General features: G+C 39.4%; 5 protein-coding genes and 1 non-coding gene across 6 annotated transcripts; 2 read left to right on the top strand and 4 right to left on the bottom strand.

Moving 5' to 3' along the window:
* Positions 1–71033: 71033 nt before the first annotated feature.
* LOC128743190 (dynein axonemal assembly factor 5) lies at positions 71034–88820 on the bottom strand. The gene is made up of 6 exons (XM_053839717.1): positions 87965–88820; positions 86870–87905; positions 86642–86717; positions 86455–86564; positions 72636–72987; positions 71034–72231 (listed from the first exon to the last, which is right to left on the bottom strand). Exons 1-6 carry the CDS (start codon positions 88777–88779, stop codon positions 72116–72118), a joined length of 2505 nt encoding a protein of 834 aa, XP_053695692.1. The 5' UTR covers positions 88780–88820; the 3' UTR covers positions 71034–72115.
* Positions 84082–84186, bottom strand: LOC128744859 (U6 spliceosomal RNA). Its single transcript, XR_008412476.1, has one exon. It is a non-coding gene; the product is annotated as a U6 spliceosomal RNA (small nuclear RNA).
* A 19637-nt stretch (positions 88821–108457) lies between the features above and the next one.
* Positions 108458–110809, top strand: LOC128742551 (transmembrane protein 104 homolog). The gene is made up of 4 exons (XM_053838948.1): positions 108458–108645; positions 108748–109259; positions 109317–110300; positions 110358–110809. Exons 1-3 carry the CDS (start codon positions 108607–108609, stop codon positions 110272–110274), a joined length of 1509 nt encoding a protein of 502 aa, XP_053694923.1. The 5' UTR covers positions 108458–108606; the 3' UTR covers positions 110275–110300; positions 110358–110809.
* Positions 110810–117829: 7020 nt separating this feature from the next.
* Positions 117830–120634, bottom strand: LOC128742357 (general transcription and DNA repair factor IIH helicase subunit XPD). The gene is made up of 7 exons (XM_053838692.1): positions 120526–120634; positions 119844–120432; positions 119655–119778; positions 119500–119596; positions 118254–119444; positions 118049–118187; positions 117830–117980 (listed from the first exon to the last, which is right to left on the bottom strand). Exons 1-7 carry the CDS (start codon positions 120528–120530, stop codon positions 117843–117845), a joined length of 2283 nt encoding a protein of 760 aa, XP_053694667.1. The 5' UTR covers positions 120531–120634; the 3' UTR covers positions 117830–117842.
* A 7107-nt stretch (positions 120635–127741) lies between these two features.
* LOC128741624 (microtubule nucleation factor SSNA1-like) lies at positions 127742–128488 on the top strand. Its single transcript, XM_053837571.1, has one exon. The coding sequence runs from the start codon at positions 127846–127848 to the stop codon at positions 128158–128160; it is 315 nt and encodes a 104-aa protein (XP_053693546.1). The 5' UTR covers positions 127742–127845; the 3' UTR covers positions 128161–128488.
* Positions 128254–130225, bottom strand: LOC128741623 (beta-1,3-galactosyltransferase brn). The gene is made up of 3 exons (XM_053837570.1): positions 129981–130225; positions 128896–129922; positions 128254–128833 (listed from the first exon to the last, which is right to left on the bottom strand). Exons 2-3 carry the CDS (start codon positions 129906–129908, stop codon positions 128638–128640), a joined length of 1209 nt encoding a protein of 402 aa, XP_053693545.1. The 5' UTR covers positions 129909–129922; positions 129981–130225; the 3' UTR covers positions 128254–128637.
* Positions 130226–144179: the final 13954 nt, after the last annotated feature.

The raw sequence follows: 144179 nt of genomic DNA, 5'->3' as shown, positions 1-144179 counted from the left end.
TATCGCAGCTTAGAATACTGACTAGATGTAAAAATTTGGTCTAAGACATGATTGTTCAAATAGTTGAGACCACTCTATTCTGAAAATTTTGGTACAAAATTCAGTCGCCAGGTGACGCTAGTGATGTATTCATTTTCTTCGGGTATTATGTTCAATTTTTGCGGATCGTTTTAACATACATCCTAGCTGAATTGGTGGCTATATAGTATTGCGAATAATTGTTACTAGGTTTATTGTGCGAATTAATGTCGAAGACGACGACTTTTGTCGAAACAATATGTTCATATACAATAAATAAATCGAATCAAAAAGCACACTAGCATCACCTGGTGATTAAATACTGTGCTAAACTGTCTATCATAGAATGAATCTAGTCCAGTTGACCTGCATGCAATCAACTTGCTTAACTGCGACCAATATTTATAAAATGGTACACGTACACCACCTGGCGGATGAATTCTGAACCGTTCACCAAGGTTTTATCTACCACCGGACTATGTTCACTTCATATCTTGTCTATATAATCAACATTAGCGAGAACAAGAACGATTCACACTAGTAGAACCAAAAAAATTTGCGACCAAAAAAGATTTATTTTTCCATATAAACATCACCTAGCGAGCAAATCCTGTAAAATGCCACATAACTTTGAAGATCTCGTGTTTGCGTATATTTTTCGTAGAATAAAGCATCGTTCTAGGCGGTAAGGATTTCGTGATATAAACGTCAGAAATCTGAAAACCTTTCTAAAACATTTGAAAATTCGGAAATCCGTCTATTTTTCGCTGAGATATAGCGGTTTGAATTTTGGGGTCAAATTGACCCCAATGTACAGACAACGTAAGTATTTTTTTGTACAGACAGAAGGTTCACTGGGACTGGGTAGCACACAAAGAAGATAAAATTTTATTTTTTCAGGCATCTATTTTTCTTCTTTTTCGTTTTTCTCAAGCTGTGTTTTGTTTACGAAACTGAAAAGTTATAAAAGTCTTTACCAAGCTACTACCAACAAAACAAAAAAAAAGTTTTTTTCCAATACGTTGTGTAGTTTCTGAGAAAAAGGTACATGAAGTTTGAAATCGTGGTTTTCTAGGAGCGGCGTTTTATTCCGCCGAAGTTGTTCCACGCCGCACTGGAATGCTTATGTGTATGATCGTTTTTCGAGCACTTCCCGTGGTCGGATCATTACAAATTTAGTATCAAAGCAAGCGGAAAAGATTGCAGAATCAAAATCTAAAGTAAAAAAATAATGATTTATTCAAAATGTTCAGTCGTTCATGTCCCCTTAAGGACAAGGTCGTCAGAGTCCATTCATGGCAGTCAGTATGGCACCGAATACCACCCTTCCCTTCCCGTCTTCAGTGTATCAACATGCTCCCATAGACTCAGGAAACCATCACAAAAAAATAAAATTAGTTCAACTAACCTGCTAGCCGTAATCAGATCTTGCAACTCGAAGCACTAAACATTGCATTCTATGGGTTCTATTACTTTTTGGGTCATAACTTACACTAAATACTGAGATTTCTGCCCAATTAAAATTCATCACTATATTTTCACTTTTTAGCCGTCGATTTTTCTTTAATTTTTTTCGGTCGTTCCATTCATCACATTACTCGCGAAACTTAACTTGAAACACAGAAAACTTTAATTTACCACCCGAACAATTATCTGATAAGATATTGTAATGATTTTGCCCAAACTGTTCACTTGAATTGATATGAAAAACTTTACTTCGTTTCGATTGCAATTCCGAATCCGCGACCGTCGTTGTTGATACGTTACCAAGGAAACGGGAGTGATGCCATATTTACGTTGAGCGTGAAATTGGCCAATAATTTTCTCTATTAAATTAACGGTCGAAAAGTGTCGAAAATGTACTTTTCGTAAAAGTACTAAAATTCTCTGATAATAAAATTCACCGTAAACAACATTTTATGTGATAGAATTACTGTCGGATCTAGTTCAACAGCGAAAATAGATACGCGATTCTACGTTTCATAATTGTTTATAACAGATTATTACCTACTACTAGCAACTTAGCATAAACAAAACGATAGTGGAAGCAAGTACTGAAATCAGTAAAAAAGCAACTGGCCTCTGACGACCTTCACCTTAACTACTGAAAAACACTGAACAATTTATATGTCGTTGGATAGATGAAATGACCAGCAATTTTATGAAGGGGTAAGAGAGCAATTTTATGAAAGGCGTCCGATACAAATGAAACACAAATTTCCTCAAAACTCGAGAACTAATCAAACAAATGCAACCAAATTGGGCATGTGGGTTTTAGAAGGCAGGATTTTTTTCTATGATGTACTGAAACCCCTTCCCCTTCTAAGAGGGGGGACTCCCATACAAATGAAATACAAATTTTCTCAAAACTCGAGAACTAATCAAGCAAATGGAACCAAATTTGGCATGTGGGCGCGGTGTATAAGATTAAAAATGCTAATAAATGGATTTTTTCAAGAAAATTTTTCAAATTGCAAACAAATTTTGCACATATGGGACCACTCTTGCCATCAAAAATGACAAGCCCTGAAAAAACGACCATATTTCCCATACTGAAGCATCTTCAAGTTGCTAAGAAAACGAAATGAGATCAAAGAAACAGTACAAAAGAAGCGCCATAAACATGCTTGAGAATGATAAAAATAATGTTGGGTCATTCCACGCGAAGTGTCCGAGCTCCGGGTAATCGACCTTCACGAATTTGAACCAAATTTTGCCAGATTGTTCGTTTTCGGTCAGAAAGTAAAAATCGAAAATTTGGTGCCAATCGGACATTCCCTCGATCAGTGGTAGCACCTTCATTTTTAAGGAAAATACCCTTTTTTGTCAAAACCTCTTGTTTTCTTTAGCTTATATCTCTGGAAGTATTGGGTTTAGAAAGACACTATTTTCTCATTTTTAAAGGAAATTACCCAATAAATTCGAAAAAAAAAATATTATTTTTAAGCACCACTGCTGCCAAATATTTTTAAGCTCAATTTGAAAACTAAATTTTCAATTTTCTCTCAATGAAGACAATTTGATCTCAAAAATTCCAACTTCATCGTGTTTTGCAGATTTTTTAAATAAGAATCACTTATCGTCCAGAGGTATTCTTTGCCAATCGCGAGATACAGCGTTTTAAATCAAGCAACACTCCATTTTTATGTAAAACTATAAGCAAAATAATTTTTTTTTGAAGCAGTGATTCTCTCTACAATGTAAAACTAGTTTGCCATATCGGGAAAGCAATTATACAATATATAGCAAAGTTTTTCTTAACAGTGTTGCCAGCTTTTCAGTTAATTTATACCACTAGATGAGGAAATGTTACTTCAAAAAGGCGTAAAATATACGTTTAGTTGTTTGATCATAGCCTTGTAAACTATTGCTAGGAGACTAATATTTATTACTATTCGGTCGACAGTACTCCCGAGAAAGCTCACAGAGCAAGAGACCGTGGATCTTAGATCACCGGGTCGGCTTGCACTGGGTAATCGGAGGGGCTACGCGGACAAAAGGTGCAACCACTATTGGATTCCTAGGTCGTTCGGGTTTTGGTTTATTGAAAATCAGGTGTGTGTGGGCGTGTATGATGTATTTGGCAACTGGGGTGGGGTTCACTTCACGGTACGTACCGGACACTAAACGGGTTCTTCGGGGGGTTCGCTGCTGGTGGGTCTCGTCGTTGAAACGGGGTTACGCTGCTTATGCCGTATGTTGATCGCTGCTGCTGCAGTTTGCTGGCGTCCCAGCAAACGCAATGGCGGATCGGAGTGGGTGGCTTGGCGGGAAACGGATTCGGCGTCTTCCTTCGTTGGCGAGATCGGTGGGCCACGGACGAGACCGTATTGGCTTCACCGAGAAGGGTCCCTCCTTAATGCTTAGGGCCTACGGCCCGAGGGTCTAACGGGGTCGTCGACACCCGGTCTCTTTGACGATTAGACGTAGGTGGACTAAACCACCTAGGCCGACTCGTGTGAAGTGAGGGATCGACGACAGATTAACAAATCCAATAAAAGCACCAAAAAGGTCCTGAATAACTCTTTCAGTTTCACACTCCTTTGTCTTACTTCGACTTCTTCTATCTCCACTCACTTCTTTCTCACACGAACGCCGCGGTACTTCTGACCGTTTGGCGGTTTTTCTATCCTTATTCCCTTTTCTTTGCCACCCACCATTTTCTTCTCCTTCTGCTATCTTCAACTATGCCCACCCAAATTCAGGGCTGATTTTCGTGCAGTTACGGTTCATGTCCCCATTCTTGCCTTACTCGCTAACAATTTATGTTTTTGTGTAACCTACTAACTTAACTAACATTTATTTTTATTTACATTAACTAATCCTACTAACATGAAACTAACATAGAAACACAATAGTTATTAAAGAAAAGCACAATTTAAAAAAAAACTAAAAACAATTTTGTAACAACGGTTACATATTTCCTTAATTAGTGTAACTAATCATGCGGGAAACTGAAAAGTTGGCAACACTGTTAAGAAAAACCTTTCTATATACTGTATAAATGCTTTTCCCATATGCCAAAGTATTTTTACATTGCGTAGAGAATTACTGCTTCAAAAAAAAGTTATTTTGCTCTTAGTTTTACATTAAAAATGGGGAAGTGCTTGCTTTAAAACGCTGTATCTCGGAATTGGCAAAGAATACCTCGGCACGAAGAGTGATTCTTATGTAAAAAATCTACTGAATACGATGAAGTTAAAATTTTCTCGCAATGAATTGAGAGAAATATGTAAATTTAGTTTTCAAATTGAGTTTAAAAATGTTTGGCAGCACTGGTGCTCAAAAATAATACTTTTTTCCTTTGAAAATATGAAAATAGTGTCTTTCTAAACCTAATATTTCCGGAGACATAAGCAAAAGAAAAAAAGAGGTTTTAATAAAATCGGGTATTTTCCTTAAAAATGGAGGCGCTCTCATTAATCGAGGGAATGTTCGATCCGTACCAAATTACACGTTTAAACTTTTTCTCGGTCACTTGGCATGGAATGACCCAGGTCTGTTTTGATGGCCTGAGCGGTCCGACATACGCAAAATTTGCTTGAAATTTGTGTAAATTTATATGGGAAAATTCATTTATTAGCATTTTCAATTCTATACACCACTACACCTATAGAATAGGGCGGGGCATAAGTGCAATGTTTGAAGTTGTCATCAATTTGTAAGAGTTATGAAGAAGCACAACGACACAATATTTTTCATATTGATGCAATAACTCAATATCTTCACATTCAAGCATTCAACTATAAATCATCTCGAGTAACAGTGTTATGCAAAATAAATTCTTCATTTTTCTGGGGCAAAAGAGCGAATACCGCGGGGGGGAAAGTGCGAAGCTAGAATCCATGAAATTAGCACAGCAGTAGCTAACAAAACCATGATTATCTTCAATCTGTGATATGTTTTGGCTAGGAGTATACTCAACTTGCACCTTTTCTATTTTCCGCTGACGTACTGTAGTCTCCGTCAGATCGAAACTTTACCACACGTTTTTTTTTTGTTTCACCAACGGATAGACATTGTTTTCCTTCGGCCAGTATCTATAGAGCACACTGTTTTCTGTAGATCTTCCATTTCTAGTATCTGCAATATAGTACCTAAAATTGTACATGATTACCTATGCATTTTTGCCTGGTCCGTGAATCGCACTCTTGCCCCGTCCGTGAATCGCACTTTTGCCCCGCTAGGCACTCGACGGGGTTTGATCAAATTATGGAAAAGCGAAATCTATTTTGTAAATTCTTCTCACCGCAACTGCAAGTGATATCTGAGTGATGTAAAACGCTGGTACAATTTTTCAACAATTAATATCCTCCTGTTGATATCGTATTTGCCGTATAACGAAATACTACATCAAAACTACTCTAAAATAACATTTATACATAACTCAGCAACCATGCTTCGTAAACAACAAATGTTTACGACAGATTCAAGCTATCAAAGTTCAAGCTATCGCACTTTTGCCCCTCCTTACTCTGTGCTTAAATCAACCGCTTTTCTGCTTTTTTTTTGTAAATTGTACACACATACATGCACTAATGCATACATACATACATACATACGCTCATACATCACACATACGTTGAATACAATCGATCCTTCATTGAATTATTTTAGTTTTACACGTTTTGAATGGTTTAACATACGGTGCTTAAATGTTTAAGTTTAAATATCTTTTGAACGAATCGTCCGATTATCAATTACTTGGTTTCGTTTGAAACATGTGAAGGGTAGTTTTCAGATAATAATAAATTCTAGTATATTTGTCATTTAATTAATGCAAATATGTTACAAATATATGTTTTAAATGCAATAGAAAGGCCAGATCACACCGCTAGGTGGATTAATTCAAATTTTTGAATTATTTATCATTGGTTGAGCTATTAGTTTTTTACAATTTTTATGGTTGTTTTGAAATAATGAACATCATCATGGCGCCGATTTTAGAATGGAAAATTAGATCTGGTAACGTTACCAGCTATGTCAAAGGAATTTGTTCGATATAAGACAAAAATTGTCTTATATCGAATTGTGTTATATCGAGGTTGTCTTATATCGAGGTATCTCTGTATTTAAGAATCACAGTGACGCTATTGTCATTGTACCAATTGTTGGTCGAATTCGATTAGTGACAGCTTGGCAACTCGGGCCAGAAAAGGGAATGTTCTGAAAGAACTTATTTTGATACATTTGCTCGTTAATGGTTCCAGAAGCTACGAAAGCAGCACGGGAGCTTCAACAGCAGATTTGGGGTAATTCTACAGTTCAACCAATTCACGTCCGGAATTTTTATAATGAGCGTACATGATCGATGCACGACACACTTGCCTGCTGCTGTCCATTTCCAGTTTGACCGCCAACCACAATCTAACATAATGTAAGAATATTAAAATGAACTGGTTTACAGTTATGATCCTGCACTGTTTTTTTGACCTTCAATGATTCACGAATCACGATGCAATCTACCTGATTAAAAAATCATTCCACATTTGGAACACTAACCGGCGCATAAATCACCAAGTTGCCAGTATCATTCACGTACATATCGATAATGAACCATAGAGAAGAGGCACTAAATAATAAAAAAAAATTCCTCGCAATACATTTTCGCTCAATAGCAGTCGCTCCTCGTAGTGTCAAGCTGCCACTGCACACATCCCGATCGTTGCACTACTGAAAATAGCACGATCATATTATATTTTCAAAATATCAAATGACACAACCGGCAACCGACGGAGGCGCGCGGTTCGGAAAGCAGCACTCTCATTAATTCCCCCAGCTTGAAACTTCAAGCATCCGTACAACATGGGCGAAATCGGCTGCATTTAAGTTTGAACAATAAAAGATGCGTGCGAATGATGGAGTGCGATTCGCTCTATTCACTCGAAAATGGCTCGATTCTTGCCGCGAACGGCCGAAAATACCAACCGCGACTCAAAATAGTCCAGGCTCTGTGCGCTGTGTCATATGCATTCGTTTGGGTATTGTGTTCACAGTGGTTGACAAAAGAACGAAAAAAAATCAAACATGTTGGCCCAAATGTTTCATGCTTCCGGCCAACCAACGACATTCAAGCTGTGCGGTAAGCAAATTTTCCACACTACTTAATTCATACCGCTGTCGAAATAAATAAAATTTCTTTAAATAAAATTATTTATTTTATTGTGGAATTGTGCAAACACACAAAAAATTAAATTTTTCAAAACCCGCCGCGAAGCACAAGTCGTGAAATTGATGATTTTTCCAGTGCACACCAAAATTCCGGATTGAATAATGCATCATTTCTCAGCGTTAACCGCCGAAATTGGAAATGACGTGTCACTGAACTACTGGGACTGCTGGCTGCTGGAACGGACGAAATGCTGGCTCCTGGCAGACAGAAAATAAGAACAATCAACACATAAAACAATTCACCACCAATTTTTTCCCGGTTAACTCGAACGCCGAAGCCACTTGTGTTGTTCATAATGGAGTGCTCGAGAGTGTGCTTGTGTATGTGCGTGCCGAAAGGGGTGTTGCACTGTACAGGCGGCACACACTTAACAGTAGGATCAGCCAAAAGCTCTGACTAGTCCTCTCAGCTCCCGCTAGTTTTTGCCGTCTGTCTCCACTGTTGCACGATGCCGGATGGCAAACAAAGAGCGCATCCATCATTGAAAAATTAATAAAACACAAAAGAATGCAGCAGCCATTTAAAGTGGTGCACGGGAAAATAAAATCTACCAATTGATTGCAACGTTTTCCAGATTGGTGCACTTTAGAGGGTGGAGAGGAACGAAAAAAAAAGCCCGGCCCGCCTCGGCATCGACCGATCGGATCCCGTGAGGGGTCCGTTTTTCCGTGGCGTGCCGCTGATGTATGTTCCTGAAAGCCTGCATGAGAGATGCGTAATCAGAGGCAAGCTATTTATTAACAATCGACAATAAATCAACGGGAACGGGCTGAAGCACTTTTGACTCCACACTGCACCGTGTCGAGCGAGCGCACGGTAAACTGTGCGCTGGCTGCGCTATTGAGCTGAAGCTCAATGCAGAAAAAAATTAAGATTTTTCGAACCGGCTTGAACATTTTATTATTTTGTGAGGCACTCGACGAACTGATTGACATCATGCACGAAAAAAATACATCATTAAATTTCAATTGGATCGAATTAAGACAGTATTCATGTGACAATTGGTTTCTTTCCATTCAGGCTTTTGACATTTTTATTGGTGGAGAACCCATTGTCAAGTGCCATGAAGCAGAACTTCACGTTCATATCATCGATAGAATGCGGGTCAAAAATGAAAAGCGAACGAGTAAACTTGCAGGATGCGAAAGCAATTAGGTGCAATTCATCACAATTGCTGATACTGTTGATAATCGAACATATTTTGAAGCCATTGGCGTAAAACAGGCGGCGTGCTATATGTGAATTTTTCTAACTTGCTCAATAGAAAGTCCTAGTCCACTCGATCAAATGCTGCTTTGAAATCAGTGTAGATAGCAATAGTCGTCACTGTTCATTGTGCAAACGCAGGGTGACGCAACTTCGGTCATATTTGTTGCAACTGATCGCCTTGGAATGAATCCGCACTAACCCAGCGAGATGTAAATTTTACACGAGTAGAAAAATGTCTCATTGATGATGATCTCACAAACTTTCGAACAGCATCAGTTCTATAGTTTTGGACGTGTTTCATCAGTAGTGTAAGTAACATTTGCTGTGATATGACAATGCTGAAATCGCTAGATTGTTCAGTACTAGAATCAAACGAGGCTTGGTCAGCTAAGAGAAGACCATTCTTTTGTTTAACGAATTCTTAAAGTCTATAGCGTTGCACAATGTGCAAAAACGAGCTCGTAATCCCAAGTACTAGAAGCCGCTGGTTTGGAATCTTACAAGATACCTATTCTTAGGTAAAAAAAATGCGAGTAATCGATTGGTGATGGTTTCATCCTGCGCAGACTTCGGAAAGTGGTCCATTTTACCCTATTTTGCCCAAAAATCATGATGAAAGCTAATTAAACAGTATAAAAACTTATATTCCGTCCGTGAAACGAACTCAAATAGCTTCCAAATTTTGTCAAAACATCAGAAGAATCAAATTCCATCCATTCCATACTGTGCGAAATGCAAGAATAGTCCATTTTGCCAATTCACCCACATATACATAGATAACTTAATTAAAGCAATTAAAACTAACTCAAAGGCAAAAACAATCTTCAAAAAAATGTGTATTTTATCATACCAAATAACTTCGGAGAACAGTTGAAAGCAATAAATTATTGTACAGAATTGATTTTTAAGTGTACTTTTTAAATAAATCATTATATCTCGCAACTAGCAAAAGATAGATAGTTACTATATTCAGCAAAGTTGCTCATTTTAGTGTGTTCTATGATTTTTTTGAATAAAAAAAATTTTTTGGACGAATTCAAAAAAACAAAAGTTTGTATCACCCTGATAGATGAATATGAGATTACCTTGATTGTTTGAAAAGATGCGCTGTATTATATCAATAAACTTCTCCAAAGACACCATCGTTGAAAAATTACGATTTTTTACGCAACAGCAAAAGAACGTGTTTTTGTAGATCTAGGAGAGAATCAGGCAAAACGGACCGATTGAGAATTCATCACGGTACTAAATCGATGACAAACAACTCTCCTGATGTCTTTCTAGTAAACTGGTACTATTCGAGTTTATCCCCCTGTCTTTGAATTAGTTTTAATCGCTCTAATTAGGTTTTACTATGTATTTAGGGGTGAATTGGGCAAAATGGACTATACGTGTATTTCGCACAGTATGGAATGGATGGGATTTGATTCTCTTGATGTTTTGACAAAATTTGGAAGCTATTTGAGTTCGTTTTACGGACGGCAAATAAGTTTTTATATTGTTTAATTAGCTTTTATCATGATTTTTGGGAAAAATAGGGCAAAATGGACCACTTCCCGAAGTTTGCGCAGGATGAAACTGTCATCAATCGATTTCCCGCATTTTTTACATAAGAATAGGTATCTTGTAAGTTTCCAAACCACTTACTTACTTACTTAGGTGGCTTGCCGTCCTAAGACAAAGCCTGTTGAACAAAATTTCTCCATGTAACTCGGTTGAGGGCTACCGCTCTCCAATTCCTCGGACACCGAGTACTCTCCGCCAGATCTCGCTCCACCTGGTCTAACCATCTTGCTCGCTGCGCTCCTGGTCGTCTTGTTCCTACCGGATTTGAGGCGAACACCATCTTTGCAGGGCAGTTGTCCGGCATTCTTGCAACATGCCCTGCCCATCGCATCCGTCCAGCTTTAGCCACCTTCTGGATACTGGGTTCGCCATAGAGCTGTGCGAGTTCATGGTTCATCCTCCGCCTCCATACTCCGTTCTCCTGTACGCCGCCGAAGATCGTTCTTAGCACTCGTCGTTCGAAAACTCCGAGCACTCGCAGGTCCTCCTCGAGCATTGTCCATGTTTCATGCCCGTAGAGAACAACCGGTCTAATAAGCGTCTTGTACAGGGTGCACTTTGTACGGGGACTTAGTCTGCTCGACCGCAATTGCTTGTGGAGCCCATAGTAAGCACGACTTCCGCTGATAATACGCCTCCGAATCTCACGGCTGGTATCATTGTCCGCCGTTACCAGTGAGCCAAGGTAGACAAATTCATCGACTACCTCAAACTCATCGCCGTCGATCAATATACTACTGCCCAAGCGGTGTCGTTCGGCCTCGGTTCCGCTGGCCAGCATGTACTTTGTTTTAGACGTATTTACCTTTAACCCAATCTTTTCTGCTTCGCGCTTTAGTCTGGTGTACTGTTCAGCCACCGCCACAGATGTTCTGCCGATAATATCCATGTCCTCGGCAAAGCAGACGAATTGACTAAATTTGTTGAAAATCGTGCCCCGCGTGTTGATATCCACTCGGTTCATAACACCTTGTAGCGCTATGTTGAACAGCAGGCATGAAAGACCATCACCTTGACGAAGCCCTCTGTGTGATTCGAATGAACTTGACAATCCACCCGAAATCCGAACACAGCACTGCGTACCATCCATCGTAGATTTAATCAGTTTGATGAGCTTCCTGGGGAAGCTGTTCTCGTCCATGATTTTCCATAGCTCTTTCCGGTCGATGGTATCATATGCGGCTTTGAAGTCAACGAATAAATGATGCGTGGGAACTCTGTATTCACGGCCCTTTTGGAGGATTTGCCACAGTGTAAATATTTGATCCGTTGTAGACCGACCTCCGACGAAGCCGGCTTGATGAAGTTTCCAAACCAGCGGCTTCTAATACTTGGGATTACGAGCTCGTTTTTGCCCATTGTGCGTTGGTTGCGTTGGGCGTTGCGTTGCGTTGGGCCAAATACTAAGTTTAGAATTAGCAAATTGTTCATAAAATTCAAATACAAAAAACGCAAAAAACGTAAAACTGGGCAGAAAAAAAAGTTCGGAATAGAATGGAACAAGCAAAATAAGATAAAAGAATAAATCATAAACAAAATGAGAAAGAAATCGAGAATAAACTTGACAGAAAAGGAAGAAAACGGGAGAAAAAAGAGAAAAAAACAGGATGGAAAAGGAGGAAAAGAAAAAGACTGAATACGGGAGCAAATAGCGAAACTAGAATGGAAAAAGAGAGAAAACGGGACAAAAAAGACACAATTAGAGGGGAATAAGAGAGAGGCTCGAACACACGAAAACGAAAAACAGAATAGAGATGAAGTTGAAAAGCGAAAACGAACGCAAACTGTGATCGAAAAAATGAAGAAGGTCGAATGGGACAGACAATGGCAAAAAACGAGCCTGAAAACTTAGGAAAACGGAAGAAAAAAAACAACAAACAGAATAGATAAAAATCAGGACATAGGAAATGGGCGAGAAATGAGACAGGAAAAGAAAAAAGAGAAAAAAATGATTAATGGAAAGCAATAAAAAAAAGAGAAACTAAAAGGAAAAAGAAGAATAGCGATAGAGAAAAAAATAACAGAGGAAACAAAGAAAACGTGAAACGGTATGTAAAACGATAGATAGGACAAAAACCCGATTTAATCCACCTAGTGGTGAAAGGAACCTTTTTTATACGGTCTTACTTGCTATTTGAGATAGAAATCGACACGCCTTCGTCTATTGGTTAACGTTGCGTAGTGCGTTGGTTTACATAAAATTTTTGAAAATTGAATAAGTTTACAAATTTTGATAGATCCTTTTTTCGTGAAATTGCTGAGTAAGGATAAGTAGGTTGTTATTAATCTGAGTAAGTGCAAATAAAAGTAAGTTGTGAGAGGAAATCTTATTCTTTAACATATACATTGCCTAGTAAAGGTCTAGTTTATAGGTTTTTGAACTATGCATAATTTCCTGTAATGCCATTCTATTTGATTCACATCAATAGAGTTTTCTTGAATAATTTTGATCAATTTTTATTAACCTTCGGTTACTCACGCTGTTGTATTTTGTACAACACGTGTAGGTATTCCTACGCCATATTGTTATAAAATTACAAATCGTTGTTTAACTAACGTATATTCTCCAATAAACTTATTATGAGCAAAATATCATAATTATTCAATGCATTATTAATTTAAATTGTTGGGAAAATAGATCAGCATAAACCACCATCACAGAAACGAAGCAATCAGCATGTGAGGTGTACCAGAATTTCGCCCCAACTTGAATTTTCTCTTGTTTCTTCATATGGAAAAATGGTGTCTGTATGCAGCAAAACTATCAGCAAATGTAAAATGTTTTAAATGTATCCGTCTGCTGGTAGTCAAGTAATTAGGGTATTTTTTATAATCAAAGTTCCTAAACAGTTCCTAAACAAGCAAACATAGAGGTATACTATTTTCAGCAAAGTTGTGTATTTTTACTATTTGTACAATTTTGTAGTATATGAAAAAGCCAGACAACAATTACAAAAAGAGCAAAAATAGAAAAACTGAATTCACAAAATCATGTACAATAAATAAGATTTTTCTATCTTCGCTGCAGAGATAGAAGGTTATTATCTTTAGCAAAATTTCTTGTAATAATATGCTCTATAACTTTGCAGAACACATCAATGTGTTACTTTGACACTGCATAAAAATATTTTTTTTATTTCACTTTTAGGGGGATTAATCAAAATTTAAATTCCACTAGACGATAGAGCTTTCAATTTCTAGAAACTCTTCCAAAGGTTCGATAAACCTAAAACCAAGTTTTCTCAATCAAAACTCTAGTTCGCATGTTTTCTTTGGTTTAGGGCTATTGTTTGCGCGAGTAACCGTGTTACAAAAGTTGGCGCGAGTGTTCGAGGTTTAATATCTTTTGACCGGTAAAACCAATTCTTATCAAATTTTGCATATATATTCGTAGTGTCAAAACCTCTCGTTTGATATTAAAATAATTGAAATTAGGTAAATTATCTTAGTTAAAACCATTATAAATTATTGTTAATTTTGGTGTGGTGTATACGGTTGCTCATAACTTTCAAATTAAACGTCCTATCAAAAAATCAATCAATAGTGATCTATTAGGATATATTACCTTTCAAATGAGACTAATAGCGCATAAATCTGTTTGGCCATCTCTGAGAACGAGGCGATAATTATTATCTTGTCAAAACAAGTTTTTTAAGCATAACTTTTAAACTAGTTGTTTGTTTTCAATAAAAAAAATTCTGAACAATTTAGGTGTAACAAGAGCTATCATTTGATACTAAGATCGTTGAAATCGGTCATATAGTTCCGGAGAAACCCATGTCACGTAGTTTTCACATTTTTGCTCATAACTTTTAAACGAAATGTCGTATCACAAAACAACTCAATAGTGATCTACTAGACAATAATACCTTTCAAACAAAAGTAATAGCGAACGATTCGGTTCAGCCATCTCTGAGAAACAGGCGATAGAAAAAATCATTACATACATACACACACACACATACACACAGACATTGCTCAAAACGTCGAACCCTATCGATTGGTATATGTGACTTGGCCCCCCGGGCCTCGGATCAATTTAGTGTTTTTCGACCAATTTTTAAACCTTTGTTATAGTATAACAAAGGTAAAAACGGGAAAATGGGACGAAAAAGAAGAACAGAACAATGGACTAAGAAACTAAAATATAAGAGAATAAGACGAAAAACGGGAGATAAAAAAAGAAAACCGGAGAGGAGAGGGAAAAAAGAAAAACCAAAGTAGATTAAACACGACAGCAAAGATGGAAAAAGAGGGCATCAAAAAGAGAGAAAACATAACAGACGAAAACGAAGAACGAGAAGGAAAGAAGATAAAATTATTTAAAAGAAAATAAAACTAGAAACAATAAAGAGAAGAGAGACTACGGAAAACAAAAAAGACAATAACAAAAACGAGTGAAAAACAGGGCTGAAAATAAGAGAAAAAGGGACAGGAAATGAAGAAAAACGGAACAATGAAACAGAAAATACAGGCAGGGCAGAAAATTGTTCTCGGACTTTTATTGAAGGGTACCGAGAAACAATAAACTCGACACCGCGGAACTCGTTCCCTCGAGTCAAGCTTCATCCAGAGTATTCGGCCGTGGCTTGTATTAATTTGATCCTAAGTAAAAACGCTGAATGTACTGCAAACGTCTCGGAATGGCTAAGCATTATTTGGCCGTGACCGAGATTCAAAAAGTCTATCTAAACAAGCTGCTGGTTTCGGCCTCGCGTCTCAAGCAAACAAACGAAATCACTGCTGGTGAGCTTTTTACGTTGAAGTATCATGTGACATTCCTGTCCGCGTAGAGAAGATTTCCGGTATACTCAGCAACCCTAGGCTGTCCGTCACGGACTTTCTGGACCTTGGTATTGGTTGATTCAAACATTCGAATATCCAACCGCTAAGAATACTGGACTGCAATTAATGGCAGAAAGTGGCACTTGACAATGGTATTAAAATGTTCGCCCCATAAGATTCCTTTCGAGTGGCCGAATATTCTCTGCCTAGCCCATAGGCATGTTCGGCAAACTTCGTCTACTTTTACACGTTATTGTGCCACCCCTTATGAACTTTTGTTGCAATAAGGCACGGTGACGTTAATGCGCAGAAAATCAGCAGATGAAAAGTTGTTACTTGACATTTCGGGATGCTTATAACAAGCCAGTTTTTCCTGCACCAATCAACGAACTTATGCAAAAGCTTCTGAAGCCGCATACAATCCTCTATAGAACGAACTAGCAAATATAATTCCAAATCATCAGCATACATCAAATTGCATCCAACTCCAAGTGGCGAGACCATATCGTTAAAAACAACACAAACAGAAGAGATACCAAGTTACTGCCATGAAGAACACTCGACAGGTTAGTAAACTGCGAAGAGAAACAGGAGTCAAAAACAGCAGTAGCGTGGGGGATAGAATCAAACAGTCTTTAAAGCAGTACTCTTTTTTTTTTCAATTTTAAGTTAAGTGATGGTGGAAAACTCAAAGGAAAATTATGTTTTGTCACATGGATTTTTTGGATTTGTAATTTTCTAATCTTTCAATGGAACCATTTTTGTTGTTTTTGAGTTATAGCTGAAAAGTTCGATTTACCTGAATATTTACCTAATTCAAGCAGAACAAACAGTTTCTTATGAAAATGACAAGGGGGAACATAAAAAGAGAAGAAAAAGTGTAAAAGGAAGGAAGAGAAAGAATGATAGCGAGGCGCGAAGCGTGGAACTGGACCAAAAAAGTGACTAATAGAAGAGAAAAGAAGCAATATGGAAAAAGATAGAAGAACTCAAAGAAAACGAACAAAACAAGAAAGAAGATGAGGATGAACCGGACTAAAAAAGAGCAACACTGGGACAAAAAAATGAGAAAAAACGGAATGGAAAAATAGCAAAAGCAATAGGAAAATACGGGTGCAAAAACCCGACGACAAACGATGAACAAACGAAAAATAAGACGAATACAGAAAAGAAACAGGGAAAGAGGAAACAGCGGGCAGAAAAAAGACACGAAACAAGAAAGGAAATACGAAACAGAAAATAAGAGAAACTAAAAGGGAAAAAAAATATTGAGCAAGAAAAACGAAAATCATTTGAAGAAACGAGAAAAACGGGAAAAAGAGACCATATCCCGTTTGGTCCCGTTTGGAGAAATATGGGACAAAAATAGAAACATGGGACAGACAAAGAAGAATTGAATAAGACGCGGAACTAGCGGAAGGTAAAAAGAGGTATAGCAGAATAGAAAAAAGAGAGCCAAAAACAGAATAAAAAGACAGAAAGACAACAAACGAGATATTGAGAAGAGGAAAACGGCACAGACAAAAATAAAAACGAGATGAAAGAAGTTAGAAGAGTATGAAAACTGGAAACGAAAAAAGGGAAAAAGAGAAAAGTGTAAACGGGAGAAAATAACAAAAAATAATTGAAAAGCAAGAGGAAAATAAGACTGAAAATAATAAAAAATAAAGCAGCAAACCAAGATAAACGGAACACTGAAACAAGAAACACGCGATAGTACAACGGAAAACGAGAAAAAATAGAAAAACAGATGGAATGTGAGACCAAAAGCCAAGAAAACGGTACAGAACAAAAGAAAAAACGGAACAAAAAGTGGAAAACGAAACTGGAAAAGTGAAAAAACGGAACAGAAAAGAGGTGAAATATGTAAGAGAATAAGACGAATAATGTCAAGTTCAAAATAGTTCATATTCAAGTCTAATTTAATGTCTACTGTCAAGTTCATTATGTTTGGATTTATGATAGGTTTTGAGATTTTGAGTTTTTATCAGGTGACGCAATGTGCTCTATTTAACTAACCGAACCTTGTGTGTGACAGTACGATTTGTAATTTTCAACTAGTTCGTTCCCCAATTTTAAGTACCACAAGGCAGCAACTTGGGACCGCTTCTTTTCTCTGTGTTCGAAACCTACATTCATTTGTGCTAGGCTGTCATCTATTTATGCTCTAGATACAATTTTTTCTCCATTGTTGAAGAAATTAGCTAGCATTTTTAGAATAATCGTACTTTATTTACGAACGCCGTAGTAGAATTCACAACTCAGTAAGAAAATTAGGTGAAAATTCCATTTATTTTTACTACTAACCAAAGCGATCTTAGAGATAAGCATATTTCGGATACTAGTTAGTACCTATAACCTTCTTCAGTATGGTAAGTTATGGACTACCAAGCTTCCAATAATTATGTGAATACATTCCCCTAGGTGGATCGATCTAAGTTCAAAAAAGGGAGACGTAATTGTGTAACAAACGATAATATCGAAACTGAGAAAGAAAGTTAAGAATGACCAAAGTAACCATGAAAATAATATTCCCTATCCGGTTAGCATCTGATACCGTGTACTCGGCAGCATCCGTTAGCTATATAGTATGTTGGTTGCTAGCTAGCTAGCTAGCTCTGGTGGTGGAAACAACAACGCTGGCCGTCCTTGTGAAGCAGCATACATATTACGAAATGCCGGCGGGACGGCATTCCGTTCGGGAGTTCGGGAGTGAGAAGGCAGCGACGGGTGCTCTAAATTGATTCGATTCAAAGTTTCATCACCGGAACTCAATAGCTTGCACTATGCTTGCCAAGTGCAGAAAGTTGATACCTATTGCCGAACTGGGTCATATCTATCGTTCGGACCGAACGCTTTTGTGTACCTCAATGATGAAGTTGCTAATGATATGATGCAATTTGAGATGTATTTTGTGTGCATAATGTCGAAAAATAGTGAGGGAAGCACGCTGCAGCCAGGAAAAGGCCGAGGTTGGATGATGTGTACGTACTCTGGATGCCGGCACCGATCCACTTTGTCGCTCGGAGTGTAGGTACATACACACATGTTGGCTGAGTAGAACTGGCAACTGGCTCTCGTCGGCCGTGCATCCATCATCGTTAGCTTCGTCAAAGTCGTCCGTGGCGTCATTATCGGACAAACGGCCGGGCGGGCAGTGTGGCTCGGCTCGAGTGCAATCGCGCTCGAATATGGTGCGACCGTTGTCGGCCACAGTCGATACAAAGGGTAATTATATGCAGCGGGGATCGTGTTCTGGCAGTCAAAGTGCACAGCCACGTCCCGGCTGGACGTCACAAGTTGAACCTAATTGATTTAGTTTAATTAGTTAACAGCATTCGAAGCGGAAAGTACAAATTTCGTACAGTGCACTATGAACGGTGGGAGGTTAGTGTGAGGATGTTACTGCTGTTGTTGCTGCTACACAAACTTCCCAGGTTCGTGGCTAGTTCCTACAATAGTCAGAGATGGAAGGAAGCTTTTTCAACTGTAACACTAGTGTTTTTCTTAATTACGTGCGGTGTATAGATCAAACCCGCATCCATTCCAAAATTTTTGTAAAAAAAACTAACAAGAAACATTCTTCTCATAACGAGAAATATCCGTTTCATTAAAAAACAAAAACAAAAACATAAAACAAAAAAACATGCGTCTCCATTGCATTCTCGTAACTTTGTTTTTTTTATTAAGGCTGTGAACCATTTCGCGAAATTTTTAACTTTTTGGTTAAAATTTGACAGTTCGATGTTTTTTCGAAAATAACCCTGCTCGGGAGCATGGTTAGTTTTAACCAAGTTTTGAGAGCCAATGAGATATGCCAGAGGTGAGGAAAGAGCTTCGATGTGTTTCACTGATTTTTCCTGGAATTTTTTTTCATCGATGTATGGACACAGAGAACAGACATCCAAGCGAAAGGTCCCCACTTGGATAAAACTTATGTCAAATTAGTTGGGAAACTATAGTGATGGTGTCGCTAAAGGCGCATAAAATTCTACACTAAACTCACAACAGCTAGCTTCTGGCGATAGCATAACGCATATAGTCCATATATACTAGCGCCAGAGGAGCCAAAGGTTGTCAGTGTGCAAATCAAAAGAATCATTTAGTTGCGAAACTATAGTGGTGGTGTCGCTAGCATATTAGGTGATTTTAATTTGCAATTTTATCCAAGAATTCCCGAAAAATTTGTTCTTGAATGGATGTCTGTTCTCTGTGGTATGGATGTTATTCAACTCGAAATAAAACGAGATAAATTTTATCCATCAAATAGGAGCAAATGAACACAAAAAAATCATCCAATTCCAACCTAGACTGAATAAATAAATTCGCTGTTTTAGAAACATATCTTCATCCTCACCTTATATATGCTCTCATTGAGTAAAACAACTATCAATCTGTCAAATATGAAATGGCTCGCATTCTGAACTGATTTTAACCACTCGAGGAGAAATAACTATCGAACTGTCAAATTTTAACCAAAAAGTTAAAAATTTCGCGAAATGGTTCACAGCCTAAAATCAGCTTAGAAGTTAAAGAGTTATCTAATCATAACTTTTCAGCCAAGCATTGTAGAACTGTAGAATTAAACGCACATTAAGAATGACTTGGGCAAATCTGTTTGGCGAAATCTTCTTCCATTATGGATAATACTCACAGAGTTATACAAATAATGGATTATTATTCATAATCTTCTGTTTGACTAAGCAGTTTTAGTCGTCCCAACGTTCATGGCTTTTGCGGAAACTTTACATAGGGAAAGGATTCCAGAGACTGAAAATGGTGGATTCTTATGAGTTGAAGGAGGCGGAAACTTTGATTTAACGAAAGGCTGCTCGCGGGTGTGAGCAAGATAACATTCTTATTTTGGTGTTGCAGGTTTACTGGAAAGTTACCAATATTACCTTGGTGACTACCAAACACAGTGTGACATGATTAGGTTCGCTTTTGTTGCGTACAATACATATTTCATACAATAGTATGTCTCTTCTGTTAGCAACAGAAAAGAATCATCACAATTTCATACAGGGATAACTTCAAGCGTGCGCAATTACGTGTACAAACACCGAAGCAGAATGACGCCCCACATGGGAGGATCTTGGGTGCGCACGGTCACGTCGGTCAAAACTGTCATGGCCTAAAAATACTGTGTCGCCACTCGCGAGTAAATAAAAGCACAAGGAAACTATCATGACTGCGGTTAAAGATCATATAGAAAGTCACAGCTTATTCCAACATATCGGATCATGGTTTGTTGGAAAAACTGGATGCTGACCGCTGTACTGTGCGGCGAATCCGTCTTCAGTAAGACTGCCTCACCGAAGCCTTAAACAACAAACAGTAGTCAGAATTGAGGCTCATTAGCTGTGAGACCAACGACTGACGAAAAGCGATAAATGGTTTGCTTGACGATGAAACTTGCGAAAACGAAAACCAATTAAAGCCAAATCCCAGAGATTAAATTGTATAATGCTCCTACTCGCGGCAGATTCAAAATTTATTTTGCGCGGATAAGTTCGCGAAAGTAGAAGGGTCTGTGTACCAATTGATTTCGTAAAAACATTTCAAATTTGAATATCATTAGGTCGAAATGTATACTACAATTCGATATTTCTACTACAATCTATGAAATCCTTCCTTTAAATATTTTAAATAATAGAACACAATTCATCTTGCGTTCAATCTGGGTTCAAGGCTCAAGATGGCCTAACTTATGGTTTTTCAATTATCATCTAATTTGCAAGGTCTGTTTTAATCACCCCATTGACATCTCTATAACGAGCTGCAGTGAACGTCAGCGACAGCATGTCCTGGGCTCAAAATTTGACAGCGGGCCCAAATCAGACTGCTGGCAGTTGAGTGAAACGCAGTGCTGACATGCTATCTCATTTTCACACACACGAGATGTTGGCAGCGAAAACATGGTTGCCTGCCTCTGGGCTGGTTTTAATATACTATCCGTCAAATTTTAAATCAACCTGTAGCCACCACGAAGTTTCACTGACTAGTCTTGAAATACCGTTATAGATCTGTGAAGCTTCCAACGCCTTGCATTGTCAACATTCAATAAATAACACAGAGCTACATGTTAATTAACGAACAAGATTCGCGCTACTGGTTGAAAAAGCACAAAAAAGTATAGCCAACTGAATATTGTCATCCAATAACCTAGAAGAAATTTGTGAGTATTTAGAGCACATAAACGAACTAACTTCTCCTTCTACCTCCCAACAAAGCAAAAACTAAACGATTTATCGTAAACCTAGCGGAGAAGAAAAGATATCAATCACTGGGTATTTACGACTTTCAAACTCGCTGTATACAGCATAGTAGTATCAGGGAAATAACCTTCAGTTGATGTTTTTACAATCATTGCTTATAAAGATCGCAGCATGCATTGGATTTGTAGATTTAAATCGCGTGTAAAATGCATAAAGATATTTAAACCAAACCACGTGAAAACATCATAGCTGCGCTAGCGAAAATGTGCATTTGGACACAATTCAACAAAACTACTGCTAGCCTGTTATTTTGACAGTTTTCCCATGGGTCTCTAACTGTTGAATTGACGCTGACGGAAGCGTTGACGCACCATCCGGTTGGGCCCTTTACAGAAATCAAGGATTGTTTGTATTACCAACCCTTCACCCACTTTGAAGACATTTTGCAATTCGATCCCATTTGATCAATAGCACATCGTTGCTACAACACAATACTTTATTTTCCCTACGCTCCGAATGATGCAGCAAACGTGCGCATCCATATCTATTTATATAAGAGGCTTATGTCTGTACCGAAAAAAAGGTCCCTGACAGGACGCCATGCTTTCGTAGCAATGGGTTGTATTCTCAGTCACCTCACTGTTCGACTGCTGGACTGCTCGATTGCACAACTGGTTGACTAGACTGCTCGACTGGACTGGTCGATTAGACTGCTCGATTTGATTGCTCGACTGGACTGCTTAACTGAACTGCTCGACTGAACTGTTCGATTCGACTGCTCGACTCAACTGCTTGATTGGACAGATCGACTTTACTGCTTGACTGAACAGCTAGATTTAACTGCTCGAGTGAACTACTCGACTTAACTACTCGATTCAACTGCTTGACACATTTGCCTGACTTACTACTCGACCCGACTGCACGATTTAACTGCACGATTGAACTGCTCGACTGGACTGTTCGATTCAACTGCTCGACGGGACTGTTTGACTGGACAGCATGATTTATCTGCTCAACTAGACTGCTCGATTCAACTGTTCGATTCGACACTCGACTCAACTGCTCGATTCAACTGCTTGATTTTACTGCTCGACTGGACTACTCGACTCAACTGCTCGACTCGACTGCTCGAATGAACTGCTTAACTCAGCTACTCGATTGGACTATTCGAATCGGCTGCACGACTCAACTGCTCAACCCGATTGCTCGAATCAACTGCTCGACTAGACTACTTGATTTGATAGCTGGACTCGACTGACAGTTTGATTCAGCAGCTCGACTAGACTGCTCGACTTAGCCTTTCAACCCGACTGCTCGACTCAACTGTTTGACTTAGTTGTTTGATTCGATAGCTCGACTTAACCCTCTAACAGGTAAGACCGTCTGTAGATGGCCTTTGCTTTTATAGCTCCAGAGCCACATACGAAATTTGTCTTGAATTGAAAATATGAAAAATATGTTCAAAACAGATTTCCTGACCTTATGACATTGATATCACAACATTCTGACCTTGCGTTCAAAAGTTATCATCTTTCAAAAACAAAAATTCCGAAAAATTCCGAAAAAAATCATGGTGCGAATATTCCCTTTTTTACTTTTGAAGAAAAAGGACATCTAGAACAAAATGTTCGACCTCAAATTTTTTCTATGAGTAATTTACATGCTTTATTTCAATTTTGTGATATATTTGAACTGAAAATTTTTTTGGGTAGAGCGTTAAGCATGAAAACGAAAAAGAGAAATTGGACTTATTCATTCCTGGCGGTCCTCCAGATAAATATTTTTCCATGAAAATCAACACTTGAGCTTGTTTTAAGTATTCTTTCATGATAAAGTAGTTATTTGCTTGATCGCATCGTTTTTACGATGTTGCCCGTTAGAGGGTTAACTGCTCGATTGGACTACTCAACTCAACTGCTCGACTCGACTACTCGACTTGACTGCTCGACTTGACTGCTCGACTCGACTCCTTGACTCAGCTGCTCCACTGGATTACTCGACTCAACTTCTCGAAAAAACCGTTTGACTGGACTACTCGACTCAACTGCTCGACTCAACCGCTCGACTCAACTGCTCGACTCGATTGCTCGACTCGATTGCTCGACTCGACTGCTCAACTCGACTGCTCGATTCGACTGCTCGAATGAACTGCGCGACTCGACTACACAAATGAACTACTCCACTCAACTGTTCGACTTAATTGCTTGACCAGACTGCTTGACTAAACCATTCGACTCGACTGCTCGATTTGAGTGCTCGATTTAACTGCTCGACTTGACTGCTTGACTCGACTGCTCGACCCAACTGCTTGACTCGATTGCTTGATTCGACTGCTCGACTCACCTGCTGTTCTCGATTGCTTGTTGCGAAATCATATGGTCGGTGTTAAGTCAGACCGAACCAAGTGACAAAGTTCTGATTTCGAGAAATACGCGTTCAAAGTTTGCTGCTCTGTATGGTTTATAGCTATTAATCGTTCGGAATCATCTCATAGCTCTGTCTGTTTGCAACATTTATGTAATCTGATTAGAGCAAAATGTAGCTAAGAAAATTCTTGATCGTTTACGGTCATTAAATCATTTTTTAAAAATTTGCGACTTGGTCCGGTCTGATTTAACACTGATCATATGGTCGGTATTAAATTGGACCGGACAAAGTCGCAAAATTTAAAAAAATGAGTTAATGATAGCAAACAATCAAGAATTTTCTAAGAAACGTTTTACCACAGACTAACAGACGTAACACTTCGAACAAATTTTCTAACAAAATATCGTTTCAATGGCATCCCTAAAACTTGGAAAAACATTATCAATGCTATAAATTTAGCAATACTATAAATTTGCTTGTATATTATCTGACAGCAGCGCCAGCGCAGGCGAGTGGCGTTCTCGCGCAGCGACTGTTGCTTGAGTCTTGGCTTGAGAGAAAAATTTGAAATGATCGTGTTTATTGGCGATGGAATGAGTCTTCAGTGTTACGTCTGTTAGTCAGTGGTTTTACTCTAATCAGACTACATAAATGTTACAAACAGCCAGAAGTTTTCATTCAGTTAAATAAAATCCAATACGACCATAAAAACTATTTGTTTCAGTTTCCGGCTATGACTCTTTTATGTTCAACATCTTAGAGCTATATTACGCAATATAAGAACTCAAAGAACGAATACAAAGATTAAACATCTTCGCAAACACTGGCCAATGGAATGTATCCGCAGTTTTCGGAATTCTGAACAGACATTTATATATTCCGGATCGTAAGATTCGGGCTCAACAGGTACAATCATATTACAACCGAACACTACAGCTGTAGCGGACTTTTCCAACAAGTTATCAACTTCGCCTAGGTTTAATAGTCTCACTGTAAAGAGTTTGCGATCTTTTGGGACAAGTGACTTTTGTCATTTTTTCTGGTATGCTTCCCTAACACAGAAATCAAATTGGTCTAGGTTTAATCGCGGTCGTTAAATGCGTGCATTTAATTAACTTAATCAACCCACATTTTGTCAGTTCGCGCGTGCAAAATAATATTCCCATTTTGAGAAGCATAAAAATTTTGCACGCGCATCGCAAAAATCCGACCTACCCGCCGGTCGAGTTAACGAAATCGTTAAAACAGCCACGAGACCTACCCACTTAAATGATTCTACCTAAATAGGTCGGATTGAGTTAAAACTAGGTTGAAACTACTCAAAATGCCCTTAAACTGTACAAACTCAAATTTTGGGAAAAAAAATCAATCAATTTTGGCTACTTGCTACCGATAATTGAATTGTACTCTGTGACAAATAACGCACTTTTAAGTTCCTACTACCAATTTTTTGGTTGAAAAACTACTCAAAATCGGAGTTGGTACACTTTAACGGCATTTTGAGTAGTTTTAACCAAGTTTTAGCTAAATCCAATCAATTTACGAGTAAACTCATTTTAGAGTGTAGATCGAGGGAAATTGAAAACTGAAAGCCAAAAAGAGGAGCCAGCGTGTCCCGCAGAACCCCAAGCTCTCCTACCGAGATGTCCCAAATAAGCTTGTAGTGTCGTCTATAACCCCGAAAACGTGCGTCGAGCTAAAAAAGCAGCCAAACTGTCAACTGATAAGAAGTGTGCAAATTGCGGTGATTAACAAAACAAGGCGATCAAAACACGATACCGGAAGCTGTACACGACGATGCTGACGCAGTCCGTTTGCGTGATGATGGATAACGGAAGGCAGACTTCAAACAAGAGTAAGAGTTTTATACAACAACCGGAAGGAGACAGGTGCCAAACGGTTTCAAGCATATGAGACTGTCAAATTTCGCAAAGATATAGGGTACGGGAGGGTATTTTCAGCAGGTTTCTATATTCAGCCTATTTGCCTTTTCTTTCCCCAATAAAAATACTTTGCCGACATAGAATTTCAATATGTTATAACTTTTTTCTCAAGACTGTAAGTAATCCATTATTTTTGATTCAAAAATGTCAAAACCACCTGTTCTTCCACTAGAACTAGGCCATAGGCCGAAAAAAATAGATGCCATCGCTTAATACCCCGAAAATACCCTCCCGTCCCCTATCTGCTTTAGTAGGATATCTCTACGTTTGATTTGAAAGGCGACGCTTTCATTGCAACCAGGAAATGTACATGAACGAGTGGCTGCTGCCTTTCCAGAAGCAACACGATTGCTCCGTCCGTAAAAATAAAATGTAAAAATTAATATCATTATAGCTTCACAGGTGTTGGGTACGGAATTAACGAGTCCCCGACTACGACCCTGCTGTCGGTGGACTTGTTGTGCAGAGCGTCGTCGCCGTCGAAAGCAATTCATGCTATAAGGTAAATTAGGAAGTAATTTATGACCTTAACTTCTGCCGCTGTAATTGGGTGGACATCGTCGTCGTGGAAAGTATGTTGTTGGTACATTATCAAACACGTTCCAATGGACGTTCCTTTGATTTACGCTCCCTGCAGAAAACGAGATTTCCAATCGCATCTCATTTTCGTTGCGGAGTTTTGGACTTCGTGTAAGACGAGATTTCGTGCTGTTAAATCAAACGAATAGATGGCCAAACGCAGTTTGACTTGGTTCAATTGGGTTTATGACAAAGGCATCAGATAACGAATGAAAATGTTTAATTCATGTTAATATTTTGTATATCCGATTACCACAGACTGTGCCATATGTGGACGAAGAAATCAATTCAACACTATTATTAAAAAGAGATGAAGGGAGATGAAAAGTTTCCATAAATGCACAACTGAGATTATGTTAGATTAACCTTGGCTAGAATAGAACTAGCACCAACTTGAAACAGAAAGAGTTTACTGGTATGCTTCGCATCTAACAATAGCGATACTTTGCCACTGATCCATTGTTAGTCGATTACCTCACAGCGACAATTCCTTTGCGAGAGTGCAAGTCCCTGCAAAACAGTTACTCAACTTTAATACAATATAATCCACGGCGACAAACTAACTCAAGAAGATTATCAAGCACAGCTAGCTATAGGGTACCTATCATGAAGCAAGTCGGACGAAGGCACGCATTGCCGCCCCGCCTGAATATAGTGTGCTCGGATAAAAGTTGCGAACTTCAATGTAAATTCATTATGCCGCACAGCGCTTGCATCCGTGCTCTGCTGGCTAGTGAAAAGCTGAAAACCCGGTGATGGCCGTGCACGACAAAGTATTAGGAAATTCCTCGATTGTCAGCTCAGTAGTTCGGCATGAAGTGTAGTGATGCGTTCGCACAAAGCTGAGAGATGTTATTGTAGATGATTTAATTTTCAAATTTGCTCTTTATTTCATTGTTGTCGAATCGTGGCACAATTAGTGAAGTTTCACAAACCTGAAGGCCGGTTGGCGCAAATCAAATTTTTCAAACTGAAAACGAAACCGCCCAGCTTTGACCGAGTTGGGGAAAACTTTCTATCCGGCCGAATATTGTACTCTATTTTTCTATCTCATTATCAAGAGTCGACTTTTCCATTCATAGACAAATTTACACTGTACGTTAGCGCCCGAAAATTTCGCTTTCCGGAATTCGGTACGCTTATGCCAAAGTTATAAAACGATGGATCCCGGGAAGGACATCGGTTTGATAGCACAAAAACGTAAGCTAATGAGCAACGCGCTCTAGCTGTGTGTATGCTCTGCGTGCTATAAAATAGTGTAATCTGATTAAAATTAAGAGCGTTGTTAAGCGCCGCGACGCTCATAATAGGCCACATGTATGGTATTTATTCACCAAAAATGGTTGAGGCCATGAATTTAGAATATTTCATACAGAATACCAGTCACTCGATTAGATCGGAATACAAATCACAGTCATCAAATGTGAATAAATCAGTCATCTGAGAACCATCAGTATAGATAACGAATATTCAAATTCCATGCATAAATAGCACTTCACAGTGCAGTATTTCTTCCCAACTTCAGTCAGAGTTCAATTGATTCGTAGTATAAAGCCATAGCTTGCCGCTAACTATTATTTAGACTGACTATTTTCAATGCTTGAACAGGCATTTGATACCGGAATAATTATTTTGATGCGCCATTGATCAGTTGATTGGTTAGTATCACTATGCTCAACTGATTGGATTATATTGTGATTGTGATGAACGAGGATTGAAGGGTTGTGATAGGCTTTCATTCAAATTATTTTGTATTATCCTCACCAGCTCACAAGTGGTTTTGTTCCGTTGAAACTTTCGTGCTGATGGCGGGAAACCATTTACCTTTAACGGAATAATTTGTTTTATTGAATAACAAATACTTCTGCTAAAGTAGAACAAAAATTCAGTGTGAAAGACTTTCTCGTATCATCTCAAAACAACCGAACCGAAAAAAATTCCTCTTCCTTGCAGCAGCGCAGCGTGAAATTCCGCGCCAACCGAAATTCATCATCTCCTGCTCATTTCCTCAGAACGTAAATTTCCTTTTACCGCGTCGAGCTCGACGCTGGTGGCTGGCTGGTTGGCTGGCTGGATGGATGACGCTCGTTCGATGCGCCGCCACCGCCGCTACCGAAGCGAAATTTCCATCCATAGCACACAGTTTAAATGTAATAAAAAAATATATTTTATTTTGAATAAAATCAATTTCGTTAATTTTCTTTGTTGATTTTAATAATGGAATATTCTTGTCGATGATGGCTTTTCCCGCTTCGGTACGGTACTATTGACTTATCCGCTTTGTGTGGCAAGGGCAAAACCGTTGCCCAGGATAGCGCTCTGGCCTGGCGTTAGTGTAGGAACAGCTTACCAGTACCGGTCTGCCGAGTCGATATCATCCGAGCCGAGCCTGGGATGACTGGTTGAAAAGGGCCTTGTCAGTCAAAGAGTGTGGAAGGTTTAGCGGAAAACTCTCGTCATTTTTGCATAGTTTTTTTGACGCTATTTGAGTCGGTTTGTTCTTTTTATTTGTACGAAGGTTATGGAATCATTTCCACAGTTTGTTGATTTGACTTTGAAAAGTTTCAGTGGAAAACCATATCCATTATCAGTGATATTTATATTAAATTAAACTTCCTATCAATCCTGTGTTTTTATAATTTGTTAGTTACAACTAATTTTACTTCTAACATATTTATTAAAATAGCATGTTGGTTGGGAAAACTTTTAAGCAATAAAATATGTTTCAATATAATTTCGAAATTTTATCACAAATCAAGAGTTTAGTGGACTGCAAACAAAATATATGTAACAGTTATTACTTCTCAGTTGTCGCTAGTCATTACTTGCTTATCAGTTCTTTGTCACGTTTCGTTCCCCACACCTCGCTCTTTGCGTCTGGCTTTACGCTTCTCGTTTCTCACTTCTAAGTTCTAACTTCTCGCTTCTCATTTCTCACTCACTTATTTCTTATATTTCAAAAAAGGAAAAAAATAGAAGGGAGAAGCGAAAAGCGAGTACCGTAAAACGGGAGGGTAACATTGATCAGTTCAGGAAAGTTGGCAGAAGATGTTTATTTCGCATATTTATACGAATGGTCCATTTGATCAATGTTACCCCGTTTTACGGTAATACGAATTCTACCCGTTTCTCATTTCTCCCTTTTATCTTTTTCATTCTCTCTTCACACTTGTCACTGGTCACTTGTCGCTTGTCACTTCTCATCTATTATTTCTCACTTATTACTACTTACTTCTCACATTTTATTACTTCTCATTTTCCAATTCTCACTACTCACTGCTCATTTCTTGCTACTCACTTGTTACCTCTCACTTTTTATTACCAACTACATACTGCTCACTTCATTCCACTCATTTTTTGCTATTCCCTTCTTGCTAACTTGTCGCTACTCATTACCCAAGCAACCAAAAATTCGAATTTGGAAGTTCAAATTTGGTTCAAATTTAGTTCTGCAGAACTTTCTTGCAGAACAACCAGACACTACATTTGTAAACCGAACTTCATTCTCAATAAAATACCGTTAATATCTGTAGCAACTTGAAAGTTCTACATGCAGCTTGATAGTTCAATACGCAAATTGAAAGTAACTAAGAATTCGGATAATGGTGCCTAACGAAGGTTAACAAGCTTAATGTCTATGGATCTATAGCTTGTTAAGCAGCTTTACATGTAATTAACCAAACTTCAAAGTTGCCTCGAGCCCGCTGCATAGCTTCTAAAGAAACTTTGTCAAAAATCTATAAAATGGCACTTGAAGTTCTCGCTCTTCGCTTCTGTTTCTTCACTTCTCATTTCTCGCTTCCCATTTCCCACTTCTCAAAAGGACAAGATAGAAGGGAGGGATCAGAAGCGGGTAGTGTGAAGTATACCCACTTCTCAATTCTTCCTGTTAATTTTTCCTTCTCCCTTCCCACTTGCAACATGTCACGTGTACCTTATCACTTAATATTCATTATCGCTTGAAATTCCAAGCTGATGGCTTAAATAGTAGGTGGAATCGCTAAAATGAGCCACCGAAAGAAACTACAATCATACTGCCGTGCCAACCAAGGCATGACCAGCGGAGGGCAAAACAGTGTTGGTGAGTGTTTAACTTCTAACTTCCGTGAAGTCATGAAATTGTTTACGCTAACGGTGTACTTTCCTGCCGGTCCAGAGATTAGAGCGTTGGGCGCAGTGAGAGGCCTCGACAAAGCCGCTCACCGACACCGTAATGTTCATGCGGATGAATTCTAGAGAGGGGACGAAAAAGAACGAATACGTCTTGGAAGGGTAATTGTAGTAGGATAGAACAGAACCACCATAGTTAAGGTCGTAGAATAATACTTAATATATCGACGAAAAATAAACGTATTCTTATTTGTGATTCCGGATTTTTATTTTCTGCGAAGACCGTGGTTGCCTAAGGCGGCGTATTTTGTCATTTGTTATTTATCACTTGTGAAATGTGACTTCTCACTTCTTACCTCTCACTTTTTATTACCCACTTCTTACTATTCACTTCTTACTGCGCACTTCTTACTATTCACTTTTTTTTACTACTCACTTGTCACTATTCATTATGTACTTCTCATTTCTTGCTTCTTAATTCTTACTTCTCATTTGTCAGTTCTCATTTCTCGCGCGTTCTCACTCCTCACTACTCTCTGCTCACTTTTTTATCCCTCAGTTTTTCTTACCCACTTCTTGCTATTTACATGATACTACCACGGACGTGCCCAGACCTAAATAGAAGGTGGGGTAACGACCTTTCAGCAGCATGTTTTGGCCTGGAAAAATCAAGCAATCGATGGATAATGGATCTTTTCTATTGCAATTATTTTACTTATTGCAAAAATACCGGCCGATTGAATAAAAAAAACCTCCGAAATTCCAGGTTACACCATAAGAATTTTTAATTACATTTCATAGAGAAAGCGTAACACATGCTCCAGCTTGGCACTATGGGCCAGAAATTGAAATTTCGGGACAAATATATTTACGGTTAAACGGCGTGTCTCAGCTCAATGTAGTCTCGGCAACTTTTTGAATGAAAAAATGATGCATATTTTGAAGGGGTCGTCCAATATTTACGTGTTTTTTTTCCATGTGTGGACTCATTACTGCGACCAGTATAGTTGATCTATTGTAATATCGCCCGGGTGTTTGCTGTATGACCTGCACTGCATTTCTTTTTGCTATAATCGCTATTGAATGAGCGATATGCTTATTTTAAATTGTATGCGTGCTTGCGTGTATTGGGGTTTACCCTTCCTTCAATGCTTAATCTACTTTACCCACTTATTCCTCGCTGCCAGCACTATCCCATATTATAGCCGTCCCTGGCGAGGACTCATTCGTACCTCTGACCCAGTACACTTAACTATAGGAGGGACATTTGCACTGTCAAGAGACTTCAGAGGGTTAAATATAGAATTCAGCACGAAGGAAGGGTAAATGGAGGGGCCTGAGAATAAACCTATGCTAAAGTCACTTGACATCGAATGGCTTGATTCTACTAAGATTCGAACCCACGACCACTCGCTTGTTACGTGTTACGTGTTACGTGTTACTTTAACAACAATTTAAGTAATAACTTTTTGAGTAAATTTTTTTTCACCTTTTTGGTTTCAAAATATTAAAGATAAACTAATTTCAAGTATTTTTTGTGAAGATATCAAACTCCTACCTTTTACCCATTTTCAGCAATAAACCTTTGTTTATAAATGACCCCTCATATCACATTTCTTCTTGTAACATGTTTATTTCAACAGACAGCTCAATGTGATATTTTAGACAACATTGCACATAAAAGAGGAATATTTTTGCTGAAGACTATTTTGCTTTTTCTGCATTAATTAATAAGATATAACTGTTTTTAGGCTAAAAATCGTTTGATGAAAAATGTGTATTTTTTCAAGGATGGTGTCTTTGGAGAAGTAAAATAATTAAATATAGCACGTCTTCCTGCACTATTAGGGTTACCATGAATTCACCTATTAGGGTGATAAAAACTTTTGTTTTTTTAAATCATTTTTTAAAAAAGTTTTTTTCTCCAAAAGTTGCAGAAAATACTAAAATACGCAACTTTTCTGAATAAAGTAACTATCTATCTCTTACCGGTTACGAAATATAATGATGTGTTAAAAAAGAGCACTTAAAAATCAATTACGCTCAATAGCTTTGCACACGATTATTTTATTGCTTTCAAATGTTCTACAAAGTTATTTAGTATGTTGAAATACATATTTTCGATGAAGACTGTTTGACGCTAGGACGCATATTTATTAAGTTTTAAAATGTATGAAAAAAAAAAATCCGCACTATTCCCAGGTATACCCAGCCATGGTATTCCCAGGTATTCTCTGAAATACACATTTGGGCAGATGACTTTAATAATTCCCTACAAATTGGTATGCAAACTAATTGCAGATACTTGCAGATATTCGGATTTTTCATCAGACGGTTTTTAACCTAAAATCAGTTATATCTTATTAATTAATGCATATAAAGCAAAACATTGAACTCTAGAACTTCACATTGAGCTATCTGTTGAAATAAACATGTTACAAGAAGAAATGTGATTTGAGGGGTCGTTTATAAACAAAGATCTATTGCTGAAAATAGGTAAAAGGTACAAGTTTCATATCTTCACAAAAATTACTTGAAATTGGTTTAGCTTTAATATTTTGAAACCAAAACGGTGAAAAAAAGTTTACTCAAAAAGTTATTACTTAAATTGTTGTTTAAATAACGCTTAAATGTTGGACGACCACTTCAAAATATGCATCAATTTTTTATTCAAAAAGTTGCCGAAGACCACACTGAGCTGAGACACGCTATTTAACCGTAAATATTTTTGTCCGAAATTTTAATTTCTGGCCCATAGTGCTTGGGTACCCCAGTGGACTTGAACCTGGCAATTGAAATTGGACTCAAAATAGAAATTGAATTTCGACTTAAAATTGGACATGAAATCGGCCTTAAACTTGGATCAATTTAGACGTGAAGCCTGACCTGAAATTAAATTAGAAATTGCGCTTCGGATTGAGCTTGAAATTAAGCTTGAATTTGGACTTACAATTCGAATTCAAATTAGAAATGAAATAAGACAAGAAGTAACTCATGTAGTTTGACTTGTAATAGGATCTAAGGGTATAAAATGGTGAGAATTATCTGGAAGGAGAGTCAAATATAGCTCTAACTCTCTTAAGTCCTTACCTAGCGCCTCCTTGAATATCTAAGTCGAATGATGACGATCGATGGTCATACCTGGAAATGCTTCATATATACAGGGTGTTAGGTAGCTTAGTGCAGATATTTCTAGGGGTAATAGAGGTGATAGATTTGACGTAAAAAATCCTTCTACGCATATGGTAAAACTCAATTGTTAGAGTTATTGAATATTTTTAGTTTTCGGTTCTGTATACACCCTGTATATTTGAGTAGCTAAGCTAGAAGGTGGTAATGATTGCAAATTTACTACCTAGAATGTCCGAACTCTTCATCAACCGGGACGAGCTGGCTTGTTTGTGCGAGAGTTACATCAATTAGGAGTGGCGATCGCTGCAATTTAGGAAGTTCGGTGTCCGAATACTGGAGAAAGAGAGTTCCTTGCAGTAGACCATATTGCAGACACTTCTTTCAAGCACCACATCTACTACAGTGGCAATAGAAACACGGAGTCGGTTTTGTAGTGTCGGGAAAGCAAAAGCAACGAGTTATCCGGTGGAGGACTGTCGGTGGTCGTGTTGAAGCTTAGCGGCAATTTCTTGAACTACAACCTAATCAATATTTTTTTGAAACGATGATTCTACAATTGATGAAGGGACGGTAAGGGAAAGTAATGAAGGATTTTTTCGGGAGTGAAGGGGAAGAGTGGAAAGGAAGGGGGGGGTAATAGGTAGCTATGCTTAACAAGTTGTCGTTGTGACTCCTATCTTTTGTCCAATGCTGGAAGGTGCATGGTTCGAACCAAGCTGTAATCAGAGATTATAACCGGATTCGAACCCACAACACCTGCCAGGGCGTGTCGCTCACTGGTACCCGTGTACCTTTGAACCACAGAGGCGCTGGACAAAAGAAGTCTGCACAACCGCAGACCTGACCGCATTTCAAGGTCATGACTAAAGTCACGAGTTTGGTCAATTTTCATAGGAACGGAGCCTTTCTCCGAAGAACCGCGCTGAGAAACGCGGACTAACACGCTTTCGGACGAACAGCGTCACACGCAGTACCTTGCAAGTCGTAAGGGCCTGCATAGTGTCGTCGTCCTGAAAGTAAAAAGACGTTAGATTAAAACTTCTCGGTCGGTGGTTTCTACAGTAGGTGGAGGAAGAGGCACAATTTGTGTGTCTAAAAATAGAACAACCCATGTCGCGCTATGGTTAATAAGGGGGGTTGTGCAGACTTCTTTTGTCCAGCGTCTCTGTGGTTCAAAGGTACACGGGTACCAGTGAGCGACACGCCCTGGCAGGTGTTGTGGGTTCGAATCCGGTTATAATCTCTGATTACAGCTTGGTTCGAACCATGCACCTTCCAGCATTGGACAAAAGATAGGAGTCACAACGACAACTTGTTAAGCATAGCTACCTATTACCCCCCCCCCCCCCTTCCTTTCCAACCTTCCCCTTCATTCCCGAAAAAATCCTTCTTCATTACTTTCCCTTACCGTCCCTTCATCAATTGTAGAATCATCGTTTCACAAAAATATTAATATATGCCTGACCGCATTTCAAGGTCATGACTAAAGTCATGAGTTTGGTCAACCTAATCAATGTTAATGCATCGACAAATGATAAATCCGATGATGTTAAGGACGAGTTCTACGACAACAACGCAGGTGCAAATGCGCATATCGCATTAGGGCGGCGCTCGATTCAATCCAACGGAATGAGCTATGGCAGATAAAGGTAGAACACGGTTTTCCGACGAAACTAACTAGGCTCTCTTTGAACTCATCATCATCATCGTTACTATATATAGTTTCCTTGTGTCTGACTGTAACGCTAGATCCAAGCAAGCTGTTGAATAAAAAATTTTCTAGACTCCAACATGCGTTGTGAAGGTAACAATGATTTTAATCAATGGGTGGGTGGGTGAAATAGACAATTTGATAAGCTACCACATAATGTGATACTGATTTTAACAAGTCCTGCGCTTGAATAAAAGCATTTGATTTTAAAACAAATTTTTGAAGCAAATGTCAACCGTTTGAGATTCATGGAGCAATCTAAACAATGGATTTGGCACGTGGTAATAAGGATAGCCAACGATTTCATCAAGCTGCCAAGGTAGTGCATATTCAACATAAAGCGCGAAAACGCATATCCCGTTGAGAATTTTTATATCTACATTTACTTCTTCCGGAGTTCCTTACGAGAATGGTAGCTAAAACCCTTCCTGGTTCAGGTGAATCAAACAGAGGTGATGTAGCGTGTTTTCTTAAATAGTCTGATGTTTTATCAAGGACACATGGTTGGTATTAAGTCAGATTGAACCAAGTGACAAAACCATGATTTCGAGAAAAACGTGTTCAAACTTTACTGTTCTGTATGTTTCATAGCTATCAATCGTTAGAAATCATCTTTAGCTGTTTGAAACATTTAGGTGGTCTGGTTAGAGTAAAATATAGGTTAGAAAATTCTTGATTGTTTGCTATCATTAACACATTTTATTTTAATTTTACGACTTGATCCGGTCTGATTGGACACCGACCACATTGAAACTTTGATATTAAAAAAGCCAGAATTAATCCAAATGTGGTTTATGTGGAACGTATTGCTCCCTGATTTTATTGTTAAGTCGATTTACGAACAAGATCTGAGATATTTCAATATAAAGTTACATAAATATTTAGGTTCTAACTTTAAGAATTTAGTAGAAGTAGCATTAGATATTTTCTTTAAGTGTTTCAAAAGTATTCTAATTTTTTTATGAGACTGGGCCGCAAAAAAGCCGTGTAAATCTAAAATATCGAAGGATTTTGTATTGTATTGGTTCAATTTCAGGCAAATAACTAATCCAAAAGATTGTCCGGTTTACTAAAACGAAGGATGTTTTTATAGTTGCGGTCCAACGAGGGGTAGCGAATTCGATAGCAAGCGTTTGCCCGGTATAATGCAATCAATATTTTCTGCAATTATAGTTCAGGCGGGACAGATTTTAAATTTTGTCTCGGTTCTAGAAATGACTACTTTTTCAAAATGTTCTTCCTCGAGCAGCACGTTCTTTACAATTCGTAGATTTTTACCCATTTATCTGAGCCCGGTTTGCTTCGTTGGTCTTAACACGTGTTTTAATTAATAGAAGGTTGCCAATTTTTGACTAATCAATTTTAATACGCGCTATAGAATTGTAAATCCTAATACAATTTTCAAGGATACCAAAATATCGTGGCTAGCCACGTCGGGTCAACCTAGTCATGACACATTCCGCGGGTCGGTATACCAACCAGACATTTTATAAAAGTTGCTTTTAGCATTATTGAACATTTTTTCATAATTGGGCAATGTTTGAACCTTTCAAAACTGCCATGACTGATGTTCTAGCATTTTCGGAAGTTATATAAAACGTGTATCGAAAATAAATGAAATTTACAAGAAATAAATGATTTTTCGTGATATTTTTAAAAATACTGCTACAGTGCGCTAGAACATTCCATAATATCATTTGTTTTCGACCAACTTACAAAGGAATATATGCTGAATCCATTCCAAAAATAGTTTGGATGTAATTTTGCAGTCATTTTGTATTTCAAGTGGATGAAATAGGGCCATTTTTTTGCGTTGTAACGTCACGAAAAAGGTGTACTTTTTCGCTTTCGCAGAAAAGTACAAATTCGAACAATCTAATAATCCGTATTCTCTTTGTACTCAAAAATACCTTTAAAACGGTGCCTAAAGAATGATGATAAGTTAAGTAGAACCTAAGTTACAACTGATTGAAGCTCGCGTTGTAACGTCATAAGATAGTGCTCTACTATTTTCGACAAAAATGTGCAATTTAATTAGATTACCAATTTCTTAGAACATTTGTAAGCCACACGAAAGGTTATTAAAGAGCTAGATCGAAAAAAAATTTTTTAAGAATGTCCCTAAGAGTTTGGCTCTATAACTTTTTTTATGTAAGAAATATCAATCTTAAGCATTCAACAATGTTTCTTAAAATTAGTTTTTCTACAAATTTACTGTAGACAGCAACCATTTCTGACTTAAAATAGAGAAAAGATTTTTTGTATCTGCTTGAGGACACCCTAATATCCGAATATTTTTTCACCACTAGAAAGTGCTTTTTAAATGAAGAAACTTTCTTGAAGCAACTATTATGCTATGTCTTAAGGTTTCGATGCTATTACTTATGTCACACTTTCTTAGCATCCCTCCCACAGCGCGACGTATTTTGTGAACAACCCCACAATTACGTAGGCGAAATAGTGAAAGACAAATTAACAACACATTTTTGGATTATCCCTTATGTACAGAGGGCAGCAACAGCGATAATTAACGCATATTAAATGAACAGATTTTTCGTGACGTTACAACGGAGCTACGACCCTCTCTGTGCAAAGCAGAGCGTTGTAACGTCACGAAAAGTAAAAGCTGTTTATAAATTAACTTCACTAACTATCGGAATTCTGAAAACGGCAAGTTGTTCAGTATTCATCTCTTTTAAAATCATAGAAGAAAATCTTTAGATAAAATTTGAAAGAGAGCAGAATTTTCATGTTTTTCAACAGAAGAACCAAAAGACGTATTTCTGGCGCGTTGTAACGTCACGCAACATATTTGCTTTCCAAAACAATCTGGGCAAAGCAAATGCTATTAATTTGTCCACTTTTAATAGGAAATTTTATGCTCTTTCCAAATATATAATAATATTTGGGGGTTTCTCAACGATTTTCCCAGCTAAAACATAAATACTGTGCAAAGAAAAGTCAAAACGTTGTAACGTCACGGCGGAATGTGTCTCATACATATAAGAGGCTTATGTCTGTCGCCAAAACGAGAAGCGCGATATGTATTTTCGTGGTAATAATCACCCACATTAAGCAAAGACTCAAACCAATCACACCAGATTACATTCAAGATGAGCAAAAGTAATGTAGTTGCACCTCATAGAATTACATAGCGTACCTCCAAACTCTCAATTAGACTAACTGATTGATAATTTAAAAAAAAAATCCAATGATTCTAAATTTTGGAAGCCAATCAATAAAAAAATTGGGATTGAAGCACCTCGCGAAACATATTCGATTTTGAAACTATCGGTTTCCTAAATTTGTTCCACTTTGAAACATTTAGTCCTGTAATTAATCGTGACATTCACATGATTAAGCTAAAAGAAAAGTAAATCTTTCTTATCAATTGCCAAGCTCTATAAAGGAAATATTAGTTGACGCTTTAAACTTGTGGACTAATTTCATGTCACTCGATCGGTTCGACACAAAACAAAAAGCTAGTGAAGCCCGCCCAATTCATGCTATCAAACCTGTTAAATGATTTCCTTCAGAGTAGTAACGAAAATAACGACGCTTTCAAATTAATTTCCAATAATTTCACTCAGGCGAATCCCTGCAAGTTCTGTCAGATTCAAAAATCAAACCGCTACGCTGCTGCTTCGACAGAATTAAATTAATCACAAAGATGAAAAAGGAAAGCAGTCATCAACACGTCGGTCGTATCGGTAATGGTGGGTGGTGGGGGTGTTGGTCTCTCCCGTGCCGAATAAATAGGAAACACCTCGCTCAATATGAGACAACTGTCGTCGGGTGGGAGTGAGGTCCTCTTTGATGTTCACCACAAATGCCACTCAAAGTAAGGAAATAGATCACCCGGCCCTATTAGTTTGTTGTTGACAGTTGACAATGGCAACAAAGAAAATATGTTTTCTGTTTTCTATTGCTTGCTCCGTCCTACTTAGGTACGTAATTAATTTACCAATATCGTTCGGAGAATTTATTACCTCTTATTGGTATGATAAAAGTTGGTCTTCTGTAAGTTGTAAGCCGAAAGCAATCGGCTGATATGATAGTCGATACCAGTCATTGTTCTCCTAATGTTTTTCGAACATAGTTCTCCATAATCTTCCTTGAACTAATAGGATTAACTTTCCATTAGTTGCAGTAGCATCTATAGCAATTGCTCCTGCGGTAAAAATATTTCATCTTCCATTATGAATTCTAGCATGGATGGATAAGCCGAAAAGACCCCCAACGATCAACTGCAATGCTCTCCAACCCTGCATGCATTACGTACTTGACAACCTCAAGCTAATCTATCACAATCTACCAATCAACCAGAACCAGCTACAGTTGAGGAGAAAATCCCTACAGCAATCCGGACGATAGCATTCCGTCATACGTAAATTCATCAAAAAGATAAAAATCCGTTAAAAAACACGAGCACCGCACTCGAAAACAAAATCCTTTTCAAGTGTCCACTATGGGGCGGGGAACGCGAAATGCGATGACACACCACAACGTAAAGTGTGAGTGACTCATGGCTTTGCGGCAACCGTTCGGCGCTGTCGAGGAAAAGTGGCTGTTGGTTTCCGAACAGAAACCAGCATGGAACACACACCCAGCCCGAGCCGGTCGGTTGGTATAGCAGCATCAGGACCAACAGCAGCATTCACCACACGGGCAGGGTACGCGGCATTCGGTTAGTGTCGAAAAGGGCGAACGAATTTATTCAAATTGAAAAACGGTAATTTGATTTTCCACTTGCTTTTCTCCTCTCAATGCGCTAGAGCGGCAACGGACGACGGTCAATCGGCGATGGTACCGACCAATTGGTGGAAATTAGTGACTTTCGCTGAGAATAGTATGGAGAGAAGAAAAAAAACGGGCAGCTAAACGTAGAGCCACAGAGCATTAAATAAACCAAATCTTGAAACGAAGGAACAACGTGGTCAAGTGGCGAAAAAACCAGGCAGTTTAAAATATTTTCCATTCCGACTTTACGAATTTTTCCGCTTGGTAGTTTTCGTCCCAATATTGTATTAATTACTACGGAGGTTACTTATTTGCCATTTTAAATTGAGGGAACCAGGGAAACTGATACTACTGATGGGGTGAATCCATTTAGCTTCTGTGGCAGTTTTTGGCAGCCAAGTTGCTCGTGTTGAGCTTAGATCTTTCTAAATGACTTATATTTTATGATTACTCGAAAACGGTGCAAAGTATCGGAATAATTACTTACTTTACTTATGTACCCATGTTCGTCGGTCCGGCAGAGCAAAAGGACGAAAGCTGAGATCTGCACTGCCGACGGTTATCCGCCATGGATTTCACCTGTCGGCAGGACAGATTCTCGTCAGCAGCCTGAATATCGTCGACTAAGCCGCGTCACCATGAGCCTCTGAATCTGCCTCTTCTACGCCGTCCCTGCGGATTTCAGTCGATTGCTTCTCGACCTTTTTTCCTCAAGGTGTGTACAATTCACTTCCACCTACGTTCTCGAATTTCTGTTGCTATCAGCCGCTGATGATATCGACGATGGAGTTCCTTGATAGATATCCGCAGTTGTCAGGCCTCCAGCGACAAATGATATATCACGAGCAGCGATTGACAAATACCAGCAGTTTTTGTGTTGTCTCCGCTGAGACGAACCACGTTTCGCAGGCGTACAACAATACGAATTTAACGTTTGAGTTAAAAATTCGGCAAAGGCACCCCTAGCCTTCCTGATCCGTATGGCTATATCAGTCTTGGTACCACTATCGGGCAATGTCTGGCTACCAAGATACTGAAAGGCAGCTGCTCAACTTATTGTTCCGCTACTGTGAAGTTTATAGGATTATCAATGTTCACTACCATAGTCTTTTCTGCATACATTGACTGTGAGACCTGCTGCCTGGGAGCTCTCGAAGAGGTCATCTAACTTGCTCTACATATCGATTTGGGGTTGTGAAAGCAAGGCAATGTCATCTGCTAGGTCGAGGTAATTTTGTTGCTCCATCGTTAGAGGAATACTCGATTTGGTCTACTGTCAGTCGCTCCAACTATTATCTCATCCATAACGATGAGAAACAGCAGCGGTGATAAAATACAACTCTGTCTCACACCAGCTTTAACCCTTATAGGGTCGGACAAGACGCTATTATGCAAAACCTTGCACGAGAACGCCTCGTATTGAGCTTCAATGAGATGGGCTAGCTTATCTGGAACTCCTCTACGCTTAACTGTGCCCCAAATGTTTTTGTGGTTCAGTCGGTCAAACGCCTTTTCGAAGCGTCGCCGTCGGAGAGTAGCGTCGGTCTTCTCCTGGATCCGGTTAAGGATTACCTTACGTAATTCTTTCAGAGTAATACGTGATGCCTCGTCAGTTATTGCATTCAGCTGGGTTTCCTTATTTAAGGACTGCACCGGAAAAGTTGCGGTCTCCCATATATTCTGAGCTGACAAAGATGGGTCAGCTTTGAGCATTTCGGCCTTATCCCTGGCGCTCTATTGGATTTCATACTCTTGATGGCTGCTTCAATTTCATCCAGCGATGGCACCTCCGACTTAACGAGATTAATTCGACGAATTGTTGGCGTCATACGCTGCTGGTTTTGTTGGTCTCTGACATTTGAAACTCAGTACCTGACCAGCTCTATCCTTTAGTGGTATCTTAGTATTCATCCTGGCATTACTAAGGCGGCGAGAAATATCGTATAACAAACGGTTATTGGCGGTAGTGATTTCTGCTTCGTCGGCTAGGGAGTTAGTCCAGGCTCTTTCGTCTCGAGCCTGTGTTTAATAGCCCTCTCTAATTCGGTAGATCGTTGACGAGAAGCTGTCCTAGCCGCTCTGGTTCGCACTCGCTCAATGCAGGTTTTCGCCTCTCTTCACTCGTTAATAATCCTCCGAGTTTCATCTGAAATGTAATACCTCCGTCTACTGTGCACTTTGCCGATGGTCTCGTCACTGGTAGTGATGAAGGCGTTCTTGATGCCAGTCCATTGCTCTTCGACGGTTCCACCACCAGGTGGCAACTCCGAGATTTGGGATTCAAGTTGTTCGACAAAAGCCCTCTTCACCTCGGGATTCTTTAATCGGCGGACATCGTAATGACACTTAACTTTCTTCTCTAGTGCTGGACACGTGCGCAAGCATATCTCAACAATAACAGAGTGATGGTCGGATGCAATATCGACGTTCGGCGCTGCGCTTGTTGCGTACATCAAAAATTCTCCTTCTTCACTTTCGGCTGATACAGATGTGGTCAATTTGGTTTTTTGTTCGACCGTCGAACTGGTTTATGGAGAAAGAGTGATCCGCTAATGATCATGTTGTTATTACCACACAATTCTGTAAATAGTACTCCGTCGCTCATCTCCCCTAGGTCGTGGCGTCCCGCGACGCGTTCAAAGTCCGAGTGGTTTGAGCCAGGGGCGGACAGGCCCACCGGGCAACCGGGCAAATTCCCGGTGGGCCCCAGTAAAAATTTCGTCTTTACACAAAATGAGATTTTCCAAATTTTTTATTCCAGTTAAATTCTTTCTAAAAGTCACGAATGTTCAATTGCTGGGGCCCCATGATTTATTAAATCAACCGATTTGATGATTGAAAATTCAGCTTCAAATGGGACTGTTGGGGCACCGCACTTTAAACCAAAATTTCTCTGTCAATTAAACTTTTTCTACGACTCACGAATGTTCAATTGCTAGAACCCCATGTTTCATGAAATCATTTAAGTAAAGCTGTTGGGGTCCAAGCTCCGAAAATAATACCAGCTTCAATTCTGAGTGGCGACGGTCCGTTATCGATCCTACGCCGAATGACTTATGGTCCTCCAGTACTCAATCCTGGGCTACAGTTCTTCAAACCCCTCGAACACCAACTGAACGTGCATCATTCTCGATAGCGCACATCTATCAGTGCGATGTCTACTCCGAAGTCTACGGCCTCTTCTTGATTCTCTGCTTAAAATAATTTTGGCTACTCTTTCGTCGAGCATCCTCGAAGCATATTTGCATTCAACACCATATTTGCAATCAGCATAACAGCATATTTGCATTCTTAATACAGCTCGTGGTTCATGCGTCTGCGCTACACTCCATTTTGGATTTTGCAAAATTTTACGCTGAAACCCCAAGCATTCGTCGATCAGCTTCTTTTAGCGTCCATGATTCATGTCCGTAAAAAGCCACCGAGAGGATTAGTGTTCTCTAGAGCGTCAGTTTTATGCGAATTTGCAAGTTACGGGACTTCAGCTACAAAATGTAATACCTGCGTAAAGGCCAATTGGCAGCTTCAATTATTAGTCGTTTTATTTTGCGACTTACATCGATGTCACATGTCACGAGCATACCAAAATATATTCAGTTCCTCTTCGGCACCAACACCATTTGGATTTCCACACCATGTACTTCGTTTTGGCGGTGTTAATGATAAGTCCCAATTTCTCAATAAATGACCTAAACGCTTCTTTTTCTGCTCTACTTTTGATTTCGGTGATATCGACGTCATCCGCAAAATCAAAAAGCACGTGAGGTCTCATCTGCTATTCTAACTCATAATTTTTAGTCATCCAGTGTCACACGAATCAACGTAACTAGTTCTACGGGAAAACCATGTCCTAGCGTTAACTGTCACAGCTCATTTCGTTTGACTGAATCGTATGCCGCTTTGAAATCCATAAAAATATGATGAGTCTGCAAGTTGTACTCCCGGAACTCGTCAGTTACTAGACGCAGGGTAAATATCTGATCCATCGTGAAGCGACCCTCATAAAAACCAGCTTGGTACTCGCCGACAAAGAACTCCGCTAACGGTCTCAGTTTAAAACACAGGACAGGGAGAGCACCTGTCACCTATGGCAAAATTTTTGCACCTGACCGTTTTGTCTCCTCTGGACTAGCGGGCACGTGCTCTTCGTACTAGCGTTTTTAGACGATGAGCTCTTTTTTCCGCTGCTCTACCAGGACGAACTAAAAAGATTCGCGCAGAGTCTCTGGGATTCCTCACATTGGTATCGTGTGAAAAAATTCTGCGCAGGATTCGGACAGAATACCTTGCTTATAGAAGCAGGATTCTTATAGGAGAATCTTAGAGTTGAATCTCAGGGATAGCTTTACCTCGGAAATCAGCTTATTTGATATTTGCAATTTTGTATGTCATTAACCCTGTAACTTAAAATCTGCAGAAATATAAATGGGTGATAGATAAGGAAAACGTTGCATTGGTGCATCTTGCACAGTAGCACTCATCAGAATGTGGAAAGTCCTCTTCCGGGTTCGCTGAAGGACGGTCAGTAAAGAATCAAATATCCACGCTGCGGCAGATCCTCCAAAAAGTCCATGAATGCAGAATTCAACGCACAATTATTTCATTGATTTCAAAGTTGCGTATGATACCATCGACCGTAAAATCATGGTCATTCTAACCTCGCAGGGGACTTTATCAACATGATGGTCCCTCATGTGGGCTGTTCAACATGCCGCTACAGGCTATTATGAAAGGAGCAACACACAGGCACAATTTTCAGCAAATCTAGTTAGTTTGTCTGCTTTGCCAATGAAAATGATATTGTCGATAGAACAACATCTGTGGTGGTGGCTGAACAAACTAAAACTCAAAGTAGCTAAGCTTGGGTTGAAGAAAAATGCGTCCAAACTAAGGTACCGTGAACCGCTAATATGACGGCTGGTGACTCGGTCCTAATAACGACTGAGTTTGTTTTGTTTCGAGCATCAAGCCGCTATGCTGCCCGTTCTCCCGGTACTCGAGACTCGACAATGCCCTTGTCGAGTCGAGTTGCTCGACATGACTTACATAATAGAGCCCATATTCTTTCGATCTACTGTCCTTGTAACGCAGATGTCTTTTGAATAGATATCGTTTTTGTGTTAATTTACTATCATGAGAATTTTGCAAACTGGGGCCCCTAATTTCAAAGGCCCGGTGGGCCCTTTAGCTCCCAGTCCGCCCCTAGTTTGAGGCAATCTTCACGTTGATGTTGCCCAAACGGATATGAATGTTCCTCTTCGAGATTTCCTCAACCACACTGTTCAGTTGGCTGCAGAAACTCTCTTCCTCCTGCAGGTCGGCAGCATCTATTGGCGCATTACACTAAATTGCAGTAAGGTTTCTAACCCTTGTTCTAAATCTGGCTACAATTATTCTTTTGTTTAATTTGTTGTTTAATTTTTTTCGATTCCCACTTCAGCAGAAGTTCCACTTCTCTTTCTCGAGTAACACTTTCACTTCGTATTGCCCCGACGATGTCTTGTGCTCGGTAGTATCCGGCCAACGGACCCCGCTAAGCCCCAGCATTTGAAGCTTCACGCGGCTAGCTTTCTTTGTAAGTTCAGCCAGTTTAGTTTGCTGAGCAAGGGTTCGTATGTTCCATGCTCCGATTCGTGTTTGTGTTTTCATATTAAAGGTCTTCTTCTTCTTCTTCAGCAGCATAGATTCAAGTTGGTCTTGGTGGCAAATCGCTTTCGACCTGGTCGAGCCATCATGCACGTTGGCCCCCCCTGTTCCTGGTGCCGGTGGGGTTGTTGAAGAGGACTATTTTCGTCGCACGGTCGTCCGGCATCCTTACAACGTGTCCGGCCCACCGTAGCCTACTAACTTTCGCTAGATGTACGATGGGAGTCTCCCCAAGCAGTGCCTGTAGCTCGTGATTCATACGCCTCCGCCACTCTCCGCTTTCAGTTTGTACTCCGCCAAATATCACCCGCAGCACTCCGTAAGCAGCGTCACGGCTTCAAGTCCATAAAGAACTACCGGTCTAATAATGGTTTTGCACATTATTAGCTTCGTGCGGCGGCGTATGCTTCCTGGTCGTAGCATTTTACGAAGGGCAAAGTAGGCCCGATTTCCGCGCATCCAGCTGAATCTCCTTACTAGTGTTGTTGTCCGCGGTCACCAGCGATCCCAAATAAACGAACTCCTCTTCCACTTCTAGTTCGTCGCCGTCAACGGTTACCATCCGTGGGAGGCACGTGTTTGTTTCCTTTGAGCCTCTTCCTTTCATATATTTGGTCTTCGACGCATTTATTTTTAGCCCAATTCTCCTAGACTCCGCTTTCAGTCTGGCGTAGATTGCCTCCGCCGTCGCAAAGTTTCTGGCAATGATATCGAAGTCATCTGCAAAGCCTAGGAGTTGGCTACTCTTGGTAAAAATCGTGCCTCTCGTTTCAATGCCCGCTCGTCGGATCACCCCCTCAAGAGCGATGTTGAACAGCATGCAGGATAGACCGTCACCTTGTCTCAACCCTCGTCGCGTCTCGAAGGGACTCGAGAGTGTCCCAAAGATGCGTACGAAACACATCACTCGATCCAATGTAGCTCTGATCAGTCGCGTCAGTTTGTCCGGAAAGCCGTATTCGCGCATTATCTACCATAGCTTGTCTCGATCGACTGTATCGTATGCTGCTTTGAAATCAATAAAGATGTGATGCGTGGGCACGTTGTACTCCCGACATTTCTGCAAGATCTGTCGGATAGTAAAAATTTGGTCCGTAGTTGCGCGAGCCCCCATGAAACCCGCCTGATAATTCCCTACGAAACCTTGTGCTATCGGTGACAGCCAGCGTAACAGGACCTGGGAGAGTACCTTGTAGGCGGCGGTTACCAGCGTAATACCACGATAGTTGCAGCAGTCTAGCCGATCACTCTTTTTGTAGATGGGACAAGCCACTCCTTCCATCCATTCCTTCGGTAGATTTTCCTCCTCCCAAATCCTCGAAATAACCCAGTGTAGAGCCTTTGCTAGCGTTTCTCCGCCATGTTTATAAAGCTCTGCCGGTAGGCGGTCCTTCCCAGCGGCTTTATTGGTCTTTAGCAGCCCGATTTCTCGTTTGACTTCTTGGAGGTCAGGTGCTAGGACATTACTATCTTCCATGGGCGCTCCTAGGTTAATTTCCGTTCCGCCTTCTTCTGCGACTTCGCCATTGAGGTATTCATCGAAGAACTGCTTCCACCTGTCGACCACCTCGCGCTCGTTTGTAATTAGATTCCCTCCCTCGTCCCTACACATGTCAGGTTTCGGTGTGTAGCCCTTCCGAGTTTGGTTTACCTTCTCATAAAACTTGCGCGTGTCATTAGCTCGGAATAGTTGTTCTAATTCTTCACGATCTCTGTCCTCCTTTTGGCGCTTTTTTCTCCTCAGGATCGTGGTCAACTGGTTCCTAGCTCGTCGGTATTTGGCCAGGTTCTCTCTAGTGGCAATACTTAGATAATTTTCCAAGCATTTTTTTTCTCCTCCACCGCTTGTTGACATTCCCCATCAAACCAATCATTTTGTGTACTCCGAGGCTCAATACCTAGTGCCGCGGTAGCGGCCTCTCCGATGGCCGAGCGTATTTTGCCCCAACCGTCTTCGAGGTTTGAAGCACCTAACTCCTCGGAAGAAGGCAGTGCCTCATTCAGTACTCGCGCGTAGTTCTCGGCAGCTTGTGGGTTATCTAGCTGCTTGATGTTCAGCCGAGGAGGGCGGCTTTGACGTGTCCGGTATACGGTAGACAGCTTTGAGCGCACATGTCCTGCTACTAGGTAATGGTCAGAATCAATATCCGCACCCCGACGGGAGCGTACGTTCGTGATGTTAGAGAAAAACCGGCCCTCGTCGTACGTCTGTCGTACGTTGCCTCCAGCCTCGCGTAGAACGCTTCTTTCTCATCTTCGTCATACTAAAGGTCATTGTCAACAATTCAGATTGGTTTCTGTAACGTGGTCAAATTTTGCGTACAGTAGGTTGTTAGCCCAAGATCTCAATACCGCTGGTGGGGCAGCCATTTTAGACCAGGCGGAAAGCGGTGATTTCCCCTAGGATGTAACAGAGGACCGCCCTTATTTTCGCAGTTCCAGGTCAAGGACCTCGGCGTTATCGTTTAAACGGTATATATTCGCTGTGGACAAGGCATCTACAACTCTGGGATTCATTCTTTCGCATCACTAAGGGCTTCACTTACGTATACTACTCCAATATATTATACTGCTTTTACGCTTTGCTCTCCATCATTTACCATGGCGAAACCCGTTGCGATTGTCAAGTCACTTCAGGTACGAAGGAACATCGCAGGAACTCTGTTTGGTGTCAATGCTGCAATATTCTTGGGATATGGCGGTTCGGTTTGGAGTAAGAATACTAGATGTGGTCCTCGTAACGTGTCGTTCTCGACTATATTGTACTGAAATATTTCTTCCTATGCTATGTGTCGTACGTTTTACGCTATGCGCTGTGTCAGCGTATAATTGTCACCGTTCGACGCGGTACAGTCCGTTTACGCTTATACAGCATAACCGATCCGCGTCGCGCTGAACCATTTCAATCATGAGCGTCCACCACACGCCCTATTTACATTTTTTAAAAATTGTTATCTATAGTTAAGAATTTTTAAACTAAACAAGGAAATATGAACTAGGATTTATATAATGCGTATTATTCCCATGTAATTTGAAAGAACTCATTATGAAACAATCGTCCACCACACGTCCTATTGTTTCAAATTATATGTATTATTATATTCATTCCTTATAACTTTTTATTCTATTTTTATGTATTATATCCTCTTTACCATTGATCTCTACCCTTATATTTGGGTCTATGTCCTCTACTACTCTGTATGGACCTATAAATTTATTGTCCAATTTTTTACCTATTTCATTTTTAATTAGGACTAAGTCATCTTTGTTATAACATTTTGGTACAATGTTTAAGTTATTTTTTATTGTTCTTTTCATCTTGCTAGAAAGAAGGTTTTCTCTTATTTCTTGATGGCATACTTGTAACTTTAACGTCAATTGCTTGCTATAGTTGTCTATGTCATAAATAGGCACTGGATTATCATTTGTTAAATTTGAAGGCATGTTACTATTTTTTCCGAATACTAAATAAAAAGGTGTGTATCCAGTGTTAGTGTGAACGGTATTGTTATATGCGAATGTGTAAAATGGTATCCAATGTACCCAAGAAAATAATTTTTCGTTACAATAGATGCGTAAAAAGTTTCCTAAACATTTGTGTGTGTTCTCCAAAGAACCTATAGTTTCATGATGGTAAGCTGTAGAATTTAGTTTTTGAATATTCAATAATTTGGCAATGGATGTAAACAAACTCGACATAAACTCTGTTCCTCTATCCGACGCAATTCGTTGTGGAACACCGTATTTTAAAATAACATGCTCCACGAATGCTTTAGCTACTGTCTCTGTTGACTTGTTAGGTATCGGTGTTGCGGTTATAAATTTTGTTAACTCGCATTGCGTTGTTAGTATATATTCGTATCCATTGGTAGGTATCAAAGGACCAACCAAATCTACGTAGATTTTTTCAAATGCTGTGCTTGCTGTTGTCGTAATGATCATTGGAGTTTTTCCGCATCTTCCAACTTTTGATATCTGGCATTGCTTGCATTTTTTAATGAAATTCTCTACATCGCATTTCATGTTTTTCCAAAAATATCTTTTGCTTATAGTTGCAAGTGTGCGTCTAATACCCGCATGTCCCGCTGTCGGTAATATATGGTAGTCGTTTAGTATTAAAAGCTTTGACCTTTCGTCTGTTACTTCTTCTATTTGCTCTCCGATTTTTATTAAAATTGGTAATGTTTTTACTGATGATGGTCGACCATATATCTGTAGTTCTTCATATTTTTTAATGACGTCATATGTCTCCTTATTATTTTTGATGATTATATATTTTATATTATTAATTTTTGAATATTCCGCCACCTCCGACAACATTGCCCGTAGGTCAATTTGTGTCCTTTTGAGGGGAATTTCAATTACATCTGTGGAGATTTGCATGCTTTTTATGTTATCTTTCATTACTATTTTAACGTATTTGTCTTGTTTAGACGAAGGTTGATCAGTCCTATCGTCATTCGCTTTTTCGCCTTTAAGTTTCGAAGCTCTGGTAACGACTAGAACAGTTTTTCCATGAAGTGTTTTCAGGTCTTGAATCGAAATGCGTGACAACGCGTCCGCTATCACATTCTCGCTTCCTTTCCTGAAAGTTACTTCAAAATCATATTCTTCTAAAGCTAACCTGAATTTTGTTAATCTGCTGGAGGGGTCAGCTAAAGTAAAAAGGTAAACTAATGGTCTATGGTCACTGTAGACTTCAAATCTTCTTCCATACAGGTATGGTCGAAAATGCTTGATAGCCCACACCATAGCCAATAACTCCTTTTCTATCGTACTGTAATTTGATTCGGCTTTATTCAGAGTCTTGCTGGCATATGCAACCGGTTTGCCGTTGCTATTAGATAGCACAGCACCAATCGCATATCCAGACGCATCCGTATGTAAGTTGAATTTGTTGGTCTCCGTTAGATCCGGGTAATCCAGTACTGGTGGATTTATAAAACATTGTTTTAAATTCTCGAATGAGTTGTGGCATTCGCTACTCCATTCAAACTTTACACCCTTTCTGGTCAACTTGTTTAACGGTGTGCAAAGCCTAGCAAAGTCTTTTATGTGCTTCCGATAGTAATTTGCGAAAGCAACGAATCGCTTGACTTCATCCGCAGTGGAAGGGATCGGCCATTTTTTCACTGCTTCGATTTTAGCAGGATCAGGCCTGATGCCTTCAGCAGATATGTAATGTCCCAGGTATACTAAATTTTCTTGCAAAAAATTGCATTTTTCGGGGTTTAGTTTTAAATTTACCTCTCGCAATCTTCGGAAAACGTTCGAGAGATTTTTGTTATGCTCTTCTAGATTTCTACCAAATATGATGAGATCATCCAAATATACTAAACACTTCTCTCCATTAAGACCTGCCATCGCTATGGTCATTAGTCTTGAAAATGATGCTGGGCTTATTTTTAGTCCCATTGGAAGCCTTGTCATCTGATATTGTCCAGACGACGTCGAGAAAGCTGTTAGTGGCCTATCCTCTTGCTTCAAATTGCATTGGTAGTACCCTTGGGACAAGTCTAAATGCGAAAAGTACTTCGCTCCTGCCAATGAGTCTATGACCTCCTCTATATTTGGGAGTGGAAATGTATCGTTCTCAAGAACATTGTTAAGTTTCCGATAATCAACAACCAACCTCCATTTCTTTTTGTCATTCGCCGACTTTTTTGGCACTAGTAAAATTGGGCTATTCCATTCGGAACTAGTCTTTTCAATGACTCCATCTGACATCATCCTATCAATCTGGTCATTTATTTCCCTTTTTTGCGCCAGGGGAAGGCGATATTGTTTAGAAAATATTGGAGTTGTGCCATCCTTTATTTTAATACTGGATGTGTACTTATCCGTTACTGTTAATTTATCGTCTTTCAAGCAAAACACATCAGCGTATTTTAAGCATAGCCTCTGCATCTCTGCCTGATCTTGTTTTGTCAAATGTTTCAAGTTCAACTCATTTAAAAGTTTACTTGCTCTATTAGTATCGTATTTTGGCAGTTTAATTTTTCCTACCACATTGTAATCCCTTAGATCCTTTGTTTCAATATTTTTTGTTTCAATGCAAATTTCCTTATTTGCTATATTAATAATTCTTACGGGTAATTTCCCTTCTTTTGGAACTGATATTGAATTTGCTATGAAAACATGTGGCACTATTTCTTGTTGTAGTACCACACAAGTACCCGTCACACCGGTATCAACGTACCTTACCACCTCAGTACGAGCCGGTATAATGTAGCATGTTTCAGTTTTTGGTTGTTGCAATCTCATCTCCATACCCACAAAATCAACAATGGCTCCAAATTCTCTCAAAAAATCTGTGCCAATCAAGCCGTTAACTGCATCCGGCAAGCTCTCTATAATATTAAATTTAATGGGATATTCCACAGACTTGTACCCCACAAAAGTGTCAACGGATCCCAGAGTACGGGTTATTCCGTTTACACCACTGATTTCTAATGTGTGTGAATTATTGATATTGATAAATTCGGGAAGACATCTTTTGTCCAGAATACAACAAGATGCTCCACTGTCAATTATGAGTTCTATTACTCTGCCAAATAATTTAAATTTTGCTCTGAGAGCCTTCTTCGCACTAAAATTAACGAAAAAGATCGATTAAATGTGCCTCTTCTACAGGTTGTTGTTGTTGCTGTTGTTGTGTTTGTTGTTGCTGTTGTTGTCGTTGCTGAGGTTCGGCCATATGTGCCACATGTCCGTTGTTCCTCCCGCGACTGTTATTTCCTCGGTAGGTTTGGTTGGTTTGGTGGTTATTGTTATAACCATAGTTGTTATTGTGTTGTGTACCCCTACCACGGTACCTAGTGTTTCCTCGGTAACCACCACGACCTCTAGAGCTTCCTCGGCTTCTCCAATTATTTCGATCGTTGCCCCTATAGGGCGTTCTTCCTGATGTGCACCATAGTGCCATCATATTTTCCAAACTATTTTCAGTTTTTGGAGTACTTTGGCACTCCAACGCATCCGATATCGCTTTATTTAGCGATGTCGGATTCCGTGCTTTTACGAAAAATTGTGTTGAGGGATCTTTCAATCCCTCGACAAATGCCTGAACCGCTACAGGTTCGACAATATTTAGGGCTGCCGCCTCACTTGGGAAAGTTCCCATTGAAACGTGTGCGGCTGCCAATTTAGCGGACAGGTTTTCTATGTCCGCGCCGAACTCTGCGATTTGTTTAGAATGTTGTTTTTTCAATGCCATCTCCTTTTCCACCGCTCTCGGTGTAATCTTCACCGAAAATTTTCTTTTCAGTGCATCAAACGCCTCGGCGGTTGTTCGTGCATTATCGATTGCCCCGTGGGCTGCGCCTACTAGTCTTGTTTTTAAAAATTTCAGGACGTCTGCTGGTGGAACACCGTTGGAGTATTCCTCCAGCAATTCGACGGTTTCAATAAATATGGACAGTTTCGATGGTTCGCCATTATATCTGTCGACTACCTTCATGGCCAAGCTAAGGTCTAGTTTGGTCGCCATTTCGTAGCGTTCTTCTTCTTCGAAGTCTGAAAATTCTTCTTGAAGAACTTCCTCGTCGTCGTTTGATTCCTCTGAGTCTTCTTCGTTATCTTGTATTTTCGAATTTTCACCCTCACCCCCTTTAGTGCCTTCAGGGGCTAAGGTGTCGTCTAGGTTAGCAGGTACTGAGCCAAGCAGCTTATAGCACTGCCTAGCAACAGACTTCAGTTGTAGATATCTTCTTTTAAATTGGGCTTTAGTCTCTATTGCTTTACATTTGTTTACGGCCCTTTTTAGCTCTTCTAATATGGTTTGGATTTCCTTTATTTTCCTTACCTTAGTGCCTGGTTTATAATTGGCATGTTTTTTTTAAATTAGCATGTAATTTCCCTAACGCATCTCCTGCTTTGAAAAATTCTTCCATTCCAGTGATAGTGCCTAAAACAAAATTTTTTTTTTTTTTTTGTAAAGTAATTTATATTCTTCTTTTTTTACTAATGGATACTTCCCAATTATTTCTCTGGTTATATTTGAGATGTTCTATGGTCATCACATTTGACATTTTTTCCCCGCAGCAGCCGAAATTTCCCATATCTCGCTAGTGTGAAATTTTCCATCCATCCGAAGCTGGAATCATCGAACGAAATTTTCTCTCGCAGTCATCGTCTGGTTGATTGAAATCATTTCCAGTTGTACAACTGAATCAGCACTTTTATCCGTAGAATGTATGTCGATGTACGAATGCAACGTGGAAGCTACTTGGGACAGCACTACACTTTTTTTTTTTTTTTTTTTTTTTTTATACGTTTGTTTTTTAAAGCAATTGTTTATTGTTTTAATTGTTTTTATTTTGAATCACAACATTTGGTAGTTTCTTACACGTTTGGCAAATTTGCCATACTAATAGCTCTTTGGGCGACACTTTCTGTCTGTTGGCGGTGCAGTTTTGCTACTATCCGCACTACAATGTATCCTACAGCCAACGCTGCTATCACGCACAGTGCAATTGTTTGTGCGGTATGGTTCTGTTCAATGACGCTATTTGATGCGGCCGGTGCGATGATTTCATCCGCACTAAACCATCCCATTTTAATTTTTTTTTTTTTTTTCTCACTCTACGATTCACGTATTACGTGGTCTCTTCCAGAACACTGTTCGAAGCGTGCTTTTTCGTTTTGCAACCAACAAGGACGTTTTTCATTGCACAATTTCTGAAACTATAACTTCCGGAACAAAACTCGACCACTTTTTTTTTTTTAACTTGGGCATCTCCAACGCGTGAATCAGAAAATTTAACCGTATCGAAACTCGCTTTCACTGCATACTGGCGAGGATCGCCATGCAATATTCTTGGGATATGGCGGTTCGGTTTGGAGTAAGAATACTAGATGTGGTCCTCGTAACGTGTCGTTCTCGACTATATTGTACTGAAATATTTCTTCCTATGCTATGTGTCGTACGTTTTACGCTATGCGCTGTGTCAGCGTATAATTGTCACCGTTCGACGCGGTACAGTCCGTTTACGCTTATACAGCATAACCGATCCGCGTCGCGCTGAACCATTTCAATCATGAGCGTCCACCACAATGCGTTACACGTATGAATCATTTGTCTTGCCTTTCTGGGTACGTATGATCTGTACACACGTCCTTGGGCACTGCGGAATAATTCAATGTTGAAAATACCATCTCAATGCGTCAGCTATATGGACGAAACCGATTCTAGTGGTATGGTTCCCTGCCGCGCCGCGTAGCCGCACCTTTCCTACCAGCGACCAACAGGTGTCCTGGTCCTTTGTGCGGTTGCAGAGAATGGGGTTTTCGAAATTACATACATGACAAGTACAAATTTGCAAGCCCGTATCGCTCCACTGATCCGCTCTGCGCTTCTCGGCCATTAGACGCCAACGCTCCTGCCTTCCATGGACAACACAGAACTGCCGATTCGCTGACGACCGTGTTCTCGCGCGAGCTACTAGACTGTCTTCGGCATGTGATCTTCTACCATGAAACAGGCGGCATGAGTTGCATCTCTGACTATAGTCTAACTATAGTCTATAGTTCTGTGCCACTTCAGGTATTCCGCAAGGCAGTCATCTCGGACCGCTCATATTCCTACTCTATTTCAACATCTATCAATACTAAAACTCTCATTATGTTTAAAAAAAATTGAATACTAAAAAACCGAAAAATGAAGAAATGCAAATATACATTGATGTACATGTACCGAAACAGGAAAATAGATGCACTACAAATCAGTTTCTAAATCAGTTTGGCTACATATATCAACGTGTAACAGTTGTATGAAATTTTATGCAACAAAGGTAAGCAGGTATAATTTGAGAATACCAGAACTCAAGTAACATCGAAAACAAACATTTAATTTCGCTACGATTTGGTAACTTACTGCACGCGGTAAAGCGAACCGACTGAATTGATCCGACGAAACTGAATTGATCCGACTTCAGCTAATTTTAACATCCTTCTACTCAATTTTAGAACGAGAATATTTTTGGAACTACTCATCAATTCCATCAGCGGCAGTCTAGTTACATAATAAACCAATTTCCGTCAAAAGTTTTACATCCTCTAAGTAAGCCAATATCCGCCGTTTATGCATACAAAACATATAATGGAACGAATCGTAAAGAGCGGGAGGCGAGCGTAAATTCGCCACTTGAACTCTGCGGATGAAGTACCCACTTATACCCCCGATGAGCTAATGCGGGCTGTAAGTGTATTTGTTTGTTTGATTATCATAAAGTATAAAGCTTTCAGATGCAATTTAAAAGCCCTTCGGTGCGGTGCTGTGCTAGCAACAAAGGACTCGGAAACCGACGCGACGGACGCGTCGATGGCGCAGGGCGAAGCCGAAAAGACAAACGATAAAAGCTACATTATAGAGGTACTATCACCAACAGCTCAGCAGCCAGCAGCATGTGATAGCTGCCGCGCTATTTGCATGCCATCATTGACTGTAACTACCCCCGTCACTCCCAATGTACCCGATGGGGCAGAGAGGGCATCGACGGGTGCGGTGGCCCCTAGACAATCGGACACGGAATTGTTTTCTTAGTGGCTGAATGAAGCGCTCCTATAAATGTTTGCTGATTTGAATTTACTATATTTGACACTTTCCGTGAATTCAGCTGAGTTTTGGAAATTAATAATTAACGATTCATCTGTTTGTCAAAACCGGTGCAGTTTTATGTGAGAAGTTTGTGCTGGAGAATGAAGATGGATGAGTGAATGCTTTCTTTTTCTTGTGGGATTCATGAAAACTTTTCAGACAAATACTGGCAGACATATGTATATTTATAGTTCTAGCACAGGAGAATTTTGCACATCGAATCAATCACTCTTTGCCGGGAAAAACAATCTAATAAAATAAGGCAAGTGTTTTAGAGGGCCTTTAGACGGTCTATTTGCTTCCAATAATGAGAATCACTCCGTCTGCAGATCGAAAACCGAATTTTCCATTCAGTGCTTCAATCGAGGATGTCAATTTATACGTTTTTCGTATTTTATAGAATTTTGTAGAGTTTTAAATGCGAGGAGTTCATCGCTTGAGATGGAAACGGAAACCCCTTAAAGGGTGAAGCAAAAATAATAAATGGAGACGCGTGATCTTCAATTTACTAGTGCGTTGAAGGCTTTGCGCGGGTTACAAAATCTCTTCAAAAGATAAATCTAATCTGTTTTCAATTTGTTGTCTTGACTCCAACTTGACGGGCAACACGTACGGTATTGAACTTCCCCTGCTTTATTTAGCTTTTGCAAAAAGCCAATATATCAATATGGGTATTGATAATAATGGCCTGATTCGAGGGACAGATGGTCATAAAACCAATCTTGGGAATGGCCAAATAAATCGACAGCAAGACACATATTCGAGTGCTGCTAAGTTTCAATCAGCTGCAATAAATCGGCCGCCGAAGCGCATATAATATTGACACACGAATCATCCGACTAAATCCAAGGTAAAACAAATCGCTCGGTCGGTATCCTACATATGTCCACCAGAGGCGGCAAATTGTTACGACCGTTCAAATGGCACCGCGGGCATCACCATGGAACCACCACACCGAGCGACGTGGCAACGCACATAAAATGGCCATCATGAAGCGCACGTTATGTAATATGTAACGAATAAACGCCCACGCCTCTTCATGGCCCGGCCCTCGGCGTAACGTTACACGACGGATTTCGGCGAAAACCAAACGAAAAAAAAACGTAATTTCGAGCACACCCCTTGGACTGATCGAACGACGCAACTGTCACCGCTACTTAATCGCTAATCGAATTCAATTTTATTCCATTCCGAGAACAGGAAAGCCTCTATAGCGCCACTCCACTAATCCTGTTTGACATGATGTGACCAGATTGCGGGGCCAGCGCTAACTCTGACGTTCTTCTCTCATCCCAGAGCGCGAGGCTCGGTTCACCATAAAGTGGCAATATAAATTCCAATTATTTTTTATTTGCCATTCAATACATTCGCAGTTAGCCTCGACATTCCGACATAAATAAAGAGATATTTATTGTCTGCACCAATAGTCATGGCCTATGCGATCCGTTTACGTGGAATTTTTTTTCCACTGGCTTGACGTTTAGGATTTATTGTTGTATTTACTCGTAAATGGTGTAAACTAGAAATTTATCCCGGATTCAGTATTATCTTCCATTGTTACACGCATGAACTGCTGCTCATTCTATTGTCAAAGGGAACTGAAACAGAGACCGAATCCTGCCAGTCGGGTAAAAAATGATTGACAATATCCCGTCAGTCGTTTTGCTCGCCTATGCAAAGTCAAAAAAGAATGATGCCTTTCTAGATTACCGAATGCGTTGCTGAAACAAGTCAGCGCACTTTCATTATCAATTTAGATGTAATTTATCATTTTCAGCCGGCATGTTTCCCAACTTTCAACATACACGTCGTCGCTGAAGGAAAATATATTTATACATGTACATACCTATAAAGCCAATCCTCGGCTATGGATGGTGAGTGAGAAAATTAGTGCGAATGGACAGACACTATCAGAAACAGAAGCCAGCCGGGGAAGCACAATCGTATAGCAGTCTGGCTGTGCTAGTGTCCGGAATGGAAAACCAAAGGAAAACGGAGGCAGCAAAAAAACTTTCATAATTATTCGGCGAGTGAAATACCATAAGCCAGTTGGAGAAAAGCTATAAGAATCAGTCCAAGTAGAGATGAGTCGAACGTGTGGCAAGGTACAGTGGATGGATGCGGTTTGGCAGCACGGGGGAAACACGAAGAAAAAATCTCATTTTCTCTGATTTTTCCTTCATCCATCCCGGGCCGGGGTTCGGTTTGTGTGTTTTATGTGATAGCCGACTTTTGCTACTCCGCCGGTTGTCGTAATGTTCTCCAGCAGCAGAAACCCATTGGCATCAGCACTCTCATCATCAACAGCGCGCACCATTCATCATCGATATCGTTGTCATCGTCGCCCTGGGAACCGAACCGAAGGCGGGGTGTGATTGTAATCTGAATTTCAATAAAACTTTGCACAGTTTTGTCGTACTACTAAACCGACGCTACATCGACTACGGGCTTACCCGCCGGCGAAGGGTGGGGACTTTTTAGTCAAGACCCGTGCATGTCTGAATATGTCGTAGATCATTGCGATATGAGCTTATTGAGAGGCAACCACCTCTGGGACTATTGAACTGCAATCGTTTTTACCTTGAAGTTTTTGCTCGGGTAGAATTTTCAATAGTTTTACAATACACGATATTTTATTGGAAAAATATTCACACGAATAAATGGGATACTTTAGCGAAAACACGACTGCATTTTTGAATCCAATGTCAATTTCAAGTCTAATTTCATGTCCATTGCGAAGTCTAACTTCAAATCTAGTTTTAACTTAGATTTTAAGTCAAACTTCAAGTCTAATTTCAAGTCCAGTTTCAAATGCAATTTCAAGTCTAGTTTCAAGCCCAATTTAAAACGAATTCATTGTCATTTTTATGTCTAATTTTAAATTAAATGATGGCAGAAAACTCCAAAGAAAAATCGGAAAATTATGTTCTGTCATGAATGAAAAAACATGAATTTTTGACGTAGGACTACGTCTTACGGCAAGTTTTGAGATAGGGTGTCATTCCAAAAAATCGAAAAATGCGAGCGTCACGAAAAATGAAAGGTTTTGAGCGCTAATAGCTCAGCGGTTTTCCGATCGATTTTCAATATTCTTACACCAATCGATTGGAAAATCTTCTAAGAATTGACCCAAATAAAGAAAAGTGTGGATTCTTGATGTTGAACTATTGAAAAATTGAAAATAATGAACCCATGTTTTACCAGAATTCTCGCTTCGTGATTGGTTGTTGGAAATGACGTCATCAAAGTAGAAACGCGTTTTCACGCTTCGGCTTATAATTCAGTCAATTTTCAATAGATTTCCAAGATATTTACATCAATTGATCGGGAAATCGATTGAAAATATTGAAAATATAGAAAACTATTGATTTTGTTTTTGAAATTGAATTTAAAAATTTTTGTTTTTGAATTGATTTTGAAAATTTGAATTATTTCCATGCTTTTGCCTTCCCTCGTCAGTGCTTCCCTAGCACAGATGACAGAAATATATACGATATAAGCTATGGGTTAAGCTTCCTTATGATTGTATTTAGTTTACGCCCTATAGAATCCGATCGAAAATTGTTGAGCTGCAGCTGTTGCTGCTTCCCACGGATAAGGCAACGAAGACATGCAAATTCACCAAGCGAGGTGTTGGAGCTGGAGCACCCGTTTCGCTGCCGTGAAGGAATATCTGGCTGCTGAAGTTCTGGAATTGGGAGGACATATGCTGTTCGCGACAACGAAATGATCAGAATTATCGTCACTTGCAGCTGGCCATCCGCAACAACGAACAACAACAAATTGCTGTCCCGTGTCACCGCTGCTATGAGAAGTGTCTTTCCGAACATCCAAACTGTTTTGTTGCTGCCCAAGAAGACGGAAAAGAAGGCTTAAATTTCCAGCATATCATGTCGAAAAGCCGTTCTTTTAAGAACGAAACATATGTTCATGGAGATTTAAGGAATATTCACTCACTGATTTTAATTCTATTTAATTTAGATTGATCTAATTGTTCTCTTCTTATCAAATAATTTTAACCGATTACCTCTCGCGCTTCTTTTCGCTTGTTGCTGATTGAGTTGGCCGTCTCGGAAGGTACCAAAGCAGCCAACAAATATTCCAGCTCCAAGTAAATGTGTTCGGTCAAGCGTCAAAATGAATGAAACCATGGGTTTAATAAAATGAAAGAGATTTATTAACATCTTTTGCATCTTCATATAATAATTTGTTCGTTCTTCAAAGAACGGTTTTCAGTAAATGATGAAACCTAGGAAACTTGGAACTTAGGGCTTTCCACTCGGTTTTCTTTAGCAACACAAATTTATCCATCACCAATGCTACAGTAATAATACGTAGCATAATTTTTCTTTGGCAGCAAAAGGCGAACAGCTCACTGGTAACTTTGCTCTTTTGTTCAGACTGAAATTGAAATGTTCTATTTTATTTTATGTACATGATAGAATGAAGGACCATGAAAAATAGGTGTGGTCGATTCTTGTCGCTTGCTCTGGTACATAACACGGAGTAAGCCGGTGAACAGCATTATTCAAACGCTAGCTGAGCTACTGCCAACGTCGTTTGCCAGGGCCAGGGCTTGAAAAGGGATCGCAAGTTGAATGTGACTGCCGTGAATGCGAACTTTCCGCATTCAAACTCCGCTTTTTGAACGATCATTTGACTGTTTTTTCAATCCAGTCAATCTCCCGCTTGCGCTGCTGCCGTCTTACAATTCATGCGGCATCTCTGTAGAAGCAAACAGTCAATCTCCCGTTTTGCTTTGCGCTTTGAGAATATAAACTGCAAACTGACTGGAAGCATACGGTGACGTATTTTTTCGTTTCTCTTTTTGTCTCCAAATCGGCTGCTCACAGTAATAGTTTGTCACCCGGACGTCGGTCCGACGCAAGCAAAATATTCGTTTGTATTGGACGGAGTCCCACCGACTTCTTCCATGCACATGTAGTGGTTGTTTTTTTTGTAGTATTGAATCATACGATTGTGCGGTTGCTTTTCGTAAGCGTGGTGACTGCCAGTCATTTGACTGTTTTGCAGTCATTCGCTGCTCCAAACGGTAAAGGCAACTTGATCGAAACGAAAATGTTAAACAGCGTTAGAATGCGTTCATACTACTGCGTGCCATCGGCGTTTGACTGAGCAAACTGCCAGTTGTGTTATGCATAGCGTTCGTATTCCATCACTAAACGGACGGTGTGAACTTGAATGCGCGTTGATGGGACTGCGGTAGAAAAAAAGGATCGGTCGAAGCCCTGGCCAGGGCAAACGAAAGTCACGCTCGACTCGTGCACTTTTGCAGTGTGTGTGCAGTGCAGTGTGTTGGAGCTGGAGCACTCGTTTCGCTGCCGTGATGAAATATCTGGCTGCCGAAGTTCTGGAATTGGCAGGAAATATGCTGCACGCGACAACAAAACGACCAGAAGCATCCCACGTCACTTGCAGCTGGCCACTTGGAGTGGTATTTATCGTGATTCAGGACCATACACGAACGGTTTCGTTGATCTCATAGCTGCTGAGGCTTTCCGGTTGGTCCGTTGCAACAAGCTGTGCCTGGTTTGCGGTTATCGGTATTCCAATTTACCGAACAGAGAATTACGTTAGGTGCGTTAGTGCAAGTTTATTGCAAGCTGGAGTTATGATAATCAAACAATCGGTCCTTTTGATCGAATCTATTCTTGCTTATAATATATACGTTATTATTTTCTATGCAAAAATATACGAAAAAAGACAAAAACGAAGGAAAATTTTTTTGGACGATTTTCGGAAATTCCATTGTTTGAATTTCCATTTCTGTTTCGTGCTAGAAGCGTTAATTCAACTCGGAGACTCATTTTTCGAGCTTTTCAGACTGTAGAGGCCACAGACAATTGATTTTATAAAAAGAAATTTAACTCATATCCTACAAATTATTTTTTCTCCAAAGCGATATCTTTCACGATGGTGTACGCTTAATGGTATGCAAGTTAATGCCACAAAATGTTGCGTCATATCATTTAGCCGACTACGCGAGCCGCTGTGTAACGAATTGTCTATCGAGCAGAGCCTTATACGCCGAGTATAGATCATAAAGGACTTGGGTGTTACTATTGATTCCAAAGCCAGATTCAACGAACATAATTCAACGATCACTGCTAAGGCCTTCGCAATACTTGGATTTGTGAAAAGAAACACCAACGCATTGCAGGATATATATACGCGCTTAAATCGTTGTATGCTGTGCATATCAACAGAATAGAGGCCATCCAAAAGAACTTTCTGAGATATGGTCTACGTCTTTTGCCCTGGTACGATGCCGCAAACCTACCAGCCTACGAAGTACGTTGCAACGTACGTTTGGTTATTGATCTGCATTCGTTAGCTGCCAGAAGAAAATTACTGCAACGGCTTTTTGTCTTCGGATAACTGAGTGGAGAGGTCGATTGCAGCTTTCTCTTAAGCCAGGTAGACATTCATGTTCCCCGAAGGCAGCTTCGAAATGGTATCCTACTGTGGCAGCCCTCGCGTCGCACAGACTACGGATACAACGAACCTTGGGCCCCGTGTTGCCATGTTTTCAATGAAGTTGGTGAAGCTTATGGTTTTCATATAAGTAAGACTGTTTTTAGACGTAGGATCCAATCATTAGTTTAGTAAATTGTCTGTGCATCTATGTTGAAGATGTAATAAATCTAAATAATCTTTTAATGTTAAAATTTCCATGATAACAATTTTGATTGTTCCTGAGTCATGGTTGAAAAACTCGGATTTCCTGTAGGTATATTTACTTAATTCTAAAATTCATATCTGATGAACCAGTTAGTAAATATTCTGAGCATATTCATAGATGAAGTTCCAATGGAGGAGAAAAAACGAAGGTATAGGTACGTGACATAAGCTAGACAATTGGGATAGAATAAAAACAAAAACGCAAGAGAGAAAAAAAATAAAAAACTGACAAGAAAAAGAAAAACCCGATTTAATCCACCTAGTGGTGAAAGGAACCTTTGTTATACCATCTTATATGTCATTTGACATAGGCATTTTCAGTTAAAATATTATTTTTGATTTGTATTTGAATTTGTAATTTTCATAAAACTGACAGAGTCAAATACTAAATACTACTACTAGAACTAAATTCTTATATAAACTGTTTCTTAGGCCCACCCGTTCTCAAGTTATTCAGATGTGAAATCTCAAAATTATCTATTGGAGTCAACACATGCAAAGTATCCGATAACCGTGTAATCGACTTTCACGGATTTGAACCAAATTATGTCAGATTGTTCATTTTAGGTCAGAAAGCAAAAATCTTAAATTTGGTGCCGATTGATACCTCCATTAGTGGTACGATTAGTGGTTGTACCTCCTTTTTAAAAAAAGACCCGTTTTGTCAAACCTTTTTATTTTTTACTTACAGATAAACATGGAAATCTCGACCAACATGTCAAAAGGTCCAATGTGCAAATGAGAGATTCTCTTTGCGTTTCTTCTCTTATGCTTATTACGGTGGCATAAATACATTTCAACCCAATTATTCTAAAGGATAAGCTTTCCAATAACACCAGTAACCGTTTCATGCAAAATAGACGCATTCAAGTGCATTTATGCCGCCGTAATAACCGTAAGAGACGAGTCGCAAAGAGAATCTCTCATTTGCACATTGGACCTTTTGGAATGCTGCTCGTCAAATATTAGGTTTAGAAAGAAACTATTTTCACATTCGAATTAAAATTCCAATCGAAAATAGTCGAGTAAAAACTGGCTTTTTTTAGCGTTTTGAGCTGGAAATGATCATAAAGAAATCGACACGTCTTCGGAATTTAATTCAACTGTTTGTTAACGCTGTGCTAGTTATCCATATGCATCCTAGCGATAAACGATTTTCAGAGTGTATTTTAACCTACTAAATTACTTTATAGAATATAGGAAAGCAATGAAAACATCGTGTACAGAATTTTTGAGCAGAACTGATTTTAAAGTGGCTGTTAGCTTCGGGATACAAGCCTAAAAAGCCAGTCGTTGTATGTTCGAATCTCGACTGATCGGTGTCGCTACAGAGTTAATAGGATCTTTGCCCTAGCCCGTCATTTTCCTGTACTCTAATAACCGACTGCGAAGTCTGTCAATAAAGAAGGGTCAAGTTCTGAAGGACGTTTACACCCATGGCTTTGCTTTGCTTGATTTTAAAGTGGTTTCTTCAAACAAATCATTAAATTTCGCAACCAGTAAGAGATAGATAGTTACTATATGCAGCAAAGTTGCTTATTTTAGTGTGTTCTAGAATTTTTGTGAAGACGCTATTTTTATGGACGCGTTTAAAAAACAAAAATTTGTGTCACCCTATTAGGTGGATTCACGGTCACCCTAAAAGTGTAAGAAAATGTGCTATATTTTATTAATTAACTGCTGCAAAGAAACACCCGTTGAAAAATTACACATTTTTACTATATTATTCTGTTTTTGAGGTTTGGTCCCATTAAAGGTTTGGTCATTAAGGTGATACGGTACTGAATCCCAACATGGCCGGAACAATGGCGATTGTGAGGATATAGGATATAGGATGTCTAGCCATGTTGGATTCAGTACCGTTTCACCTTAAGGTTTTCTTGAATAAATTTCATCAATCATTTTTAAATATCTTTTGACCAGTAGAACCAATCCTTATGAAATTTGGTAAATACATTTGCAGTGTTCCTCTCGTTTAATATTAAAACAATTGAAACTATATAAATTATCTTGGTTAAAATCGCTATAAAGTATTGTAAATTTTAACGTGTAACTTCAATTGCTCATAACTTTCAAACTAAAAATCCAATCAAAAAACCATTCAATAGTGATCTATCCGGCTTTATTACCTTTCAAATGAAACTAATAGCGCATAAATCGTCTTGGCCATCTCTAAGAAACAGGCGATAATTATTACCTTGTCAAAACACGTTTTTAAGCATAACTTTTAAGCTACTTTTTTGTTTTCAATAAAACTTCCTGAAAATTTTTATAATTTAGCAAGAGCTTTCATTTGGTACTAAGATCATTGAAATTAGTTGAGTGGTTCCGGAGAAAATCGTGTCACGTAGTTTTCACATTTTTGCTTATAACTTTCAAACGAACCATCGGGCCACGAAGCAATTCAATAGTGATATACTAGGCAATAATACTTTTCAAATAAGACTAATAACGCATAAATCGGTTCAGCCATATTCGAGAAACAGGCGATAGAAAATGAGCTGCACACACACATACACACACAGACATTGCTCAGTTCGTCGAGCTCTATCGATTGGTATATGTGATTCGGCCCTCCGGGCCTCAGATCAGTTTCGTGTTTTTCGACCAATTTCTAAACCTTTGTTATATACTATAACAAAGGTAAAACAAAAAAAAAGCGTGACAGACTGTGAGGGAAAACTGGACCTAACAAGCGAAAAAATGTGGAAAGAAAACGTGCAAGAAAAACGAGGAGACAGAAAAAGGTGAATATTGGAAAAGAAAAGAAGAAAACTGAGAGATTAAAACGAAAATTCACACAAAAAAACAGGAAATCTAAAGAAAAACAGAGGAAAAACGGGCCAGGAAAAGAAACAATGGAAAGAAAAGTGAAAACGGTACAAAAGGGATAATGCGGAAAGGAAAACCGGATAGTGACAGAAAAGCAGCAAAACTAGCGTTTTAGGAGGAAGGTTGAAACAGAAGAAAAGAAAACTGAAATAGATAGGGAGTTTAAAGCGAGCAAAGATGAAAACCGGAACCAAAAACATGGAAGAAAAGAGACAAAAAATGGAGTAAAGGACGATAGGAGGGAAAAGGTGGAAAATGCGACAGGAAAAGCAGAAAAAGGAACAGAGAAAGCGGAAACAGCAAAAAAAAACGGAAAAACGAGAGAAAACGAGGAAAAACGACCAACCTCGCTGCACAAAAGGAGACTGCACAACACCCTTATTAAGGTAGCGACGTTTCTGGTTGAGTTATTTATCCAGCGCCTCTGTGGCTCAAAGGTACATGAGTACCAGCGAGCCACATGCTCTGGCGGGTGTTGTGGGTTCGAATCCGATTATAATCTCAGATTATAGCTTGGTTCGACCCATGCATCTTTCAGCATTGGACAAAAGGTAGGAGTCACAAAGACTACTTGTCAAGCATAACTACCAATAACCCCTCCCCATCCTCAACTTCCCGGTCTTTCCCCTCCATTCTATAAAAATTTTCATTACTTTCCCCTACCGTCCCTTCATCAATCGTAGAACCACCGTTTCAAAAAATATTAAGGGAAAACGAGATAAGAAAGGGAATACGCAACAGAAAACAAGAGAAACCAAAAGAAGAAAAGCGAGACAAAAAAGAAAGCCGATAGAGGAAACAAAAAAATGGAGAAAACGACCTTTAAAAGAAGAAAGGTAGAACAAAAAATAGGAAAATGAGATAGACAAAAAAGAAAAACGAGAGATCAAATAGGAAAACTGGAGATGCAACGGAAAAAAGGAGCCAAAAACAGAATAAACGTCACGAAAAAGACAGAAAAACGAGGTATTAAAAGGAGCAAAAACGGAACAGACGAAGACGAAAAATGAGAAGGAAAAGAAATAAACCGAAAAAGAAGAAAACTGGAAACGAAAAACAAGGAGAATGGAGAAGAGCAAAACAACAGAAAACGGGAAAGAAAATAGCGAAAAAAACAAGTGAAAAATACGAAGGAAAGTAGGACTAAAAATAAGAACAGGCTTAGACGGCTTAGTGGTGTAATTGGTTAAACAACACGCTCAACTGGAGATTGGGAGCTGTGAGTTCGACTCTCACCTTCGCTAAGTCTATATTTTTGGCCTAATATCAAGAATTTTCAGTTTGCCTGAATCTACATTTCTCGCATTAAGCATTTATTCTTCCCCAACACAATAGGAACAGAAACAGGTCAGGAAACCCTTCCAGCTGGCCTCGAGGTACGACGCTGGAGGCAACCCTGGAGGCATTCGAATGGAGACTCTAGCTCTCAGATTGATCATGTCTTGATTGACGGTCGACACTTTTCAGATGTTATCGATGTACGGTCTTTTCGGGGACCAAATATCGACTCTGACCACTATCTCGTAGTGAATAAGATTCGCGCAAGGCTGTCGAACACGGCGAAAGCTCGCACTGAGAGGACACTGCGTTTCAACATCCAGCGGTTAACGGCAGACGGCGTAGCAGTGGAGTACGCCAGGAAACTTGACCAACGAATCGCAGAACAGCAGGTAGAAGAAGAAGATATAAATGAGCTGTGGAGGAACATCCATGGTGCCATCGAAACAGCTGCGAGAGAGGTGGTAGGCACGACGCGTGGAAGACAGCGTAACAGCTGGTTTGATGCCAAATGCCAGAGAGTGACAGATGAAAAGAACCAGGCCAGGAGTCGCATGCTCACTGCGGCAACGCGTCAAAACAGAGAGAGGCACAGACAGACTAGAGCTACGGAAAAAAGAATCCATCTTCTAAAGAAACGCGAGTACGAGGAGCACGTGCTCGCCGGCGCAGAGGAGCGATACGACACACGGAGTTTCTATAAAACGGTGAGATGCGGGAATTTTGCCATGCCTGTGATGTGCATTGATAGTGCGGGCAACCTGCTTACCAACAAAATGGCGGTAGCAGCCAGGTGGAAGGATCACTTCCAGACACTGTTGAATGGAGAGGTAAACGCGGAGATCAGCAGAGACAGGATAGGAATTGTAAGCGATGGCCAAGCTGTGGAGCCACCAACACAGGAGGAGGTTAAGAAGGCAATCAGTGAGCTGAAAAACGGTAAGGCTGCTGGGAAGGACGGTATCCCGGCTGAACTTCTAAAAGCGGGGAGCGAGCGGCTGTACGAAACAATCCACCGGATCATTGTCAGGATCTGGGAGGAAGAACAAATACCGGAGGAGTGGTTGGATGGCCTCATTTGCCCAATTTTCAGAAAGGGACATCGACTGGAGTGTCAAAACTATCGAGAAATTACATTGCTCTTTTCTGCCTACAAGATGCTTTCCCGTATCCTGATATGCAGACTGAGACCATTAGCGGAGTCCTTCGTCGGCGAGTACCAAGCTGGTTTTCGTGAGGGTCGCTCCACGACGGATCAGATGTTTACCCTGCGTCAGTTGCTAGACAAGTTCCGGGAGTATAACTTGCAGACACATCATCTGTTTGTGGACTTTAAAGCGGCGTACGATTCAGTTAAACGAAATGAGCCGTGACAGATAATGCTAGAACATGGTTTTCCAACAAAACTAGTTATGCTGATTCATGCGACGCTGGATGGATTCAAATCATGCGATAGAATAGCGGGTTGGATGTTGGATGGACTGAAACAAGGGGATGCACTCTCTAACCTGCTATTCAACATTGCCTTGGAAGGTGCCTTACGAAGGGCAAACGTGGAAGGGAATGGAACTATCATCACGAAATCTCACATGCTTCTTGGTTTTGCGGATGACGTCGATATCATCTGAATCAACCGTAGAGCAGTGGAAGAGGCCCTTCATGCCCTTTAAAAGGGAAGCGGCGAGATTGGAACTTACCATTAACACCACCAAAACGAATTACAGCGCAAGTGGTGTTGGTGCCGAGGTGGAGCTAGATGGGGAACGATATGAAGTAGTGGAGGAATTTATATACCTTGGTACACTCGTGACATGTGACAACGATGTAAGCCGCGAAGTGAAACGACGAGTTGCAGCCGCGAATCGGGCTTTCTACGGATTACGTAGCCAGCTGAAGTCCCGTAGCTTGCAAAATCGCACAAAACTGGCGCTCTACAGAACACTAATCCTCCCGGTGGCTCTTTACGGACACGAATCATGGATGCTAAAGGAAGCTGATCGACGAGTGCTTGGGGTTTTTGAGGGTAAAATTCTGCGATCTATACTTGGTGACAAAATGGAAAATGGAGTGTGGCGCAGACGCACGAATCACGAGCTGTACCAAGTATACAAATGTGCTGATATAGTGAAGGTAGTGCAATGTGGCAGGCTGCGGTGGGCTGGACACGTGGCCAGAATGCCCGATGAAAGAGTAGCCAAAACTATTTTCAGCAGAGAACCAGGAAGAGGCCGTAGACCCCGAACCCGGTGGGTGTGTGCTGTCGAAGACGATGCACGTTCAGCTGGTATTCGTGGGTATTGGAGAACGGCAGCCCAGGACCGACGGTACTGGATGACCATAATTCGTTCGGCGCAAGATCGGTAACGGACCGTTGCCACTAAAGTAAAGTAAGTAAGTACGTTGAGAATCTCTCCAAATAGTCTCTGCAACTCGTGGTTCATACGCCTACGCCTCTCTTCGTTTTCCGTTTATACTCCATCAAAAATGGTCCGTAACACCTTTTGTTCAAGTACGGCAAAAGCACGTGTGTCCTCCGTAAGTAAAGTTACATTCTCGAATCCGTAGAGGACTACTGGTCGAATGAGCGTACTGTATATCGTCAGCTTTGTCCGGCGGCGTATGCTCCTTGGTAGAAGCGTCTTGCGGAGGGAAAAGAAGGCCCGATTACCAACTTGAATGCGTTATTGAATCTCCTTACTCGCATTATTGTCGGCGGTGACCAGAGATCCCAAATAGACGAATTTATCAACCACTTCCAGTTCATTTTCGTCTATAGTCAGTGACTATTGGTCACTCTGACCGACTGAGGCACTATGGTCCAGAAAATAAAATTCCGCGACAAAAATATTTGCGGTTAAACGGCATGTCTCAGCTCAACCTGATCTTCGGCAACTTTTTGAATAAAGAAATGATGCTTCTTTTGAAGGGGTCGTGTATATGCTACTATCAATAGGAAGAGGTTCAAGCCTAAACATGTTTAAATGGTTTCTGTTTCTTCAAGCGCTAAGAGTGTTGACCACATAGGATAATGTTTCCGATCTCCAAATATGCTTTTGAGGCCTAATTTTAGTTTCACAAACCAATACGTTCCTTTACTAGTTCGGACGCAATGTATACTGCCATGACATTACTTATCTACCCGATATGCGCAAAATAAAACACGGATTTCTGTCTTTGATCCATTTGCTTGCTTTATTTGGTTACCACATCGAAGCAAATCTGCTACGATTTTTCTCTACATCCGTATTTATTACCACTATACTGATAGCATCTACATTTGCTCCATACTAGAGTAGCGATTCTAGGTTCCATATTCAAAACTAATCTAGATGTAATAATTTTTAGTATCGATTTGGCTGACAATGAGTATATAAGTTGGAGTTGAAGATATTTATTCTAAAACAATCAAATTCAAACTTGTCTTTAAATTTAAAATATTCAAAGGACAGCGTGTGAAAGTAAAAAATCGCTATTTGTGCATTAGAAAAACCTTTCTCCAAACTACTAAACCATTTCGTCTTTTCATAAGATTTATTACGTAATTTATGCTCATACAATCATCTCAATATCAAGGTGAGTTAAAATAGGTGATCTAGTTTTCACAGTTTCTAGAACAGAAGTGCGCGGAACGATTGGTTAGCAACCATCGACGTTGTTTATACATTCAGCAGTTTCCGCTTTGAAAACTTCGGTGATCGTCAAGGGTAACCCAGCGGGGGTGAAAAACAAATTTGGACATCAGAAAACCTCTCTTGACTAACCTTGCTCAATATCACAAACTTTTCCCCACCACACCGAATATAAAAAAACTATCACTAAACCAACGAATTCGGCCGGGATCGCTTCTGGATCTGTATAAATAGCTGAGACACGGTTTCATTCCATAATGATGGAAAACACAATTGATAGATAACTCAATTAGGCTGACACTCTCGGCGGATGGACAATATGTTGCAAAACGGCAGCAATACCAGCAATGCAAAAATCACATCCGCCTGCACGCACAAAACACAATTCCATCACATCACAAAGGCAGAATTGAACGGCGCATAAAAAATCGCTAAAAGCTTTTTGGCTTTTTTTCTCCTCTCGGTTTCCCAACGAGTGGTACATTGTGTGCAGAGATAATAAAAAAGCACACACAAAGAGTATGAAATTATGCGACATCACTGAAAATGGGAAAAAATCTATCGAATCGGACTTCCACAATCTATCGAAAAAAAATTTGATTGATCAAGGGAAAGCAAGTTCGATAGCGGGAAAATCGCGGAAAGCTCACCCAGATGGATAAATTGAAGATGAACCAATAATAAATTATATTTATTGATGCATTACATAGCCGGAATGAACACAGGAACAAAGTACGATTCGAAGCCACCCGGAGGCGAAAATGGATAGGATAGGAAGCCAGCAGCAGCCGGGAGTGCATCAAATGGATAGCTGCCGTATTTGCGATTCCGACCAAGCTGCCAGCGAACGATGTGAATAAAAGAAAGAAAATTCATAATTGCAATTACGAGCGAAAGGAATCGTCGAGGCATCAAATCGGTTCGTTTCTGATGAGTGCATGGAAAATGCAGCAGGAAAAAAAACGGAAATCTCAACCAATCGCAGACCAATTTTCCAGCCAATGCTCTTGCAATCCAAATCTTTGATATCGTCCCGACCGCTTCATCGGTCTCCGTCTTTGACTATGATCAACAGAAATAAAAGTTGCAAAAAATACTACCTACTGCCTGAAATCAAACACACACTCGCAAAAAACAGGAATCCCTTTACAGCGATCATCCGCCAAAAAACCGGCGCGATGCTACGTATTCACTCAACTCAAATACGATTTGAATCAATTATCCTGATGGCTGTCGGTTGCCACTTTGTATTCGACCAGCACACGATTCTCGACGCTATACACTAGCGAAAGCGATTGCCGGTGATGTTGATGATGTTGCTGCTCTCGTTTCGACGAAAGCAATAGACACAGTGCCGACTGCCGTCGACCAGCCGAGGCGTTTATTGATGAACGAGGATATTATCCAGATCCTTCTTGTATGGGCATCCGGGAGCAACTTCATTAGCTAGGCCTTTGATTAGTTCGCGATGATGAATGAGCAGGCGTGCTAGCGAATCTGTTGAGTACATTGTGGGAGAATGAACAAAAAAACGAAAAAAAAACTTGGTTGAGAAATCTTCCTACAGGGATATTTTGACGACTTTCAGGAGATTGCACTACTAATTTTATAGAAATACTGTTGGTTGATACTGACTGAGTTCAATGATGCAACTCTGTTAGCCATCTGTGCAGGGAACTTGGCATGATTGATCTTTTCTCAACCCACAATGTGGTTTAATTTTCGAATGAATAGAATGGTTTGTTTCGATGGTCGAAGGAAACATCAAAAACAGAAGGGCAAAGGCATGCAAAGAACAGTTATTGAGCGTAATCGCAATCAAGCTTTTCGGCTGCCGTCTGTTCCACTGATACTCATCAATCTCCTGCCACATGCTGCTGCAAAACGGTCTGATTACTTACCTAGAATTGCTTTTCTCAACTTCAGTTCCGGATTTTCCAAATGCAAAAACATAGTCGATAGGATTGGCCTCAGGACGGTTTCCTCGCAGTGCGCTCGTTCCGACCCGTTGTCTTCGCCCGCGATCCCCGCAGTCAGTTGTAAACAGCCTAAGCATTTGGCTGCCAGTTCACGCACCTCTCCGCTTGGATCGTCCAACCGGGCGACAATGGCAAATGCGATTAGTTTGAAACTATCCGCCTCCAACGGTCCCATCGCTAGCAAAGTTCTCAACGAATAGGCACGTGTTGCGATGCTGTTATCCTCGACTAGACCGGCTAGGATTTGCAGGTGATTCGGCAGTATGGTTACAAACTGGAAAGAGGAAATCTGACTTTAATCTATTAGGCAGACTAGCGGAGTATCGGATACAAAAATTTTCAGCGGATTACATTTCTGCTCAGTGAGCATTATTGTTTCGGGAAAGTAAAATCAAAATGATATTTATCTTTATAATACAATGTTACAGTTAGGGATTCTTTAAATTGCCGTACAGATTTGAGTCAAAGGGTTCTGGAATTTCATGAAATCAAATCGAATATTAAAAATATGGTTACCAAAATGCAAGCGAATTTTTTCTTAATCCAGGAAATAATTTAATAATTAAGTAAATAAAAATTTTAAGATACTGTCATCCACTCAGGCGTCCTTGAAATTTCTAGAGTCTTAATCTTCCAGCCATACTTTGGTTTCTTTCTTTTGTTAAACTTCATTTGGACAGAGCCCAATCGGCGGTGTACTACCGGAAAGTGCATGGACCATTTACCGGGATCAGAGAAATAAATGTGTTATTTTTTTAAAAAATGTTTATAACTCATTGAATATGCAGCTTCGTGCAAAACAGTCTTCAGATAAATTGTGTATTTTAGCATACTGAATAACTTTGTAGAACATTTGAAAGCAATGAAAAGATTGTGCGCAAAGTTTTTGGTCATAATTGATTTTTAAGTGCACCTTTTTGACACATCATTATATTTCGCAACCGGTAAGAAATAGATAGTTACTATATTCAGCAACACTGCTTATTTTAGTATGCTCTGCAACATTTTGAAGAAACAAAATTTTTTTTTAATCTTATTTAAAAAAACAAAAGTTCGTATCACCCTAATAGGTGAATTCACGGTCACCCTAATAGTGCAGAAAGATGCGCTATATTTTATTATTAAACTACTCCAAAGACACTATGCCTCAAAAATAACTCATTTTTGCGTTATAGCAACTTATTGTGCTTTTGGTGGTTTCATTAGTGTGATACAAATTTTCGTTTATTTAAATGCGTTCAAAAAGGTATGATGTCTTCAGCAAAGTTGTAGAACACATCAAAATAAGCAACTTTGTTAAATACTGTAACTCTCTATCTCTTTCGCTTAACGAGCTATAAAAATCTTTATCAAAAAATAACACATTTTTAAACTGATTTTTCTGAGATTCCTTTGGAGTGCGCTGCCCATAAATGCATAATAGTCTCATCTGACATTTCACCACTTTTGAGATAAACCTGGGAATCATCTTTAAATTAACTGTTCTTTCAATATTTTAAACAAAAAAGTTATATTTGTTCCCAAAATGTTGAAAAAAAATATCAAACTATGTCAGTCCCATATTACAAATAAACGCATAACAGTCACAGTAGTAAAAATATATCAATAAGTATCTATTTTTTGGAAATGCCTGAACCGATTCGACTGCAGCAACTACCAAACGGAACATTTTATGGCCTAGAAGAACATGGATCGGATCGGAACATGGAAGAATTTGGATCGGATGTACGATTCCGAAGTTACAGTGGGAACAAGTTCCGGAATATATGGGACTCTACTCAGATACCTCTACGGGGATCAGTTTCTGAATTTAACTAAAATACAACATGTGACAATGTAAATCGCTACTCAAAATAGCAAAACTAGTTTGAAATAGTTCATTTGTTGTCACATATAGTGTTCAGGATCACATTGGTCGTACTCGGACACGTTCTAGGAGTGTTCCGGACACACAGGAAAGCGACCAGCTTCTGAGTCAAACAAACCCCATCATGCGACCTCACTATAAACTCTAGATATCAAATTACAATAAAAAGGAGAAAACGCCAGGAAGAGATTTGAGTCAAAAAGGACATTTTGAACAATTGTATTGAACGAACACGTAAATTATCAAAACAACAACGACACATGGTCTTGAAAATACTGCCGAGTCACCGACAACGCAAGGATCAAGGCATGCTGTGACTGTCATGCGTTTATTCTTGCTTATTCAAGCACAAATAAACGCATATCACTAACTTCGACAGTTTTTCTAAGTTTTGGAACAAATTTTAGATCACTTGTGAACAAATTGCTTGTAAAATTATTCTGTTACGTACATTCAAGTGATTTTATGACGAATTGGACGATTTGTTTCCAAAATCGATTCAATATTAAAGAAAAATTCTCGTGGCTTCAACAGCGTTTTTCGTAGTTGCACGTTTTTGCAGATGTGACTGTCTTCCATTTATGGGCAATGTGGGTTCCAGTATGTTGATAACCGTCTGAACTAGTTTCACAAATATTAAAAATTGTAAGCAATCTAAAGCGCCTAAACTTAGTCCCCAAATTTTAATCACAATTTTCATTGGCTCCTGGAAATCAAACATCCAATGTTTACAGAAAGCCTCTCATCATGTGTGACGCACAAATGTCAAATATGCAGACAATAACAAATAATGAATCAACATACGGGCCACTCCACGAGATGCGTCCGAGCCCCATGTAATCGATCTTCACGAATTTGAACCAAATTTCGCCAGATTGTTCGTTTTCGGTCAGAAAGCAAAAATTTGGTGCCGATCGGACATTCCCTCGATTAATGGGAGCACCTCCATTTTTAAGGAAAATACCCTTTTTTGTCAAAACCTCTTATTTAGTATTGGGTTTAGAAAGACACTATTTTCACATTTTTAAGGCAAATTACCCAAAGAATTCGAAAAAAATATTATTTTTAGGCACCAGTGCTGCCAAATATTTTTAAACTTAATTTGAAAACTAAATTTTCATTTTTCTTTCAATGAAGACAATTTGATCTCAAAAATTCCAACTTCATTGTCTTTTGCAGATTTTTTTACATAAGAATCATTTATCGCCCTGAGGTATTCTTTACCAATCCCGAGATACAGCGTTTTAAAGCAAGCGATAGTTCATTTTTCTTTTCCTTATATCTCCGGCGATATTAAGTTTAGAAAGACACTATTTTCACATTTTCAAAGGAAATCATCCAAGGAAATCGAAAAAGATATTTTTGAGCACTAGTGCTGCCAAACATTTTTAAACTCGATTTGAAAACTAAATTTACATTTTATCTCTAAAATTTCAACTTCATTGTGTTCCGCAGATTTTTTACATAAGAATCACTCATCGCCTAGAGGTATTCTTTGCAGATCCCGAGATGTAGCGTTTTAAAGCAAGCAATTGCACATTTTTATCTTTTTCGAATTCCTTGGATGATTTCCTTTGAAAAAGTGAAAATAGTGTCTTTCTAAACCTAATACTTCCGAAGATATAAGCAAAAGAAAAAAAGAGGTTTTGACAAAATCGGGTATTTTCCTTAATAATGGAGGTGCTCCCATTAATCGAGGGAATGTTCGATCCGTATCAAATTTTGGATTTTTGCTTTCTGACCGAAAACGAACAATCTGGCAAAATTTGGTTCGAATCCGTGAAGGTCGATTACACGTTTGAACTTTTTCTCGGTCACTTCGCATGGAATAACTCAAAGGCTGAAGTATTTTTTTTCCAATGTTGAGTCGGAATTTTCTTTGGTGCTGTTACAATGAAGCTTTCTGTTGGTGAGTATTTCTGTTGGTAATTTGAATAATTTTACTTCGAACAGTGAATTTATTGCTTGTCTATTATACATAGATGAGTTTAGAATACAATTCCAGCACTAATTCTATTGAGAAGTGCATGAATATTGCAGAATATCAAAAAGCCAAGGCCAAGAATAGGCGTATAAGCCAAAGTACTTCTGTACCTTATATAGACTAAGGAAGGGCAAAAGTGCGATGGGTATAAAGGTGCGATTCAATGATTTGTCAGTGCGGATTCCGAGTAAATTGACTGCATTGCCATAGATGGGTGACTACCTTGACAGCTTGAATCTATCGTAAACATTTGTTGTTTACGAAGCATAGTTGCTGAGTTATGTGAAAATGCTATTTTAGAGCGGTTTTGATATGATACTTTGTTATATCGCAAATACGATATTAACTGGAAGCTTTTACTTGTTGAAAAATTGTAGCAGCGTTTTCCGTCACTCATACGTCTCTTTTGAAAACACGGTGAAAAGAATCAAACCTTGTCAAGCGCCTAGCGGGGCAAGAGTGCGATTCACGGACGGGGTAAAAGAGCGATTCATGGACCAGGCAAAAATGCATTGACAATCAAACACCTACAGTTATTGAGACTGTTTTACAGATACAGTGGACTCTCGGAAAAGTTAACTCACTGAAAAGTTAATTGTTCAGAAAAGTTAACCGAAAATCAACTCTCATGCAACGCTCTAAAAAGTTAATTTTTGCCTTAACTTTTCTGAGAGTTTGAATTTATTGGTTGTCCAAGCGTACGTCCACACACGTGTATTTACCTCCTATCTTTATTTCTCATTTTTCGGTTTATTGTTGCCTTTCCACAGTTTCATATAAAGTCGCATCATAACTGGAATTAAATTAAACTCTTGTTGCAACAATAGTTCAATACCAGCACATAGTTTCACTACAAAAACTTTTTTTTATGCCAACATAAGAACCGTAATTTTGCGCTAACAGTTCTAAAAGATTTTGTAAGAACTATTAGTGTTGTGTCCCGTTCACTAAATATTGATCGCATAGTTACTTCAGGATTATTGATAACATACTTGAAAACCGCAAACTCAGATTGAATTTTAAACGCAAAAGAAGGAACAGCAAGGAACTAAAAATAAGCGCGAACATTATCAAAACGTAGTCGCATTATCACATTATCGGACGTAGACTGCACGAAAAAACAAAAGTAAACTTGTAACCGACTATTTTAAACTTACTGAAAGGAACTAAGTATTATTTCATAAAGATCCTGCTACATATTTGTTTCCATTACAAATTCTAGATACATAAAAATGTGTATCCTATATCCCGGAATGCATTTTTCGCTTTTGTATTTATCATTTTCAATGATTTTTAGGACTACTCGGAAAAGTTAATCGACCCATTCCCCAATCGATTAACTTTTCCAAGAGTTCACTGCACTAGAAATGGAAGACTTACAGAAGACTGTATGCTCTACAGATGCTGGCTGAAGCAAAACAGTATGTATCCGGTGGTGAAACAAAAAAAAACCGTTTGGTAAAGTTTTGATCTGACTGAGCCTGCATTACACCAGCGGAAAATAAGAAAGGCGCAAATTGAGAATATTCCTTTCGGAAACTTATCGCAGATTAAAGTGTTATTATCCAGCATTCCAGCATTACAGTCACCCCAATATTATGAGCCAGTATTATGGGCCAGTCCATACTTTACATTAGTTTCATACGTAACAAATTAGTATTTAACCACAGAGAACAGACATCCATTCAGGAAAAAATTTTTCGGTAATTCTTGGATAAAATTTCAAATTAAAATCACCTAATATGCTAGCGTCACCACCACTATAGTTTCCCAACTAAATGATTCTTTTGATTTGCACACTGACAACCTTTGGCTCCTCTGGCGCTAGTATATATGGACTATAAGCGTTATGCTAGCGCCAGAAGCTAGCTGTTGTGAGTTTAGTATTAGATTATTAATAGTACATAGATATGCAACTCTTTGATTTCTTCATATAACGCGTAAGTGGTATGCCATCAGCGCTACCTATCTGCAGCTGGGTGAAGCACACTGTCAATGTATGTGTGTAATGTTCTCATCTTATAGAAGTTTTGGTGACAGATGTGAAAACTGTCATACATCAAATGTGCACACTGTCTAGTTGTATACAGAAATGAGATTAAAAATACCCTTGAAAGTTTTTCATTAGGGGGCTATTCGAAAACCATGTCGTTCTAAGAAACAGTATTTAAATTGCCAAAGAGATATCCCGCATTTTGCACCTTACTGGACACCGCTGTTTAAAAGAGCAACTGGGTACAAACGTGAGACATAGGGAAATCGCCGAAGTAAGAAAGAGAAAGAGCGACAACGGCAATGTTGCTGTTTTTTATGTCATATACATTGATATTAAGGAAAACATCTAGATTAATCCAAGTTCAGCTGCAAATGATAATAATGCAAATGCCACGGGGCGAATCGCTTCCAATTTATTAAATATATTAAATATATTTATGCATATTTACATACTTTTACCCGGGTGCTAAATATATTTACCGATATTGATGAATATTTAACGAAAGTTTTCACCTTTTTCAATACGATCTTGAGTTGTCAAGTCCCCAGAACAGTATGTGGCAAGAGTTGTTATGATGAGGTGGACACATTTAAAATAGTAAATATTTTTTAAAAATTTTAATTTTAAAATAGTAACAGGAAGCGATTTACTCCGTGTCCGCTGCTAAACAGTCATAAACATCAATCCGTTTTATGGCTGCTTAAAGGTGTTAAAGTTTAAAGTAGAAGATTTCATTAGGCTCACAGCTTTCAAACTACTTCAAGGCTGCTTAAGCGTGTTAAAGTGGCTTTACAAACTACTACCAAGTTTTTATTCGGTTCACAGCACACATACTGCCAGATCATAGAATTTCGCAATTAGGCTGACAGCAAAAGTTTATCAGTTATCAACATTATCGATTGCTTCAGGTGTAAAGATATTGCCACTGTCTGTTCTGTAGATGTAGATGGGGCGGATCATAAGGGTGAGTGCTTATGGACCAGAAGATGGCGGGTTCAATTCCCGAAAAAAGACATGCATTTTTAATTAGCTTACTTATATGAATTAGAGTTATTCGAAACTAAAAATTTCGCGTTCGACAATGTTCACGGCAAAATAAAAATGACGCGTTTAATTTTTTTAAAATTAAAAATACATTTTTTTGGCTGCATAAAGGCTGATGAGATGTTGATTAAGCGATTGGAAAAGCATATTGCAAAACTATTTCTCGTTCTAAAAATAGAATTGACAGCATTGCCCAAATTGGTTATTTAAAAAGACGCGAGCTTCGAAAGCAGCTATTGAAGCTTGAAGCTTGAATCACGAGATTTAGATGTTTGGGAGCTGAAAAAAGAGTTTCATTTTTAAACCTAAACCAAAGTTCAGCCACAGGTTGAATAAAATCAGCTATAAAAGCGTTTTATCAGTCTGAAATTGTTACTTGGGAATGAACAAAATGTTGGCAAGTCATTCCGGTTAAGCGCCGAACCCAACATCTTCTTCCGCCGGCTTGGTTCATAGCACTCACACACACAGCCGAGCGTGTTGGCATTCACTAACTGAATTCACCAACATTTTCTTCGAACCTGTTTGTATGTGTATGGGGCCTTAAGTATTACGTTCCGTCATGAACTTGTATCACTACATCTTACCACAGAGAACAGACATCCATTCAGGAACAAATTTTTCGGGAATTCTTGGATAAAATTTCAAATTAAAATTACCTAATATGCTAGTGTCACCACCACTATAGTTTCCCAACTAAATGATTCTTTTGATTTGCACACTGACAACCTTTAACTCCTCTGGTGCTAGTATATATGGACTAAAAGCGTTATGCTAGCGCCAGAAGCTAGCTGTTGTGAGTTTAGTGTAGAATTTTATGCGCCTTCAACGACATCATCACTATAGTTTCCCAACTAATTTGACATAAGTTTTATCCAAGTGGGGACCTTTCGCTTGGATGTCTGTTCTCTGTGATCTTACCATTAACAATCATTACTCTAATTTCAATGGTTGTGTCGAAACTTTTGTTGTTGATGGTAGTAGAAAGCAAACATATATTGCAACAATAGCTTATGAGATGACGAAACGACCCGCACTTATCCTACGCGTCGTGAATAGTTTTCTATTTTGCTTTTTTGAATCTTTAAAAATGTTTACCATCTGCTTTGAACAATCCCTGACTCAAAAAACGATTTGAGTTAAAATTTACCAAAAAATAAGCAGCTGACGTTTAGCGTGTATGTGCTTTACAAATACCATCAAACTGTGGTTCACCCAGCCGCCACAGATGTCTCTTTACCACCACGCGACGTTGCGCAGAGTGGCGTATCTATGTACTATTAATAATCTAAGGTTTAGTGTAGAATTTTCTGCGCCTTCAGCGACATCATCACTATAGTTTCCCAACTAACTTGACATAAGTTTTATCCAAGTGGGGACCTTTCGCTTGGATGTCTGTTCTCTGTGATTTAACTATCGAGTATGAGTTCAATAGATAGAAACCGCTGCATGCTTGATAGCAATACACTTAGTTCAAATGCGTTAATTTTCTTAATTTTTCGATAGTTGTCAGTTGGCTCCAATCGACTGTCGATTTATTGTTATTTTTGCGGTTGTTATAAAAAGTCGGTTGTGAATTATAAGCTGAATAGCGGCGTAAATTTGTGTGTCTGAGCATGAAATGAACGAAAATCGAGGGAATAGGTATGAATTCATTGAATTACGGTGAAACTGCCTAGTAAAATTCATTTTCCGCTTTAATATACACACTTAAAAAAAGTGCCGAAATCAGCAAAATTTTGCCGAGATTTGGACAGCCGAGCGTTCGGTAAAATTTTTTATGATGCCAAACGTTAGTAAAGATCCGTAAACGTCGATTTGCAAAACTCAAATTTTTACCGAACGCTCGGCTGTCCAAATCTCGGCAAATTTTGCTGAGTTTTTTAAGTGTGTACGATATTAAACAATGGCCCATAATACTGGGAGCAAAATTGACTTTTCCCAGTATTATGGGTCAAGCATATAGATCAACAGTATTCGCTGATTTTGACTATAATTGTAATTTGTTTTCAGTAAAACGAAAAAACGTGCACAGAAAATCAGTATACAGAAATCGAAGCTCTATGATTCTGATATATTGCATCACGCTTTTGATCCAGCAAGACAAATCGAAAAAGTTCAGGAAGTTGCAAGGGATCACAATCTACCGTACAGTACAGTTCCGCGTTATTTTTGGAAACCACCCAAAACTAATAATCCAGGATCAAATACTTTTCTTCTTCCTAAATTTACTTACTGTACTTAGTTGGCTTGCTGTTCTAAGGTAAAGCCTGATGAACAAATTTTCTCCAATGCACTCGGTTGTGGGCCAACGCTCTTCAATTTCTCAGACTCGCTCCGCCTAATCTAACCATCTTGCTCGCTGCGCCCTTATTCCTACCGGATGTGAGCCAAATATCGCCAAATACCCATCTTTGTAGGGTAGTTGTCCGGCATTCTTGCAACATGCCCTGCCTATCGTATCCGTTTAGCTTACGCCGCCTTTTGCATACTTGGTTTGCCATAGAGACCATCACTTTGATGAAGCCCTCTACGTGACTCGAATGAACTTGACATTCTACTCGAAATCCGAGTGCAGTACAAGATACAACCAGATCCCTAAATCGCGAGAACACACACACACACACACACACACACACACACACACACACACACACACACACACACACACACACACACACACACACACACACACACACACACACACACACACACACACACACACACACACACACACACACACACACACACACACACACACACACACACACACACACACACACACACACACACACACACACACACACACACACACACACACACACACACACACACACACACACACACACACACACACGAGCGCGCGCGTGCGCGCGATTTTCTCGAAATAAAACCTATGTTGTTTTACTGACCCACAATACTGGGAACATTGACCCATAGTTCTGACCAGATTTAAAAGTGGCCCATAATACTGGGAATGGAATATGCTCACATTTTGTTGTTCTGCAAAAAAGTGTGTAATTTTTGAACAAGATTGCCTACAGAACATCAAACTATGCTATATTTATAACCAATTAAGTTGTAAATAATCTGTAAATTATTTAAATCTGTGTTTCTACCGATAATTTTGTAGCAGCATCATGCTTAACTGGCCCGTAATACTGGGATGACTGTAAATGCTAATTTCATGGATTTGAGCTTCGAAATTTTGCCCCGCGATATTCTCATTTGATCAGAAGAATCAGGAATTTGTTTTCATAACACTATTGCTTCAGAATTTGGTCCATTGTAGACCGATCCTCCATAAAGCCGGCCTGATAATTCCCACGAATCTTTTGGCTATTGGCGATAGTCGATGGAAGATGACTTGGGAAAGCACTTTGTAGGAGGCATTCAAGATAGTGATCGCTCGGTAGTTCTCACAACCTAGCTTGTAGATAGGGAAAATAACCCCGTCTCCTCCTCCTCCTCCTCCACTCCTCCGGTGGTCGTTCCGTATCCCAAATCTTATCAACCAATTGACGCAGACAACTTGTCCGGGCCCATTTAATAAGTTCTGCTCCAATACCATCCTTTCCTGCTGCTCTGTAGTTCTTCGGCCGCTGGCCCCTTTAACTTCGCTCATCCATGGGGGTATCGGAGACGTGCCTCCGTTGCTTGCTCTACCAATGAAGTCATTTCCTCAACGCACTTCCTTCCCTTTCGAACAACGCCCAGTCGTCAGTCAAAATATCTCCATCTTTATCTCTGCACGCTTCGGTCCGCGTGTTAAAGCCTTTGCGAGATTCATTGAGTCTTTGATGAACTCCCGTGTGTCGTGAAAGCAGTACAGCGGTACTTCCGAGGAAATTTAGAAAATGTCAGTTCTATGTTCCTAATTTCCAATCGTTAGTCCGTCTTCGTCGCCTGGGTATTTGCCGATTCATCCGATCCGAGCGATTACTTACGTTATTCGTTGCTTTGGTTTTTTAGCTGTGCTGGCTTGCAAAGCCCGTAACTAACCCCTCAGTATCGCCGGCGGAACCCATAGCTCGAAAGAGCCCTCCTTCCTTGTCAGCATACGACCTTGGTTTCCACCGGGGTTAGTTAACCGATCTTCGGTGAGGTTGCTCTCGTATCTTAGCTGGTACCACGAGGAGGTAGGGATAGAATAACTCTCAAGACTGTAGGATGTACAGCCACGACTTTGTTCCGGATCTTTCATCCGAAGGATTCGTGGTAAACCAAACATTCATGGCGCTCAACGACGAGAAGCTCCGTAAGTTGTTCCTTTCTCAGCAGTAAAAAGATCTAGTAACCGGAAGGTACGCTCATTGGCGGACTAGGGGGGGCTAAGCCCTCCCTGGGAGAGATTTTGCCCCCCCCCCCCCTAGAAAATGGACCTGGCCGACCAAATAAAATGGTTTAAAAAAATGCCGTGGGCTTTAGCCCCCCCCCCTAGAAATGAGCGCTAGTTTTGCCAATGGGTACGCTTCACAAACGTTCCTCCCAGGTAACTCATGCTAGGTGGCATTTTGCGCAGGGACCATAGTAATCTTCTCTGTATCGTTCCAATTTCAGTATATGTCTAGCCGAAACTAAGATCTAGGTGCCATCTGGGAAGCGGCAGTAAAATCTATGAAGTTTCATCTGAGACGAATTATAGACAACGTAATGCTGACAGAAAACGAACTCGAAACCCATCCATCCCATCCCCAGGACTTGCAACCGCTAACTCCAGGCTATTTTTTGTTGGGGAAGTTACTTACTTACTTACCTAATCAGCTCCAGACCGTAGTTTCCTCTGCTGTACGAAGATGTCATCTCCATTCCACTCGGTCCACGAAGTCTGCGTAGGGTCCGCAGGTCGCCTTCCACTTGATCGATCCATCTTGCTCGCTGCGCGCCCCGCCCTCTCGTTCCAGTCGGATCATTATTGAGAGCTTTTATAACCGGGCTGTCGTCCGAAATCCCCACGACGTGCGCAGCCCATCGCAGGCGACCGATTTTTGCGGTGTGAGCGATGGGTGGTTCCCTAAGCAGCTGATTCAATTCATGGTTCGTTCGCCTCCTCCACGTTCCGTCTCCCATCTGCACTCCGCCGTAGATGGTGCGCAACACCTTCCGTTCGAAAACACTATGGGCGCGTTGGTCCTCCACGAGCATAGTCACATGTCACATGGCCGTAAAGGACTACCGGTCTAATCAGCGTCTTGTAGATTGTTAACTTTGTTGAATTTTGTTCGATCGCAGCGTCCTACGGAGTCCAAAGTAGGCACGATTTCCATCCATAATGCGTCTTTGTATTTCTGTGCTAGTGTCGTTGTCTGCGGTAACCAGTAAGCCCAGATACACGAACTCTTCTACCACCTCCATTTCATCACCGTCTAAATGAACCCTGGGAGGGAGGTCAGCATTTATTTCTCTAGAACCTCTTTCATTCATGTATTTTGTTTTCGATACATTAAAGACAAGTCTAATCCGTTTGGCTTCAGTTTTAAATCCGATGTACCTTTCCGCCATACTCTCAAAGGTACGTGTAATGTCAACGTCGTCAGCGAAACCAAGAAGCTGGACGGACTTCGTGAATATCGTGCCACTCGTGTCTATACCCGCTCTTCTTATCACACCCTCCAAAGCAATGTTGAACAGCAAACATGAAAGCCCATCATCTTGCCGTAACCCTCTTCAAGATTCAACAACACACATTACTCGATCTATCGTCGCCTTGACCAATCGCGTTAGTTTATACGGAAATCCGTAGTAGTGCATAATCTGCCATAGCTGATCTCGATCGATTGTGTCATACGCCGATTTGAAGTCGATGAATAAATGATGCGTGGGCACATTGTATTGGGGACATTTCTGCAACACTTGCCGAAGCGCGAAAATCTGATCCGTGGTGGCATGGGCACCCATGAAACCCGCTTGATATTGCCCTACGAACTCCTTTGCAAATAGGTTGGGGAGGTCTTCTGACCTTTTTCAGAATCCCGTCAATTGCACTGGCAACTGTTGTTCTGGAATACACTCCGTGCGCACTAAACGGTGAACTTTCAGTAACACGAATCACCACAGATTAGGAATTTTGTTCCTTTCCGTATTCCAATTCCGCAGTATCTTCGAGTTGATTGTAGACATGAACTGCAACACTGCCCTCTTCCAACGTAATCTGAAGCTTGCGTATCTTTCTTTCACACTCAATTTCAAGTTTCTCCTCAACGCCTTTTTGCACAATCGTTACACATTGGCACGCATTACAAATTCACCAAGTACCAAAGGATTACTTAAACTACCAAACAAAACAATAAACAAAATATTAAAAAAGACCCCCAAACGCCCGAATTACTCTAATAGGTAAAGGTAAATGTCTAGTTGAATGATATTAATAAAAAAAAACTATGTACCTAACGTCCTTTGATAGGGATTTCCCTTTTAAAATGACCGGTTAAACAACACTGCAAGTGGTTGTAATTTTAATAAAAACTCTCACAATGAGGAAGAAAGCTGTGAGTGAAGCTTCCGCTAAATATTTTCCGATCTATCCCAAACATCTGGTGCTAGGTATGCAAACGATTATGGCTTCCATTGCAAGCAACCGGTAGTGCAAAAGAAACCATAATCATCATTAATTCGAAACCTAATTTCGGTTGCAAGGTTACAGACGGTGGACAGTATTATTAAATGTAACGATTCATCTGCTCCCACGGAAATTAGAGGCGCGCAATAAACCATTACATTTTCGTGCAAATGGAATAATACAATAGTAAAAATTCTTAAATAATCGTAAAACAGCACTACAATTCGAACATGCCCAGAGAGCACGAGTCGCTTAGATTTGAAATAGTTTTGCACAATTTGTTCTACTTACAATCGAATTATCGGTACCCTGCGATATGGAACAAAGGCAAGCTGTTGCCATCGAGCGGATAGACTCTGCACTTCTTCCGGCAGCCCACACCAAATAGGGTGCAATAATATCTGAAAAGAAAAGAAAATACAGCAACAAGATGAGCAAATTCAATTTCGTATTCCAGCCAGGCGACCGTGAAACTGACCTTCAATAAAACTTAGCAACAGCAGTCTCTGCTCGTCCGCGGAAGTCGACATTGTTCTATTCCATCGAAGCATCGCCTGCAATCCCCCGGAGGTAGCCAGTCAGCACAGGAAAGCAGTAAAAAAGAAAAACTACAATTTATCTCCTCGCTTACAGCGGAACAAACTCGTACCACATCAGTACCCCACCCCAGACATGACATAAGAAACAGGAAGATTTTTGCACTTACGATAGATATCGAACTGAAGAGTTTGATTTTCCCTTGCGGAATCGCGTGCTTGAGTGCAGTTCCGAGTGCTGTCTTGAGAGCGTCATGATATGCCAGCCGAAAACCGCAAACCGACAGCAGTCCCGCCAGGAGCATGATGCTTTCGGCTGTATCCGAATTTGATGATTCCAAATTCTCCAACGAGCCGCAAACATCCGCCAAATGCCGATCGTGAAGCTGCTCGACTTCACCGGAATGTAATTTCGACAGGATTTCTAAGGCACGTTCTCGAACCGACTCTGCATCTTCGTGAGAAAAAGCAGCCACTTTTATCACAACAGTATAGAGTAGTTTTTCCACCTGTTTTTGGTCGGACTGGTTTGCCAACCCTTCTATTTCGTTCGAAATGTGTACACGATGATAGTCGATTGATAGTATATCGCTAAAGTTAATTAATTCTAATTGATACGAAGGTTTCAACTGATGACAGATTTCTGTGTCGGTTAGAATAATCGCAATCTTAAGGAGATCTTTGAATCTGTCCAAACCAGAAGACTGATACATAGCGTTTAAGCATCTTAGATGACCTAGCGTAGGAAATTTTTTAAATTCAGCTAATGCATGCCTGCTCCATGTGTCGTAATCCAGAAGAATACCACACAACCTAGCAACTTCTAGTGCTTCTTCTGCCACCTGTTTATCCATATCCATACAAGCTTTACAAAGCACTGGATTAACCTCCATGAACAGAGTTGAAAATGTCTTTTCAGCGTGCAAAATTATTAACTTCAGCAGTTTGGTAGCGTGCAGCCTTATATCTTCCTTCCATTCTTCCATTTCATAAAGTACAAGATTGACTATTCTAAGGCTGCGTTGCACAATTGCTCTGCAGGGAAGAGAAGGCCTTTCATACCTCTCAAGAGGATAATTGGCAGGCAACTTGTCGATTAGTCTAATTTTAGCAAGCTCGCTTTCGTTTTCTTTATAATACAACTCTCCTGCTTCAATCCACCGAGGTAAGATATCATCGCGAACTTCCGATGTGTCGTCCGTTAAACTAAAATTAATTCGGAAATAGAGTCAATTGTTATCAGGTCGCATGCATTTAGTCCTTACCAATTTAAAACCAATGGCAAAATCCGATGAAATAACGAGTATCGGTCCCTTAACTTCACCAGCATCATACATCCGACTCGACCGCATGCCATCCTTACCATCGGAACGCTGTCCATTAGCAGCGGTGAAATATCCACTATTACTTTCGTCACGCAATCCGAACTGGAATGAACGTGCAATGCCAGTATGCCTAGGGCTTCGATAGAAGCAACACGGTTTGCGAAATGTCGATGCCTGAGAATCGTAGTGGCCGGACTCACTAAGGCTTCCGCCCGGTAATGCATGCTTGGAGTCGATTCTGCTAACAGCTTGACTACTTCACAGCTCTGCTTCTGTGCAGCGGGATAAGGATCCCTCAGAGTTTTAACAAGAATGTCAATGATGTTGTCGTACGATTTCAACAATGGATCGCCACGATTGCCATCTGGATCTGCATATTTCTTGATGATTGCATGCAACTGTTCCAGCAGAATCAGTCGAACTTCCTCACTCTCTTCGATAATTTCCGACTGACCCAGACGATGGTTAATTGCAGGAACAATATAACTCAGATAAAAGTCATTAGCTGGAAGCTTATCCAGTATTTCTCCGATAAGTGTTATCGCGAGGGTTCGAACCATCTCGAAACGATCTGCGTAACAACGTAGAACGTGGAGGTAAATGCCTTCGAACACTAGCGGAGCCTGTGAAGGCAACAGCTCCCGATGGATCTGCTCAAGCAACTCCTTCAACGACCGCTGGCGGACCATCCTTTCAGGATTTTGTACGTTGTTACAGAAAGTTCCAACCAACATTTTCCACTCGTTTTCATCCATTTTCACTTTACTTTGCCAATTGAGGTAGAAAGTTTTCTGCTAATCAACGCCGTTCCGTTGGTTACTATGGTAACTGTTGCTTGTTAACCACCAGGTAGACACTTTCACGTGCTTCTGTTTTGAACGGCAATTATTGTAAACATAACGGAATCTTGCGTATGAGCAAAACAAAAAGTTCAAGTTCACCACACGTTAGCTGTCATTTTTCATTGATGAAGCCTCGATTGACAGCCGAATAAAAAATTGAGTTTGTCGGAGTTAACGTTTTGATCGACCAAACAAGAAAATATAGGGTAAATAAGGTATTTTGGCTCAAGCGTTACGCGGTGTCTATTTTGGTCACGGGAATGACACTTCCAATACCAACCTATACAAAAAAAACGTAGCCAACATAGAGCGGGCCCAAGCTGACAGCTTCATAGATGGGCTCAAGCTGACAACCGAGTCGGATGTATAAATTGTTAAATTTTGTTAGTTTTAGTTCGATTTTAGTCAAGGTTTTAGCATCACATAGCCAATTTCAGGCAGACAATTAATGCGAAATACATGAAACTGTGAAAATGGTTAGATAAATTCGTTTTGTGAAATCGCTTTGCGTTTGCCGCCTTTTTCATGTGAGCAACGAAAATGTGACGTCATATCAGCCCCCTGATTTTGGTCCACTCCATTTGATTTTGCCGTGGTGGGCCAAAATAAAGAGCGCGTAACGCATGGGCCAAAATACCTCATTTACCCTACTAACGAAATTTTCCATATTTTTTCTGATAGCATTTATTCTGGATTGCTGTATTGCTGATTGCAAGGAAAATTGTACCATCCAAAGTGCGAAATCGCTCATAAAACTGTGATGCAGCATTAAATCGTTTCGGTATCTTCGGCGCACTTTTTCGTTACATTCTAAGCAACAAGTGCGCCGAAGAGACCGTAACGATTTCTAGATAGAATTAACAAAAGGGCGAATGTCGCAAATGTAAACAAAACGAGTGAGAGTTATTTTTTGCTGGACCAGCATAGGAAAATCAACCCTCACTCGGTTTGTTTACGCTTGCGACATTCGCCCTTTTGTTAATTCTGTCTTCATTTAAGCTAAAATAGCACTTTTATGAACGATTGCGCACTTTGGATGGTAAAATTTTCCTTGCAATCAGCAATATATATGTAATTTCTGTATACTACAAAGTTTAATGTAATCTTCTTTCGGGAAGCTAAAACAGTTGGTCAAAATTGGTTAGTTTAGAGCAATTCCAGCTCAAAACGCTGAAAAAGGTCGTTTTTTGACTCGACTATTGAGTTTGCTGCTGAAATTTTCCTGATGTGTTATACCCAGGTAACCAATAAGCATTAGTATAAGCAGTAAATCAATCGTTTATTAGCATCCCTGGCGTTTTATACAGCAGGTTGCTGTTTATCAGCCTTTTAACTGCATAACTGTTGTAAATTGGCATCCACAATTCTATTTAAATTCTTCTTGTCGGTAACTAGCTGCAAATAAGCATTGCCAGCACTATATGAGGGCTAGCAGTAAAGTAGCCGCATATTTTGCCAAAATAGCATTTAAGTAGCATTTAAGGCAAATTAAATGCTTATTGGCTTGCATTTAAATTGCATTAGAAATGCTTATTGGTTACCTGGGTAGATACCAAGCAAGAACTTATTTTTCCCAACGGGTCGATCACTCGGCACAGCCGCTTTTATGTAAGGCGACTTGAAACGAGCCGAACTGTGCTGATGCTGTATACCGAAAGTACCAAACTGCAAGATTTGTTAAATTCGTTACCCAAGTAGCACTTGTAACTAATCATAAAAATAAAAAAATACAAAAAGGTTGCACAGCGGTTACATTTAGGATACTTGTAACGAGTTAGGTTACATAAAATTAAAAATAGTTACTTTTTAGTTTTCTAGTGACAAAAATCTCAAACAGTTACCAGGTAGTTACCAAATGACCAAATTGAAACCTTTTTCCAAACTGTCATCAACTTGCTGGTCGCAAAACAGTTAATTTTCCGTTACGAACAGTTACGAAGTCAAAAAAAGTCGGCTAGTAACATTTTCGCAACAATTTGTTCACTGTTCCTTGTAAACACAACGGATTAAGGAAAAACTAGACCTGAAGAATATTGCTAATGGTAAAGATAAACAATTGGTACACGGGTTGTGAAATGCTCTTGTAAATGCGTTTATTTACTTAATTGATGGTACTTGGAATCTTCTCCGCCCAGACATTGGTATTAAGTAAACAAATAATGATTATTCTCAAACGTCAAAACGATCAAGTTACATCGAAACGAAACCGGCAATGAAAATAGGTTACAGTGTAACTTAGAAATGACGACATAAGAAATAAGTGACTACAACAGATTTAATATTGGTTACCGTATAACCGATACCGTAACCAGGTCGAAGGCTAAGGTTACGTACAACTAGAATGTAACTGAAATGTAACCTTCTATGATTAACACTGGTGGTAACTGTTTTATTCAAACTGAAACTATTCTTTGATATTAAATTAACACTTTCTTTTCACAACAATCACTAAAAATACCTTTTCCCGATATCAACAATGTGAACAATGAACAATGGCTGCTTAAAATCATTTCATGCAATATGCCGAAAACGATACAAAACTTCAAGGACGATGGTGTAGTAGTTAGAACCAAAGGCAAAATGGCTATGAATTTTACTGTGATAGAAGTGATAGCGAAAACAACTTGATTTTTAATGGTTTCTAGGTGAATGCTCCACTAATTCATTATTGCTAAGAATAAATTTAAAAAATCAAAAAATTTAAATTTAAATTTTTATATTTGATTTACAAAACATCAATTTTTCAAAGAAGTAAGTAACGAAAAGCTATATTAAATAAGAGCGCGTGAATTTTTCAAAGCTAGAATCATGCATTTCACCATAAATTTGAAACTGCATTAAAATTTGTGTTGAAATAATAATTTATACACTCTTCTATATTCAACAGTTAAATTTACTGCTTGACGTTGACAGTCATAGATTGAAATAATAAACCTGCTACATTTTCGCTATGCAATAAAAGTTACAAGATAACTAATTTGCCACCAATTGAAAGTCAATTTACAGTTTATGTGTAACTTCAATAGTAACCATTTTGTAACTATACATGTTACATATTGGTTATTGAGTAACTGTTAATGCAACCAGATTTAGTTACATAAGTTGCGCTATTTCGGTTACACAACTGTTATATTTTAGGTTACTGTAACCGAAGTTTTACATTTAAATTTGTCGCATATCAGCCGCTGCGACTCAATTGTGACAACGTGTGCTACTTGGGTATAGTCTTAGGTCTGGTGGACGCATTTCAATATCTTGGTAGCCAAACAACGCCCGATGGTGGTACCAAGACTGATATAGCCACACGGATCAGGAAGGCCAGGGGTGCCTTTGCAGGTCTGCGAAACATTTGGCGCTCAAACCAGATCACTCTACGTACGAAAACCCGAATCTTTAATTCAAACGTTAAATCCGTACTGCTGTATGCCTGCGAAACGTGGTGCGTCTCAGCGGAGACAACGCAAAAACTGCAGATATTCATTAACCGGTGCCTGCGATACATTATTCGTGCCTGGTGGCCTAATAATTGGATATCCAATGAGGAACTCCATCGTCGGTGTCATCAACGGCCGATAGCCACAGAAATTCGTGAACGTAGGTGGAAGTGGATCGGACACACCTTGAGGAAAGGAGAGAACGAGATTTGCAGAGCAGCACTCGACTGGAATCCACAAGGACAGCGTAGAAGAAGCAGACCCAGAGGCTCATGGCGACGGAGCTTAGCCAACGACATCCGGTTCCCAAGTTCCCAAGGGAGTTCCACTAAACATATATTTGTCGACCAACATTTAAAAGGGCGGATAAGCCAACTGTCAAACAAACCAGGCGAGGGGTAGTTTTTGCTGGAACAGCATAGAGCTTGCTAAGCCCAGTGCAAAAGGCTACAAAAACTTATCGTTTTTCACTCAAACGTATGTTTTTTACCGGGGTATAACTGGGGGAACAGCAACAACAACTCCCCAGTAAACCATTTGGTTTGTATATCTCGATTGCAACTGAGATATACGAAATCATATCTGAACGAAAAAGTTATATTTCACGCCATATAAGAACATATATGTAGCAAAGTGGAGGCGATATACGTGCGAAAATTATGACACCTATTTGTAATTCTATTTTGCGTAGTTTTTATAACACGCAACTAAATACTCCTGAATATATGATTAAGATATAACTTAATATTGCAATCGTCTATACTGCTTTATAATTCACAGTCATGAATTGTATATGAAGACACGCACGTCTGCAAAACAACTTATTGTTTCCTTCGGTTTGACATACTCTAATCAACTTTCTATTACGATTTTGTGTTATCTGGGTCGCACGTCGATGTGGAAAATGGAACAAAATTTGGCATGTGAAAGTTTTCGAAGGCAAGAATATTTTCTATGGTGAATTACTTTAAGAGAGGGGGGGCTCCTATACAAACGAAATACAAATTTCCTCATACCTCGAGAACCAATCAAGCAAATGGAACCAAATTTGGCATGTAGGTGTTTTTGGAGGCAAGAATTTTTCTATGTTGAATTAGGACCCCTCACCACTTTAGGTGGGTGGGCTCCTATACAAATGAAATACAAATTTGCTAATAACTCGAGAACTAATCAAGTAAATAGAACCAAATTTGGCATGTGGACAAAAATATTTTCTATGGTAAATTAGGACCCCTCCCCACTTTAGGAGGGTGGGCTCGAGTTGCAAGACACTTCATAATCTATACCTATAAAGAAGGATTTCTGTCTGTCTGTCTGTCTGTCTGTCTGTCTGTCCTGTGTTCCTTATAGAATCAAAAACTACTGAACCAATCGGCGTGAAAATTTGCATGTAGAGGTTTTTGGGGCCAGGAAAGGTTTTAGTGATGGTTAGAGACCCCTCCTCCCACTAAGAGGGGGGGCTCCCATACAAATGAAACACAAATTTCTGCATAACTCGTGAACTAATCAAGCAAATAGAACCAAATTTGGCATGTGGGTGTTTTCGGTGACAAGAATTTATTCTAGGGTAATTTGAGACCCCTCCCCTCTTTATAAGGGGAATTATAACTCCTCTCCCCTTTAAGAGGGGGGGGTTTCCATACAAATTTCCTCATAACTCGAGAACTAATCAAGCAAATGGAACCAAATTTGGCATGTGAAAGTTTTCGAGGGCAAGAAAATTTTCTATGTTGAATTAGGACCCCTCCTCACTTTAAGAGGGGGGGCTCCTGTACAAATGAAATACCAATTTCCTCATAACTCGAGAACTAATCAAGCAAATGGAACCAAATTTGGCATGTGTGTTTTTGGAGACAAAATTTTTTTCTATGATGAATTGGGACCCCTCCCCACTTTAAGTGCGGGGGGGCTCCTATACAAACGAAATACAAATTTCCTTATAACTCGAGAGCTAATCCAGCAAATGGAACCAAATTTGGCATGTAGGTGTTTTTGGAGGCAAGAATTTTTTCTATGATGAATAAGAACCTCTCACCACTTTAGGAGGGGGGGCTCCTATACAAATGAAATACAAATTTCCTCATAACTCGAGAACTAATCAAGCAAATAGAACCAAATTTGGCATGTGGGTGTTTTCGGTGACAAGAATTTATTCTATGGTAAATTGAGAAATTTATAAGAGGAATTATAACTCCTCTCCCCTTTAAGAGGGGGGGCTTCCATACAAATTTCCTCATAACTCGAGAACTAATTAAGCAAATGCAACCAAATTTGGCATGTGAAGGTTTTCGAGAGCAAGAAAATTTTCTATGGTGAATTAGGACCCCTCCCCACTTTAAGAGGAGGGGCTCCTGTACAAATGAAATACAAATTTCCTCATAACTCGAGAACTAATCAAGCGAATTGAACCAAATTTGGCATATGTGTGTTTTTGGAGACAATTTTTTTTTCAATGATGAATTGGGACCCCTCCCCACTTTAGGAGGGGGGGTCCTATACAAACGAAATACAAATTTCCTCATAACTCGAGAACTAATCCAGCAAATGGAACCAAATTTGGCGTGTAGGTGTTTTTGGAGGCAAGAATTTTTTCTGTGATGAATTAGGACCTCATCCCACATTAGGAGGGGGGGCTCCAATACAAATGAAATACAAATTTCCCCATAACTCGAGAACTAATCAAGCAAATAGAACCAAATTCGGCATGTGGAGGTTTTTGGAGGCAAAAATATTTTCTACGGTGAATTAGGATCCTTCCACTCTTCAAGAGGGGGGGCTTCTACACAAATGAAATACAAATTTCCCCATAATTCGAGAACTAATCAAGCAAATGGAACCATATTTGGCATGTGGGTGTTTTTGGAGGCAACCATTTTTCCCATTATGAATTAGGACTTCTTACCTTTTTAGGAGGGGGGGGGGGCTCCCATTCAAACGAAATACAAATTTGCTCATAACTTTAGAACTAATCAAGCAAATGGAACCAAATTTGGCATGTGAGAGTTTTAGATGGCAGAATTTTTATTCTGTGGTGTATTACGACCCCTTTCCCTTTTAAGAGGGTGGGCTCCCATACAAATGAAATACAAATTTCCTTATAATTTGAGTACTAATCAAGCAAATGGAACCAAATTTAGCATGTAGGAGATTTTTGAGTCTTGAATTTATTTTATGATAGTTAGAGACCTCTCACCCGTGTGGTAGGGGGATATGGACTCTCATACAAATAAAACCGAAATTTTTGCGAAACTCAAAAACTAATCGAGCTCGAGAAATTCGAGACTCTTCCATAAAACATTAATCAATAACAAGACCACAAAAACTATCTATAGTAACACTAGATCATTCAGGACAAGACGGCCGCGAGTGTTGCCGGCGACCCGCCGTCGGAAGCGACGCCCACTGGGGAGAGGCAACTCCCCGCAGAAATCACTACTGTCTAGGTTTACCATGTACCCCCGGTGGAATGACCTTCTTTAATCTGAACATTTTTAATCTGTACCCCGCTGGTATGAATGCGTTCGCATTAAAAATTGCTCAAGCGTCACACACAATTGGCGGTTAAGTTGACCGGGTAAATTGAAAAAATGCAAAAAAAGTTAATGCGTTCCCTCTTGCTCAGCAGCTTTGGCAATACAGCTCATATGCAACTTACCTCTCTTCAGCACCTAAAATAGACCGTATTAGCTGAAACTGTCGAGCCAATTTCCTCTTCTACAATCCAGACGTGTATAATTCGCGCATATTCGAAACGCAATTTCGAAACGTTTGTTTTCGTCAAACCAAAACAACAAGTTCATAGGGTGCGCGCCTTGTGCGTATGTGAAAATGAATAGAGTTACCAAATATTCAGATTAAAAATGAATTTACCTAATCTGAACGTGGTGTTTTTCATATTAGCGAGGGTTGAGTGTATTTGTTTTCCTAGGTCTACCTGGGTTTCCTGGAACGAGCGACAGCGAGTAAGGAGAGGATCGCGAAATGGTACTTTCCACAAAAAAAATCCGTGAAATGGTACATTCCGCTTAAGGTTTTTCGCAAAATGATATTCGGCGAAATGTTGTACAATCATGGCGAACTATCCGCTTTCTGGCTATGCAATGAGGTGACAGGGGAGTTGTTTTCTACTGTGAGGAAAAATTGCAAATTTGTATATTAAACTACCCATTCTTGGTAACTAATAAGCATTAACATAAGCAGCAAATACGCCATTTTATAATGCACTTTGTTGTATATTAGCTTTTTGACTGCATAGGTGTTGTAAATTGGCATCCAAAATTGCTGTAATTAGCTGTAAATTAGCATTGTCAGCACTATAAGAAAGTAAAGTACCTGTATATTTTGCCAAAATAGCATTTAAGTAGCATTTAAGGCAACTTAAACACTTATTGGCCTACATTTGAATAGCATTGCTGATGCTTATTGGTTACCTGGGATGCTTTCATAGTTACGTAACTGCCAACTTGAATCATCTAAGGTTGAACTCCTCATCAGAAACTTGCAAAACTCAAGATTGTGACAAAGATCATCCGAGATTCATGATTTATGTACAACACAGGTTAATTTGTGGCAATACGAAGTTTGTCGGTCAGCTAGTACAGTGGACCCCCGTTCGTTTGAACGATTCCTCATGCAAACTAACGGGGTTAGCTTTTAATTTGAACAACTGGTAACCCTAAATATAATGGAGTTTGTGTGAACTGGCTGCCCTGTTCTTTGTTATTGTTTTGGTGGTTTGATTCAGTTGGCAGTTGCAAGCAGCGAATATTTTATTCTCCGATCAGATTTCTACCATAATCGTTGGGAAAACGCATTGTAAAACAGATTAAACACGCTAGATCAGTACAAACAAATCGTGTTTATGTGCATTGTCTGCATAAGCAAATGATGTCATATTGAGAATGACATTTGAACCATTTTTAATTTGCACATCGTGCAAACCAACGGGGTTCAAATTAAAAAGTGTTCAGATTAAAAACGGTCAAACGAACGGGGGTCCACGGTATTACGATTATTATCTAAAATTTTTCTTTCGTCGGTTTAGTTGTGCGCCTAACAGTTGCGCGCAGCTCTGTTCTGGTTGCTCGCAGTCAAAGTATCTCTTTTACACTCTTACGAAATCTCGTAAGAAACTGTCAACGCAAGAGTGATGAGAAAAACAACAATATTTCTCTCTCGCTCATCAGCTGAATGCTAGGGTAGCTTGCTTCGTGTTTGCCCGTTCAAACATGGCCAAATTTTTCACAAACGCAACCAACATTTAAATTTTATCATTTTCGGTTAACGTAAGACATTGTAACTGTGTTGTTTGTAAGTCTGTACGTAATAGGACAAAACAAATGTTATCTAAGCAAAGAATAAGAGCATAAACATAAAAAACTTACACGTGCTTACACTGTCAATAATCAGGGGCTTGCGATGGGTGCCATGTTTTTGTTGCCAACATCCTCAGCACATCTCAACAAGGTTGGCAGCAAATTTACCTGTCAGACGGGCGCTATTTCCTGCATTTACTGCAAATAGCGCCCTTCGTTAAGTCGACTGTCAAACACCGTTCGTTAAGATAAGGATAGCACCCCGCTGTCAATAATATATGATTTACCTTTGCGCACAACTATATTAAACTGGAAAACGAAATATTTTCTCGGGAAGCACAATATATTTAATAAATAGGGTGTTTGCAGAGTGCATATGTATTGGAGATCTGTTGGGCAGGCAAAAGTGACAGCTCCATATAAAACACACGGGCTGGGAAGAGCAAATTTTTTTAAATGATTTATTTTCTTTATTTAAAACAGAAATTACAAATTGCTACATACATATGGCAAGGTAATACATCTGTTTACTAAATAAAAAAAATATTTTCAACAAATAAGCTAAGACGCGGTAGCAATGATCAAAAATGTAACTATGGCCTATGTTAGCGGGATAAAACTAAACAAATATCAATAGCCAGTAGTTGCTTTCGGCTAAGAAAGCAATTTATTATGCTAAAACCAATTTTATATTCCGTTACTTTCAACTTGGCCTATGCCGTATTCTGCTTCAAAAATCAGTATATTTGGGACACCGATTTAACGCGAATTCACCGAAACCCTAGTTACCAAAAGTTAGCATATATTTCAGGGAACATTTGTCGGTTATTTTGACTATTAGTTGCTTTAAAATGATGAATAATTTTAGAAAAAATGATAACTTTATCCAGCACGTTTTTGCTGCATCAAATAGGAAAATATGCAATGTGTGCCCAACAGATGTCTTGCATGTGTGTGTAGCAAAAGCCCTATTTGAAGTGATTCGCCCCGTGAGTCAAACCGTTTTGCTATAGTTGAGCTGAACTGCTCTTTACATTTCGCGGAAAGAGTGGAAGTGAAATAAAAACTAGGAAATTTTCAGGCCAGTGTGAGTGTATAGATCATTACACGGGAGCTCCTAACCACACTTTTTTGACAGCACTTGGTGGTTTGTTTACGTGGTGTTAAATTTTGAATTGAGTTTTCTATCTTTGTCCGGCAGATAATGATAGAAATTTATAGTTTTGCCTTTCTACTATATAAATATATAGTATAAAGGTATAGAAATCACTTGGAAAACCGGAAATGGAAAGAAGGTCCTGCGGGCCGAATGTTATATACCATTCGACTCAGTTTCGAAAACTGAGCATTTTCTCTGTGTGTGTATGTATGTGTGTGTGTGTGTGTGTGTGTGTGTGTGTGTGTATGTGTGTGTGTGTGTATGTGACGCTTTTAATCTCACTCACTTTTCTCGGAGATGGCTGGACCGATTTTAATGTTCTTAGTGTCAAATGAAAGGTCTAGGTGTCCCATTGGTCGCTATTGAATTTCATACTGATCGGACTTTTAGTTCAAAAGTTATGTATAAAAATACGAAAAATATGGGACTTCATTATCTCATAGGTCTCTTAACCGATTTGAACAAAATTGATTGCATATGAAAGAGGAGCCTTGCAAACCCTTAACTTCCAAATTTCATGACGATTGGACTTGTAGTTTGAAAATTACATAAAGAAATGTGAAAAAATAGTATTTAAAACATATTTATGTAACATATAAGCATTAATTTAATGAAAAACATCACACATTTTATGATTATTTGAAAATTACTGCTGAGATCTATCAAACGAAACCAAGTTATTTAAAATCGGACGGTTCATTCAAAAGTTATTCAAACTTTAACACTTAAGCACCGTATATTAAACCGTTAAAACGTGTGAAATCAAAACATATCAATCAAATGTTGATTGCATTCAATGTATGAGATGTGTGTGATGTATGTATATATATATATATATATATATATATATATGTATGTATGTATGTATGTATGTATGTATGTATGCATGTATGTATGTATGTATGTGTGTATGTATGTATGTATGTATGTGATGACAATTTGCAATTTTAAAATTTGCAATGAAATTCAAGAAAAGTGAGAAACATGTCAATTGTCTGAAGTTTTTGAAGCCTCTTAGTGGAATACGAACTCTGAAATTAAAGAAAAGAAAAAACTTTTACCGACTAAATTCCACTATTTAATATTTATTCGCGACAGATACGTATACGCTTTGAAATAAGACACTGATGAAGCCTGCACGTCGTAGGTGAACTACGTATCTGTTGCAAATAAATATTAAATAGTGGGATTCAATCGAAAAGTTTTTTCTTTTCTTTGATTTCAGATTTCAATTGTCATTTTCTTCACTTGCTGTTACTCACAATTGTACAAGAAAAGCAAAAAGCGAAGAAAAGCAGTTTATTTAAGCATGTAGGTATAGGGGTGTATAGAATCAAAAATACTAGTGAGTTGATTTTTCCAAATAAATTTGTACAAATTTCAAACAAATTCTGCGCATCAATAGATGCTCTTTTCAATCAATAGATACTAGAGCTTAGAAATGTTATATGAAAAATAGGAAGTAAACGTTGTACGGTAGAAATTTTGTAAGATTTGTTTTCGTTAGTGATATTTTAAAGGACAGATGTCTTATATCATGTATCATGTTTTAATAAATAAATCAAAAAAAGACAAGCACTGGGAATCATATCGATCGTATTTCCCATTCTCAAGCATGTTTATGGCGCAGCTTTGGCACTATTTTTCGACCTCATCTTGTTTTCCTAACCTTCTAACATTGTAAGAATGATGCGATCAAGCTAATGACTATCTTTTCATGAAAGTACATTCAAAAGAAGCTTAAGTTTTGATTTTCATGCAAAAATAATTATCTGAAGGAGCGCTAGCTAAGAAATAGTTCCATTTCTCGTTTTCATATCTAATGCTCTATTCAGTAATTTTTTTTAATTCAGATATATTGCAAAATTGAAGCCAAGCAAACCAATAGTAAAATTTTGAGATCAATCATTTTGTTGTTGATATCCTTTTTCATCAAAAGCGAAATATAATAATAATTTTTCTGAACTCTTGTTTTTCAAAGATGCTAACTTTTGAACGCATGGTATTAATATGAAAATATCAAAAAATCTGCTATGAACACATATTTCATATTGTCAATTCAAAACAAGTTTCGTATGTGGCTCTGAAGCCCGAAAGTTAAGGCCGACCGATTATAAAACTAAATAAGGTGTTCATCAAGTAACATAAATGACGCTTACATGTATTTACGCACCCAAGGAAAGAAAATATAATTCTACACAATACGTTGTGAATTTTACTGGCAAATAAGGATTTTGAGGAATACGGAACGGATATTTAAAAATATAGTCTAATATAACATCTATACATCTACAATTAAGTTCCTGAGAAATTAAATAATGATTATTGTGGCAGTAGAAAGGCTAGGTCACGCCGCTAGGTGGATTAATTCGGGTTTTATTATTTAAGTGTGCTAGTTATTTGAGAGACATAATGCATAGTTGTGTCGACTTATGTGGCATTTCACTCCAGTGATTATTCGAACGTTCGAAGTAATTTCGAAACTTGAAAATGGCTTTATTAACACTTTGTTGCACTATGGGAAGAACTACTCTAAAAATGAACGAAATTCAGAAATGGTCTGCCAACTGATATATTAGTGAAATATTAGTGATCTTATGTAAAATTTTCCGAGAATCTCACGGTGCCCATCCCTTCCTTAATTTTTATCGGAAAGTACCAATTTTTGCTGATTTTCCCCTATCAACAATATTTTAACTTAATGGAATTTATCAGGCAAGACTTAAAAAAACAGGGTCTATAAACCCAATTATATTATGCAAAGATGTTCGCATAATCGAAGAGGATTATTCCAAGTTTTATTTTCTCAAAATCTGGTGTAGTCCAATAAGTTTAAATATTGCTAAAATAGGCGAAAATTAGCAAAACTTGATACTTTCCGATGGCTATTAGGAAAGAGGTGGGCACCATGAGATTTGCCGAAAAATTTTACATAAGATCACTTATATTTCATCAGTTTGCAGATCATTTCTGAATTTCGCTCGTTTTTAAGCCAGTTTTTCCCATAGTGCAATGAAGTGTTATTAAAGCCCTTTTCAAGTTTCGAAATTACTTCGAACTTTCGAATAATCTCAGGAGTGAAATACTACATTAGTCGACATAGCAATGCATCATATCGCTCAAATAACTAGCACACTTAAGGGGGACCCTACTCTACAAGACCGAAAAATAATAGATTTTCGGTTTTTTTGACGTAGGACTACGTCTTACGGCAAGTTTTGAGATAGGGTGTCATTCCAAAAAATCGAAAAATGCGAGCGTCACGAAAAATGAAAGGTTTTGAGCGCTAATAGCTCAGCGGTTTTCCGATCGATTTTCAATATTCTTACACCAATCGATCGGAAAATCTTCTAAGAATTGACCCAAATGAAGAAAAGTATGGATTCTTGATGTTGAACTATTGAAAAATTGAAAATAATGAACCTATGTTTTACCAGAATTTTCGCTTTGTGATTGGTTGGAAGATTCTTTACGATGATCTAAACCTATATCAATTTGATATCTGTGCTTGGGAAGTAAGCCAAAACAAGTGACAAAGTCTCCTTATTTCAACAAAATTTCTTAACTCCGCGATTGAACCTAGACCATTTTGATGTCCTTGCTTGGGAAGTATGCCAGAAAGAGTGACAAAGCCCCCTCGTACCAACAAATTTCTTACGAACGCGATTAAACCTAGTCCAATTTGATGTCTGTGTTAGGGAAGTGTGCCAGAAAAAATGACATAAGTTCATCGTCCCAACAGATCGCAAATTCTTTACTGCGAGACGATTAAACCTCGGCGAAATTGATATCTGTGTTGGAAAAATGTACTACAGCTGTTGTAGTGTTCGGTTATAATACGACTCTGTATGAATACGCATGCTTGCCGTTCCATTAGAAGTGTAGTGAAAAGATGTGCTGTTGATAAAATAGGATTAAATTGGTAAAATCCCTTCAACGTGGGGAACCGTGGGTAATAAAAACAATCTTTAATTTCAGTAAGGTAGCAGGAAAGCAATAGTTTGTGTTCTTGATTTTGTTAAATTGTTTTCAAATGTACAATCTTTTGAGAATTGAACGTATGCAATTTTACTACTTTGATAAATGTTACATACAACGCATGTAGCATGTATATATGTTGCATTTAGCATGTATACATGAAAAATCGAATGATTACAAGCATGAATACATGCTACTATCACTACAAACGGAGGAACGTGCTGCTCGAGCCAAAGATGCTGATACTATCACTACAAATACACTTACGTAGTCCTGCGTCACCTATATATGCGGTCGTGTCTTGTACACAACCCCACTGATTTTTTTCAGATGCTCGAATTATAGTTAAGTGTTGGTTATTTTGCTTATTGGTTAGGGTATATTTGAATATATGTTTTGTATTTTTTGGATACCAGAATAGTGATTATTATGCTGGTGGCAGGTGGGCGCGTGAATGCCCTCTAGAAAATAGTTCCTTGCTGGCGGTACGTGCCGGGAACCTACGGAGTAACGTAGAGCAGATTTCAAGGATGATTTTGAAGCTTCATGTCAATACCTAAGTTGTTACGTAGCGGTTTTCGAAAACTCGAAAAATTACCAACATGGCGGCAATTTTTCCGAGAGAAAGGTGTTTTTTCGTCAAAAATCGCCAGTTAAAAGCTCATAAAAAATTGAAAAATTGAGATATCAAAAAACGGCTACGTAACAATTTAGATAATTCATTTTTACATGCTGAAAAAAAATTCAGCCGAATCGGTTCACTAGATTCTGAGATACACGTACCGCCATAACATTTCTGAAGGTATTATCTATTTCCCACCCTTCCGTACGCGATGAATTATAACCGTCGCGGGCAAAACCGTCGCCAGAATCGTCGCGGCGGCAAATATCGTTTTTTTTTTGTCAAGTAAATCAATAGCTTACGTGCTAGACAAACATAATATATACTTATAACTTACATACAGCCAAGCAGATTCTCCCTGCGACGATTTCAAGCTATCAAAAAAGTGAGCAGCTGAAACTGAAATTTGATTTTTCCGACTTTCCGTCTCCCCTTAAATAATAAAACTATAAAAATTTCACTACAAAAATTTGTACGAATTTGTTACTTTTATTTAAATATATACAAAAGTATCCAGAACATCAAAATTTATTATGCTGATTCTATGTTGAAAATGCATCTTTTTCATTAAAATACATTATTTAGTCATGAAAATGTCCGGAAACTTTAGGTAGACGTGTTTAAACATACTTTCGCTAACAATTCAGTTAAAATTACGCATGCCCCAGATATTAAAAACTCCATATCTCCCACACTACTAATATTGTTTTGCCTTTCTACTATATAAATATATAGTATAAAGGTATAGAAATCACTCGAAAAACCGGAAATGGAAAGAAGGTCCTGCGGGCCGAATGTTATATACCATTCGACTCCGTTTCGAAAACTGAGCATTTTCTGTGTGTGTGTATGTATGTGTGTGTGTATGTGACGCTTTTCAATCTCACTCACTTTTCTCGGAGATGGCTTGTATTTAAAACATATTTTTGTAACATATAAGCATTAATTCAATGTAAAGCATCACCAGATTTATTATCATTTGAAAATTACTGTTGAGATCTATCAAACGAAACTGAGTTATTGGAAATCGGACGGTTCATTCAAAAGTTATTCAAACTTTAACACTTAAGCACCGTATATTAAACCGTTAAAACGTGTAAAATCAAAACATTTGTAATTTTGAATTTTTTGTATTGAAATTCAAGGAGAGTGTGAAACATGTCAATTGTCTGAAGTTTTCAAAGCCTCTTAGTGGAATGTGGAATATGAACTCTGGAATTAAAGAAAAGAAAAAACTTTTTCCGACTAAATTTCACTATTTAAAATTTATTCACGACAGATACGTATACACTTCGAAATAAGACACTGATGAAGCCTGCACGTTGGTAGGCGAACTACGCATCTGGCGCAACTCGCAAATAAATATTAAATACAGTAGGATTTCGAATTTGGCAACAAATGCGTGTCGCCTGTGTTGCCAAAATCGAAATCGTGCCAAAATCGAGACCCTTTTTGATATGACAAAATTGAATGTAAATGCATTGGAAATTAACCAAATGTTATTAATCAACGATTGCAACCTTTTTCACAAAATCCGCCAAGACCTATCCATGCGGTGTAAGAAAGTTTTTGGTGACCTACGGTAAGACATAGTCCTACGGCAATAAAAATATTATTGTTCGAAACATTCTATGATCGCAAACTTTTTTTCATGAACACACTTAGGGCAATATTTTTTCGTCATTTAAAGTAATGCGGAAACTGAGTGATATTTAAGCATACTTTTGGAAGTAAAATATTTTGTGTTGCCTAAAACGGATACTTTTGTTGCCAAAATCGAACCATGCCAAAACCGAACCATGCCAAATTCGAAATCCCACTGTAGTGGGATTCAATCGGAAAAAGTTTTTTCTTTTCTTTAATTTCAGATTTCGATTGTCATTTTCTTCACTTGCTGTAACTCGCAATTAGACAAGAAAAGCAAAAAGCGAAGAAAAGCAGTTAATTTAAGCATTTAGATATAGTGGTGTATAGGATTTAATATACTAATGGATTGATTTTTCCAGATAAACTTATATAAATTGCAAACATTTTTTGCGCATCAATAGATGCTGTTTCCAATCAATAAGAGCTTTTTTTTCCATGTGTGGACTCATTACTGCGACCAGTATAGTTGATCTATTGTAATATCGCCCGGGTGTTTGCTGTATGACCTGCACTGCATTTCTTTTTGCTATAATCGCTATTGAGTGAGCGATATGCTTATTAAATTTTATGCCTGCTTGTGTGTATTGAGGTTTACTCTTCCTTCAAAGCTTGATCTACTTTACCCACTTATTCCTCGCTGCTAGTACTATCCCATATTATAGCCGTCCCTGGCGAGGACTTATTCGTACCTCTGACCAGTACACTTAAACTATAGGAGAGACATTTGCATTGTTAAGAGGCTACAGAGGGTAAATATAGAATTCAGCATGAAGGAAGGGTAAATGGAGGGGCCTGAGAATAAACCCAAGCTAAAGTCACTTGACATCGAATGGCTTGATTCTACTAAGATTCGAACCCACGACCACTCGCTTGTACTAGAGCTTAGAAATTTTATATAAAAATAGGAGCAAAACATTGTACGGTAGTAATTTTGTAAGATTTGTTTTCGTTAGTGACACTTTAAAAGACAGAAATCTCATGTCATGCATCATATTTCAATAAATAAATCGAATTGACAAGCACTGGAAATCACATCGATCATATTTCCTATTCTCAAGCATGTTTATGGCACAGCTTTTGCACTATTCGACCTCATCTTGTTTTCCTAACCCTCTAACGGGATACATTGTAAAAACGATGCGATCAAGCTAATGACTATCTTTTCGTGAAAGTACATTCAAAAGAAGCTTAAGTTTTGATTTTCATGCAACAATAATTATCTGAAGGAGCGTCAGCTAAGAAATATTTCCATTTCTCTTTTTTATATCTAATGCTCTATTCAGTTATTTTTTCTAATTCAGATATATTGCAAAATTGAAGCCAAGCAAACTAATAGTAAAATTTTGGGATCAACCATTTTGTTGTAGATATCCTTTTTCTTCAAAATCGAAATATAATAATAATTTTTCTGAACTCTTGTTTTTCAATCAAAGATGCTAACTTTTGAACGCATGGTATTAATATCAAAATATCAAAAAATCTGCTATGAACATTTTATGTTGTCAATCAGACCTGTTAGAGGGGTAATATATAGTAGAATCAATATATATAGAATGCCAGTGTCGCTGTTTTACTACGGGACTCATTGTGGTAAACATGATGCTAACAATCTGTATCAAGTCTGTGAATCGGGAACTTCATTGTCAAAGTTGCTCATTGTTATTTATCTGTTCTTTATCTGTGCGCTCGTTGGTGTTGTCATCAGTGCGCTCATCGCTGTGTTTTCATGCCAGTGAAATGTTTTTAAACGTTCTTTTTCTTTTCGTCCGGATGAATTGAATCCCACAACTGCGCCCTTTTGCACCGATTTTTTCAGAAATTTGCAGCAAGTGAAGTTTCCAATCACATTACTTGGCAGCCATATTTGAAATTTTAAACTGGTTGTCAAAGTTTGACAATGAGATTCCTTTTTGATGAATCTCAGGCACACACACATATGCATATATACTGTAAATACATTATCTGAACAAGTGTGATGTTTACCACGCGCACTGCAGCGACACTGGCATTCTATATATATTGATTATACTTAATATATATATATGTATATATATATATATATATATATATATATATATATATATATATATATATATATATATATATATATATATATATATATATATATATATATATATATATATATATATATATATATATATATATATATATATATGTGTGTGTATATATATATCTATATATATATCTATATATATATATATCTATATATATATATATATATATTTATATATATATATATATATATTCATTCAAGTCTGCAAAAATTATCTTTTGTGTTTACATTATGTTTCTATAAATCACGTAAATGTTATAAAACTAAATAATATGTTCATCACGTTATATAAATGATGCTTACAAGTATTTCTGCACCCAAGGAAAGAAAATATAATTATTGTACACAATACGTTGTGAATTTGACTGGCAAATAAGAATTTTGAGGAATACAGAACGGATATTTCAAAATATAGTCAAGTTAATTAGAGATGCTCCTGAGAAATTAAATAGTGAAGAAAAAAGTTTATGTGACATATTTTGTTCAAAATCATACGTAGAATTTGATTTTGTTTGAGTTTTATTAAAAGAAAGTAAAATTAGGGTATTTTCGAAAACTTTATCAAATTTTAAAGATTTGTTTTAGATTCGAAGGAGTATCCGTTTCGATAACACTTCACCACATTTTAGAGCATAATTTAGGCTATATATTAAATATTGACCTCATTTATAAATAAGCCATTTTGAACAGTTACGCTTGATGAACAAAAACTAAGTTTCATAGAAAATGAATCCTTACGTGGCATCCAACACCTCAGCTAAATTTCTTTTCAATTAAAAATAGTCGAAACAAAAATGGCTCTTTTTCCAGCGCTTTTAAGCAGGAGTTGCTCTAAAACATTTGAATCGTAATTTTCTTATCTCACTGTTACCTGCAATCGGAAATGTTTGTGGCACTTTGGTTTTTGAATTATTGATTTACTACATATATTCATTCTGGAGTCTAATAAGGAAAATACAATAGTTGCTCGCAGTAAATTGAAGTTTAAAATATGGCTAACTGAATTATAAATACATATTCAGAAACTATTAAATAAAAAATGATCTAGTAGAAAGGCCAGGTCACGCCGCTAGGTGGATTAATTCGGGTTTTTATTGAAGAGAAAGTGCCTTACATGCATTTTACAGAAATTGATTCAGTAATCCTTCACGAAATTTCAAATCGAAACTGCTGGATGTGACAAAAAACATGTAAACAAACCACCAAGTGGTGTCATTTGACGGCAAAATGACGTCATCGCAAAATGATCTATAAATACTCGAACTCCGACAGTGTACGACGTTGTTTTGCTTGCTGCTTTGTGTGCTTTATCGCTTTTTTGTTTATCGCCTCAGTGAGCCTCCCACATAGTGGCCTCTTTGTTACTTTTTTACTTGTCGTCGAATTACGGATTATGCATAAAATTCAATTCCGTAAAATTGAATAGTAACCATCACTTTCGATGTTAATCGGTAATTTGTAATTTGTTTAGAGGAAAATCAATGCCCAGGTAACCTACAGACAAATGTGATATGCCTAATCGAAGCGCACAAGAAGAATATCCGACATGGGTAAGTAATGCTTCATAATTTTACTATTAACAATGAACTTATTGCAAAATAAGATCAAAATGATGATTCATACCGGGCATGAAATGCTGACCATACTTGCAGATCGGGTTCATTTTTATCTTCAACCTAATCGTTGGAACGGGGGCGCTGACGCTCCCGTCTGCGTTCAGTCATGCCGGATGGCTTCTGGGGACGGTGCTCATTGTAGTTTTGGCCTTTGCAAGCTATGTAACGGTAACGTTCGTCATTGAAACGATGGCTTGTGCAAACGCTATTCAAAACTGGAAGCGACTACAGTTCATCAAAAGGGACCGTGTGCTTGAACATGACGAAGATAGCAACGTGGAATTGATTGCAGAAGAACCTTTGATAGCGACCGGTGCGGCGGACGAGCAGTTGACGGATGCCAGCATTGAGCAGACTCCGCTGAACATTATGTACAGTCGGAACCAGTACTATAGTCTTTCGTCTAAGCTCGAACTTGGGGAGATGGCTAATTTGTTCTTCGGGAGGAATGGCCGGTTTGTGTTCTACTTCTGCTTGGCAGTCTATTTGTACGGGGACTTGAGTATCTACACGGCTGCTGTATCCAAGAGCTTGAGAGATGTTATTTGGTAAAAAGGTAAGGTAATATTTACAGCCGAAAATGTTGATTTTGTTTGTTATTTTAGTTCACACAATCATTCTATGAATGCGACGGACAACGACGATGTTATAACACGGTGCTGGGAAGAGAGTGTACTCTCACGGTTCGATATCTACCGGCTCTGCTTGGTTGTATTCGTAGGCATTTTGGGACCATTTGTGTTTTTCAATGTACAGAAAACCAAGTATCTGCAACTGATTACTGTCCTCTTCCGGTGGCTCGCGTTCTCAGTAATGATTAGTATCGCTATTCATAGACTCTTCGCGCAACAAACAGTGCCACCAATCACCCCAGAAAGAGCCAACATTAATGGGATTCCCTATCTCATTGGCACCTGTATTTATTCATTCATGTGTCATCATTCACTGCCAAGTTTGCTGACACCGATCTCCAACAAAAAAGGTTTGAAAAAGCTGATCTCGATGGACTACTTTCTGATCTGTGCATTTTACCTGTCATTGGCTTTGACGGGAATCTTCGCATTTAGCGAAATCAAGGATTTGTACACACTAAACTTTGTTCCGAACTCAGACCAGGACAGCACTTTCCTAAAGGCAATCGAGTACTTCTTGGCTCTGTTCCCTGTGTTCACTCTATCCACTAGCTTCCCGATCATTGCCATCACTCTACGCAGCAACCTACAGACGCTGTTTCTGGACACAACGCAACTTGATTCGTACAATTTCTTCCTGAGACGAGTTTTCTTTCCACTGCTGGCAATTCTGCCTCCGGTTGTGGTGTGCTTCTTTACCGAAAGCGTCATCTCGCTGGTCGGTTTTACCGGATGCTACGCGGGCACGGCCATACAGTATCTCATACCGGTCTATTTGGTTTACCATGCTCGGCGAGCCTGCGACAGTATGATTGGGCGAGGCATCGTGAACGATTTCCGCAGCCCGTTCAAGGGTAACGGATGGCTGCTGCTAATTGTCAGCTGGACCATCGCCTGTCTGGTGCTGGTTACGATCGATCTCATGAAGTGATGTGCTGGAGGTTTAAACTGCTACAGGTAATTAAATTGGTTATTGGGCCCTTCTGACTTAAGTTATTTTTCCCATTTTTTCAGATAAACACATTCGATCATGAAACTAAAATTACCCCATTAGAAAAAATGAGACTGACCACTGAAGCTAACAGTAAAGTAAGATTTTTTGTTAGTTGACAATTTAAACTAGTTTTTTTTAATCCATGCGCAATCACACTTAAATTTAAATTATCGAAAAAATCTTAAAATCCGCATCTACCTGCAAATATCAGAACAGATAGAAACTTGTTTTTCGAAGATTACTTTAACACGTTGATGACAACTCAAGCAAGCATAGTAACTGAAAAGATAGAAAAACTATTTTAAAATATTTACCAAGCACTTCACGAAACTGACTACATATATTGAATCGTAACTGATATTGGAAAGCATAGTTATGTATGTGAAAGCGTCAGACGCTGATATTTACTCCTCCAACCAATCTATATGTGACTAGAGATCAGAATGTGTGACGTAGAAAACAGAAATAATAAACGCATTATAAATCTGACTTACTTTTACTTTAGCTGCTTAAAAGCTTAAACCCGGGGTGGCTCGTGTTATGCTCGTCTCTACACCGCTCGGTCCTGAGCCGCTCGTCACCGACACTCTCAAGTGAACTTCGATCTGGTTTGGTCATTTACCATGTTGAGCGATGTATATTTCTGATGCCGGTGGGGTCTTTGAAGCGAGCAAATGTTTTTCGAAAGAAAGTTTTTTTTTCGAACGAAATATTCGACAGCAAAATCAAATGGGCAAAATATCTCGTTCGAAACAAGTCGAACGAAATAGAGATTCGTTCGAAATGCAGAATAGGGACGATTACTAATTAATTTCACTAACCCAATCCACCCAGCTTCATTTACTTTTAATCTGGCGTAGATTTCTTTCATCGTCGCAACATTTGTATTTAATCGTCGGAGTCCTCCGCGAAGATTAATTTAGAGTTGGCAACTGTTGCTGAAAATCGTGCCTTTCATTTCTATGCTCGCGGCAAAGGCGATGCACATCGTACAAGAAACTCCGAAGGCACTCGAGAGTGTCCCCGAAACACACACGTAGCCTATCACTCTTTCTTAAATAGCGTTGATCAGCCGCATCAGTTAGTCTGGATCCAGTCTCGTGCATTATCTGTCATAGCCTCTATTGAACCTCTTCCAAACGCCCGAATTCCCAACCCAAACGTTTTTTTTTTCTTTGCAGGAACCACTACCACTGCGACCAATAATAGAGATCTATTGTGGTATACTCCACCTTAATCTAAGTGCATACTCTTGGCTCATCACTATTGGCGAGTTGACGGCCGTATAAGATGTGCACATGTATCCCAGTTCGGTACTGCACTTCGTATGAAGTTAAGTACTTCAATGGGATTTTTATTCCAGATATCGGAAGGTTCTAGGATTCCCTTCCCGAGGATACGCAGTCTGCGTTGTATCAATACTCGGCATTCGCAGAGTCTCCTCATTGAGCTTGCTTATCCTCATGAGATGATGTTTGCTCGGGCAGTGACCGGTGATTAGTCCTGTCATTGTACTTAGGTCTTTTTTGTTGAGTCTAAGCAATGGTTGGCTTTTCCTGATATTAGGTTCTATAAACCTTCTTGATTGTCGTAGTCCGTTTATGCCATTCCAGTTTACTTTAATGGTAGTTCTTACTCGTCAAGTTCCGTTTTTATAGCACTTGACGAGACTCCACAAAATGGTTCTGGTCTTATAAATCTTGTCGATGATCCTCTTCGTGCCAGTAAATCGGCCTTTTCATTTCCTTCAATTCCACATTGGCCCGGAACCCAGTAAAGATTGACCTATGGTTCTTATGAGCTAGCTGTCGCAGTGAAAGAATACATTCCCACACCAGTCTGGAATTGCACATTGCAGCCTTTAGCACCTTGAGTGCTGCCTGACTGTCAGAGAAAATGCAAATGTTTGCACGTCGGTAATTTCTCCTCAGGCAGACATGGGCGCATTCTACTAAAATAGCATACACTTCTGCCTGAAAGACAGTCGATCAGTTTCCCATGGGATTATTCCAAAATGCTTTACTACTTTGGACATTTGTATCTCTGTACCACCAAGTTGTAATTTCGAAATGGCGAGGGCTTTTAGCAACCTGGCTAAGGTAGATGTGTTTTCAACTCATTTACACATTTGCCTCCAGCTCGCACCTTTGGTTTCACTCCCTTCATAAAATTTTATGTCGACTTAATTTTAGACACTTTAACCACAATTTCATGGCTTACTGAACGGTTGGATAATGCGCAACACAAACAACACAGTCTCTTATCCAGCAACTCCTATCTGTACCTCGTGATTCCAGCCGAAATATGAGCAACTTTAGCGGAGATCGGGTAACTAATCCCTGTTGAAATTAAGTTAGTATATAAAGAGCAAAAGTAGGCACTGTGTTGTGTTGGCACTGTAAGATGGCAACCCCATCACGAGACTCGGTAGCCTGGTCCTAGTAAGGCTACCTTCCTAAACTCTCCTACTACAATCGTTGAAATAAATTCGACTCGAAACATTTGGTATGGACAAAGGCGATGAAACAAGGACGTGAAATGGATGCTTGGTATTGATACCTGAAACTGTAGATCGCTAAATTTCGTGGGTGGGACAAGGTGTTGCTCGATCAGTTAGAAAGTTCGGAAGCGTGACACTACAGGAGATTTGTCGCAAAGGCAAGAAGGTATGGATAATCCGTGGCATGAAGATCGTCATCGGGGATATGAACGCCTAGATCGGCAAGGAAGCATAATGAATAAACCGGTGACCAGGCCCCATAGCCTGCATACTGACATGACAGGAACAACAACGGCCAAAGCTGCATCAACGTTGCATCTTCCCAAGGCCTGGTAATCACAAGCCCTTTCTTTCCTCCGCAAAGATATGCACAAAGCCACCAAAACTATCGACGCCTTATAACTACCGACAAAGCCGCCCTCTTCGGTTAAACATTCGGCAATTCGACAACCCTCGAGTTGCTGAGAACTACGGGCGCGTAATGGAAGAAGCTCCATCTTCGTCTGTAGAGCTAGGTGCTTCCACCTTAGAAAACGGATTGAGCCGAATACGATCGGCAGTCAATGAGACCACAACCGCGGTGCTAGGTGAAAAAACCTCGAGCGCACGAAATGATTGGTTTGACGGGGAATGCCATCAAGAGATGGAGAGAAAAAACAGAGCTTGGAAAAACTATCTAGGCATTGCCACGAGGGAGAATTTGATCAAGTGTCGGCAAATGTGGAATGAGTTGACTATAATCCTGAGAGGGAAAAGCGCCAGAAGGAGGACAGAGATCGTGCAGAGCTGGAAGAACTATTCTGAGCTAATAACGTGCAAGTTTCACGAAAAGGTGAACCAAACTCATAAGGGCTACACACCTACACCTGACATGTGTAGGGACGAGGGAGGGGATCTAATCACAAACGAGCGCGATGTGGTCGACAAGTGGAAGCAGTTCTTCGATGAGCACCTCAATGGTGATATGGCAGCAAGAGACGCAGCGGAAGTTAAACTCGGAGTGCCTACAAACGACAACAGCTGGTCGGCTCCCGATCTCGAAGAGATCCCGCTGAAAATTCGTCAGCTGAAGAATAATAGTCGCCGGAAAGGACCGACTCCCTGCAGAGCTCTACAAAATCACTTCATTGGATAATTTCTAGAATTTGGAAGGAGCAAAAACTACCAGAGGAGAGGATGGAAGGTGGAGTCTGTCCCATCTACAAAAAGGGCGACCGGCTAGATTGCTGTAATTACCGCGGCATCACGTTGGTCAACGCCACCTACAAGGTACTCTCCCAGATTTTGTTGCGTCGTCTATCCCCAATAGCAAGAGAATTCGTAGGGCAGTATCAGGCTTTACGGGGGCCCGTGCTACTACGGATAAAATTTTTACTCCGACAAATCCTCCAGAAATGTCGAGTGTACAACGTGCCCACGCATCATATTTTCGTGGATTTCAGAGCAGCATACGATACAGTTGAACGAGAACAGCTATGGCAGATAATGCACGAGTACGGATTTCCGGACAAACTGACGCTGCTGATCAAAGCTAATCTGGAGCGAGTGAAGTGCTACGTGCGCGTTTTGGGGACACTCGAGTCCTTTCGAATCGCGCAGAGGGCAAGGGGATGGACTGTCCTGAATGTTATTCAATATCGCGATTGAAGGTGTGATCCGGCGAGCAGGCATCGAAACGAGAGCAACGATCTTCAGCAAAAGAGTAGCCAACTCCTAGCCTTCGCAGAAGACCTCGACATCATTACTAGAAACCTTGGGACGGCGGAGGCAATCTACACCAGACTAAAAGCGGAGGCTAGGAGAATAGGGTGGCAAAGCAATACGCCGAAAACCAAATATATGGTAGGAAGAGGCTCCAGAGAAAGCAACGGTTGCCTGCCACGGACAGTGACTATTGACGGCGATGAACTGGAAGTGATTGATAAGTTCGTATATTTGGGATCTCTGGTCACCGCCGACAATAATACGAGTAAGGAAATCCAAAGACGCATTCAAACTGAAAATCGAGCCAACTTTTTCCTCCGCAAGACGCTTTGATCAAGGAGCGTTCGCCGCCACACAATGCTGACGATGTACAAAACGCTAATCAGACCGGTAGTCCTCTACGGACTTGAGACAGTAATTTTGCATACGAAAGACATACGTGCACTAGCTGTATTTGAACAAAAGGTGCTTCGGACTATTTTTGGCGGAGTACAAACGGAACGCGGAAAGTGGCGAAGGCGTATGAATCACGAGCTACAGGCACTACTTGGAGAGATTCCCATCGTACACCTGGCGAAAGTAGGGAAACTACGGTGGGCCGGCCATGTCGCAAAGATGCCGGGCGGCTGTGCAATGAAGTCCGTTCTCTACAACAACACCACAGGCACCAGGAATAGAGGGGCCCAACGTGCTAGATGGCTCGACCACGTTAAAGTCGATTTGCGTGTGTCGAGACGCACAGCGAATTGGCGACGAGGGCCAGGACCGAGTACAATGGAGAGGAATTCTTGATACGGCAAGAGCCACCTCGGTTCTCGGCTACTAAAGTAAGTAAGTGGTGGACGAGGGGGGGGGATTTAATCACAAACGAGCACGAGGTGGTCGACATGTGGATGCAGTTTTTCGATAATGGTTGCTGAAGACCGACAAAGTCGGTACTAACGACCGCTTATAAGCAAAGCTTTATAAACATGGCCGAGAAACGCTAGCTTCAGCTCTAAACCTATTGGGTTAATTCCAAAATTTGGAAGGATGATAAGCTACCGAAGGAATGGATGGAAGAAGTCGTTTGTCTCATCTACAAAAAGGGCGATCGGCTCTACTGCTGCAACTATCACGGCATAACGCTGGCAAACAACGCCTACAACCAGAAACGCCTACCCTACCAGATCCTGTTACGCCGGCACAGGGTTTCGTAGAAAATTACCAGGTGGGCTTCATGTGGGCTTGCAAAACTGCGGACCAAATTTTCACCATCCGACAGATCTTGAGGAAATATCGGGAGTACAACGTGTCCAGGTATCACATCTTTGTTGATTTCGGCTTTCCGGATAAAATGATGCAAATGATCAGAGCTACATTGGATCGAGTGATGTGTTTAGTGCGCATCTCGGAAACATTTCGTGACGTGGCGAGGTTTGTGACAAGGTGATGGCTTATCCTGCATGCTGTTTAACATCACTCTTGAGGGAGTAATACGACGAGCGGGCATCGAAACGATTTTCACTAAGAGTAGCCAACTCCTGGGCTTCGCCGATGACTTTAATATCAGGAATTTTGCGACGACGGAGGTGGCTCGGGTTTAAAATAAATGCGTCGAAGACCAATTACATGAAAAGAAAAGAAAACACACGCAAGTCTCTCACGGACGGTAGCCGTTGACGGTGACGAGCTAGAAGTGGTAGACGAAGATGAGTTCGTGATTTTAAATCACTAGCGAACGCGACCATCAGCACTACTAAGGAGATCAAGCGGTAAAACGCAACGATCGAGAAGCATGAGCTGCCGTAGCCGTAGCTGACAATATACAAAACTTATATTAGACCGATAATTCTTTATGAACTTGAAGCCGTAACGTTCCTCACGGAGCACATACGCGACTTTGCTGTGTAAGAGTGGAAGGTACTGCGGACGATATTTGTCGGAGTACAAACTGATTCCCATCGTACTTACTTATCATGGTGCAATGTTCTTTAGGATTTCACCTGCATAACAATGTTTCGCCAACAAACTCGGTCCATGACTGTCCGTCTCCAATTTCTCGAATGTCCCACACTTTCCAGACCTTGGTTCACTTGGTCTAACCACCGAGCACCCCGGCGTCTGGTACTAACCGGATTCGAGCCGAACACCATTTATGCGGGGTTGCTATCCGGCATTCTTACATGTCCCGCCCATTGTACCAAAGATAGTCCTAAGCATACGAGGTTTTAAAACGGCCAGTGCTTTCAGGTCCCCGTTGAGCATTGTCCACGTTTCGTGCCCGCAAAGGACTAGCGGTCTTATTAGCGTTTTGTACATGGTAAATCCTGGTACGAGGGTGAAGCTTACCAGACCTAAGAGTCTTGGGGAGTCCGTAGTCAGCACGACTTCCTGGAAGAATATGTTTACGTATTTTTCTGCTGCAGTTGTTATCCGACGGCATCAACGGCCCGAGGTCCACTGTCCACCACCTCGAACTCATCCCCGTCGACTTCCACACTATTGCCTATGCGAGCTCAATCGCGCTCGGTTCGCCTGCTAAAAGGTAGGTACTTGGTTTTAAACGTATTCACCACTAATCCAACCTTCACTGCTTCACGTTTCAGTGTGGTACACTACTCAGCAGCCGTCTGGAACGCCCTTCCGACAATGTTCAGGTCCCTAGCGAAACAGGTAAATCGGCTAGATTTATTGAAAAGCATGCCCCGCATGTTAAAACCCGCACGTTTTAGAGCACCTTCTAACGCGACGTTGAAACAGGAGAGCAGGGCTTTTTAACGCACCCGATATCCTCAGCCTCACACAAGATTGTACACCATTCATCGTGACCTTAATCAGTCTTGTCAACTTCCTGAGAAAACCGTTTTCGTCCATAATCTCTAGCTCTTTACGGTCGACAGTATCGTAGGCGGAAATCTATGAAAAGGCGGTGCGTAGAGATTTCATATTCGCGACACTTTTAGAGGATCTGTCGCAGCACAAAGATTTGGTCCGTTGTCGTTTGAAGTCGATTGATTGAAGATTTTTTGGGCAGCTGCAGTGGCGACCGGCTTTAGATTTGGAAGCCATTTGATGGTTTGCTGAGTGCGCAAAGACGACTCACTGGTTGATCAGGGAGAGTGGATAATTTACGACCTTGCCGATAAGGTCGATGATTGGTTGGATGCATTTGAAGTCCGCTCGATTGAGCGCTGCTTAAACTTAAAGACAACTCAGAGTGCGATACAAAAATATGTCTAATTAGCGTGAGGGATAAACACAGACAGATTATCAGACACAGAGGTAGTTTTATTGAAATGCCTCAGAAGTACGTTAGAAATTAGTTTTTGCCCTGGGCCTGTTTTTCCAATTTTTCCTTTTCGGTCGATTGAAGCTGCTCTAGCGTTAGCAGAGAAACGCCCAATTGATCTTCCCGTGTGAAGGGTTGCGCCATTTGGCGAAGCCATCGCTTTGCCAACTAATTCCGGAAATGAGATTTATGTAATTGATCAGAAAACATTCAAAAACAAAAGCACAAACACAAACCTGCATCGATTCTTCGGTGCTGAGGTTGCAGTAGTTATCCGTCAGGTGCTCTTGGATCCACTTGGGAAGCTTACCACGTTTATCCTGTCGGGAAAAACGCTTATCCGCAAAGATCATAATACCGTAATCGGTTTTACCACTGCAAGTATCAAAAACATATTAAAATAAATTTCCATCGGACTGAAAGGTTTTCACGACTGCCTACCGAATGGCACGGCCAACACACTGCGCCGCATGTCGTAACGCATCAAAGGTAAGAAAATCATTTTCCCTTATCTGAAACTGATCTCGCAAATAGTCCAACCGTGCCTTCAATATCCGGGATTGGGTGTAAACGTAAGGGATGCCAAACATCAGCACTGCTCGGCCGAGATGATGATCGAAATCCACTCCCTCGGAAACGCGCCCGCGCGCTACAGCTAGCAACACTGCTCCTCGGCCACATTCGCACGCCTTGACGTAGTTCATCAGTGCGTACGACGTTTCCGCACTGTCCTGCGTCTCAATGAACAGCAACTTGTACCTCAACAGAGTGTCAATAATGCCCTGATCGTACCACGATGCTACCACCGATTCCAGATAGAGGTAGGACGTGAAAAAACACACGATTCCATCTGGAACGGTTTTAGCTGTTTCCACCAGCAACTGACCATAGTTGCGAGTAACGGCTGTATCTTCGCGTGTTTCGAATTTCGATGAAATGGCCACCTGATCATTGCCACGCGAGACAATCATCGGTAGTAGACATGGTCTGGCGAGGGTCATAGTGAAGGAACTCATTACCACCGGTTCAAAATCCAGTATTTTTGGATACATATCCATCGGTGACAGTGTTCCGGAAGTGATTACCACACTTTGAAACCGTTGAAAGATTGGTTTCATCGCAATCGATGAATCCATGCAGCTTAAGTGCATAATAGGATTCGACACCGTGGGTGTTTTGTCATCGAAAGGTTCTATGATAATGGTGAAACCTTTTGTGTAGGACGACACCAGCGTTGCGAACGAAGTTATCACGGTTAGTGCACCGAATTCTGTTAGGTCGGTGATTTCCAAAGTTCGCAGCAGCGAAGACAAACGCTCGGCACAAAAACGCAGCGGTTTTCGCTCGATACAAACTTTCTGTTGAATGTCCTTCAGGAAACCAGCCGGACTCTCTTGAACCACATGCTGCACTCGGAGACGCGATTTTATGTATTCAATGAAACGCTTCAGAAAGCTTAGAAAATGGTCCGCGTTTCGGATGTTTCCTGGAACTACCTCTTTGAGAATTTCCGATGGTAGAACAGGGTTAGCTAGAACCATGTCCGTTTCTCGAGCAAACGATGCCTCTTTCAGTCCCTGGACTAACCGTAGGTATTCCTCGTTCAACCGATGCCGGTCGTCATCTTTTATCCTATGGGTAAACAAATTTAATTCGTACTCCTCTTTAAAGTTAGCTAAGTTCTTACTCTGCAACGTATTTCTCCAGCGTATGAATTCCGGTTGTACTTTTCTCAATCAGTCGTCGATTGATTTTTACACTCATAGAATCTACGCAAACGTTGTCTAAAATCGAAAAAAGCATATGTAAAAGAGCACACCAACTCGGGTTTAAAGCCCCTACCGATATTGTGAGCCTCATCGCAAACCACGACCGATTCCCGCGCAAGCTCTTTGGAAACAACCTCCGCAATCTTGGGATCCAACAGGTAGTGGTAACTGTAGACTACAACCTGGGCTTGATTGATCTAAAACAATCCACAAACGATTCCATTGAAAAATCAATAATTAAATTACCGTAAGTACAACCTACCGCGAAGCGTGACACAAAGTACGGACACCAGTTCCGCTCTCGGCCAAAATCCTTCAGATCGTCGATGGAATAGATACCGGGCGGTAGCGTCGATTCCTTTCCTTCCGCTTGAAATCCTTCGAAGTACTGGCACACGCTTACGGAATCGTCCGACGCAGCCCGCTCACGGATGTAGCTGGCCGTCATGCCGTAACATTTGGCATCCACTATTTTACCGTCCCGTTCGCGGCTAACTTCCGAATGAATGCACATATTTTTTCGTGAACTGAGCACCAAACCGGTTATGTTGGGCATTACACCCGTTTGCTTTTCGTAGTAGTTCATAAGGTGCTTCAACTCGGCGATTACCTTTTCGATTTCCGGTACGGTACGCGAGCAGTAGATCAACTTCCGTACGATGTGCGGATATTCCATGATGTAGGCTACAATCAGCGATAGCAGCGTGGTGGTCTTACCGGTCCCCGAAGGCATCTCCAGCAAGCAGTGTCCCTTCGCATCGAAGGTTCGCTTCAGTTCCAGCATATAAGCATACTGTTCCGGGTAGATGTACTCGTACGGAAAGTACACCAGCAAACCATCGACACTGATCCTGAATAAGTAAATAATGAGTCATTTAACCCGGAGTACAATTACTATAGCCTATAGGTATTTCACAATTTATGGAGATGATAATTTATTATACCTCATTTTTACTGATTTTCAAGTACAAAACTGGTAAAAACACTAAACTAACGATTAAGAAGCAACTGCGATTCACCGCATTGATGTTGCTCCGTACTGTTACGTTTGACTGTTGTTTCGTTTTTGTTTGATCTTTTTTTGTTTTTTACGTTTTTTTATTTAATGAAATTGAATTAACGAAAGGGCCAAATCCCAATATTCTTGAAAAATCAGTGATACCAGATCAGCTGCTTTTCAATGTTTCCGATGGATCGCAAGAATGCTTATTTAATACCTTCAGCTTATTACGGTAGACCAGGGGGCTGATATGACGTCACATTTTCGTTGCTCACATGAAAAACGCGGCAAACGCAAAGCGATTTCACAAAACGAATTTAACTAACCATTTTCAAGGTTTCACATATTTCGCATCAATTGCCTGTCTGGCATTGGCTATGTGACGCTAAAACCTTGGCTAAAATCAAACTAAAACTAACAAAATTTAACAATTTACACATCCGACTCGGTTGTCAGCTTGAGCCCATCTATGAAGCTGTCAGCTTGGGCCCGCTCTATGTTGGCTACGTTTTTTTTGTACAGGTTGGTATTGGAAGTGTCATTCCCGTGCGGTAGACGTCCTGTTCGCTATAAAGCATTGCACGCAGATGTCAGTGCGTTTTTTTCGTCCCAGGTTTGACAGTGTTGTGGGGTTTGTTTTGATTACTTATTCGCAAGACCCAGAAGCAAAAAACTGCAAAAATGACAAAAAAATATGTTGTGCAGAACTGATATCATTTTTCTGCTTCGGAAAAGTCGGGCATTTCCAGTTTCCGCAAACAAGTAGTACGAATTGCAAGTAATAACCCCACTAGCAATAAAATTAGGTTACAAAGGGAATCCAAACAAAATACACAAAAACGTCAAACCAGAGTTGAGGTTACCCAAGGAGCAAAACGGCAGCACTTAAAAGAGCAAGTGTGGAATAAGAGTTGTGTGGTAGCATCCGGTGCTGAATAAGCGAATTTGCTGAAGCACGTGTTGTTTAAACGTTATATCCCACGTTTTTCCTAGCTTCTAATCAACACCCAGATAACACAAAATCGTAATAGAAAGTTCATAATAAATCGTTTTCATGTCAATTTCACATTGGAATTGTATAATAATTAGAGTATGTCAAATCGAAGTGAATAATAAGTTGTTTTGCAGTCGTGCGTGCCTTCATATACAATTCATGACTGTGAATTATAAAGCAGTATAGACGATTGCAATATTTGATTATATCTTAATCATATATTCAGGAGTATTTAGTTGCGTGTTATAAAAACTACGCAAAAAAGAATTACAAATAATTGTCAAAGCTTTCGCACGTATATCGCCTCCACTTTGGTACATATATCCCAAGCAACCAAAAGTTCGAATAATACTTGACACGCGAACTCGAAAGTTCATAATTAGTTCAGATTCAGTTCCGTATAGAACTTTCTTGCTGATTAGTAGTGTATATCAAGTATACGTGGAACTAAATGCTTTAAGAAATGCTGCGAGTACTTCATAGATACTTTAAAGCTACTAGGATGCTACATGAAGTTCTGAAGTAACTTTAGTTGCTAACAAGTTCTGCGTGCTGCTTTTTTGTTTATATTTCTGGTGATCAAACCAGCAGAACCTGCAACTATTGGAGATTAATTATTTTTATTTCACTTGAATAAATTTAATCCTCGCACATTTCTAATTACAAATATAAATTAGAATGTAATACTCTTCATTATTGTGTTTGTGTTGTGTAGCATATGCTGTCGGTATCTCGCTACTATAGTTAATTGCCTGGTTCCAAACTTTATGTTCTATAATTAACTCGCGCTGCATAAAGCTGCTGCAAGTTCTAAAACGAACTTTTACTTAACAACTCATTGGCAAAATTCACATCGCTTGTATGCGACAAAGGTGACGCAGTGGATCGGTATAGGTTTACAACGCGGAACACCCGGGTTCAAACCCAACAGCAGGCAAATGCAACGAATATAGAAGTTAGGTAGAAGTATAAAAATAGAACATAGAAGTGCTGCTAAATTTGTTTTTTCTTAGTTTTTGACAGTTTATTTCGAAGCTGCTTAGCGTTCTATGCAGTGAACCCAAGACAGCTTGAAAGTTCGGTTAATTACTTAAAAGTGACGCTGCTTAGCAAGTTATAGATTGATATACATAAAGCTGTTTAACCCTTGTTAGACACCATTATTCGAACTCTTGGTTACTTGGGATGTTCTTATATGGCGTGAAATATAACTTTTTCGTTCAGATATGATTTCGTATATCTCAGTTGCAATCGAGATATACAAACCAAATGGTTTACTGGGCATCTACATGTTGTTATTTAAGTGTGGAATGAGAGTCGAATAGGCATTGTGCAAACGTATCAGCAGCACAGCTAAGAGCAGGTGTGGAATACCGGTCGCTTAAAAGCTACCGAATTAGCTAAGATCAATTGTGGAGTAAAAGTGGAATAAGAGTGGAATAAGCACTGTGCAAACGTATCAGCAGTGTAGGAGATGCATATTATAGAAAGGAATTAAAGAAAAAAATAAATAACTATTTACCCCAGTGTCATCGCAAACCTAAACCTTCATCTGTTCCTTGCAGGGAACAGCATTACACAAATCGCAAAAAAAAAAGAAAAAAATTGAATCGCCTCGCTTCTCGCATGTAGCGCAAAAGAGAAGAGAGAAGTTTGAAATACTCGGTTGCACAGTCAAAGGCTTGAAATTCGTTATGCCAATGCCGAAGCAGCTAGAGTGTGAGTAAATATTTGGAAATGCTCACTCACACTCGCAGAGCAGAGAATTCGGTTGAGTAAGACCATTTCTCGCTTCAGCGATAAACGCCAGTCATTGGAGTGAAGTCTTAGCAGACGGCCGAAAATGAAGAAACGCTCTGTAGTACACGACAAGCAGTATTACAGAAAGCACGTGTGGAATAGTAGTGGAATAAGGATGGAATAAACGTGGCGCAAACGTATCAGCAGCATTGCTGACAGCAAGTGCAGAATAAAAGTGGAATAAATGTTGCGCAAACGAATCAGCAGCATTGGTAAGAGCAAGTGCAGAATAAAAGTGGAACAAACGTGGCGCAAACGTATCAGCAGCATTGGAGAGAGCAAGGGCAGAATAAAAGTGGAACAAACGTGGCGCAAACGAATCAGCAGCATTGCTGAGAGCAAGTGTGGAATAGTGATGGAATAAGGGTGAATGAAAGTTGCGCTAACGTATCTGCTGCATTGTTGAGAGCAAGTGTGAAATATGTGTCGATTAATCGTCGTACAAACGTATCAGTAGCACCACCAAGAACAGGTGTGGAATAAAAAGTGCTTGATGGCAGCCAATGACACCAATAACTTGAATGACACTTTATACTTTACACTTTATAATTTATATAAATAAATTTATATTAGGTACACTTTATTTCTTTTTTTTACAGATTAAGAATAGAAAAAATTTTCATAACAACTTTTAGCCGAGACAAGTCTTTGCTGGCCGTGGCAATCCTTTTATTTGTTGTTGTCTGGACGATATGTATCTTCTCACTCGACGTGTCGTTATCTCTCGTCCAAGGCAACCAGCTCTGCTTAATGCTTTGCGAGTTACTCACAATAGATTTGCTCAGCGAGATGAATTGCGTCGGACTAAAGCCGCCAGAATTGTTTGGTCGGGTGGCATAGTGGCGATACCACCACTGCTGGTAGCGCCGTACCGTAATCGCGTGGTCAGCTCCCGCTGCCGGTGCGCAAAAATCCAACTTCTTCTCGTGCCATCTACTGCTGCTTTTTGTTTTTCGGATGAAAAAAACTAAATCCGACCCGATGACAAATATACGAGCACAGACAGCGAGCGACTTAAATAAGCTCAGGAAGCAGTACTATCTGCGTAAACTAATGACGGGGTGTTAAAAGTACTAGCACGAACCACTTCTACTGTTAACTAATCACTGCTGCTGCTAACTAATCACTTCACTGCTAACTAACTGAACAATCGCACATTGTGTTCGCAGCTAGCCGAAAGTTCTGGATTTCCAGTTTCCAGTGAATTTTACTCATTAGCACCGCTCACCGTCGTCAATATACAAGAGAAAAAAAAACCTTTGCGTTGTGAGTGTTGGTGAGTGCTGGTGGTACAAGCGAAATACTTCAGCACAAATAGTTTATTAAATGTTTAACATGTGCAGAATAAATACTTCTAAAGCAATCTTGTACAGCAGATGCCAAAAATGATTTAAGAAACTACTCTTCAGCGCTTAAATGTATTTTAGCCCATTATTGTTCCACGTTTGACAAACTTAAACTGGTAAATCCACATCGGCTAAAAACTCGGTGCCTGTCATATGTCAGATTATCTCAGATGTGTTCGTCGATGGCTTCCGACCGTCAGGATGTAAGTTCGAATCCGGATGAATGAAAAAAGTATAATGGCAGGCTTGATAAATTTCGAGTCAACCAACGATTTGCTACTAAGTCGTAAGTACTAAGTACACACTTAAACGATTCGGTAAAATTTACCGAAATCTAAACAGCTGAACGTTCGGTAAAATTTTTTATTGCACCAAACATTACTAATGATCTGTAAACGTCGATTGGCACCATCGAAATTTTTACCGAACGATCAGCTGTTTAGAATTCGGTAAAATTTTACCGAATTTGGTGCTTTTTGTTAAGTGTGTAAATTATAAAAATACGAATACAAAAGTGAACATGAAAATAACTAAACCCACAAAATAAAATAAAAATAGGTACTTCCTGCATATTTTATTCTTTTTGCTTGTCTAAATGTTGAACTGCTGTGGAATAAACGTAGCTTCAGTGGCATTAGCAGCAGTTTAATAAACATCTCTATGCGTACTGAATAAACGTTTTACTATACGTTGCATAACAGTTATACAAACGCATCTTCCACGTCCATATTCAGCACTGTGCTGTTTAAATTCTCCAAAACCAACTGTATAAGCATTGAACAGAGGTGTTTAGATATACTTTAAAAGTAGCTATATAGCATGTGCTGAATAAAAGCTGTCGGTGAAACGTTTAATAAGCAAAAATTGTTCCTTGGGTAGGCACCGTGCAAAGGTTTATGAAGTGAAACGTAAACAAACGTGAAAAAATTGACCTGTTCTAAAATTCGATTTTGTGTAATTTTTAGTATTGTCAATTGCAAGGAAAATTGTACCATCCAAAGTGCGATATCGCTTTGCCTCCCCACTGCACTCCTCCTTGCTTGACAAGCATATTTTCAATGTATTTAGTAAGTACAGGATAATTATTATTAAAAAGCGAATTTGCGTAGAACTCGTTAAATTGCTGCTAGGTGCAATAAACAGTTTTGTTTTATTAATAGAACATTAAGTTCCTTCCTCAAAATCGTTCATTTGCTAGAATAGGTTTTGAAACATTAGTAATCGCACATGCGACAAATACAATGTCGTCGAGAACAGGAAGTAAATTCGCATCTATTTTATCATTGAGAATGCTAAATTGCCTTACTCTTTGAATCGCGCACTCCACGTGCACTCGCGCAGCAGCAATTGATACATTTTCTGCAGCGTCAATCTGGCTCAGCTGAACTACAGGTGCTCTAAGAAATCCGAGCATCTCCCGCCATATCCATGACTGACTGACGAAGGAAATGGTTCCTCCAGGAGTTACTGCTAAAATGTATTTGATAGTTTCTTTTCCTTTGTAGTGAGAGTAGGCATTGTTACGGCAATGCAAGCAAGCAGGTTTCTTAATTCCGATTTCCGTACAATCTAAAACTGCTACTACGTCCTCGTACTTCGGTCGGAAATAGTGTGGCATGTTTTACCTTTGTTATAGTATATTTTTTTAATTTGTGTTTGGGAAGGCCAATACACAAGTGCTTCACAAACTGATCTGATCCAAGGAAGCGTCCTAAAGAAAGTTAGCGGCACGGTTTGATAATGTAAATTGAAAAGCGATCCCATACATACACGAATGATAAGTTAGTTTTTAACTTTAAGAAAACAATTACAATACGTTCTCGTAAGGTAACTGTGGAGTAACTGCTTTTCTTGTAAGAGGAAAATGACCGGATGGATTCTTCGATTGTGTCCAACATTGTAATGGAATTCAAGCCTGTCCAGGAATTTAATTCGGCATCCGTTTTGAATACAATTGCCATGCTTCTTCGACGTCCTTGTAATAGTTTATCCATTTCCATGGTGTCGTTCAGATTGGGCGAGTTCATTTCTAATCTGAATATTTGGTTACTCTATTCATTTTCACATACGCGCAAGACGCGCACCCTACGAACTTGTTGTTTTGATTTGACAAAAACAAATGTTTTGAAAACATTTCAAACATGCGCGAATTCTAAACGTCCGATTTGTAGAAGAGGTAATTGACTCGGCAGTTTCGACTCAAATGGTCTATTTTGGTAATCCCCTTTTTATCAAAATTTTTATTATTAAAATTTATTATTAAATTATTATTATTAATTAAATCAATAATTAATTTTTCATTAATTTTTTTTTATTATTTAATTTTATTAATTAATAATTATTGTCAATTGCAAGGAAAATTTTACCACGCAAAATGCGATATCGCTAATAAAAGTGCTATTTTGCATTAAATCGTTTCGGTACACTCAAAATATTCTGCACATAACTAATGGTAAATTTCCATATGAAATTCCAGATAATTATCATGTGTCACATATAAGCACAATCCGCCTAGAAATACACATAAAAATTATACGGATATGAATAGTATGTGCAATTGTACACATAAAAAATATGCGCATATGAATAGTATGTGCAAAAGTTTCGCGTACCCATAAATTATAACTGTTTGGCATATAAAGTTCATTAATTGGGCACATTGCAAAAATCTATGTGTGGGGCACATAGAAACTATACGAAAAGTTTTCTCAGTGTATGTTCAGCGCACTTATTGCTTGGAAGATAACGAAAAAGTGCGCCGAAGATACCGAAACGATTTAATGCAAAATAGCATTTTTATGAGCGATATCGCACTTTGGATGGTACAATTTTCCTTGCAATTGACAATATTAATTAAATTAAAATTTAATAATTAATTATTATTTTAAAATTTATTAAAATGTGCAAAGCTGGTATCCCTGGAAAAGATAAAAAAACCAAAAAAACTGAAAAAGCAACAAAGATAGATTAGTTTGACCTTTTCGTTAATTTATGCATGAAATTATTGTTTGTTCCAGTTTCTCTGTTCAATATTTCTTTTTGTCAACCAAAACCAGACAATAATCCTGAAACGCGTACATTTCTATTGTGCTTTATCTTCCTGTCTGTACAAAATTCTAACAGCATGTATGAAGCAGCTGCTCGTTTACAAACCCAAAACCAAGAAATGGTAAAATGGATCAGTTGTCTGCGAGAGAAACGACAAAAGTTGACGGACAAAATAGCGCTTCAACTACAGGAGAAAAAGGCACTGGAAAAGGAAATCGAGCGGCTTAGACAGCAGCTTCTTTCGCTGGACCAAAAACTGGAAACCAACCGGCAGGAGCTGCAAGAGCAGGAAATTATACTGGGGGATGCGGAAACCGGCTACATCAAAATAGTGGACACAATGTCGGAGTTGCTGATGTCGGTTCAAGCCGATGCCAAAACTACGGATTAGAAAGAATGATACGGTATGTTGAGTAGGGACTGCTGCTTCAAGGTTGATGTTACTCATTCCATTTAACTGACGATGTTTAAATTATGTGACAGAATATAGGTACAATTTTACGCAATTTTATTTGGTAAATTTACATAAGATCTATTATTCTAGCTGAACTTTATAAATATCTCCGCCCTTTTAATCTGCATATCACACATCAGTCTAAATAGTCTTAAGCTGACTTTCAAAGATCTAGCTGCTACAGAATTTGTCCTTCCAAGATGGATTCTACTACGCAAGTACACTATGATAAATGCAAAGAAAACGCTATCAAAAATGTTTTATATCAATGCAAAATTGATCTAATGTTCGTTGGATGACTGCCTGTAATAGGAATAATGCGACTGTGGGGTTGTTTGTATCATCAATTCGCTCTAGAGTTACGAGTTGTCATTCACAGCTCATCGATTTGGTTTACAATCTCTTCCTTTTCATTCAGGCATAACCGGCTGCCCGAACTTCGTTCCATATTTTCACCAACTCCTCCGGATCGTCATAGCCGTGGCTGGCCAATACATACTTATAGCTTTGTGGCCCCAAGAAGGGTGCCTTGTGAAAATAGAACTCCTCGGAATGCAACGGTTCTATTCCCGCTTTCAGTGCTACGATTCCCAGATAGATGTCGTCGAATCTGTTTTAAGCAAATAAGAAACATATTTGTTTTTGATACGGTTACATATAATATTTACCCACCTGAAGTGTTTGGTGTACATGCTGACGTAGTACATCTCAAACAGCGCTTCATGGGACAGCAGAAAGGCTCCGGCAGTAACGTACGTAGGCCACATATCCCAGGGATACTCTTTTATTGACACGTACCATTTACTGCTTCTATGTCGATGCGGAGCTGATCGGAAAACAAACCCCGAAAATAGTTTAACATCATTGGGCAATTCCATGTCCATATTGAGAATCTGCCGTTTAGAGCGTCGCCCGTTTGTTAATGCTCTTTCCGATGCATTAGCTGGAGCTTCTTGCATCTGCGAGCTGTTATTGTTGCTCGTCGTTTGACTTAGACGGCGTGCCAATTTGCGCAGAGCTTCATCCGTTTCTTCCAGATACTCGGGATAGTTAACAGGATTCCGTACGTATTTGAGCAAATTTTTCGTTGAAATGTAAAAGTCATCATCGGCAAACATATAGAATTTGGCACGAGGACAATAGGTAACAGCCCACCGGAAGCCCATCATCGTTTTAATCGTGTTATTGAAATAGGCGTCGACGAAATTGGCCTGAACTATATCTCGGTAATTTGCGTACTCTAAATCGATCAATGACTGTAACCGCCGATTGGGTTCCGCTGGACGGCCCAGCAGAAAAACCGTTCTTATTTTAACATCTGAAAATCGCTTCTCCCAACCCCAGCTCTTGCGGATCGCTACCCGTCGGTCAAAATTTTCCATAGCAGATTTGATGACAAGCACCAAACGCGGAGCAATCAATCGATCGTCCTCCTTACACTTGTGCTGGCAATCGCTGATAAAGCTATAGTTGTAGGTGTTGATAGGATCCACTGCGGGACGTTGCCGATGCCGTAGCTGATACACATTGGACAGGATGTCACCTTCCATGGGATAGCTAAAGGTCCGTTCAAAATCCGCTTCAAACATGTGGGTAAAGGCGCCAAAATACTCCAGCAACAGAACCGCCAGGGCGACCGAGACGATATATTTTAGCTTGAACTTGATGCAAATTCGGGGCAACATCTTTGGTTTCGGCTCTGAATGAAAGCATAAACTTAAAATCAGAAAGCAATTTGATATTTCAAATGCAAATACCTGAGCTGTCCGGGTGCGGCTACTCCTAGACTTTTTTTTTTGTTTGTGTATCGAATAATTTAACACTATCAGATTACATAATTAACTAATTTAATTAGTGGCACAAACTTTTCAATTAACTACACTCGCATTTGGAGTCATATTGTGAACTAAATGACTAATAAACTTTGGCTGAGCTATGAAAGACACAACTTAAATAAAATCAAGAGATTATTGAACATGCAAAAGAATTTCTTTACACACACCACACAAAACTTTTGACATTTATGTTTTCTTCGGAGATCAGACAGCACTGACAGCACTGTCAAAGTAAACTCCGTAAATTCGTTCTCAGATTCCGCGATTTAGGGCAAATTGACCACGCAAAACATTACTCGTTTGGTTGTTCCACTTTACTCCTTGTAAAATAAATTTTTTTTATTTGGCTTTGTAAATTTAGATAGCGATTGTTTGGCTATTTTGTTCTTTACTGATTAATTTTTAAATTACGTCCAGGTTTGAAGCCGTTCACTTTTACCGCCATAGTATTTATCGAATTCAATTCGGAAACCCGCAATCGGCTCTCGGTCTTTCTGTCGGTGCACGACCGAATCACAACAGTTTGTTCGGTTCGGGTTTGTGTTGTGTTGTAAATGGTTCAATTTCGTAGAAGAGTTTTCTGCTTGAAAAATCTAATTAAATTGCCTTATTTTTGTGTTTTGTACATCTCAGTACCTGCGTGCTAAGTTATCCGAATAGAATTATCGGTTATCATTTGCCTGAAGGTGCACATTTTGTGGATAATTATTTCCTTCGAGTCAGCAGCAGTGGCTGGCAGTTCATCGACCCAAATCGACGACGACGACGACGACGCTAGCAGTAGCAAATAGCAAGCAGCAGCAGACATTCGCTAGTGTGGTTGCTGGATGTGTTGCAATTTTGACAGCCGACCGTGCCACGGAACGTCAAATTCCGTCTTGAGCAGCGAGCATAAAAATCCGGACGCCGCCATGTTAGAATTCGCTCTTTCTCTGCTGGCTATTTATGCTGAATAGTGCTGCACGAGCCGAAACGAGAACCACGCAAAGGAAAACGAGGTCGTGGTGTGAAATTTTCCTCTGTTTTGCAGTGTAATTCTGTGATCTAGCTACTATTTACTAATCTGGTGAAACGAATTGTTTACTTAGCGAACGTGTTTCGGAAAGTGTGATTGTTGTGATAAGAGCTTTTATTGGTCCAATAAGTGCTGGTGGGTTGAAGTTTGATAAAGAGTGTTTCCCGTTAGTTTTCTCCGTCTGATTTGCTGGTGGAAAACCCACTAGGAGCCAGCCAGTGAGCGCACCCAAGATTGATATTCCAGTTGGAGCAGGGCCAGCAGCAGTTTTGCGCAACGATATGGATACCGGCGATCGAGGTAAGTCGTCTTTGCCGAAGGAAAATTGCTATTTTTAAAGAACCGGACAACCAATCTGTCGTTCTGAGTATGTACCTACTGCTGACGGTGAACGGATGACACCAATTTTCAGCGTTTACTATCTCCGTTTACGCGTCGCGTATTGAATGGAACACGAGAGAGTTCTGCTGCAAAAAAACCGGGTTGACCTCGTTACAGAGTTTAGCCGATTATCGGTATTACATATTTATTTTTACGTGTTAAATTCTATGCCTAATGTTGTGACTGTCGGTGTAAAATGGTAAAATGAAATCTTTTTTTGTGTGACGTTGTAGCCAAGTAAGAACCAATCAAGGGCAGGTTCTGTAATAGCAGAAGCCTTCTAAAATATTCGCTGGAGCGACATGGCGATACAGTGTAGCTTGCAAGAATTTTTCATTCCGGATTTATTGTTAGTTGTGGAGATCGTAAGAATATTAACTAGATTTGTGTTTTCTCAACATAAGAGGTAAAATAACATTTAATTTGTTAAATTACGTTTAACTACACGCATACACTACTTCAATTGCAGTTTAGTATGCGTTGGACAGATAGATAAAATATCTAGTAATTTTATAGTAACATATTTATGGCAATCTTTTATACGCTTAATAGTGAAAATCTATGTAAAGTGTCAAGTTCAAATTTCTTCATACATTTTCTTCATGATTACCTTGATTCACAGACAGGGACGAATGCAAAACCACCTATTTTCTCCAACCATTTTATCTTTAAACATTGAATCTAGTCCAATTTGATGTTCTGAAAGTAAAACGTCATAGAAAAGTGAGCGGCCATCCTTTCCTTTTGCCAGATTGCATCCATATGCTGTAAGAATTTGTTCGTAACTGTTGTCTTGCACGGAAACAGAGCTGAAGGGATATTTGTGCATGTGACGGGAAGCAGCAATTTCCAAAGCGAGGAAAATCAGCGACTATTTTGACGTGGGACTACTTCTTTCAGGAAGGTAGCTGGTATATGGTGTCATTCCAAAAAATCTTTCTCGAAAAGTGGTCAGGTTTTGAACGCTAATAGCTTATTGGTTTCCCGAACGATTTTCAATATTCTTACACCAATCGATTGGAAAATCTTCTAAGAATTGGCCCAAATGAAGAAAAGTATGGATTCTTGATGTTGAACTCGTGAAAACTTGAAAATAATAAACCTATGTTTCACCTGAATTCTCGCTTCGTGATTGGTTGGAAGATTCTTTACGATAATCTAAACCTATACTAATTGGATATCTGTACTTGGGAAGTAAGCCAAAACAAGTGACCTACTTTTCTCATTTCAACAAGATTTCTTAATACCGCGATTAAACCTAGACCATTTTGATGTCCTTGCTTGGGATGTACGCCAGAAAGAGTAACAAAGCCAACAGATTTCTTACGAACGCGATTAAACCTAGTCCAATTTGAGGTCTGTGTTAGGGAAGTGTGCCAGAAAAAATGACAAGTTCGTTGTCCCAACAGATCGCAAATTCTTTACTGCGAGACGATTAAACCTAGGCGAATTTGATATCTGTGTTGGAAAAATGTGCTACAGCTGTAGTTTTCGGTTATAATATGACTCTGTATGATTACGCATGCTTGCCGTTTCATTAGAAGTGTAGAGAAAAGATGTGCTGTTGATAAAATAGGATTGAATTGGTAAAATTCCTTCAATTCCTTCAAAATTCCTTTATTACCGTTGGTAATAAAAACAATCTTTAATTTCTGTAAGGTAGCAGGAGAGCAATAGTTTATGTTCTTGATTTTGTTAAATTGTTCCCAAATGCACTATGAAAAAAAACCGCGTAAATTCCGAAATTCGCGTAAAAACAAACCGCGTAAAAAGCGACTTAAGTGTACTTTGATACAATACAACGATACAACGCATGTAGCATGCATATATGTTGCATATAGCATGTATAAATGAAGAATCGAATGATTACAAGCAAAGATACATGCTTCTATCACTACAAAGAGACTTACGTAGTCCTGCGTCACCTATATATGCGGTCGTGTCTTGTGCACAACCCCTCTGATTTTATTATCCGAGAATAGTTTTGGAGTGTTTCATTTACTGCTTTGCGTTAGTTAGTTGCTTGCATTTCTTTACTTCACGTAGTTTCAATTGTATTTTTATGAAGTATGCAAATAGCATTAAAGTAAAGTATCGAAAGGAACAAGATGCATAGGACGTTAGTTAATTGTGATTTTAACTGGCTGTCCACATGTTCGTTGTAAGACAATTATACTTCAAATCAAACTATCATAATGCATGGTGCTGACAACAATTTCGTGGATATTGACGAATGCGAATCGGTGTCGTAAATGATAGCCCAGAATAGTCATTTATTTTTTCGGTTTAATCGTAGTTATAAGCAAGCTTAAAGAGTTAACTTCGTCAACTGCATACCTGTTTCAAGCCCGTTACTTAACACTAGATATATCAGCTATTTAGTCATTCTGACTGGTACCGGTATAAATGCCAATAACATACAAATATATTTGTTTTTAATCTATATAAAGTAACATTAGGTATATAAAATGTACTCTCTACTTATAGCCACCAAAATCATAACATTATTTCTGAAAGCAAATGTTACAAGTCATAGGAATTTTGAGTTAAAATTGCACGACCAGTCAAAATGATTGGTTTGGTACATCTAGTGTTAATGTTGATTAGTGCTATAAGTCCAGCGAAAATTGTCAAAATACGAAATCATCGCCAATTATTTAATTCAAGAAAATTCAATTTTATCTGCAGTTTACTTGGTGGCCTTCAAAAAGGCCGATTGATGGATGATATTCATTCAAATATTACTTGGAGCTTGTGTGCCATAATAATTATGTGCCTTCTGGGACGGCATTTTGGCTAATTCATTCAGCAACATTAAGGAGTGGCAAGTGTTTCTTGCAAGGCAATTTGATGAACTGCAGAGCAATTTTAACATGTTTAAGCAACAACTAGAAGGTCTATCGGCGAAAAATAAAAAGATACGAAAGGAAGTGGGTGATCTAAATGAAAAATACACCAACTTGTTGTTGACATATGAACGACTGGAGATGGACATGGACAAATTTAATCGATCCTTAGTGTCTAAAAATGCTGTGATCCTGGGAATTCCTATAGCCGATAACGAGTATGCTAAGGATCTCGTCTTCAAACTTTCGAATAACATTGGATGTGAATTGCAGGCAGGTGATGTACTGGATGCTCGACGGTTAGTGAAGAAGAATGCTGAAAGCCGGTCCGGACCAATTCTGGTTTCGTTTGCTACAGAGCAAATTAAGGAAAAATTCTTCGCACATAAGCAGTCACATGGTATCTTACCAACGGCAGCTGTTTGTAGTTCCTTCGCTGGTTCAACATCGAGAATAGTTGTACGGGATGAAATACAAATACGTCACGCCTGGAAGGAACGGGAAAATTCTGTTGAAGCGTCAAGATGGAGCGAAAGTAGAAGAAGTCAGCAGTAAGCACCAGATTCAGAAAATGCTAAAAAGGTCGACGAAGCGCGCTTTGAACTTAGTGGGATCGTGGGATAGGGGGATCCCCTGAACAGGGGCCATCGTCCAAGAATCAAAAAACTTCCAACAAATAATGTGACATTGAACTGTTAGTAGTAAGGCCATCATTTAAGTATTTTCGATCAAATTAGAAACAAAAATTTATATTATGATACTGTTGACGAACTGAATAAAAATGTCTCCACAAGCGGTACGAATTTAAGAATTCTTCAATTCAATATCAGAGGTATGAACTGTCTAGATAAATTTGAGAGCATTGGAGAGTTTCTGACTTTGTATAAAGGAAACATCGACGCTATAGTGATTGGAGAGACATCCCAAGCAGCACCATTTGTTGCATGAAGGGTTACGCAACTCTAATTGAAACATTCAAATATGGTAAAAGTTCGCATCAGTTACCTTTATCGAACTGTTATGTGATTGAAAAAGCGCAAGAGGTGGAGCCTATATGCAACCAATTGTTACACAGATGTTTTATGGAACATCAATGCGCGTTATCTATCCATTCGCGACTACGATACTAAAAGAGATTTTAAGCCTGTTCGCACTCCCACGAAATCCTATGCCGCGTTGTCAAAACTTGCGTGAAAACATAAACAAAAATACTTCCTTCTCTTTTTTTCTCGCACAAAAACCAATGCGCGTTATCTAAATACAAGCAGATATTCGCGACTACGATACTAAAAGAGATTTTATGCCTGTTCGCACTCACACGAAATCCTATGTCGCGTTGTCAAAACTTGCGACTACGATACTAAAAGAGATTTTAAGCCTGTTCGCACTCCCACGAAATCCTATGCCGCGTTGTCAAAACTTGCGTGAAAACAAAAACAAAAATACTTTCTTCTCTTTTTTCCTCGCACAAAAACCAAACAATTATGAGCAACTTCATCACGAATTATGTTTAGCGGGAACCGGGATTTCCTCTCAGGGCTCCAAGACGAAAATTATTTATGTTAATATTCTTAATGCGACTTTAGTTTTTTCGGCCTATTATGAGCTAATCTCCATGCCATTCAAAATTTATCGTGCAAAATATAATTTTGCTTTGTATTATTTGATGCGCCTCGTGAAAGTTATTAATTTATTTATTTTCAAGTTTAAAGAATTAACCCAGCCAGATTAAGAATTCGTTTACGATGGAAAAATGCGGTGTAAAATCGAACTAGATACTGCAATCAAATAATATTTTAGTAAATGCCATGGCTTCCTGATGAATGTTCGTGTAATTATTGTTAAAATAAAAACATTCCTTCGTTGAAAAATATTTTTTCATAAAAATATGGCAGAATATGATGTTACATTGGTTGTATTTGTTTGGTTACATTTTATTTAACAATATGCCGTAATCAACATGATGCAACATCATGTGACATTATTGTTTAGCAATGACATTATAATAACACGATGTTGCGATGAAGTTTCATGTTACTAGATATAGACTAATATATTTGTGACAGCCAGTATAAGTATTGGATAACCTGAATCCAACATATTAATAACATGAAGTTGCTTATTTGTTGCGTGTTTCAATACTGTAACCTGTGAAGTTTTTTGCAATTTAAACAAGACTTAATAGCCACATGGAAGATGTTGCAAGTGCTACTTGGGATGGATCCGAGAAATTCATACTAAATTGTACCAGATAAATGGATATAAAAGCCGTCCTGATGTATCTGGCGAAGGCTTGGCGATGTATATAAGAAACTCGATCATCATGAGTTAGGTTACCACCACATTCACATTCGAATGAAAGTGAACGAATCTTCATTCAACGTTCATGGAATATACAGACCGCCTTCTTTTGACTGTACAACTCTTTGGGCAAAATTAGAAGGAATGTTATCAGTCGAAAGATCATATTCATCTTCAGTTATTGTTGAAGATATCAATATACCTGTGAATCTGATAAATAACAATGTAACGCGAGAATATGAATCGTTTGTTTGAGAAACCCCACAAGCGCTATTTGACTTGAGTCAATTTTCATGAGTTTAAGATAGTCTTGAAGCCTCGGAGATTCTTACATCTCCTCTCAAATACTGAAAAAAGGTTGGTTCCACAAATCCTTTTCAGTTGGGGTTGAAAATATTTCGAGAAAATCAGTTTTTTGTTGTTTTCCTACAATTGTGTCAAAAGCACATGTGGGGTTTCTCAAACAAACGATTCATATATAGACCTCCTAAATTGTTACAACAGTAACAGTAACAGTAACAAACACGATCCCTACAAGGCCTGTTAGCAACAACATATTGGACCCTGTGATATGCTCAGAATCTGTAAATGAAGTTTTAACGAAACGATCGCAAATGACCTTAGCGATCATAGCATGGTCTTATTAACGTTTAAATTAGAGAAAACTATTGAAATTCGAAATCTTGAAAAGATTATAGTAAATCAAAGTAGGCTGCGTGAAGCATTCCAGATCGTTACCCAATCTATTCCACAAGGAACAGCAGTAGATCGTTTAATATATGTGATAGATTCGTATACCAAACTTAAGGACCAATATTTCAAGAAAGTGTCAGTCAAAGCAAGAATCAAAGGCTACTGTCCGTGGATGTCGTTCGACCTTTGGAAGCTGATTCGTATAAAACAGAACATCTTAGCAAGTTGTAGACGAAGGCCGTTGGATAGTCAACCACGAGATCTCCTGAATCACATTTCAAAGAAAGTCCAGCAAGTAAAAAATGAATCTAAGAAGAGATATTATGAACGTCTATTTTGTGAGATCAATTCAAAGGAACTTTGGAAAAACGTTAATCAAGTCATGGGACGCACAAAGGGAGATGACGTCCGGCCAGACGGAGTTCCAGCATCATTCATAAAAGATCACCACTCCATGTTCTCCGCTCTGTTGAAGGATGTAATTAATGAATGTATCAGTACCGGAAGGTTTCCTGATGTACTCAAAGTCGCGCGGGTAACACCGATTTTTAAGACAGGCAGTAAGACAGACGTAAATAATTATAGGTCAATATCGGTTCTACCACTACTCAGTAAAATTCTGGAAAAGCTTTTGGTATCCAGGTTGTCCGACTTTCTTAACGAACATAAAGTCTTGTATAACTGTCAGTATGGATTTCGCGCAGGAATCACCGAAACCTGACATGTGTAGGGACGAGGAAGGTTATCTAATCACAAACGAACGCGTCGAGGTGGAACAAACAAGGTGGTCGACCGGTAGAAGCAGTTCTTCTACGAGCATCTCAACGGCGATATAATAGAAAGGGACGCAACGGCAGTTTACCTAGGAGTGCCTCAAACGATAACAGCGCGTCGAATCCCGATCTCAAAGAGATCCGGTAAGCAATCGGCCAGCCGAAGAATAATAAATAGAGTCGCCGGAAAGGACCGAATCCCGGCAGAATTCTACAAAAATGACCATGAATCGCTAGCAGCGACACTTCACTGGATAATTCCCAGGATTTAGGAGACGGAAAAACTACGAGAGGAGTGGATGTAAGGTGTGGTTTGTCTCATCTACAAAAAGGGTTGTTGTCTAGATTACTGTAATTACCGCGGCATTACGCTGGTCAACGCCACATACAAGGTGCTCTCCCAGATTTTCTCAAATCGTCTATCGTCAATAGCAAGAGAATTCGTAGGACAGTATCAGGTGGGCTTTGTGGGAGCCTGTGCTAGTACGGATCAAATTTTTACCTTCCGACAAATTCTCCAGAAATGTCGGGTCGGGAGTACAACGTGCCTACTGCCGCATCATATTTTCGTTGATTTCAGGGCAGCATACGATACAGTTGAGCGCGAACAGTTAAATACATAAACTGATGCGGCTGACCAAAGCTACTCAGGAGCGAGTGATGTGCTACGTGTTCATTTCGGGGGCAGTCTCGCAGAGAGTTGCGGTAGGGGGATGGACTGTCCTGTAAGGTATTTAACATCGCTATTGAAGGTGTGCTCCGGCTAGCGGCCATTGAAACGAGAAGAATGATCTTCAACAAGGGTAGACAACTCCTAACCTTCGCAGACTACCTCGACGTCATTAGTAGAACCCTTGGGATGGCAGAGGCATTCTCCGCCAGACTAAAAACGGAGACCAGAAGGATTGGGTTACAAATCCATGCATCGAAAACCAAATATTTGATAGGAAGAGGCTCCTGCGAAAACAACGTTTGTTTTCCTCGGCCAGCGACTATTGCTGGCGATGTACTGGAAGTAGTTTATGAATTCGTATATTTGGGATCTCTGGTGATCGCCGACAATAATACGACTAAGGAGGAAAGGTGGAAGCCGGGTGCGCCGAGGAGGGATATATTGAAAAAAGGCTTTGTTTGTCTCCCGTTATAGAAATTTTACAGACCAAACTGATGCATAATTGGCTACGTGATAGAAAGGGGAGTTAACTGTAACATGTAACGTGAGTATGGTGGATATATGTTCCGCCATAACCCCGGAACGCCTGGAAGAAATATCTGAATGTATTCATAGAAAACAAATTTTGTTCTTCCTCGTGACTTTCCAAAATATTGTCAGTGACAGTTCTCGATGCACTATCTACAAGGCGAAGGGATTTCGGCAATATGTGCGGCGTGTACGCAACACTCGGGAGCCTTGGGGCTACGGGACCCCATCAAAAAGTAGATTATACAGAGGTTTCCGCGCTTGATACAGATGTTTACAAGCCGCAGATCATTATAATTGGTCAACAAATGAAAGCTATGTCTTCTTGTGGTAGAACGGAAGAAGACTTTTTCTTTTAATATGAGCATTTGCATCTCCGATGATGAGCTTCACATCGTGATTGAGGCACTTCCTAAAGCATCTTCCACCCGAGCCCATCGTAAAACTCGATGAACTTTAGTTACAGAATTTGCCCTTATTCGCTATCACGGAATTAAAGGCGACGACGTCATAATCCGCAGTACCACAGTAAAACAATTAGTCGATCTTAGTTCGTAAGGTATTGGGGCCTGTTATTGATATCTGCCTATGCAGTCACACAATTAGATTGAGGTTCATAGAGGCTTCCAAAATGGTTTCTGTAGTGAGTCTCAGTCCGTTGTTGCCTCTGTTGCTAAACACGTTTATTTTTATTAGTTACTAACGATCTGATCTGATCTGATATTAAAGATACATTATCCATTGTTGAAAAAAAATTATTGTACATTTGAAAACGGTCCGTAATCGGCTGTTCGGCGAAGCTTTCGTTTGACGTCGAAACAGGAGCGTTGTACGGTCGTTATGTCAACTTTGCGAATGCATCTCTTGATTTTACCAATCAACTGCTTGCAATTCGTGGCTCTCCAGACACCAAAGAACTCAAAATCCCGAAGAAATCCTCGATTGGGCGCACTGAGACAGATTTTTCGAGTCGTGGTTTTTGGGTAAAAATGGGATCGAATGGGTATTCAGGAACGATTGTGTTTTTTGGCATAATGCGATGTTGCTCTTTCCGGCCAAAACACGTATTGTCGATCTGTATGATATTTTTGTAGAAACGGGATCAAAATTTTCTTCAAACATTCGTCTGCTGCATCTTAATTAATAACCAAACCAGAGGGCTTCTGGTTGAAGAAACGAGAAAGAGAACGATGTCCTTCTGCGTCCATAATTTTGGCTGGTCTTCCCCTAGCTTGCTTGCGAATAGTTGTTGGGCATCTTAGGATATGGTAAACAGTCGAAGCCGCAACAAATTCGCTTTTTAAATGTTGTACCGTATACTTTTTGCCGAGATTTCTGTTGCAACTCGTAGAAGTTGACAACGCGCTCCCGAAATGCTTCTTGTTTCGACGCAATTTTTAGCAAATCATAAAAAGCAAGCAGAAACAAAACAAGAAATATTATCAAAAAGAGGAGAGAGAGAGAGAGAGAGAGAGCTAACATATACATACTGTTATTTGGTCGGTGTTAAGTCAGACCGAACCAAGTCGCAAAACTAAAAAAAAATGAGTTAATGGCAGCAAGGAATCAAGAATTTCCTTAGCTACATTTTATTTTAATCAAATTTCAAAAATGTTGCAAAGGGCATAAATTCAATTTGAATGAACGATAAAAATCCATCAAAGTATGCAGTCAGAGTGGACCAAGTGTATACAACCTTGGCGACTGTAACGAAGACACACTTTCATGAAAATGAGGAGATGGAAGAAATTACAAGTTATATATCCGATTTTTCCGCATCAGAGGACTCTTCCTTTCGTCCTTCAATGGATACCGCTAAGTAGCTCATAGTAAAATCATTTAATGAATTTCTTAGGCTATTAATAGTTATTAAAGAGCTGATCGAATATTTCACTATTTCGTGTGCAGACAGAGTGGACCAAGTGTTAAAAAGTAAAAAGTTAACATTTCTAAATTTTTCCAAATTAATTTCAAATCAGAATATAGTTTTTCTTTAATTTAAAGCCCTGTTATTAAAATGTACCTAAACCCGTTTTTATTAAATACATGTTTTAACCCTCTAGTGCCCAAATTTTTGATTTGCTTGAAAAAATTTTAAAATGCTCATTTCGTGGCCAGAATAATGGAAAAAATATTCTCTAGTTACTAAGTTCAGGAATAGTTTGATTATTTATAAAAATTCGTAACCCGCCAATTGGCGGGGTTGGGCACCTGGGCGCAAAAAAGTTGCAAAATCAAATTTTTCTATTTAATTCGGGACATCGATTTTAGAACATCTATAACAGTGCTAGTATTTATGAAACTAGTTATAATGAGCTTCAACTGAAATTTTTGACCATATGGCCGATTCCAGGTCCCGGACAAGTTCCTTCGAAAATCCGTTCCGTGCTTGAATCAGAAAAGAAACCCTCCCCGGGCCTGGAACCGGTCATACGGCCTCTGAGAGACATGAGATTATCGCCAATCGCTATTTTGTCGAGTGCTGATGTTTTTTGATATGCGACACGACATAATTTACTGATGCTGAAATGTCCCTTTATGGGAACCGGTTCCGGATTTATAATGTCCCCCCGGATTCGGATGGCGCGCACCTCATAACTGCGGCAAAGTAACTGATATGTCCACAGTCGATGATATGTTTACAAAAATCAACAGATTTCAAACAAGTTTTAAATATTTGGCAACTTTATCTCACGGTCGCCCAAGGAACTCCGGAATAACTCCGGGACCATAAGACATATGGCTATTATCTATAGATATTATGAAAATAGAAAATATTTCCGGAAAAACTCCCAAATTTGGTGAAAAAATATTGAAAGATAAAAAAGTTACGGCCATTTTAGTGAATTTTGCAGTGCTAAAAATGAAGTAGACCCTAGAGGGGTTAATCGAAGCGTCTTGCGGAGGAAAACTAGACTTGACTTCCAGCTTGAATGCATCATTGAATCTGCTTACCCGTAATATTGTCGGCGGTGACCAGAGATCCCAAATATATGAACTCATCAACCACTTCCAGTTCATCGTTGTCTATAGTCATTGCCCGTGGGAAGCGAATCTTTCCAAACAGACACAGAAACAGTTGTATTTTGAAATTTGGCAATGAATTCAGCAGAATCACCACGATCTTGCTTATTGATCAGTCCTTATCAGTAAGCAGTTTGCTTTTGGGGATTCTATTACTCCGAATAGTACCCAGTCGTATATTCCTCTCGTTCCTCTCGAGTTGAGATATAAAATCAATGGTAATGTCGTGTAATAATAATCGAAAAATATGATTTTTAAAATCTGGCAAAATTTTAGAAAGGCGAACAACAACATTAGTAGCTACTCCCAAGTCAGGATTGCCTACACCATAATATGCTTTGAAACTGTAACCATTGAAAAACCTTTAGAGTCTGATAGAACATGAAACTTAAATCCTCATTTATGTGATTTGTTTGATAAATTGGGCTTTTCATTTTTGTAGTACACATTTGTTCACTATAATCGTTTATCGACTGGTAATTCATTCAATTTGTTCATTAACACAAACTGATTAAGCGGTATAGACTAAAATTTGCGGTTTTAAAATGGTCTATGATAGATCCCATTTTGAATAATATTGTGTTGCTTATCAAGATTTTGTCGTTAAGCAGTAAAATTCGCCGGGTTTCAATGAATCTGTTTCTTGGTTATAGGGTTATGATTTTCAAATACCATAAAATGCAAAAATGTTTTGTGATATAGCTATAAAGCGTTATTTTGCAGCTCGTCAAAAAGGCGCACTGAAAATTAGGTGATAAGTCCTCTAAATTCCCCTTTCATATTGATGCCACTGCATGCTTGTGTATTTTTCAAGGCATATAAAAGAAGTTAACAAGGCCTATAACAATAATTTGTAGCTTAAACTCGAAAAAAATCAATAAATACAACGAAAACAACACATTGTCAAATTACCAAAAAAAAAAAGTTGACGTTACTGCCCAACCCCGCCAATTGGCGGGGTCAGTTCCTTGATAAAACTCGACCAGTTCCTAAACTTTTTATCGCAAATTTCCTTTTTTACCATGAAGTACAACTTATCAGCTACTCACCAATAATTTTTTTGTTTATTTATTCCAAGAAATAAGCAATTTACAACAATTTGAATTTCACTCTGCAGAGCAAAATAATTTTTTTCTCAGTTTTCTGGCATTTTTCAAGTTTTGCACGAAATATCTGTTTCAAATTAACGTAATTAAACAAACAAACCACTCGAATAGTTAGATTAGACTATAATGAGAAGATATGGGTGGATCTCAACATAAAACGAATAAGCATAGTAGATTTACAACGATTTTGCTGAAGCCCGCCAATTGGCAGGGTTGGGAACTAGAGGGTTAAGAGTAATTTAACAGTTATACTTGGTTCGCTTTGACTGAACACATAATTAGAAAATATAGGTCTTCTATAATATAGAAGATACAATAAAATAAAAATACTTTTAGAGTATAGCAGTGACACTGACTCCGAAATCAATGACCTTCTCGAAGGATTCGGTTCTACTGAAGAAGAAATAGAACAAGATTCTCGAGAATTGGAGAATCTGGATCTTAGAGAATATGCTACCGGACGCAGCGTTAGTCCTGATGTATTTGATGAACGTACGTAAACTATTATGGTTTAATATGATTTTGAATTCAATGTTCGTTTCTGCAATTAAATTATAGAGTCGGATGGTCAAAGAAACCGGTCCTTCTGAGCGTCCCAAGAAACGAACATATGCTGAGCCTGACTTGTGGAGAAAGTACCAAAGAAAGAAGTGGAATTCTGGCAAGGAGTACGTGAACACTTTAGGCCACATTATTCCGGCGAAAAACATGTGATAAATACGACCGTGCATGGTATTTCGAAATCAAAGTACATGAATATTATTCATCTACTTAAGTACGT

This window comes from Sabethes cyaneus, chromosome 3 (genome assembly GCF_943734655.1).
Source record: "Sabethes cyaneus chromosome 3, idSabCyanKW18_F2, whole genome shotgun sequence".
Lineage (NCBI taxonomy): Eukaryota > Metazoa > Arthropoda > Insecta > Diptera > Culicidae > Sabethes > Sabethes cyaneus.
This window is presented reverse-complemented; position numbering and strand designations above follow the sequence as displayed.

Excerpts from the sequence above, each read along its gene's own strand:
- LOC128743190 (XM_053839717.1), bottom strand. The coding sequence starts at position 88,779 with ATGGATGAAAACGAGTGGAAAATGTTGGTTGGAACTTTCTGTAACAAC. Across the intron at positions 87,906-87,964 it reads TTGCCATTGGTTTTAAATTG|TTTAACGGACGACACATCGG; the intron begins GTAAGGACTAAA and ends AATTAATTTTAG. Across the intron at positions 86,565-86,641 it reads GTTGCTAAGTTTTATTGAAG|ATATTATTGCACCCTATTTG; the intron begins GTCAGTTTCACG and ends TTTTCTTTTCAG.
- LOC128742551 (XM_053838948.1), top strand. The coding sequence starts at position 108,607 with ATGCCTAATCGAAGCGCACAAGAAGAATATCCGACATGG. Across the intron at positions 108,646-108,747 it reads AAGAAGAATATCCGACATGG|ATCGGGTTCATTTTTATCTT; the intron begins GTAAGTAATGCT and ends CCATACTTGCAG. Across the intron at positions 109,260-109,316 it reads AGCTTGAGAGATGTTATTTG|TTCACACAATCATTCTATGA; the intron begins GTAAAAAGGTAA and ends TTGTTATTTTAG.
- LOC128742357 (XM_053838692.1), bottom strand. Across the intron at positions 118,188-118,253 it reads TGTGTTGGCCGTGCCATTCG|TGGTAAAACCGATTACGGTA; the intron begins GTAGGCAGTCGT and ends TGATACTTGCAG. Across the intron at positions 117,981-118,048 it reads GCACCGAAGAATCGATGCAG|TTGGCAAAGCGATGGCTTCG; the intron begins GTTTGTGTTTGT and ends TTCCGGAATTAG.
- LOC128741624 (XM_053837571.1), top strand. The coding sequence starts at position 127,846 with ATGTATGAAGCAGCTGCTCGTTTACAAACCCAAAACCAAGAAATGGTA.
- LOC128741623 (XM_053837570.1), bottom strand. The coding sequence starts at position 129,908 with ATGTTGCCCCGAATTTGCATCAAGTTCAAGCTAAAATATATCGTCTCG. Across the intron at positions 128,834-128,895 it reads ATGTACACCAAACACTTCAG|ATTCGACGACATCTATCTGG; the intron begins GTGGGTAAATAT and ends TGCTTAAAACAG.